The 144,179-nt window shown below is 42.5% G+C and overlaps 1 protein-coding gene across 2 annotated transcripts; it reads left to right on the top strand.

Annotated features, from left to right (window-relative positions):
* The first annotated feature begins 24,291 nt into the window (after window positions 1-24,291).
* On the top strand, window positions 24,292-134,131 carry PAG1 (phosphoprotein membrane anchor with glycosphingolipid microdomains 1). 2 transcript variants are annotated; one of them, XM_075023495.1, is made up of 9 exons: window positions 24,292-24,395; window positions 51,402-51,461; window positions 92,475-92,539; window positions 117,524-117,742; window positions 120,132-120,183; window positions 120,729-120,825; window positions 123,788-124,380; window positions 129,035-129,094; window positions 131,071-134,131. In XM_075023495.1, exons 4-9 carry the CDS (start codon window positions 117,615-117,617, stop codon window positions 131,419-131,421), a joined length of 1,281 nt encoding a protein of 426 aa, XP_074879596.1. In that variant the 5' UTR covers window positions 24,292-24,395; window positions 51,402-51,461; window positions 92,475-92,539; window positions 117,524-117,614; the 3' UTR covers window positions 131,422-134,131. The 2 variants fall into 2 exon arrangements, with proteins under 2 accessions (XP_074879596.1, XP_074879595.1); XM_075023494.1 differs by lacking the exons at window positions 24,292-24,395; window positions 51,402-51,461 and adding an exon at window positions 89,849-89,976.
* The last annotated feature ends 10,048 nt before the right edge of the window (window positions 134,132-144,179 follow it).

Raw genomic sequence — 144,179 nt, 5'->3', positions numbered from 1 at the left:
ATTGTCAGCAGTTTTTGAACTGCCTGCCTCAGATCCTATCTCCAGGACAGCGCTTGTCTGCAGCCCTCTTCTGTGATGGGAATCGGTAAGGGAGTTGGGAATGAAGAGTGAAGTGACATGGGGTGACATGGGATCACCTTCTGCAACGGGGGATGCAAGGATCCAAAATAATCCCACTCCTCACTGCAAAGAGATGAGACTTGCTAAGTGCTTGCTAAGTAAGGAGGAATATAGGAGAGACTACTTTAGGAAGTCATTCATTGCAATCTGGCTGAAAACATGAAGGTTTTGAAGCAGTGAACTCAGCAGGCGGCCAGCCTTAGTCATAGGTTTCTGTTCACAAGGGACAAAATACTGCCCAAGGACCTCATCCTGCTCTTTAGTATGAGATTCTTTTCATGCGCTCCTGCTTCAACTTCCTCGTCTGACAATCAGACGTGCATCCTGGAGGACTCAACTAACCCACAATCTTTTATCATTTCAGTAATATACCTGACATGTTTTGCAGCTGAGTCTTTCACGTCTGCATCCCAGCTGCTTCACTAGCTTGGCTTTGTGAGGTGCAGCCTGACTCAGGTGGTGGTGTGTCTAGTCAGTCACTGCTTTCTGCTGGAAGCAGGCAATTTTTCTTTGAAGACTGTTCCAAACACACACAAAATGTTGAACTGGTGTAAAACTGGAAGTTTTAAGATTTCTATTGGTGGTACACTGGATGGAGGCAACTGGTAATGTAAGTTTTGTTACTGACTTAAGGAAGAACGGGAGCAGGTATTTGCATGGGAGTCTGCTCTGTTATTGCCGGGTTGTCCCCATGATAAACTTACATGCATTTTTCATTAATCTGGAACTTGCTGCTGCCCCTCTTTAACTGCTAAGATAGTTTCCAGAGCATGTTTTCCCAGAAAATATTCTCCCTGCAACAGCTCTCTCTTTTTCTGCCTGTGAGGGATTGCTTTCAGTTTCCCAGCAGTATTAGCTGGGTCTGAAGGAAGAGAATGGGGAAGAGCAGAATGACTGAGGATGTGGGGTCCCAAATCATTTTCTCCATGGCGAGGCTGTTGTAAGCAGTTCCATCTTCTCCCTCTCAATCTTAGCCCCTCCACCCCCTCAGCAGTGTCACCACAGGTCCAGGTGGATCAGGCGGCCAGATGGACCAGGGAAATGATTAGAATTAAAAATAACCTTTTCCTAGTGAGACCATTTCTGCCACACCAGCTCACACTGTCCTACCTGCCAGCGTGACCAAGGCTGCCTTTGCATTCAGCGCACACCCACGCGTGCCTGCCCTGCTGTCACCAGAAGTTGTGCCACCCCTCTCCCTGGCCCAGCCTGCTGTCACCATGTTGCGAAATGGAGCGGTTTGGACCGCTTAAAGAATCACCTTCAAGGATATTAGCAAAAATGATTTAATAGGAATTTATAAAAGCATGACTTCACAGAATTCAATGGCAAGGTTCACTCTATTATTTAATACATGGATGAAACGTACAAAGGAAAATTAAGTTAGAATCAAACTAAAATTATGTATACAGTGACCGAAGACGCAATAGGGTAAAAGAGAACCATTCAAAGGAAAATGGAGTTAGAATTGATTTCTTGGGTTTTACACAGAGATCAGAAATGTAAAAAGGTAGGCAGACCTCCCCCCCATTGAGTCACAAGGTTCAGAGAACACCCCCTTGCTTTCCAAACTCCTGTCGGTGTCTAGGTGTGGCTGGATCAACTCCTAGTCCCGGACTTGGTCAACGGTTTATATCTAAAGGGATTATGAGTATAATAGCAGCCTGAGATTCATTCACAGTTGAACTGTCACAGTCATGACAGTAACTTATGTATAGATTTGAAAAGCAATATTTGTAATATACTTGCTATAGAATATTCAGGATAGTACACACACACATGCACAAAGATACTAAGAGATATACATAACCAAGTAAAAAAGGTATACCTGTCAAAAATTCCCCTCGAGTTCAGTGCAAATATTCACGTCAAATGCGTCTGCACCTTTCTCAATGTGCAAAGCGTTGAGCCTCAAGGAGTGAAGGGTATCAGCCCAGATCCTGCCGTCAGCTTTCAGCAGCGGTCCTCCGATTTTTGCAAACTGGAGTTTGCAAGCTCTGGGAGGCATCCCACTCAGAGGGAGATGCTGGTTGCAGCCCACTGCAGTCCAGGAGACCCCAAAGGGCATCACTTGGGACTGCTGTTTATAGGTTTGGGAGATGGTTGGCTTTAGTCATCAGCAAATTACTGGGATTCCAGTTGCGCTGGTACCGTTTCCCACGAGTTATGATTCAGCTAAGGAAGGCTCGAAGACTGTCAGAGAATGACTTAAGATTCAGATACGGGATGCTCCGAGGCTGTCAGGAGAGGACTGAGACATGTCCCAAGGCTGTCAGGAAATGACTAATTACCTCTACTCCCGTCCCCAGCCTCTGCCAGGCAACAGGAGTCCTTGGCACGGTCAGTGCAGCTCCCTGTCTTAGCCGTGCCAGAGCTCCTGGCAGGGTCAGGGGACACTTACCCACCCAACGCATTACACGTATTGTGCTAAGGCCTAGCGAGACTTCCCGAGTTCGTAGGCGGGCCCAGAGAGGGGGAAGAAATGGACGACCACACGCCAGCAGTTGTGCCACCCCTCTCCCTGTCCCAGCCCTGCCGCCTCCCCCCTTCCCTTCCCTGGCAGCACGGGAGCGACCGGGCCGCGGGTGCCGGGCCGCGCCAGGCCTGCTGCGGCCATCGGAAGGAGCGGGCAGGGCCCAGCCCTTCTTTTCCGTTCTCACAAAGAGGGGTGGGAAGTCGTGGCGAAGGCCGCGGGTGGAGTGGAGGTTATGCTGATGTTCGGCTTCGACCCCTCAAGTGAGGAAAACGTTGCAGTTTTTCGGCAGTTTAAGACGGAAGGTGGGAGTGAAAAGGTTTTCCCTTCCCCTTGCTGACTGACACTCCTGTGCGGTGTGTGTCTACAAATCTGGCACATGAAAAACATGGCTTTTTGGGTGAGGCAGGCTTATGCAGAATAACTGGGACTGTGCAATAAATGAGAGATTTCCATCATGGATCTGTTCTGGATAACATGCCCCACATAGTGAAGTGTTTCTCAGATTTGTACTTTGCTGGTTGTAGGAAATCAGAGATAACGTGTCAGGGCTCAATATGTTCACTTGATCTTGTTGTGTGGGTGAGGTCAAGCTACCATTACTGGTCAGGAACAATTACTGCTGCAAAGATAAAACTCATTTCCACTTAGAGAGCTCTATGTTGTTGTAAGTTAGGATCATGGTTTCAACTTAAATTGAACATACCAGTAAGAAACATGTGTTGATATAAATAGGTCCTTATAAGCCAAATACAAATTATTACAGCAATCATTAAAGTAACCGAGAGTACAAAAATATTACAGCTATGAAACCGCATGTTGTAATTACTGGTATTATCTCAGTGTTTTATATTCAAAAAGTTCTCTGTTCTGGATACTATTAATTAAGATTGATTTGGAGAACAGAACAAGAACTTCTCAGCATTAAAAGCGGTTTAGCTGTATCTAAACCAGGACTGTTCCTTTTTTTTTTTTTTTTTCCTGCCTTGGCTGTATCTTTAGACCCCCATCTAACAGCAGCTGTGATTTATTTTTAGCTTTTTTTCTTTGCATATTTAAAAGGGTGTTTCCGTATGGTGTGAAGCATAAGCTAGCGTAGCAATTAACTGGCAAAGAGTCTGCGCTTTACAATTCCAAATAAGTCAGAAATTAATTTCTGCTATGAATCAAAGACATCTACACAAAGTGAATAGTACGCCTCTACTACACACATATACTGTAGATCTGTCCATTCTAGGGACTCAGTGGAGTATGCAAACTGAATTCAAAAGAAGACATCTAGCAGGGAGTTTAAATGCTTATAACACCACAATACTAGCTGGGTGTTGTAGGGTTGTCTTTTTTAATTCATATTATATAAACTGAATATTGCAGAAATCAGCAATATCCTTTCAGAAGCACTACCCTGTACATCTAATGGAGCATGATCCAAAGGCTACATTTGCATCTAAATACAATGATCCATGCAGAAAATATCTGGCTTTTATTTATAAATTACAATGAGCTTTTCTTTTTCTACTCAGAATGGTTTTCTTTAAAGAAAAGGAAGCTCCGTCTTCCAAGAGATGATGAACAACTGGTTTCATATTGTTTGGATAAGGTACAGTGATCTTGCCAGTCAAGACATGTTACGCACAAGGAGTTATAAAACTGCGACTATATAAATGGTTTTGCTCTGCCATTTTTAACTAGGGAAGCAGCCTTCAGTAAATAAATGATGTGGGTACAGAGCAAACTCTTTTTACACCGCATCTCAATTAAGAATTAATTAACAAGTCCTCATAAAGAAATAATTAATTTCCGGATCTTCTTTGCTTTTCTGTTTTATTATTCCAAGCAAATCTCTAGGGTTCCTGCCCTAAAAGACACAAAAAGCCTTCACAACTAGAGAGCATCCTGATCTCTTATTTGTGCACATTAGAATTTTAACAATATAAATCAGTGTATTTTTTTTATACATATAAAAACCCTGGGGCTTCTCTGTCTGACACAGTTCTCTTTCAGGCAGTTAGTTTCTGACCTCAGAGCCCTCATCAGCAGGGATAGGGAGGAAGGGCTTTGCTTCCCTATTCTGTTTTGCTCATTTATTGTGGTTTACAAGGCAGGCACTTTAAACTAGTTGAGCATCTTCTCAAGGCAGACTGGGATCACCCTAGGCCTCCTTCAAGCCTTTCCAAACAGGGCACCCCTTTACACAGCCAATTAATAAAACAGCAGAGAAGCATGCAGAGACCTGGCCTGACACAGAAACTTGCCTCCTCAACTCATGGCACTCTTTCCACTTGCGTCTCTGAGCCCTCAGCTGTCACTTCTGCTTGGCCCCTCTCCAGGCTGGATTAGATGCACCCAGTGGGGACAAATGGTACCCAGCCAGAGCCCCTCTGCTGCTGTCTAGCTCAGAAAGGGACAGAAAAGGCAGCTGCCTGCAGTGCTTAAAAATGAGGAATAGGCTTGGAAAACACCTCAGAAAATACTGTTTTTTAAGCAATTGGCTAGCGTCATAGCAAACCTCTGGCATGTGGGGTAGACCCTAACTCCTATTCAACATCCACAGCCACTCCTTCTTTCCCTGTTCCTTCTGAGTATGTCTGCATTGCAGTCACTGCTCACAGAAACACTGCCAGACTGGGTTAAGCTCACTCAACTCCTGCTAACTGCTGCTGTAGCAGCAAAAGCCCTGTTACAAATTCTACTTCAGCAGATTTGTGCATGGCTCTCTGTTTTAAATGATCCGCAGTGCAATTAGTCAGAACTTTTACAAGTGAAGGTCCGTGGTTTGTCAACAGAGCTGAGAACCCAGGAATTCAGAGGATCATTTATTTAAATGCAGGTATTTAGGCATCTACTTTAACTACAAAAAAAGTCCAATACAATTTTGTGAATTTCTGGATTTGAAAAGGTAATAATTATATTTGATAATTACATTCCCACGATAAAGACTGCCTTTCTGCTTATCTCTGCTCAAATACATTTTTCTAAATGAAACAAAGCTCGCCAGTCTTTTTCTTCTCAGTACTCAACAGTTTCCAAGATCCACCTTCAAGGATAAAGGTGAATTTTGTACACTGCTCTCTCCAAGGACTCTTTTGTTGTTACGGCTGTTTATCCCAGGCTCTCCAGGGACCTGTTCCCTATTTTACTCCCTGCAATGCTTCTCTGACAGTGGCAGGAATGGGAGAAACTCGAGGGAGGGAATTGGGATTTGCTACGCCAAAGCCAGGACATGTTTTGATCAAGCTTAGACAATCCAGGACCAAAGCCTCTGTCCTCTGGCTTCAGTACTAGAGACTTCCCTCAGCGCAGTGGGAGGACCTCTACACATTTGTCCAAGTTCTGCAGAGGATCATGTTCCTACATACTGCTTTACATCTCTGGCAGACTTATTGCGTGCTGAAATCCCTCCATCACCACGATGCAATGCTGCAGGTGTGACACAGGACACACAGCACAACCTCCACCTGCAGCGCATCAGTGTCCTGACTTGCGTGCATTAACCTTTAATGCATTTGGTGTCTTCCCGACATCCATGCAGATATAAGACACGAGTATGTTGATCCTACAAGCATGAATCTTCAGGGTGCCATAAGCAGAGGCCTGCTCTGCATTCAGTAATCAGTTTGTTTGAATAGCTTGTCCTTCTCCCATCTTTCTCACTACATGTGGTCTATGAGAAGTCCTCTTGGGGAGCAACCACCATGTGTAACAGCTGAAAAGGGCCACTGCTTTCTTCATCTTTTTGTGAAAACATGCAGCATTCAGGGCCATATGAGGACATGGAGGAGGAGGTTGCTACCACATTGCAGGATTAGGAGCACAGCATGCGACATGGGACAGGGGCTGGCAGGAGGACAAGGAGGAGGGGAATTCCACCTAGTTCCCTCAATGAATCCAAGTCAAGTGCACGTGCATCTTCGTACCAAAGCGGATGCTGCATATCAGCTATTTCAAGCATTCATGTCATCAAATAATGATGGCCTGTCAGATTAAAAACATGTCTTTGTAACATGGGTGTCTGGTAGCAACTTCTGTTGGATGGTATAACTCACCACTTGTGCTCCTCGATTCGGATGTCCAGAGCAGAGCAGACTGGAGTTTTCTGGAGGGCAAAGGGAGCCCAATTCCTCTGCTCCTCTACCAACCACCCAGCGCCTCCCACACAATGTCTGTGGCACTGGTACCGATGCTGCTGTTGCTATGTACCAATGGGCTTGCTAAGGAAATGAAATCTCTGGACTGTTGAGAAAGCTTTCATTGTTCATCATAGGTGATAAATTGTTTACATGGCCATCAAATTGCCCTCTGAGGGTATGATGGGAAAATAAGTCCTGATGATAAAGTACACTGTCAAAATTGTCCTCGTGTAGTTTTAATTACTTTGGGTGTTAGGCATAAACTCTACTCCAGCAGACAATTATTCCACATATATTTTATTGCGGGTCTAGATGTACACAAAAAATTAATTGTTTCAAAATGGAATACACTGTTTTGACAGCCAGCTTTTGTTAAGGAGTGCGCTTCTATCATTAAAGGAGGGGATATAGCTGAAGTAATTTATGAATGACAGCTGGAACATACTATTGAATAGCAGTGTGTAGGGCATGCTAGATATTGAAAATAAAAAAAATATTTTTGATCATCTCTTTGCATATAGGTGGTGGCACTGTCAGGAGCTATTCTTTCATCCTTGCAGGCACAAACTTAATATGCAAAAAATTAATATGTTGTTACACAATTTAATCTGTGGGAGAGCCATGCCTTTGCTAATATAATAAGAAAAGTGTATCTTTCCATGTTTCTATCCATGGCTTAGTCTGGGAAGGTGAAAATGGTACTAGTTCTCTGTGAGCTATGCCCCAAAAAAAGAATTCCTAACAAAAAGATGCCAAAATACATGCCCTTGTCAGAGTAGACATGTCCTACCCATTCAAAATCTTACCAGCCACTAGAGCACAGCTTCTCCTTGGTGAGGTGTAAGTTGGACCCAAGCCACTTCTGTCTTCGTTGGGTTTGTCATCTTTCAGCCTTGAATGGAAAATTTGAAGGTGGCATCTTCCCAACATCACTCTGGACATAAGAGTGACCATGTTGGGCCAGATCAAAGGTCTATCTAACCCAGTTTCTTCTCTCCATCAAGGACCAAGACCAGATGCCAAAGGGAGGGCATGAGAGAAGGACAAGCACGTAATGGTATTTCTCCAGAAGTCTCTCATGGCTTCGAGTGTGTTGTGGCTCAGGGACTCCCTTAGCTAGAGGTAGTATTTAATAGCTTATTAAATGCACTCAATGGTAGGTACTTAATACGTAGCATGTACTTAATAGCCCTCAATGGATTATTCTTCCATTAATTTATCCCAGTTGCTTTTTTAACCAACGTACATTTTTAGCATCTCACATACCCTGTGACAAAGCATTTCATAGCTTAAACAGTACCCTGTATGAAAAATATTTCCTTTTGTTAGTTTTGAATTTCCTTCCTGCTAGTTGCATTTGTTGCTGCTTCTTATACTGAGACAAAGAATGATCATTCCCTATTCACTTTCTCTGTGTCACTCATGACTCTGTAAACTCCATTATGCTTCCCCTCAGTTCTTTCTTTCTTTTTTTCTTTTTATCTTCCCTTTCTTCCTCTGTACATCTTTTTTAGTTCTACCTTATACACACTGAGATAGGGAGACCAGAACTGCATGCAGCATTCAAAATGTGGATTAATATTCTGCATAATAATAATTTCTGATTTGTTCTTTATTCCTTTCCCTAGTAATTCCTAACATTAGACTTGCTTTTTTGATCACTACTGTTTATTGAGCTGACTTTTTAGAAAATTACTTATTTTAAAATCTCATTCCTGTGTGGTTCAACTCACTCAGAACCCATCATTGCTTACACAAAGTTAAGAGTTGTTTTTTCCTATGTTCAACACTTTACATTTACCTACATTGAATTTCATCTTCCATTTCATTACCCAGCTTATTCATTCTGTATCTGTTCAGAGTTGTCCTTTTCCTTTCCTAAACGAATACCTTAGGATCATCACATGAAGATACCTTGAAATTCATCACTCAGATCAGTTATGAATATCTTCAACAGCACAAGCTCTCACAGACATCTCTTCAGGGCTTTATCTTCCCAGAATGACCTCTCCCTTCTGCAAAAACAAACTATTTATTCCTACCCTTTGCTTGTTATCTTTAAACTAGTCATTTATCCAGGTGAGAACCAACCTTTTTCATCCCATAATAGCTTTGGGGTTTAGGAGCTTTTGCTGAAAAGCGCTTTCAAATAGCTTTTGAAAGTCTAAGCAGAATATATCAATATGATGGGTTGTCCACATGCTTGTTGACTTCTTCTCATGCTCTACTACATTTTGGAGATATGATTTGTGTTGCCCAAAGAAGTGTTCACTCTTCTTAACGTATTAAACTTTTTGAAGCACCCACTGATTCTGTTCTTTAGAAAAGCTACTATAAATTCATTTTGTTGACCTCTTGTGTAATTCAACTCCTCTCCTTTTATAAGCAAAACCGAGGTATGTCCTTGGAAGGGCCCATCCTGTGAGCAAGAGTGCCAGGAGCTGTGGATTGTGGTATTATGCTTGCTAGTCTTACCTTCATTTTCATTAATAGATCAAATATTGTACCCTCTTCACCTCCATAACTGTAGATTTTTTACATCCAGGAGATTAATTTTTTTTCCAGTCTTTTAAAATTAACTTCTCCACAACTGTACTAGAAAGATCATTATTTTATAATGGTAGTGTCTACACATACACATTACCATTTCAGTTTAGAAGTGAATCTTCTGATCGCACTCAGCCAGCTGGTTTGGTTGTCATCCTGGAGTGGTCTTGGAGGGCATGAGATGAACTCCTTTCAGATGAAACTAAAACAGAAGACAACTAATGTGGTCCAACCACAAATGGGCATGCAAACCATAGGAGCAGAGTAGACCTGATCCAGAAACACTGTCTGAAAGATGCAAACTTCTGGTGCCATTACATAATCATATCACAAAGCCTTTAAAAATACAGCTTCCTCATATGGCACGGACACTGGCTCTCCAGCACCAACTGCTTTGCTATACAAATCACTCTTACTGATTGATATGACAGTCTATAGCACATGGAGAAGTCGGCGGCAAATCACTAAAATCTGCTGTGCTCAAATGACTGAGAGGAGAAAGGGAAATAATAGATCAGAAAGAGCCCTTATCTTCAGAGCGCTGAGGAAAAACCACAAGCACCATGTTCTCAAGCGCAAGATTATCAGCCATCACCCCCATCTGCCACCACCCCTGATGAAACCGCCTGTGCAGACCGCTTCTGTTGCTTCACTGGAGATGTTTGTGGTTACACCCACCTGTGTCTCTGCTATGAGAATCATACCAAAAGCATTAAAAGGAAGGAAGACAGAAGCGACACCACTACTTCTAGACTAGGGATTCTAGTAAGAGATACCAGAAGACAATCCTGTAATTAAATTGGACTGAACGTTTCTCGGGATGAGGTATCCTACAAGAACTAGCCCAGAAAACTCAACACTAAATGTATTTAGCTGACAATCAGTTACATTTACACGGTGAAATTATTGGTATATTCCTCTTCAGTAATCCGGTTTTGGATTACTATCACTTTGAATTCTTTTGTACTTGAACTCGTCAGAACATTAAGCCTTTCTTATACAGTTAGGATATTGATTTGCACATAACCATAGCCATCCAGCTCCATTGCTATTTATTCTCAATCTTAAATGTTTGCAAAATTGCAGCCTGTTTAACTGTATTTTGAAGCAGCCACAGCTGTGTAATTCAACTACACAACATGTTAGCAAAGGGCACCTTTAAAAAAGTTGAGTAAATTTTTAAAATGTACACATCTTCTTTCAAGCTTTTCCCCTTCTTCTCAGAAATCCCACGTGCCAGAGCCTCAGGTGGAAGAATGCTCAATGCCTTAAGTAAAACCACCTTGATTTGGACCAGCTGTGAAGCTAAACTGTCGGCACCAACCCTGAACTGCTCCCAGCCAACTACTTATTTCAGATGCAACCGTCGGCTGCCAGAACGCAATCTCATGGCAGTTGATGTGGCAATACAGCTTCCTCATACTGAATGCAAGTCTGCAGCAGTTGCTTAGAATATATTCATCATAGATGAGGTTTAGCAAAGGTGAATTACCAGTGACTCCGTGTAGGGGCTTACATTTGCAGACAGTGAGATGAAACTGTTAAAAAACAGGAAGCTCTGGTGAGCAGGCAGCTGTTAGGGTAAAAATGCCTTTTTTTAAAACACACAGACAATGTAAAGATCAGCTAGATCCACTTCCTGGCAACAAAGGTAAACTGTAGGTGTTGGCAGTCACTGGAGCGTTTGCTAACTGGGAAGAAATGTGGAGAAAATCTCATATGTGAGACACATTTTCTCACTGAATTGCTGCCCTATGCAGATAAACATTGTCTCCTGTTTGATACCTCGAATAGAGACGGATGCAAGAGCAACAGTGATAATATTTACACATATTTAGCCACATGTTCAGAGTTCTGTAAGACGACTCCTATATTCTAACCAAAAGTCAGTAAAGCTACGTTAACTGGTTGGATGTTTCTCGCAGGTGCTGCATCCACGAGCTGATGGTGTGACTGTACACATAAAATCCCTCCCATAACACACAAAACCCCTTTGTCTGATGCTATTAATTCTGGTAACCATTCCCGGTCAACCAGACAGGTGTCAATCAAACTAATGCCTCTCAACACAAAGCCAATCTGTCTATGGTTGCAGGGTTTGAGCCAATTTAATTTAATTTATTAGAGTTGAAAGGAACCTTTGCCTCTGTGACAATGGGTGAGACAGTTTGTAATGATTCTCATTTAATTGATGAATGTAGACTTGGCACTTGACAATTAACCAGATGCATTAAGACACTAGGGGTGAAATCCCGAGAGGATTTCACAAGCATCTACATGCTTCTAAGGTTTACTTTCCTATAGCAAATTCATCTGCAGCCTTTCTCTGTTGAGCAAAGCTGGAGCCGTTCAGCTGTGTCTCACAGAAGCTGACATCCTCCACTCAGAGCAATAATCTTGCTGTGCAGGAGAAGGACCCAAGTCCCATCTCTGCTTTCAGTGTGAGACTGTGCTCCAAATATACAGCCTAATGGCAATTCTGTAATCCTACGTAGTCCTCCACTACATAGACCTTTTGCAATATATGTACCTATGCACAAATGAGGAACATTTAAGTAAGCATTAGTCACAAAAAGCCTACAATAAATTAATCATCGAACACAAGGCTGTTTCAAAGGAGAAATGTTACTCTCTGGAAACACTTTTCTGTCCTACATGTTTTCCTAGTGCTGAAACTTAACTTGTTTCTATAGTTTGTCCTTTATGGTTGCCTGATTTACCAACCCGCTTTGATTAGCTTTTCAGTGTTAATTAATACACATTTTCAACCCTTCTAATCACAGATTGCTCAAGGGTGGTTATTCTAGAGTCACAGATTTTAAGTCTGGGGTGCATCATTGTAGGCTTCAGCATAACTCCCTAGGGTTTTACCCTTTACCCCAGGAATGCAGTGGTGAATGCCTCTGCTGACTGAATGAGGGCATTTTTTAAAGAAGGAAATCTAATCCTGATTTAAAGATTTAATGTGAGAGAGAAGCTAACCACATCCTGTCATAAGCTGTTTCACTGGTCAAGATCTACATTTTATTTTTAGCTCAAACTTACCCAGCTCCAGCTTCCATCCACTGAATCTTCGTTAGGACTTTGTTTTCTGAACTGTGTTATTTATAGCCTGTGACAGATCACTTCAGAAATCTCCTCACTTACAGGCTAATTAGATTTTTTTTATAGATATTTCTCTCTCTCTCGCCAGAAGGAAAGCCCTGGAGAACAGCTTTGGTCCTCTTGCTCATGCCTCTGCCTCTCAGCAGAGTCTCCTGATCTGCACAGAAGCTGCTCCTCACCAGCACAGTCTCCTCCTCACCAGAACAAAACCTTTCAAGGCCATCAGACCGTCACTGCCCTCACCACTGCCCGCTCTGCTGATCACCCCAACAGCATCAGCAACGGCGCTGGTCGCTGCTACCATTTTCCCGTAGCCTTTCTGACGTGCAGCCTTCAAAGCCTGGATGTTATCTGAGTAATGGGTCTGTCACTGCCGTGTTTCTTCCTGTCCATGCCCTGCTTCTTCAAGCCCCCTGTTAGTCCTCTGAAGCCACCTGTCCCACCAGGAGCTCGTGTTCACCCATCGCCTAGGAGGCCACCTAAATCCTCTGCACAATCCCTGATGTCCTCCCATGAGTCACCATCTTAGGCAACCTATAGTTACCTGGATGTTTCTATTTTTAGTTTTAGTTATTGACATGTAATTTGTCTTTTTTCATCACATCAGTCCAAGGGTTTATAATTCAGTGGGAACTGTTCTGAGAGCACCTCCATGCAATAGTACATAAGCTTGGTTAGCGCGTTTGTCCCTGCTCTGTCCTCTGCTGTCTGCTCTGTCCAAAAGGGCTTTAATATTGTTTTAAAAAGAGTTTACATGTTACATTATGTAACGTTATGTTTACATTCATTCTGACGTACTTCAGATTTGCTCTCACTCTTTCCCTCCTTTTCCCTACCCATCTCTTTGCCTGCAGCCTACGCTTTCTGCCTGCCAGCTTTAAAGAGATTTCAGAATTTTAAAAATAGCTATTTAAAAGCAACAAACCAAGGCTGAAATGAAATACAGCAGAAGTTAGAATATGCCAGGGCTTTCCTGCAGTGTTTTAACAGTGTCTTTGAGTAGCTGCATAAACCTAAATCTATACATTTCATTACCTGAACCATCACTCTGAGAGGTCTGTCCTTCATCTGAGTATAGCTAATCGCAGATTTACTTTGGGAAGAGGAATTCCAGATATTATTTAATTTAAACTAAGTTTTATTACCTATTCTTCTGTTTCCATGAAATCTTACTGTCCCATCCCAAGAGTTTACAGGCTAAATCTGGATTTAGATGCCTCTGTTCAAACAAACAAACTGAACAGATTTTGCCCCATGGTATTTAATGAGAAAGAAAACGTCATGAAGCCTTTCCCTTTAGAAATAATCAGTTGAGAAAAGATTGGCGAAGATATATTTATGTTCAGACTGTCCCCTGCAGCGAGGTTAGGGGGGTACATTCATCATATACATCAGGATTAACTCAGTTTCTGCTGAAGCACTGCAGTTCTCTTCAAGATGTATAGCCACTGACCTAGTTTTCAGGTGCCTTGGTGAAAGTCACTCCAAATCCTTCTGGCATTTCGGCACCATAAAACCGTAATGTTTTACTGGGATATAGCATCCTCCTGAAATGGCAAATGATACAAAGGTGAGTCACAAAATCGAATTTGGAACCTTAATGTTGGGAAAACAACAACAGTTTTTGTAACGAGCACACCCAAGGAGGGAGCTGACATGGAAGGCCCCTACTAAAATGCCCTATGGGAATTGCTCTCAAAGGGCAGTCTGCATCCCCAGAGATGTTATATTCTTTGATGACCACCTTCTCCTGCTCTTCTTTTTGTAAGAAAGTTACTGGAAGACTGGGGGTTTTCCTCCCCCTTTATTTTACTTCCTTCATGCAAAATAGCAGCTTTACTAAAACCAGGCTTATGTGTATGTAGAATTATGCCAGCTACATGCTGCACAGCACAGTCTGTTTCAGTTGAATATACTAATTCTGGAGGTTAAAATAACACCAGCTTTCTCCATAGCCCTTGCTCCCTGCTAAGGCAGTTTCTCGGGAAGGCAGTGTCGGAATATTTACCAGCCCGAGAGGGAGGTGGTGAAAGCCCAGGACAGGCGTGTTCGGCACCTTCCACCGCTGTTCTCATTCATGGTCCTCGAGCTGTGCACGTGATAGACAAAAACTGTCAAACGAGGTGGTATAGAGCAACAGGCCTGGAGAGATGGACTTTTCACCCTAAAACAGAGACAAAGGAATACCTGACTCCGATGCCAGCAGACAGAGACGTGTGAGCTTATGCAGAGCAAATCCTTAATCATTCTCTTAAACATAAGAAAGGCTTCTCATAAATTAAACCCAACCAGATTATTATCTTAAGCTCTTTAAGGATTTGCTTCTGATTTTGTAATATCAGCCTCAGTGAAAAGTGGAGCAACATCTTCTGTAGCTGCGTTACGAACTCCTGAAGTATATTATTTTATAACAGAAGCTCAGACAGACATTGTAACTGCTGTATCACTACCACTATAATGGTAAAATGATCTCCTGCATTGCTTTAGTCCTTTTGAGGTTTTGGTGAGGTTATTAGAGAGCATGTTTCTGCTTCCCTGCACCGGCTGTACAAGGGCTGCCCCAGAAAAAAGGGCACGAACGTAACACCCAGGCAGTTCAAAATTCACATTGATTTGTCTTGCCCAGTAATTACATTAATGTCTCTGTGGTACAGTTACATAGTATAGCCAGTGGGGAAGGGAAGAAAAAGCATCTGGTGAAGAAAAAAAGGACACAAGTCAGCAAATTAGCTGTTACACTGTAGCTTGAAGGATATGTAGGGAATTGTATATTGTTTCTTCATCAACTCTTCAGATCTGGTCACCAGTTCAAGGAATTGAGAACAATATTTAAAGTGATCTGCATTTTTATAAATACTGCCAGGTGATAATTGATATAAATGCTATCACAGGTCAAAAAGTGATGGCACCAGCACAGCACTGAATGAGGGAACTGAGTGTTTCTGCACTGCTGTGGCTTGCTGCGGCCACAAGGAAAGCCTCTGTCTGTGTGTCCCCATTGCTGTGCTTAGGACCACCAAATATGGGAAGGAAGGAAGGAAGGAAGGAAGGAAGGAAGGAAGGAAGGAAGGAAGGAAGGAAGGAAGGAAGGAAGGAAGGAAGGAAGGAAGGAAGGATGGATTTCTGCCCCTGTGGCACTGCACACACGCTCCCTCCCGCATCATTCCCAGGCCCTGTCCAGGCTAATGTTGCGTGGGAATTCATCCGCCGACATAGGAGAGGTGTTAGACAGACAAGACACAGGGGAACAACCATGGCAGATGCCAGCCAGATCACCTGGTTTTATGAGCAGGGACAATTTTCCTTCTACTACCCTACCATGCAAGTTAGAGAGGGTGAGATCAGCTTTTACTGGAGTTGAAACACCCACCTGACACCCCACGGAAGTATCCCAGAGGATAACTCACCATGGAGCATGCAAGGTCGCAAAGGCAGGAATGGGTTATGCAGCCTACAGCTTGTAAGACCTGGAAGAAAAGAGTGTCTGAAGATGTCAAAAAAGGATTTGCATCCCAGGATTGTTCCAGCCAACACAGGACAACTGACCCACATCTAACAGGTTCCTTGGAAGCAAGCTAATGCTTCCGACCAAGGTATTAGTTTGGCTTATTTTCTTTTATATTTGCCTTGTTAAAAGAAAAAAAAAAAGAAAGTAGCAGACATTTTTGAGAGTGAATGTTGCATAGTGATATATGGTAGTATCTGCCAGTAGTTTAAAGAGACTTCAGAAAATTGAGAATTAAATGTCTTTCCTAACATTAACACTATACTAAATCAAAAGATTTACTCTCCCTGAATTTAAAATAGATTTAGCTATATAACTGAGCAGATAGCCTTTGAAACAGAAAGGCCTTTTTATCAAAAAGGAAATAGTTCCTGAGTTTGCCTGGGGCATGTTTCTTTCCACAAGATTTGAAAAGGTGGGAAAAGAAAGTGGAAAAATCTTTCATGTAACTTATTTTAAAACACATATATTACATTTTTGCATTTCAAATAATGACTTGTTTAAATTTTATTCTGCCTGTAATTTTTCTCTATGTAATGGATTTTGTTTGCTTCTCATTTTAAATACATCCCTGTCTTGGGGCACCTGAAGTATGCATTAACTCAAAATTAATTTCTGCAGTTTTAATTAATTATGATGCCTATATTAAAACTGTACTTCAAGGTTATTTTTAAAATCCTTTTTTCTTATTTGTAAGATACCAACAGAGAGGGGAGTTGTACATAGCCATAAAAATCATTCTTGAGATTCAAAATATATTTATTCTTTTTTTTTCAGATCTTCCAGGCTTCTCTTCTGATTGCCTGACAACTCAATGCCATCCAGAGAAGCCTGAAAGAAAAACTATTACAGAAATAAGAGGTAAAAAACCGTATGGGAGCTGGACTCCTTGGTGTCACAGCTGTGCACCAGGACTGGCTCAGCTCACCTGCCTTGGGCTGCTGCTGCTTTCAGAGGAGCTGATGCCCCTGTGGTCCTTCCCCCCACCTGTAGCCCTTGTGATGGGGCTTCTTGCAAGGCGGACAGCCACAAGCCTGACCCCACGCACAGCGTTTAGCATGCCATGTAAGTCTGAACCTTTAATTTGACCTCCAGCTTCCTGGCAGGGGAGGTGAGAAAGGTCAACTGCTTTAGGCTATAATCCTTCAAACCTCTTCCTAGATGCAGTCAGCTGTGAAAAGAAGTCATACACTGGTGAAGCATTTGTCATTCAAATTGAGCATTCGCCTCGACTCCTTCCACCCCCCAGGACCTGAGTCCTCTCTTGCCCAGACGTGAACTGGGGAGACAGACCCTGTACTTTCCCAGTTAGGGTGGGAATGGGCTGCAGTGCCTCCTCCACTAATTTCTGATCTCCGAGCAGGACAATTTTCACCTCAAGAAATGTAGTTCTCCTCGTGCACCACCACAGCTCTCGCTCTGGACTATGACTTCAGCCCTTCTCCTTCCTGCTCTCCGTATTTTTCTGGTATCTTTGTGAGTAATACTTAATCATTCTTAGCCTAAAGGCAAAGAAATTTTTCTAGCCTTCACAAGAATCAACCTTTTACCTCAGCATGTGACAGAGTGGCAATGGTACTGATTTTCCTCTCAATAATTTGTCTGGCTTTTTTTTTTTTTTTTTTTGGCAAAAAGCTACTTTTGAGCATTAATGGCCACAATATGTTCAGGTTCATTACACTTGGCAGGTGGGCTATTAATTGAAATGAGCATTAGTGAATTCGGAAAATCTTTTTTACTCAGTTCCTCAGGCAGGTTTTGATTTGCTTCCAAGTACTTGCTCTGTGGTCAGGCTAGACATTTGTAATGGGCTTCTCTGTGGTAGTGGCTTGGATTTCTTGATGGGGTTTGTCGGTGTATTTTTAAGGATCACTTCAGCCTCTTTACACACGATGCAGCAGCATCTCTGTTCATATTTAACAATGGGAAATTGGTCCTTTATTCACCAAAGCCAGCAGTGTGTCCTGAACTTTGCTGCAGCAAACTGAAATTGCGTGGTTATCACATTTTTAATGCAAAGAGTGGGAGCTCAGATAGACTAAGTAATTTGTAGATTCAAGCATGATGCTTGTGACATTAGAAGCCAGTCTGCCATCCTAGTAATTATGTTCAGATGGATTTTGGTCAAACTCACTTACTATATTGTTTCTCCTAGAAAATGAACGCTATGATCCTACATGTTCTTAAAGGGCAGTTTAAAAAATATTGACAGATGATTATATCACAGCAGTCTTAAAGATTTTATTTAAGGTAGTTATGTAGGAAAAAAAATAATTAATGAAAATAGTTTGTAACTGTGAATGTAGACAGTCATTACTTTTAATACTAGCAACCAATTTTCTGACTGAATAATTCCTATGCAGATTTCTAATACTTGTGAAAAAAAATTGATTTTGATGTGATTTTCTGAACCAAAATATTTTCTCAATCAGTTACGGTCATTAGTTTTAATTTATTATTTTCATTCTCTTTCCCAACCATCATCTATAATCAATGCTGCAGATGAATCATTAGTACCACTTCTCCAGTTTCCTATCAGCATGCTGAAAGTCTGACAGATGAAAGTCAGTTTAAAGGTGCAAGTGTTTTCCTTTGTCTCATTCAGGCCATTCCAAAAGCTAAAACCACCTACAGTGGTAAAAATCACCATCTTTTCCAGCAACAACTCAAGATATAAAGAACAACCAAGTGCTCCTGAATAGCAATACTGCAGCACTGTCAGCTAAAATGCTGCCATGGACACCTGCTCACTCCCTCTAAAAACAAATTGCTGGATTGTGTCGCCAGAACTGATGAGCCTAAAAAATCTAATGTCTCATGACAATAGGATTCCCGGCTGGAAAGCTGTGTGTGGAAAAGTGCTGGGCAGATGCACCGCAGACCTCGCTCTGCTCCCCTGTAGCTGTGCTGCTGAAGAGCAATCGCAGCCCAGTCAAGGCACTCCAAGGCTGGCAAAGTGAGTCAGAAGCCACTGCCAGGGGCCCAGAGCCCACCCCATGGTGGGGAACAGCGGTCATTTGCCAAAGCTGATCGTGGGTGCAGGCACTGCTCAGCAGGTACAGCAGCTCCTTTGGTCTTCTCTCCTTCCTCCTTGATGAGAAGCGTGGAACTGGGCTTCCCCGATGGGGGCATCACATGGAAGGACTTTGTCCGTTTAATAAATTCCTTTCCTTTGGAGGAAGCCTAGGCCCAACACTTCTGTCAGAAGACGGCTTACTTGCCAGCAAGGCCTCAGCGTTAACCAGGAGGCAGAACTAACAATGACCATCTCAGATTAATCGGCCACGCTAGGAGCCATTCCTCTGACAGAACTATTTTATGCGCCTCAACCACAGTGCGATCTGTCATTGATTTCAGAGATGTGGCATGTAGCCATCCGGGCTTTCAAGGGATTTTTTTGGCCTGTAAGAAAGTTCTGTTAGATTATTTATTTTGTTGCCTTGCCGATGGCAGTTTCTTACTGATGCGCTCCTTGAATGGAAGCAATGCTTTCCTACCAGCCCCCACACCTCCTTTAAAGTCCCCTTCCTATCCCTAATGGCTTGATTTCCAGAGGTGATGGTACCCTCGGGTCCTTTTGCTCCTTAAAGAAGTAGGACTGCTCAGACCTCTTGAAAACCAGGCCAACAATGCACCTATAGAGGGGTAATCGTTACCTCTGTGGGCAGCTCTGGGCAATGTCATAATACGCTCTGTTAAGTGAGAATAAAGTCCACGCTAGATGGAATGGGTGGATGAGAGGCTAGGAGCTGAGGCAGGACTGGCGTGAGGAAAGAAACACACATCAGCCTCTACAACTTTTTTTTTCAGTGTGCAGGGAAAGGGAGCTGAGTGAGGATGAGCCTCTCCCCTGTTGCAAGGCAGACAGAGTACATTAAATCACACACAGTGGCATGGGTGAGGGACACCGGAGGGGCTCTTTTAAGCCCATGATACTTCTCTGCATTAGTCACCTATGGGAACTTTACACTTGTGTAGTTTAAAGTTGCATTCTCTTTAGAATAGCTTTGCTTATACTATATACAAATGATAATTTCGGGATATACCTCAACATATCTTCAAAAGATACTTCTGTTTCCCCAAACCGCAGAACCCTGCAGGCTGAGAACTCAGATTTTTCCCCAATTACTTACTAAAACTTCTTTAATGAGTATTTCTACATGAATAAGAGATGTGGAACTAGGACCACGCTATATACTGTATAAAATAGGAATAAATTTAGGGATTGCAGCAAACTGCAGAGCTGCCTGCTCCCGCAGAGCTTGTGCATTCCTGGGTTAACGTGCGTAAATTGGCCTCTCAAGATGCATCTGTGAGCACCTAAAGCATATCCAATGGCTTGCTCTTGCCATAAGGGGGAAGTCTTGTTCCTTCTCCTCCTTTTCTTTCTCCCCTAATCCAGACCTCTTCCCAGCCAAAGACCCTGCCTCCTCACTTGTGGTGGCTCTGGAGCTTATTTGACTTGTCTGTGAGCTGATTCAACTCACTGACCCAGCAGAAAACTAGGCAGCTGGTTCTTTTGGGGTCACGTTTCTGCTTGGTTAGTGAACAGCACTGGTGAGAGAAGGGCTTCATCCATTCACGGGTAGCAGAGCTGATAGAAGAGAGACCGTGGGATCGCACGGCTGGGAACAGGGCCTCCTCCTTTTGGTGGAGGTGAACTGCTGTCTTAGTGCATACCATCCTACGAAACTGAAACCTGAAGTGTCTAAATTTGAGCACCTAAATCCATTTTAGACATCTGAAAATGCAGTTTAGTAAAACCACACGCTTTGCACGAGCGCAGCTGAGGCCAATAGTGTGCATCTGGAGTGTAATGCTTCCAGCAGCTTGTACAAGTCCCGCTGCCCCCCTGCCCCCCCCCCTGCCTGCCCCCACCACCCCTTCCCACGCTGGCCGGCCGGGCGGCCAGGGTACTTGTACGCCTTCACTGGGACCTGGGCTGGGAGCTGATCCCACTGAAAAATAACTTCTGCATCCGGCTCACTTACAAAGAGTTGCGCCGGTACGATGCGGGGCAGCGCAGGGGCTGAACAAGGGACAGGGATGGGCTGTTCCAGCCCGGGTCAGAGCGAAGGTTGTACACGTCCAGCTGCGCCTTGCCGCTGCTCTCTCAAAATGTTACAAGTCAAGGGCTGTGACCTCCAGCAGCTCATACGCCTTTTGCTTCAGCTATTACTGTGTTAGCCTGCTGCCCTAACTACTACCAACAACAGCCGTTTGGGCAAAAGGTTAAATCGGGTGCTTGATTTTTCCTGGTTCTCAAATGGGAAAAAAAAGCAACGGAAGTGCCCGAGATGGAGGGTGGGCTGCTACTACGTATGTACATTATTCTTATATTATTAGCATATGATTATAACCACGAAGTTGCATAACGTAGGCTTGCAAGGTTTCAGCCGCCCTTCCTCTCCTGGTCCCTTATGCTATTTTTTACATTCCTTTGTTGCATTTTGCCTCATGCTAAACTGTAAGGCCCTTGTGGCAGGGACCACGTCATTTATGTAGCAGCGCAATGCCTCAGATAATGGAGCTCTAGCAGCGATGGGTGCCTTTGGGAGCGCCTGTCACAAAAATGACAGGAGGGAATAGTTTCACTCTTGTGGAGTGCTGAATTAATCATGTGTAAGAGTGCTTGATTTTTGCTAGCCTTTTTGAAGGACTTCATCTTTGCCTCTTGCCTACCCAGTTCCTTTCCCTCCATCTCTGCCAGCTATCCATTGCCTTTATGCCCTACCCCTACATTTTGACTCCAGGGCTGATCTTTCCCTTTTGTCAAAAGATTGCAGGCTGCCTCCTTTCCTTCATTCTCTGCATCTCCCCTTTCCTTCCTGAGCTTTGCCTGCGCGCTGAATAGGGCTGCAAATAAAGGTTAGTTAATGAGCAAACCACTTCCCTAGATTTAAAAGAGAAACATCTAATAATTGTTTTCTTCCTAAACACAGAGGAAGGTAAATTAAACCAAATGGTATTTGGAGCTGGAGGGCAAAGGGGAAAGAGGAGGTGGGAGAGAAGAAAGGGAGAGGCAGAGGAGGGCCGCCCCTCTCCTTTGGAGCTGTCTTCGGCTTTGTTTACATTTGAACAGGAGTATAGGTTAAGATGAGAATACAAATTGTTACAGCAATACCCCTTTTATGCTATATGTAGTGACTCTGGTTCAAAAGCAAGTATATGGTTTTGATTTAGCTTATGTTTTTTGGAAGGTTTTTCAACTAATTAAATCCAAATAAACTAAGTATCTGGAGGTCCTGGAATGTCTACAGTAGGTTTAAAGAGATGGAAACTTCCTGCGGGTTTCAGTGTACTGGCATGCTTTGTGCATCCCTTGTGAAGACTCGAGGAAAATTACATTTTGCTGATGACATCAAACTGTGCCAAAAGATACAGCTGAAGGGGAGTAGCTGCTAGAACACTGGTTCCCAGTCTTTTTGGACCCGCACACTACTGTTGCTCTCCAAAATTTCCTACAAATCAGAATGTGATTTCATACTTTAAACTGAAAACACTACGGAGGCACCAAATGGCTATGATGGCCCACCAGGGCTTTATAGGACATCCGCGATCTTTGAGCAGAGCTGGGGAACCGCTGGTCTAGAATGAGGGAGGACAGAGGTAGAACAAAAGTGCTCCCTGCGTGCAAATCTTCATTGACTACAATGGCAAGAAACCAACACAAATGGAGGCGAAAGAGTTAAAAGTCATTCAGATAGTTGGGCTCATTGCAGAGTCACCATGTGGGATATGGATGCAGATGTCGGGGGTTTCACAAAGCCTGCTCGTTACTAATGGAAGGATTAGATGGGGAACTCTCTGCAAGAAGGATGGGCAAAGGAAACCAGAGAACAAAGTCTGAGAAAGACATCATTAGGTCAGCTACAACGTGCCAGTATAGTGGCATGTTAGGAACAGAGAAGAAAAGCAACACCAGATTGGTAAAATGACAATAATCAGCTGGATATTACAAGGGCTGGCAGGCTACATGATAGAATAATACACATTTTCTTGCAGGAGCCATGCGGACGAACTGAGATGGGCTGGGCTCTGCTAGACGTGGACTACGTTGCCCAGTGAGGACACAAGTTGTTGGACAAAGAGCTTAAAGAAGGCTCAGAAGAAAAAAAAACCAACAAGCAAATCAACAGAGGAACCCAACAGCTGGCAATACTGAAAGACGATGTGAAGAAAGGATCAGCTCTGAGGATTCGTTGGATGGATGCGCATATAGATAATAAACTGAGCTACAATCTTGCCAAAGATTAGATGAAGATGAAAATGCTGATGATAGCATATTTGATGATAGTGTATTTGGATTATTAAAAAAACCCCAAACAAACAGGCAAACAAAAACCCCAACACTTCCCTGCATAGGTAAACCCTTGCTTGCTAAGCATCAAATGCAGATTCAGGCTCAAACCTTGAGCCTGCCACGTATGTGGCATGTGTGTTACTGCAGAATGGAATACGGGGTTTGAACTTGTTCTCAGGAAGCAAGAAACTCACTGGGTGTTAGGTCAGTCCTTACATCTGGGTGGAAACTTATAGTAATTGTGCAATTTCCCTAAAAAATCCCCAGAGATCTAAGTTAGGCATTTTGCCTTTGCAGCCTTTCCTGCCTTTGCTCTTACAGCGCTTTTCACTCAAAGTCCTTGCACTTCCCTACGCCGCGTAAAATACGGTTATTTCTTTCACTTAAAGACCTCGGTACCACATTAAAAAGCCACCAATAACTACGCGGAGGTCCCTTTTGTCATAACACCTGTCTTCATTAGTCATGCTCACTCAACGGGGGGGGGATAATAGGACGCCCCGATTCATCCTTTTCTCCTCCTTTTCCAGGCTGCCCACCGGAGCACCCCCCAGCCCAGCAGCCTGCAGCCGGGGGCGGCGGCTCCAGCAAGCCGCCGCTGCAGCCCCGGCCGCCGGCCCCAGCTCTCGTCCGCCGGCGCTCCCCGCTACGCGGAGGGGCGACCGAGACCCCCAAACACCCCCCCCCCCTTCCCCTCCCCGGGGCCGCCGGCAGCGCTGCGAAGCGGGCAGCCCGGCGCCGGCTGGCACGTCCGTGCCCCGTGGCTCCCCCGCCTCCGCGGAGCGAGGCGCTGCGGCGGCAGCCTCCGCAAAGGCGCGCTGCGGTGCGCGGGGGGGCGCGCAGGGGGCGGCGGGCCTGCGCTGCCGCCGCCGCCGCCGCATCGGTCGCCTCTCGGCGGCGGGCGCGGGGACATGCGCACTGCCGGGCGCCTGCCCGCGCCGCGCTCCGCGGCCGCGCTCCGTCCCTCTCGGCCGCCTGCCCCCGGCCCGCCTGCCGGGCGGAGGAGGGGACGGAGCGGGAGGAGGAGGAGGAGGGGGAGGGAGGGGAGGAGGGGAGGGGAGAGGAGAGAGACGCGCCGCAACTTGCCGCTGCTCCTCCCTCGCCGCGCCGCGCCGCGCCGCTGCCCGGCCCCTGCGGGCTGCGCTCCGCGGGCAGCGCTCCGCGGGAGGCGGCATCCCCGGGCGCGCCTCTCCGCGGGGCCGGCGCCTCCCGGTGAGTTGGGGGCGGTGCGCGAAGTTGTCGTGTCTGTGGTGCTGGTTTGGGGTTTTTTTTTGGATTGGGGGTTTGTTGGTTGTTTTTTTTTTTTTCTCTTTTTTTTTTGGAGGGGGGGTGGGTGGGCGGTGGGTGCTGTCGCTGCGGGCGCGGGTCGCTGCGCGGCTGCGGGAGGCTGCGCGGGTGCGGGAGGCTGGTGGCGGGGCTGCCGCAGGGCTGCGGGGCTCGGCGCGCCGCGCACCGCAGGGCTGCCCCTGTCCGGCCGCGGTCCGCGCTGCGGGCGCGGCGGCCATTTGGTTCTCTGGGGGCCGATCTGGCCCGGAGCGGTGCGAGGTGCGGGGCACGGGGCGGGGCGGGCAGGACCCGGCCCCCCCCGGCCGGGGTTCTTGTGCGGCATCCCGCGGCGGCGGGGTTCTCCTCCGCGTCCCCCGGCTCTGACTGCTGCGAGTCAGCCCCTTAACTGTATTTTCATTCAAATCCTATTACATGGTGACAGCCTCCGGTTTGGTTCGCAGTGGCATCTGCTCTCGGTCTTGGAAACTCTTTAAGAGGAAGGGATCACCAGGGGAGAGCAGGGGCTGCTTTTCAAAGCGTTGCGAAGAGAGCTGCAAGCACAAATTAGTCCTAGCACCTCATTTGCCGTGCGTGCTGCTTGGAGCATTTATTTACCTTAGTGCTTCTGAGGGGGGAAGGAAGAAACTGGCAGCGTTCATACCAGAAAGTTGTGTGTAGCTTGAATGTTACCTACGCCAGTGGCCCAAATTATCTAAATAAACAAACATAGTGATTTATAGGTGCCTGAACCATAATGCTTTGAACGATAGAGCTCTTTAACCTTTCTTTCTAATCTATCCCTCAGAGATTTGGCTTTAAGGAGAGTAATATATCATCTGTGGTGCTGAATACTTGAGTTGATTACGTTTGTAAAAGGAATGGCCTTTGAAACAATACCGTGCCATTAAGCAACAAATGCAGAAAAAGAGCGAGAGAGAAAAAGCAAAGTTAAAATTTCGGCAGAAGATTTTTTTCCCCTTCTTAGCAGCCGTGCTCGATTAACTTTTATCCGGAGTTCTTATTTTATTAAATTAAACTTCAAAAAAATAAGTGCGCTGTGTGAAAGCAGAAGCAAATCCTCCTTAGTCCTCTTGAAGTCTGTCTGCGTTGCAGTTAAATGATGATAGGAGCAGTGTCTGTTAAGAGAATTTGCAGAAACAAGCACTGCTAAGGATACCCGGTAGGTAAATGGAAGTACGTCGTCATTGTGTACGTTTCTCTTACTTAGACAATACAGAAGCAGAAATTTCAAATTCCAGCATTTCTTATTTTACATCTTTGAAAATGTTGCCCTGATAAATGTACCTATATGTGAGGTGCGCAGCTTCATTATAGCCAAAGCGCCTCCTCTTACTGGAAAAGTGATTCATTCAGGTGTTAGCTTATTTAACACGGGGCCAAATTATGCAACCTGTGGAGCATCTCCTGTAAGGAGTGAGCGTCTTTTGCCCTCGCTGAAAAAGAAAATAGTGAGTACAGTATGCGCAACATCATGCAGGCCTGAAGTACAAGAGCAATTTTATCTTTAACCAGTATTTCAACACAGGATTTTATTAACATAAAATCAATATTCAGGTCAGCAATGGGGATCTGCAACTTTCAAATGAGAAGCTGATCTGAAGGCAACACGTTGCTCATATGAGTAAAGGTTGTGGGATATGACACTCAGCAAGCTCACCTATCTTTTGTTCGGTTCCTTTCATGAAATGTCATTTAATGAGGAAAAGAAACAGGTAATCCATTGCATTTTAAGGCACGGTGCTCCTCGTAAGCCTCATCACCATGCATTTGAACATGAGTGTGGCTTTAGATCATGTATTATATACAAATGACTGCTGCTAGATAACTTAAGCTCTAAATTTATCCTACTATTAAAGTTATATTGATCAGAAAGTGGCAACTGGATTTCAAGTCCTAAATAAGAAGTGCTCAATAATCTAGAGATAATTTATATTTTAAGAAGCACCGTTCTGAGGAATCCACAAGCAATGCAATCAAGTTTTCCTTACTGGCTGTGCGGTGGCATTTAGTTAAGGAACACTTTCCTGGTGCGGTGCAGGCTTCATTGACACACAAAGGACTTAAATCTGTTTATCAGCTCATTGATGCTGATGGCAAAGTGCTGTAGAGTTCAATGACTGGAACAGGACACAGTCTTTTTCCTTCCAGTAAGGATGAGGATGGAGAACAGAGGGGCTTTTTCAAAGTAGTTCCAACACCGTATCATTTGTAACTGCAAAATACAATGTAAGAATGAGATTAATAGACCAAGAAGGCTTGAAAACATTGTTTAACGCTTAACTGAAACAATAAATCATTCAAATAACATCACCCAGGCTCCTATAGCGATGCCTCTGCTTCCAGGTGTTGAGAACGGAGTGGATTTCGGGTGCAGGGTGCGAGGGTAGCTCAGCCCCAGAGCGGTGGCAGGAGGGCAGGCGTATTGCAGCCTGGTGGCTGTGCTGCGGCCGGGGGGGAGCCCGGGAGGGAGCCCAGGCAGGGTGAAGGGGCAAAGAGAACCCCCTCCCAAGTTTGAGTATCTACTGAATGAATGGCAACTGCTGGCCCAGGACCCGCGTGGAGCCAGCAGGGAAGACGTGCTGGATGAGGCCCTGGTTGTACAGCCTGTAGCTTGCAAGGAGGCTGCACTGGCTGCTCGCTGCCCATCCCTGCATCCCAAGGATGCTATCAGTTGCAGGTCTTATATTGTGTATAATGATGCCAAAAAACTTCTGTTCTGGGGAGGGAAGAAGTTCAGGACCGCTTCTTCCTTGGGAAAATGGTGTGTTTTTAAACGTTTGTATCATCAGATACTGCTTACGTTGATTAAAACGTGGAAAAGGCAAGCAGTGCACACTCATTTGTGTAATACCGCTAGTAATAAACTCTAGACTTTGAAATCACTGTGCATTTTTGAGGGCTCTTGGAAGTCCTGTAAAATCCTGCTATGCAGATGAAGAAGCTGAAGCCTGAAGATTCAGCTGCAAATTTACCAAAGGGAGTTGAGGTGTCCTTGGTTGCTGCTCCCCCATCTCCATCCTGATGTCCCTCATACTCTGATTTGCTGCACTGTGCCGTGGCTTCTCCGTAGGTCTCTCACGGGCGCGTGTGCCATGTCCGGCTCACCTTCCCCCTGGCCCCTCACCTCCCGAAAACCCCATGTGCCGCGCAGGCAGCGCTGCCCTGCTCATGAACTGGGGTAAATACCAACCCGCAGGTGCTCGATGACTCACTTGAGGCCCTAAGCTGCAAACCCCTCTGAGTTTCGCTCTGCTTTTCTTCCGTGGTGAAGTGGTTTTTCCAACACTTTGCCCACAGTTACCTGGGGTGGGGAGGGTGAGCTGCAGCTGGTGGGACCTCCAAAGGTTGCTCCTGCAAAGGTGCACCAAGCACAGCTGTCAGGTGAAAATGATGAGTGACGGGAGGCGTTCCTCCGCTTTGTGGATGTGATATAACCAAGTTTTAATTAAAGCAGTGGCGGTAGATTATTAAGGCAGATAAATACTGCCTTGTTACAGCCCTCTTGGGTCGTATGTAAGCAGTATTCGTTCTAGAAAGGATGAATGAATAGTCAGTGTGAAGGATAAAGATCAGCATTGTTAATCACTCTGGAAGTCTTCCGTGGGAAAGTGTAAACTCACGAGGGAAGATACTGTCCATAAATGTCATTTAAATATTTGCATAACTTGGGGATAAAATTTTGACACTAAAGGCAGGCAAGTACCAAGTCATGTCTGGGTTCCTGTCACCGATAGCTAGGACTTGTACAGCTGGGGTTGGTCAGTGGTGGGCTGTATTTCTACCTAATGCTTTGCTAGCAGTTATGAAGAGCTCTTCTTCAACAGTACTATGAAAAAAAAATATTAATTGTTCTTGTCAAAGTGCAGATTAAAAAATTAGAAACCTGGGAGACTGCATTTGCTTAAACTCTTGTGCTTCAGTGGGGTTAACCCTTCACTTCTGGTGTCCCTGGGTAAGCAGCGTGCCAGTCGCCATTATCTAGGCTAGGGGCATGGTGGCTTGTTGTGGTTTAACCCCAGCTGGCAGCTAAGCCCCGCACAGCCACTCGCTCACTCCCCCCCAGTGGGGTGGGGGAGAGAATTGGAAGAGTAAAAGTGAAAAAACTCATGGGTTGAGATAAAGACAGTTTAGTAGGTAAGGCAAAAGCAGTGCATGCAAGCAAAGCAAAACAAGGAATTCATTCCCCACTTCCCATGGGCAGGCAGGTGTTCAGCCATCTCCAGGAAAGCAGGGCTCCGTCACCCAGAACGGTGACTTGGGAAGACAAAGGCTGTAACTCTGAATGTCCCCCCTTCCTCCTTCTTGCCCAGCTGTGTATGCTGAGCATGACGTCCTATGGTCTGGCATATCCCTGTGGTCAGTTGGGGTCAGCTGTCCCAGCTGTGTCCCCTCCCAACTCCTTGTGCCCCCCCACCCCACTGGCTGGTGGGGTGGGGTGAGGAGCAGAAAAGGCCTTGGCTCTGTGTAAGGGCTGCTCAGCAGTAACGAAAACACCCCTGTCTTATCAACACTGTTTTCAGTACAATCCAAAACCACTAGCCCCATACCAGCTACTATGAACAAAATTAACTCTATCCCAGCCAAAACCAGCACATGGCTGATCATCCACTTACAGTTTGTGGCTGTTGATACATCTGCAGGGTGAGAAAGAATGACTCCAGGTGGGAGGGGGTGGGTTTCCCCCGCCCCCCATAAATAACTGGAAATGGTAGGAAATGTTCCTGTGCTGATCCTTAGTTTTGTAATACTCGCAGAAGTTTCTTTTGTCCTTTTCCAGCTCTCAGAATGTGATACAATCATTGAAAAAAATCTGCATGCTTTCATGTGAATGCAATGAGGATGAGCCTTTGAAAACATATCTTAGCTCATGTTGATGAATAAACAAACTTGGCCAGAGTAAATCTTTTCATCTAACTTCAAGAGCCACGCTGTAATGAAGTAAATATAGATGTACTTAATGGACTCCTTTCATCCAAATACATAACAAACCCTCCAAAGTAATGCAAACAAATCCAAAATGGATTTCTAAGTGGTTGGGGTTTTTTTTTGGTACTGAAGCAGTTTAGTCTAGCCAGGCTAGGACAGCAGTGGAGCTTGCTCTTGGAGTTGTGGAGGTGCTGGGGTCAATCCCGGCCTAAATGTGAGGGGGCAGAGAGCGCACCAAAGACCCAGCTCTTCTCCTGCGGTTGTTCTGCAAAAAAGGCGGAAAGTGCTCATTCCACGTGTGGTTCGAACCACCTTATTCGATGAGCTTCTCCCTGAACTCATCCAGTTGGAAGGCAGCTTGCGGATGAGGCTTTGAGAGGCCGGGGAACCTGCACTGGCTGCTGTCTGCTCCCCCGTGGCCGCAGCCCGGCTCAGGACCCCGTCGCTGAGCCCAGGCTGCACCAAGAGAGCCCCTGCAAGCGCGGGACGGCTGGCAGCCCGCCTCTGGGGCAGCCTGCGCGTGGTGTGCCGCCGCTTGGCCAGACCCTAACCTGTCCGGGGGGCTGCTCTGCAGGGCACGTCCTGGCGGTGCCCCCGCCTGGTTCCTGGGTTCACCTGAACTTGGTGTTGAAGGGGGCCTCGGGGCTGTCGTGGCAGCTGCCGAGACACGGTCCTTGAAGTATGACTGTGGTGGTGGTGTTGACTTTGGCGGCGTCTTGTTGGTTGGAAGTTGTGGGGAAGAGGAGCTCAAAGAACTGTGGATCCGGATGTTCACTGCGTGACAGTGGGTTTGGTTTCATTTCGAGACTTGCAGGATGACTGTTTCCAGCGACAGCATTGGCAAATAGATTAATGACTTCTTGTGGAAAGCGTGCTGAGCAAATACAGCTGTTGGGTTTCACTGTCCTAGCTTCATGGAGAATACCAACATCTAATGTTTGTATTTCCCAAATCACAGAAAGAGTCTTTGGATCTTCTCTTTTAAAAAGCACAGTTATAAAACAATTTTACTTTAAAGATGAGTGCTTTGTTTTGAAAAGGAGAAACCCTGTTTTGGAGAAAAAGACCATAACTTGGTCTTATCTTTTCTCGATAGGAAAAGTTCAGGTCCATTTCATTCCATTGTGGAATAAAATTCCGTTCAGAGCTGGGCAATATGCTTGTAAGAGTTTGAATATTAGACTGTTTAGACAACTATGTCAGCATAATTACAGAAATTCTTCAGTATGAGCTTTTCCTTTGCTGAGATCTTGATGAGTGGGAAATACTATAAAGAATTATTTCTGTGAGTGTTGGAGGAATTTTGTGAAAGACCTGTAAATCTAGGAGACTGTTGTACTTTAAAAAACATAACAGTGATTTACTAAAGTCTAGATTCAACTCACTATTTGACACCTGGAATAGTCAGACATCCAATTTAGCTCGCATCTGGTTGTCTTGTGCTGTGTGTACAGAAGTGAAAGTATTAAAAGCGGTTCAGCTTCGGATGTGTTCGTCTGGGGATTTACTCATAAATAATTGATAACCCTCTGGAACAAAATCTCTTCATTACTCTGTGGATTGCTCACCTCTTCCCTCCCGCGCTTATTGTTCTTGCAGGCATGGGGGAAGAAGGAGCCTCGGCTTTAATGAAGGTGTACATCAGCCTCCACTGCTCCTTTCAGAAGGTCACCCAACTAAACAGCGGCAATGAAATGCATGACAAAAGATAAACATTTTATTGTCCTACAGAGATATGTGGCATTCCAGTGTTTTAGAGGAACCACTTAGCTGCTGTATTTAAGACTTCTTTTCATCCTAGCATAGAAGCAGTGCTTATGATGAATTACTAAATCAGTGAAATGTTTGCATCTAGTGCACTACAGGATAGGACATTAAATTAAGGGTTGTTTGATGTGCAGTACCAATTACAACTGTAATATTTGGGCTTGATCTTTCAAGATTTTACTGCTGTTAAGTATCCTTGCTCAGACTGCTGACTGCAATGGGACAAGTCTTTGAGAGCAGTGGTTTCTCATTTGACCAAGGGTTTGCATGACTGAGCTCCTGTTTACCAGACATTGTAGCGTAGTGATGAATTTCCTTTCCCGCAAAAAAAGAAGAGCCGTTCTGCTACACGCTGACTTAATAAAGTGTATCTGAGTTGATCTAACAAAATCTCATTTTAATGGAAAAAGTGTCTTATTATAAGATCAGTTCATCTTTCTGATGACTTGATTGCTTTAGAGTTATTAGCCAAGTTCTGTAACAGTCTTTAAAGGTGCTAATACTTGCTTGCAGTTTAATAGCCCTAACTATGGCTAATGTACAGGAAATGTTCAAATCACATCATTGAGAGAGAACCCTAACAAATCTTACAGCTATTTTAATGTGAGGTTTCAGATGTTACTCTTGTTTAATTGAAAGGTGAATGGTATAAAGGCTTTGTCAGTCTGCTGTTTCCAGGTGACAGCACTTTCTATGGAGTAACTGTAAGTCCCAGAGTGCTGATCCCAGCTTTCCGCTTCAGGATTCATAGCTCCAACTCTTCCTTTTTTACCTGGCAGAAGTGTGCATCTGTGGTGTTGTCTGGATTTGTGTCCTCCAAAAAAAACCTGATTTCAATCAAATAAAATGAGAAAAATTTCTGAAATAATAGTCACATTCTGCCTGATATTGGAGAAAAGGAGGCCTTCGCTCCTTCTTCTATAAACCAAAAGATTAAGCTTGCTTATAAAGGATTAACAGAGCTCTCTTCTGTTAATTCGTAGTGGTGTAGTCGAAGTGCCTGATTCTACATCAGTGGAAAATCCATTATCAATCAATGCGAATTTTGCAGCTGAAGCCAAAGGGATTAGAGGCTCGTCGTTCGGAAGTGACTGAAGGAGACAAAGACCTGGATATGCTTGTTGCCACACGGCTGTGAGCCACCACTGGGATGTGGCCACAAGAAAGGCAAAGGAGAATCTTCAGTTGCCTCAGGCGGGCTGTTTCCAGAGGTGTACGAAAGGGCTAGTGCCACTGTACAGGGCTCTAGAGAAAACTCACCTGGGGTGCTGCTGATAGGGAGTTGTTACTCACGTCCAGGCAAGATGATTTCAAAGTAGAAGAGGTACACAGCGAGAGATGACCTGAAGTCCCCTTCTAGGGATTGTGCCAAGGTGGGGGGGTGTTGAGGAGGTCAGATGTGAACAGGAGCAGGAGTTAGGAAGAGTGGTGGAAGAGGGGCACAGATTTAGCGGTGAGGGGTGTGGAGAAGTACTGGTGCCTATACCACGCTCTCTTCCCTGCTGCCCCTCAGGCTTCCACCCAGGCACGCTGGTTTAAGAGACTGGAGTGTAAGGGAGATGCAGGAAGAAATTGCTCAAGAATTTGCTACTGGCGGTGTTGAGGGTGATGCTCTTACAAATTGCATTGCTTGCAGAAGTTTCTTCCTTTAATAAATAATAGCTACTTTTCCTTCTAGTAGAGTATATAGACCAACACTCAGACTGTTAGGCCCTGCACTGTAAGAAAACCTGCGGTTCCAGACTTACTCTAGTAAGGAGTATTCACCAAGCACATTACAACATATAATTTCACTTTCTTTTGAAATGCTGTCATAGAGCTTAGCTTAAAAGTAGCTCTGATCCAGAGCCTAGTTTTGGAGAAAAGCATGATCTCCGTGACCACTGCTGCAACGTTTGGTATGTGCTTTTCCAGGGATGGAAGCTATTCAGAGTAAAAATCACACTTTTTACAACAATTTGGTAAATGTAAATGTATTGTTTTGATCTGTTATAATAGGCAAGATTGTGACATTTAGTTTGGCAATTACAGAGATTAAATTAATTTCATTTTCCTTTACTCTTGTTAAATGCAAAATAATTGAGCACTCATCATGGAAGGTTGGGGCTCCCTTGTTTGTAGCTTCATCATTTATTAATCTAACACATTAGATGAGAGGCTTTATAGATTTGCTTGCCTGAGGAAGAAGAAGAAGAAAATATAGAAGGGCCAAACTAGATATGTGTATTCTGTCTCACACTTTGAGGTACTGTCAAATATTGCCTCATTTTTATTACACTTTGTAAGAAAGGACACTGCTTTTCCCCCAGAAGGGTAAATTGTGACCTAATGCTTAAATATTCTGAATAAGCTTATATTTGGATAGGCAATGTTGCTTGTGCAGTTCCTCCCCCTCATGCTATATAGGGATATAACATTGTAAATGGGCAGGCAAAATAAACTACAAATAAGCATGCTGTAAAAAGATATGTTTGGGCACTATCTTGGCCATGTTAGTTGGCTGTCCTAGTTACAGGAGGAAGCCGTTTGTGACGTGTCTTCCTCTAATTTAGCCTCTTCAGAAAATGGTGTTGGCCTAATACAGGCAGCGGTGCAATAACAGCTCAGTGGTGGCAGAAGAGCTCTTCTTTCTTACCTTTATGTAGCTGGAAGGGATTTGAAAATTGGATATTTCTCTCCGTCTCTGCAGCTCCAAGTAGCCCTGACACTGCCAGCCATGGATTAGTGAAATAAATCCCTCACGTTCATAGTGAAGTGGAAAGTATAAAGAGCATTTTCTGCCTTTTTTTTTTTTCCTTTTTAATGTGTCATTTGCTAGCTGGCACAGTGACCTCCATTTCATGACTCTTGTGATGTGACTTGTCACAGAGCTTTTCTGTGTGGATTAATTCATCACTCAAGGGAGTAGTAGCATGAGACATTATGCATGTGGACCTGAGGTAAACAGTTACCTATAGACCACCTATAATGAATCTGTACTTCAAGTATTATCTGTTAATGCAGTTTGATTTTCTTTTTGATGTGATTTTCTTTCTTTTTTGTTTTGTCTCTTTTCTTGACTATGTCCTTGGTAGTCAAATGGGATGTATACATATAGTCACATTCTAGTGTTGCCAGTGTAGCCAAATTTGGGGAGAAAATATTCCTGGCAATTTAATACATGGAATTTGCCAATGCATTGGGAAACGGTTTTATGCTAGTTATGTAGAGGTATGGTACAACAGTTCAGTTTTCCAGGGTATCTTGGTGAACAGTCTGTCAAATCTTCTAAATTGTTGTTCCAGTCAATTATATTGACTGAAGTGAAAGCAAGAATTAATCTTTTTTTTTCCCTTCTTAACATGAAGATTTAATTTCATACTCTTGATTTACATTCCAGTATCAATTGTGTATTTTAATTTGTGTGAGTGAACCCTGAAGCCCTTACTCACTTGTGACTCCATCTTTAATTTTGCCTAACAAGTCCATCTCATTTCTGGAAAGCACGTACACTGGGAACTGATTAGCGTTAGCAGTAGGGTAAATGGTAGGGAAAGAAGTGGTGTCTGTGTCTGGTTATGGGAACGTGTTGTGCTGTGGGGTCTGACCAGTTACGATGAATTGATGGATGCTGGTTTCCAGGTGATTTCTGTTATCATCCTCCCCAACAGGTTTGGTTAAAAACAGCCCTAGGGAAGTACTGGAGAAAGCAAACTAGCCCAGAAGCAGAGGATTGATTTCCCACCAAAATGGGAGGTCATTATTATGAGGAAATTAGCTGAATTATTTACTTGGCAAAGCAGGCAGATAGCCAATAACTCAGCATTTATGTGTTTCCCATTTCAGCGCTCAGGCATAGGGTGGACAAAAAGCACGGTGCAGCTGGTTCTCGACAGGGACATCAACACCCGTAGTTGGCCCGGGAGGAGAAGCCTGGTCTATGAAACAAGTGATGGGACCCCCAAACTCCTGCGGGGTTGGCCTTGACAGACCTGCCTGGCCATGTTCTGGTTTCCAGCACCTGCAGAGATGTTGTCAGGGTAGGGCAGGTGCCAGACCATGGAGCAGGGGGAGTCTTCTCTTACGGGTTTTCTGGAGGCAGGCAACCTGGGGGTTCATCCCCAGCTGTGGAGCACGGAGCCTGAAAGTGCTGGAGTCATCCGGCACCATGGGACATGGGTCCGTGCAGAAGTGAGGTGGCCTGAGGAGCTGGTTGTAGCTATCCTGGGACATCAAAGCCCTGGAGGTTTGGACCTCGTGGCTGGCAGTCTGGGAACCTGGAAACCCTTGGCTGATTTTTGTCACTTCTTCGCTTCTCCCAGCTGTGAGAATTACTGAAATATTAGTTCTTGGGCAGTGGTAAAATTAGCACGAGTTGTCAGTTTTAAGCAGCAGTAAATAATATTTTATTCAGGAAATACAGTAATCAAGAAAACTTGTTTTCACTTGGTTTTCTGAACTAGGCAGAAACTATACATTGCAGTGCAGTGATTCCCTGGGAAGGAGAATTTCCAAGTCTTTGCAATTTCTGTGTTCTACCCGGCACGATGCGTGCCCTGCTCCACATAGCAGTTGTATTTTCTAGATTAAGTATTAGCCTGTATAATTAATGACACTGATGCTTAAAAAAAGCATGAGCTTTAAACAGAAAAGGCTTCCTTTCACTGGAGTCTAGAGGAATGAAAAAAACCAAAAAACCCTCAGGAATTTCTCTGCTTAAGCTATCTGTCAATAGGTGGTAATCGATTTTCTGAGGTGTAACTGTGAAATGTTAGTGTTCATCATTTAATAAAAATCATGCTCCCTGCAGTTCATCAGCAACTGGCACTTAGAAAGATTGAATTCAGAAAAAATAAGTGTGAAGATTGCTGTAGGTAAATGACCAGAGCTGAGAGATTTATACCTTTTAAACACCTAGCTACCTGGTTTTGTTAACACTCCAGTACCTGTGACGTGTGTCTGTATCAGCCTGATTTTATGCAGATAGGAGCAAGCTCTTGCAAAAAAAAAATTAGTGCTATTAAGTCAGTTGTATGCTAAAGAGTGAGGGTTTGGTGGCAGGGAGAAGTGCAGTACTGCTTTCTCTTCCTGCAACTGGTGTTTCAGTTTAGCGGTAGAGGAGTGTTGTGGCTGACGGTATGCACTGCAAACTTAAACTTGCCTTTTTCTTCACTCTCCTGCATGATCCTCTTTAGTGGATTTTTGTCCCTCAGGCCTGGTAGTGATGCGTGTTTGGTACAGGAAGGGGTTAACTTCCACAAGCATAGTCTGGCAATTCCGTGCATGTGGAGCTTTAAATTAGGGGATGCTGATATAGTGCAGATTGTAAAGTGGGGCTTGCAGAAGGATGTAGCCAACATGGGATTGAGGATCACAGGTCATTTACATGCTGACACAAGTCTGGCTTCTGGTGGGGCAGCTGTACCTGTGGCTGGCTGCAGCTGATCAGTGCTGTGTCCAGGGGATGTCACCTTCTGCTCTGCTACAGAGAGCCCCTAGGAGTTATCCCACACCCAGAATTTGAATTTGTAAGTGGTAGGTACCAGGAGCAAGGGGAATTGCAGAGTCCTGCCCCTGGGGAGGAGCAGCCCCCAGCACCAGTACATGCTGGGGTCTGACCGGCTGGAAAGCAGCTTGAGCCAGCAATGTGCTCTTGTGGCAAAGAAGGTGAATGGTGTCCTGGGCTGCATTAGACAAAGTATTGACAGCAGGTGAACGGAGGTGATCCTGCTCCTCTGCTCAGCACTGCTGAGGCCACACCTGGAGTGCTGGGTCCAGTTCTGGGATCCCCAGTACAGGAGAGACATGGACATACTGGAGGGAGTCCCACAAAGGGTCCTGGATGATAGAGAGGCTGAGAGAGCTGTGTCTGTTCAGCCTGGAGAAGAGAAGGCTCGTGGAGAATCTCATCGATGTCTACAAATACCTGAAGGGAGGTACAAAGAGGACAGAGCCAGGCTCTTGTCAGTGGTGCCCAGCGCCAGGACCAGAGGCAATGGGCACAAGCTGAAGCACAGGAGGTTCCCTCTGAACATCAGGAAACACTTTTTCACTGTGAGGGTGACCGAGCACTGGCACAGGTTGCCCGGGGAGGTTGTAGAGTCTCTGTTCTTGGAGATACTCAAAAGCCATCTGGGCATGGTCCTGGGCAGCCTGCTCTGGGTGTCGCTGTTTGAGCAGGGGGGTTGGACGAGATGACCTCCGGAGGTCCCTTCCAACCTCAACCATCCTGTGATTGTGTGACGGCACCAACTACACTCTTAAGCAACTGTGCTGGATGGGTGGTAGGACGACCTCTGTGCCACCTTCTTTGCAGACAGGCTTTTTTTAAGAGACCCTGTTCTAAAATAACAGTTCTCTAGTTTGTTCTTTAAAAATTTGAAAAAGATTATCCATTTTCACCAAAAAAAGGATAGCGACATATTCTTGGTACCTTATGTCAGCTTCTCAGTTCACTCCCCCTTTTTCATGTTCAGTTTTTAAAACAGAAAATCTCTTATATGCTCCCTGGATTGTACAGCAGGGATGCAGTATCCATTGTTGTCTTCCTGTTCCTGCAGGATGTATGCAAAAGAGCAGTTATTTCATCTGTTCTGACCATGTATGTGGAAAAAAAGGAAAAATCTCATTCTTTGCAGCGACTTGAGCCTGTAAATGTTGGACAAATAACGCTTATGCAAGCCACTTGTCTTGCTTTTTCTAGTTCCTTCTCTTTAAAGCTCGGTTCTTACTAGCTCCATCTCCGAGCCATTTGTAGCTAGTGTTGAGTCCCATGTGCCTCCACGGAACAGCAGACGAGGTGCTGAGCTTAGCTGTTGTACTAATAGGCCTTCAGTGGTATCATATCCAAGACTCAAGGCCGGAGACTTTTATCAACACAAGCCTACAGAGAGGGCTTTTGTTGTAAACCACAACGATACAGTGTGCCACTGCGTGTTTCCTCCTGCTGGTGAGTTAACAGCCGCCTGGAAACAAACCCCACCAAATGTGCTGCTTTCTATGCACGCGGGAGCAGTGGAGCTGTTATCGGTGACTTTAGCCTTCTTGTTTTGGCTTGCAAGCTAATTTTGTATTAATTACAGACATAGCTTTAATCTTTGTCAATGGGGCAGCAACAGTAGAGTTATCCTTTGACTATTGATGTTCAATTTGTTTTTATCCCCTGAGTCTCTGTTTGCAAAATAAATACTGAAGCATTTTTCGTATAAATTTATTTCCTATTCATGATTTTTAAAATTCACAAAGAGCCTGATCTTAGATATACTGGTGCTGCCTTCTCAGTCTAAATACTGTTGCTCTAGTGCAATCCTTGGAGACCGTAGGAGGCTTTCCAGGTCAGGGATGAAGTTTTTTGAGGTGAAAGTGGAGCAGTCTTAACATAAGCTGTTTGATTTTCCCCAAGGAGGACTGTTCCTGTTTTAGGAGAGGATGAAATCCAGGCTTTTCCAGAGGTCCTCCCCAATTAAAGGCATGCACGAGAGCTTAGGTACCATTTAAGTTCTGAATATCAGAGACTTGAATAGAGAAACAGCTGCATGTGTGATAGAGTGGCTAAGACCTTAGTGAGCTGCAAAATGGGTGAAAACTGCTTCTTTTAAAATCTGACCTGGGAAGTGGATGTAGACTTATGTAGGAGCAAGTTTAACCAAGAGAGATATTCCTTCCTACAGAAAAGAGATTTTGTGCTTTGGTTTTGGTACCTAAAGTCTGTGGTGTGGGAAGAAAAAATGCTTGGCAGTATAGGAGTTCACACAGCATTTTAATTATTTTTAAAATATTTAGAAAGGTTCAGAAACAAACTCATTGTTAACCAAAAGGTTGCAAATGTTGACAGGCCAAAGTGTACATGAAAAATAGCTACTGAGAAGATTTCCATAACTGAAAATGTAGATTTCTTACCACTTTGGAATTTGCATGTTCATACCTGTCCTGGTTTCGACTGGGATAGAGTTAATTTTCTTCCTAGTAGCTGGTACAGTGCTGTGTTTTGGATTTAGTGTGAGAATAATGTTGATAACACACTGATGTTTTTAGTTGTTGCTACGTAGTGCTTAGCCCAAGTCAAGGACTTTTCAGTTTCCCATACTCTGTCAGCGAGGAGGTGTACAAAAAGCTGGGAGGGAGCATGGCCAGGAGAACTGACCTAGCCTAGCCAAAGGGATATTCTATACCATAGAATGTCATGCTCAGTATATAAACTGGGGGCAATTGGCTTGGGGGGCTGGTTGCTGCTTGGGGACTGGCTGGGCATCAGTCAGCAGGTGGTAAGCAATTGCATTGTGCATCCCTTGTCTTTTGTGGATTTTATTTCTCTTTTTTTTTGTTATCTCCCTTTTCATTATTATTATTATCATTATTATTATTATAATATTTCAATTATTAAACTGTTTTTATCTCAACCTACGAGTCTTACTTTTTTTTTTCCGATTCTCCTCCCCATCCTGCCAGGGTGGGGAGGAGTGAGTGAGCAGCTGCTTGGTGCTTAGTTGCTGGCTGGGGTTAAACAATGACAATACCCTGTTGTGGCTCCAGAGGGATTATACATTCAAACCCCTGGTCCAGAAAGGTGACTGCATGGATAAAGTGACACTTCATGCTACATTTGCTCTTTATTATACAAGAGGTATGTTTATTTTTAGTTTTGCTTATGTAAAAAATGCGACACTCCTAAAACTGAGGAGAAATATTCTGGTATTTCTATCTTTTTATTGCAGCTAATTGGTATGAGGCAGTGATGCTAATATCTGTAGCTAATAAGAAAATAAATCAGGGTTTTTTTTCAGTTTTATATTTTAATTGCCTTATACTGCATGTGTGGCATGAGCAGTGAACTCAAGAATTACACTCCTGTTGCATTTAGGCAAACTTACCATTTATAATACAAAGAAAATATACAAAAAGACTTCAAAGAGTTTCAGAAAAGGTCTGAATTACTTGTGTACATATCTGTCTTTTAACTTTTAGGGCTTTTTAGACACTGAAGTACCTTTCCCACACCTGAATAACAGCAGACCAGTTGAAAACAGGAGAAAGTCAGGAGGGAGAAAATTAATATCCTCAGGCTTGGCATGGGAGGCTGCTTAAACACATTGTAAAAAGTCACATAAGGCATCTGCATCTGTATATAAGCAAGCAGAAACAGTGGCCCGCTGAAAGCACAAATGTTAGGAGTTACTCAGACTACAAAGATACCCTCGAACATATGGGTATCGGCCCCTAATGATTCCAACAAAAAAACCCAGCCAGACTGTGTTGAGTCAAATGCAAACTGAGTGTGAAGATCTGTAAAGGACTTTGAAGAGCAAAGAATCTGCAACATAAAAGTAAATGATGGACTGTATATACATCTTTCAAAAGGTGGATACCTGTAAGAGCACGGGTGGGCATGCAGGGTCACCAGGCAGGACATCAGAAAAATGAAAAGTTAGTTGAATTGGTCATTGCAGAGGAAATTGGGCAGGTGCTGTGTTGTGTAACGAAGATGAGAGGGTGTCAGACTGCTGAGGTATCACAACAGAATTGCTGAAAGAAGCTGGAGAATTGAATACGGAGGTGTCGCCATGTGTTGTACAGTGCTCCGAAGAGGCAGCGCTGCTGACAGAAAACACGCCACGTGCGTGGATGCCACAGCTGTGATTTGTGAATCTGAGCACTGGATTTCACTTTAAAAAACCTGAAATTTTTGGCAGAAAGCAAGTGGTGATTTTGAACAGGCTGGCAGCGACAGTCCTGGGAGGGTGTGAGCTCCCAGGTGGACAGCTTCTCTCCTCAGCCCGCTCCAGCTCCCTCCTTTTGACTTCTGCTGCTTTGCTCCCAGGCGGGTGGGCACAGCAGTCCTGCTGCCTTCAGTTCCTGCCATCCTGCCTGCGAGCCCCTAACTAACTCCACCATCTAAGTCCACCCTGCCCCAAAACTAGCTCATTCTTGATAAGGTATTCATCTTCAGCTTCCCTCTGATTTGTGAAAGTGGAGAAAAATAATGGGAAAAATGGGTGCTTGGCCTTTTGGATATTTCATGAGAAGGCTGTATTATTTATAAATAATTTATGACTTTGAAGCTACACACTTTCTCCCCAGGTTATATGTCTTGTATAACTGAACTGTATGATTTACCTTAAATTGCCCATCTGCCATGCATCATGAATCTCCGTACAGAGCTGTTTCTCCTCTCCTGTACGGCCTTCGCTCGTGGATAAGAGATTTGCATAAAATGATTTCTTCATGTAAATGCGATTGGGCTGCGGCTCCAGCATCTTGTTATAACGCATGTACCAATCCTCTTGAATTGCGCTAGCATCTACTTCAGTAATTGCATCTATTTGTTTGTTGCTATAGTTTTGGGAATTAGCGGGGAGCAGGATGCGTGTACTGACGTGCTGTTGCTGCAGCCTTCGTAGCCTTACCTTATCCTAAGGCTTCTTTGAAAAAACAACAGGCGAAGGTTGGGATGGGGGTCGGCAGTGCTGCAGCTCAGGCGGGGGCCCGGGCGAGAGCCAGGGGCTGAATGGGGCTCCCCAGGGACACCCCGGTTATCTGCGCTGGTCCTGAGCCAGGCAGCCGGCCCCCGCGGGGACAACCCGCCCAGGGCCCGGACAAGTGGCGTAATTAAAATGGTTCATAAGCCAGAGAGATAAGGAGCCCTGCCATTTCAGTCGGTGTCATTCAGGCTATGATGTGGGGCTTGCTGGGGGTCCATGAGATGGAGGGCTGTGTGAAGCCCCTGGCCAGGAACGGAGCAACCAAAGCACCTCACAGACCCTTCCTGCAGCCTTCTGCTCCCAGCGGTTTTAGCCTTGCATTTGTATATTTTTTACCCCCAATTACTCTTCTTTGCTGAACCTCTTCATTCGTGGTCTCTCCTCCCTGGCCTCACTTTACTTGCTGTGTTTCATTTCTCTTTCCAGCTCCTTTTGTAGCCATCGTGTCCCAGCTTCTGCGATCTTCCTGGCACCTCCTTGTCTCCCCTTTACCTGAAGCATGAATAAATGAGATAATGAGACACAGGCCAGTCATCCCAATTACTTTGTGTACGTATGCATATGTATGCCCTCACCCTCTCCCTTGTCTCTCATCTTTCTGTCCTTTTCTACAGCAGTCTCTGGAGAATGGGATTATCTTTTGGTGTACATTTAGCATGTTGACGCTGCTGCAGTATGAATAGCATTGGCTATTGGTATACTTATTTTGAAAGACTAGAGCTGTACTGTAGTGCTCATTTGGGCTAGTAATGCCCCACAAATTACCATGTAGCCTAGCTTGTCATCACCATCAGTAAAATCTTTTCCTGCATTCAGATTGTCGTTGCATAGCTTTATATTTTTGAAGTTGGAAGGGAAGATAAAATATAGTCGGTACAGCCTCTAATAATTATTTAATGCTTTTTGTACTAATGTTAATGTGTCCTGAATAATGGTTTTTGGGAAAGATCTGCTAATTTAGGTAATGGTGATAGTATTTTGATCAGGTATGTAGTAAATGCAGAAGTTGGAGGGTATTTTTTTTGAAAGCTTCTCCATCTTTCTATAATTACCAGATAGATAATATGAACTTGCCAGATCCAACATACTAATGATTGCCTTCCAGCTTTTAGAGAGACAGAAATTATACACTAGCAGCGTCTGAACAAGATTCTGCTTTGGTAGTGTAATAAAACATACAATACTGTGCTCTCTTGCCATTGCGTAAACATCCATGAATGTGTCCCCGGTCTTTCAATAAAGAAAATAATGAAGATGAAGCTAAATTTACTTTAGGAGTACTCGAATGGCTATTGATGGCTTGGGAATGCTGGGTTATCAATAGTAGATGAACTGCTTTGCTGTTGTCTGACACTTTGTACAGGTGTCTCATGAATCATTTTCAGATAAAAGGTAAATGCTCTTACTGTCCAATTTTGCTCCTTTTAAATTGCTGCATTTTTCAGCTTCGTCTGCAGATTTCCTAAAGCAAGCTCTTTGTGGCTAAGATCCAGGGTATTTTCTTAGCGAGATGCCTTTTTTGAACTGGCTCTGAACTGTGCTGCCTGATGAAAAGCAAGTCTGCTAAGATCGTAGCGTGCGATGATTGTCTGCTGTGCTCTCTGTTTCACAGGCAACTTAGCATTGGTCTGTGCTGGGCCATTAGAAGGAACGTAAAGAGAACTGTGTTTGGGTAATATTCTTAAATATATCACATACCCTCAGTGCCTTGCGGTTGGACCTAGACTAGTAGGGAAGAGAGCACTTTGGCTGTTGTGCCACTAGCCATTTTATTAGTTGCATCTTGCTGTATTTCACTTTAAAGGAATAATTTGCAGCCCACTAATCCTTCTGTGATGAAGAGAATTCTTTCCAGTATTTCCTTTCTTCTAAAATGCGGTCAGTATGGGAGATTACTACAGAGGAACATGGAGACCTTTAGTCTTTCATACTTAACTACCATCGCATTGGGACTGTGTAGGCAAAGTAGCAGTCTGAGCTAGCAGATAAGCCTTCGGATGAAGAAGGAAAAAAAGCAAAAAGTGGTAGAAGCTGCAGCAACAATATTCCTGAATCTGCAGGAAGTCATCTAATCCCTAGTTAATATAAAACACTCCTAAAATTACCAGAGCTTTTGAAATCGGTTTCTTTGTTTCAGAAGTAAGGTGCAACCCCAAGGCAAGGAGTGGCGTGAATTTACTGGGATAGTGCTACACAAAGGTCTCTGGAGATATGAGACATCTAAGTGTATTGCTGAGTTGCTTTAAAAACTACTTCCGTACTGGGTCATGGGAAAGGTTTTCAGTGCAGTATTTTACCCTGATGCATCTATAACTCTAGCAGCAGCCATCAGCAGCGTCACTTCTGCAGCTTTTTCAATAAAGAAATAAATCTCACCATCATTTTTCCTGGGCTCTACACACCAGTTCCATGAATTAAAATGTACAAAGAGAATACAGCATAAGGGGGGTGGATGTGCACCTACCAGTTACCATGGAAATAATTAAGGGCACACTGAGACTAGAGACCCAGAAGCACTCAGATCTGGGTATACAGTGTGTGTGACCCATCAGGGTGAGATTAGGGCAGGTGTCCCCCCGCTTCTTGTCTCTCTCCCTCCCTTGCAGAGTGGTTTGTGCAGGAACAGCACCTGGGAGTGGGGTTCAAAGGGAGCCCCCCACACTCCTGCTTCACTTGACAGCCTCTGGAAACCTGGGGAGGTCAGTAGTGACAAGAGCACCTGCATATTTCTGGCAGGTTTGGGACCTTTGTTTACGTAGGTGGGTGGTTCTTCTCCTTCAGTCACAAGCACCGAAAAGGTCTGGCCACCCATCTTGCTTGTCTCTCATGCAGTTTGCGAGCCTTGTCCCTGTCTTGTCTAGCAGAAGCTGAGGGTCATTTATTCCATGCCCCTGGTTATTCCTGGAGAGCACTAGCTGTGCTGGAGGCAATGCAAGGATGGGAGGCATCAACACCCCCTGCAGAGCCGGTAGCTGACTCCTCACAGCCTCTGGCAGACACTGAATGTGAAGAGATTATGGGGCAGGCCGGTCTGGTTTTCCACTGGGAGTAAGCACTCCCTATGGCAGACCCTTGAGGTGTTGGTGTGTCTAAAGAAGACAGTTTGAACAAAATCCACAGCTTATGTAAATTGGTATCATATCCTTAACAGGCACAGAGTGTTATCATTTCATATTTTGAAAGAACTATCCTGTAATATCAGTCCATTTTATTACTCTTCTGCTTTGTGCTATTGGTGCCAGCAGACCTGAGAGATGAGGTAAAGCAAAAGATATGTTCTAGCCCATTTGTCCCCCAAGTGCATATTTTGCTGTGGCTGTGTACCTGCACTCCATGAACTTGGATCGGGAGGGGAATATGCTTTAGTGGTACAGACTCTTCTGCATAGTTCTGCCAAAAGATGGTCTCTTCTGACCTTCTGCTTTTGACTAGACCCGTTTCTTTCTAATTCTGTGTTGCTTGTCTTTTCCTAAGCCTTATTCTTGCCTCTGTTCTTCACTCTTACAGCTCCCCTAGGGGTATTTTCCTCCACAGCCACTCTTCCCATCTTTGCAATCTGTACATTTTCTTTTTTGCCCAAAAGGACTTACATTACTTTCCTGTCATTCACTTGGCTCTCTCTTGCTGCCAGTGTCCCATCCAACCTCTCAGGCCTCTGCTACTGCCTCCTTAGCTTCGTGTCCTCCGGTCTCATCCAAGCCAGTGCCAGTCTCCCCTTGTACTAGTTGCATGTTGGATGGGTCTCAGCTCACCCTGTTTTCATCCAAGTAGTTCCTGATCTCAGTCTCCTTTTCCACCCATTTTTTTTCTCCTTAGCTTTTGTTTAGATTGACTCTCTCACCCTCCTTCCTCCCTACTCTCTCACCCTCCTTCATCCTGCTTTTCTCCCTGACTCCCCAGCCAAATTTCCTTGCCTGTTCTTATCCATCATCTTCCCCACATATCTCTTGGTCCCAATTTTCCCCGTTTTTCCGTACTCTTCTCCCATTTCCTTACTCTTGTTCCTGTTTTCACAGGATTACACCTTTCCCATTTCAGAAGGCAGTAAAAAGCATTTCTCTGGCATAAAGTTTTTTCCTAGGTCATGTCAAGTCCCTTCTTCAGAGAGTAGAGATACTCAAGCTTCTCAAAGAAAAAGTATGCCAAGACCTTTTAGCTTAGGCAGTGAAAAGTACTTTTCTTTGGCTTTTATTTTCAGAAATATGTGCATCATTTCAATGGAGATACCCAAAATTATATTTAGCATGAGCATGGATTTTTTAACAGTAGAAAATGGCTCTGGAAAGGGGAAAGTGCCAGACAGCTGTAATGAGCAGCGCTGCTGCCAGCCTCACCTCTGGTACTTATCATCAGGAAATGCCATTACAGTCTTCAGAGTCCTTTTTCTCAACATGTTGGCAAATATGTAGCCTTGGGAAGATTTAATATGATGCTGCAAATTTTACAAGGCTCCCAGTAGAGTCAGTTGTCCAAGGAGAAGGAGATGCATGAGCAGTGAACTGCTGCCTGCCTTGCTGGTTTGTAAGAGTTAGATGAGGAGTGAGAGCCCCACTTTAGAGTTGGGCATTGTTTGGGAGTCCCTTGATGGTAAGACTGCATGTGTCTCTGTGTGTGTGTATATATATTTCCTAATCATCCTTATTCCAAGACTAGTTCTATATACGTAAATCAAAAAAGACACCTCACAAATTACAGGAGCCTGTATCACCATAGCCTTCCCATTTTATAGAAGGGTCAGACTGGGATGCTGATATCCAGAAGAGGGTTGGTGATACCGCAGAAAATTTGCAACTCTTGAAGTAGATTTTTGGATTTTTAATGGATAAACGTGGAGAGCAGTTCCACCAACCTTATATTATACAAGGTCTGTCTGTCATGTGTTGCCTTTTCCCAGATATTAAAAGGAAGACATGATCCCCAGTGAGTTAATAAGAATAATTCTTTCATGCCGGGGAAAAAAGTGAAAGGAAAAATGAGCTGCATAAGATTTGCCTGTGACATTTAAAGTCTAAATCTGAGTTTGACTGAGTAATTTATCCTTGGGTATTTGCAGGAGGGAGAGCAGGAGAATATGAATGAGTGCATCTCAGTTATGTCTGAGCTTTCTGATAGATGAAGAGAATTTTTGGTGACTCCATCTGGCTGGAAGGTCTATCTGTGTGATCTCTTCTCCGGCAGATGGAAGATAACACTAGGAGGAGTCCTTTGATTATCAAAGCATGGGAATTACTCCAGTGCAGTATCACCCTGAGACACCACTTTCTTTCAGAGTGACAGGTGATGTTTCTGGGATGTTAGAGAGAGCTCATTTCCCCCTGCTGCACTGAACATGTGTACACCAGATTTTCTTTGGCAATATTAAACCATTCTGTATCTGTTGCTGGTGAGGAAAGATATGAAAATACAGAGTATCTGTGTAGAGAACATAGCAAGTACAAAGAGACTGAAGGAAGAGGATATGTTTATCAACTTCATTAGTATTTCTTTTACAATCTGCTTGGATTCTTGGAGTTTCTATGAACTGCTTTTTGAAACATGTAAGAGATGATTAAGCTGACATTAATTGAAGTCTTTCCTGAATGTAGAGGTTCTTTCTCAAACAGTGTAGCAATTTTTATTTCCCACTGCTGTTGGCTTTCTGCTAGCACATGTGTTTGCAGTATCCCATTGAGCAACCTCACACTTCTGTCAAGACTTCTCTTTGCAACATGCAGTGTTGCATGTGAACCTACCAGCAGTCCTGCATCCAGACCTTCCTTTAATTTCTAAGAATAACATTCAGCTTGTTCTTGTGAGTATCAGGAGTTAACTAACGGAGCCAACATCAGCCTTCTGTGAATTGCCTACCACTTTGGCATGTTACTTCTGTTCATCTGTCAGAAGGCATCTGTGAGTGTCAGTCCTTGCTCAGAGGGAGGACGAGAAAGGACTGTGCAACCATGGAAGTTGTGGTTCAGCAGGGTTTTCTCTGGTGCCCGGGCAGATGTGGGCTGGGGAAGACAGCCTCTACCCTTTTCAGCACTGGAGCATGTTCTGGTCCATAGGAGGAGGGTCCACCTGCCGCATGGCAGTTCTGGGGGATTGCTGTGTTTCCAACAGACGAGACTGGAGCACTGTGTTTATTCTTCAGCCTGTGCTTGTTTCTCATCTGCTTTTCCCTACAGTTGCACATCACGTAGAGTCACTTGAAATATGGCTGTTTTCACCAGCTGATTGCTGGTGAAAGGGCTGGAAGGAATGTCTTGTGAGGAATGGCTAAGGACTTTGGGCGTGTCTAGTTTGGAGAAAAGGAGGTTGAGGGGTCACCTCATTGCTCTCTACAGCTTTCTGAGGAGGGGACGTGGAGAGGGAGGTGCTGACCTCTTCTCCCGGGTATCCAGTGATAGGGCGCATGGGAATGGTTCAAAGCTGCATCAGGGGAGGTTCAGACTTGACATTAGGAAGCATTTCTTTACCAAGAGGGTGGTCAAACACTGGAACAGGCTTCCTAGAGAGGTGGTCGATGCCCCAAGCCTGTCAGTGTTTAAGAGGCATTTGGACAATGCCCTTTACACCATGCTTTAACTTTTGGTCAGCCCTGAATTGGTCAGGTGGTAGGACTAGATGATTGTTGTAGGTCACTTCCAACTGAAATAGTCTGTTTTGTTCTAATATTTTACAGTCTGGACAGTGGCTGTGCAGTGGAATTCACCTGTGCTAATGATACACAGCAGACCACAAGGTTAACAAAAGAGCATGTTTGCCTCAGTCACTGCTCTGTGGAGGAGGTTAGGAGTAAGTCATCTGAGGTGGCAGTTTCCCACACGCAGACTGTGCCTTTCCCAACTTATCCATGCATATCATTGCAGATCAGGGTAGAGAGTTAGTGATCTGAGTCACACCTCAGTGCAAATTCATAAAGATGTGTAGAGGTCATCTCTGTTGATAGGAAATACTCAAGTCTCACTGTCCATCCATGCAGGTTGTTATGTATGAACTTGCCCCTTTTTTACCACATAACTACTGTAGCCTCATCTGTGACATTAACTTATGTTTGTACAAGCAGTCAGTGCTCTGTTCCTCAGAAACCTGGGGCAGATCAGGAACAGTCAGGTTTTGGGTGTTTTCTGAAGTGAGATGCAGAATTACTTTCTGTGGAGCTTCCCTGCATAATTCACAGGTGCATCTTGCTGTCTGCCCGATCACTGCTTGTTTCATTTCACCTCTTGCTCAATCCTGGTTTTCAACATGAAATTCTTAATCATAGCTCATGTCATATCTTCAGGAAATGCCATTGTGGTAATCTCACTGTTGGTCTTTTGCTGGTGCTTGCCAGTGCTAAACAATACAGAGGGGACACTGTAAACATCTGAGGTTCCAAATGTCAAACCTCAAGATCCTGTTACAAAGAACATAGGACAGCAGCTGGGTTACTCTACAAGCATTAAGATGAGCATGTTTACTGCTTCTTAAATATTTTCTTTGTTTTATTTTAATATTTATAAAACTTTTCCTGCCTTAAGTAACTTTTGTAAACTTATTTTTCTATTAATACCCTAACATGGCTGTGCATAATTGGCATGTGATTAATACATTTAATGGAGCTTCGGTCTTGAATGTGATTCCTTTGGCAGTCTTTCTGGTTTTTTCTCTTTGCTATTCACGTTGGCCACCTGAGACACTTTCTGATTTTTTTGGCATAGCATTCATTTTGATTTCATAGTTGATAGCATTATTATTCTATCAAATAACCTGATAAATTGTTACAGCAAGACTGCAGCAGCAGCCAAAGCACTGATGCTTTCTAATGGCGCACTTTACCTCCTCTCTATTATCACTGCCCATTTCATTATTTACAAGTTGATTACAGCTGCGTTTCTCAAGGGCTATGAAATATTCAGCAGCCTGGACTAGCCTGGGGAGAATCGCAGTCTTTGCAGTTGAACACCTGCCCTCAAAGGCAAAGAGGAACCAAAAACTTCTCGTGTTTAAAACTGATGGGGAAATTCCTTCTCTGCTTTAGCTTTCCCACAACACTGACTTAGAGGTGCACGCTAATTTAAAGTTACCACTTTACTTATGCTTGTCATGGGATGGGAAAATAATAAGAATAAATATACAACTACTGCATTTCTGCCATACTTGCCTGGCTACAGCAAAGAAGGAAAGAAATGTTGGTATAATTGGTTGCCTGTGTGTCAGTGTGAGGCAGTAGGCATTTTGGGTGGAGTTGGGAAAAAAGCTCTCCATTAAGGGCAAAAATTAACACTACCGGTTATGTTCTCACACTTTGTCTCTCTGGAGGACTAGCCAGCAATGATTGACTGAAATGTGCAATATTTTACCAAGTAGGAAACAGATAAGATTTTTATAAACAGGATACTTCATCATTAAAGTAAAGAAACAATTGCTTTGACCTTGACACTGAATGAGTAAGGCCAGCATTGTGATAATTGAGAATGTAGCTAAGCAACAGTTCTCCAGGAGCTTGCACTGCTTTATTTTTAGTAGACTACACCAGTAAGGGGGAAGGAGGGGGGGGGGGAGCCAAATGAGCAAAGCAACTGGTTAATGCTTACAAAAAAAGAAACTATTTCTGTCTTTGTGCAAAAAGTTTGAGTTGTAATATGCGCTTATACAGATTTTATTTGGGTTTACATCAAAAAAGTAATTGAATCAGTGTATCCTCCTGTGGTCTGAACAAGCAGATAGCCTGACAGTATCCCTGATTTCTTAAGCTGCTTTAGAGACTTGAGTCTCTTCTGAAAATTAATGGTGTAGAAGAAATGGCATATTCCTCCAGAAATAGTCTATTTTATATCTATTTCTGCTTGCTTTGGCAGTAATTAGATTTCCTAATCTTACTGGTTAGCACTATACAGCCTAATTTATTTGAAAAGTTGGACAGTAATTTTAACTAAATTAATTTGGAAAGTCCTTTAAATAAGTTCTTGCAACCACTTGCTGTAGATATGCTCTAACTTTGGTTTAAACTAGTCGTACAATACTGTAGCAAGCCAGTTCCCTACAAAGTAAACAATGTATGACCCTTTAAATCTGAAATAAACATCCAGGGAAAGGAAGGTATTTTCTTCTAGCTAAGTCAATTTACAAACCAAGTTGTTAGTTTAATTTTCATTTAGGCAACGGAAAGAAAATCAGTCTGAGAAGTTCAACATTTTTATTATGTAGGCATTGCAGGATTGATTGCAACCACATGGCTGCTCCATTATCCTGTAACTAAAAGTATGTGTTGCAAGGCTGGTGCTAATGGAAAGTTTGCAACCTCTTTACCTCTCCCTGTTCCTCATAAATCTCTCATCGCTGACTTGGATGATCTTTCTTTAGATACCAAACCAATACAATTACTAAGTAACAATGAGTTTCTGCTGGTAAAACCCAAGCAGTTGCAGAAATCTCTCTGAAGATACTGTCACTGGAATGGTATAAACTACCCTAACTTTACATATAGGAGCCTTTAATTCTGATTTGGTCTATGAAATCCATTACTGGCAACATCACAAGTGAGAGAGTAAAAATGTCCTAATTCTCAGCCTAACTTCTTTATTGGATCTTTAAAAGTAAGAAAATAGTAAGCACAAAAATAATTAAAAGGAGTTTAAAAACTGTATTAGTTATTCTCAGGTATTTTAAATACAGGAAGGAAACCTTTTTTTGAAGTACTTTTCTCTGGATATGATTTTAAATTTGAAGAAACAGGAGATAATGTATATTGTCTGTTATATTCTCATAGTGGAGCATAATTGAATTCAGAATTGTGAACATTTTTTTTTTTGCCTAGGAGGAAACGTTTGTCAATACTGTACAGCCCTTGAACATCAAGCTCTACAGAGAATCCAAGGTAATTGTTGATGCAACTGCTTTTTGTTTCCTGTGGTGGTCAGCTTGGCTTTAGTTCAGTTTTGTGAAGACCTCTGTAATTTATGAAGGTGCCAGTGCAAAGCAATTAAACTGGGTAGCAGCAATGTTAGAGGTAGCTTTTGCAGAAGCTGTTGCTTACAGCTTCGTGATCCATGATGTGCTGTGTGAGGTGCTAGTGTGTGTGTGTATAAAATAAAGATGTGATACATTTTGAAAATGCAGTTGTTGTTTTCATGTCTTAAAAAGCAGCCGTACCAGTCACAGCTGAAAGGTAGAATCAGCTGGATATGGTTTAGTATATGGTCATTCAGAAAGCCTTTCCTTATCCCTCAGCATCCCAGTCTTCTAGCTGGTTGTCTTCCTAGAGCTGTGAGAGGCACCACGTGCTCTGCAGTGCTGGCACAGGCTTTCCTGCCCCGGATGATAGCAGTTTTGGTCAGTGGACCTGTTTTGGTCAAGCAGAGCGTTGACTGCTTCATTGGAAATTGCCATCTTTGCTCACTTTGCCAAGTTCTTAAAACCTGGTTATGCTGTTGCAATTGCTGTAGATGCCACAGATCTATACATCGCATTTGCTTGTTCCAAAGCCTGTTTTGAAAGCATAGCAAATGAGGTTTTCATTGGTATGGACAGAAACTAAATAACAAAATAGGCAGCTGGGAGTTCATATTTCATATTTAAGTTACAAAGCTATCCCACTGCGGAAGGTATGGAAAAGAATACTGCGGTTAGGAAGTTAGTCTGGGCATGCAGTCTGCAAGGCATATCTGGTACCTTTGCATGGAGACCAATGACATCCAGTCTTCAGTATGTAGACTGGTGCTGCTTGCATTCATTTACTGGAGGTCTGATGAGATTTGAGCAACATCAAATTTATATTGGGTTGGCACTTAAATAATTAACATCTCCCAACACCTGGCAGATGGTGAATTTTCAAACACTGCAGTTATTTTTTATTCCAAGTATCCTGGCCCTTGCTGGGTGGCTGTTTCTAGTAAGTAGTGAGATGGTACTGGACTGGATTGCATTGTATGTGATGTACTCAATTTGTGGCTGAGTTGAGAAATACTGGGAAGATTTCAAGTCCCTTCCTTAGCGCAATGATAGCCTTGAAATTCCTCTGTGGAATCAGTGCTTTGCTAATGCATACCAAGCAGGTGGTCTTTACTTACAACATGTTGGTAAGATGATAAGCGAAGAACCTTGAAGGTAACCACATTGAACTAACTGACATGGTGCATGTTCCTAGCTTTTCCTAAAGGAAAGTTGGTTTGCTCAGACAAGCTTACTGATTCAACTTTGCTTTTGTAGAAGCTGTGACCACACCTCTGGTAACATACTCGGTTACCACAGTTTGTCTGACCAGGTATCTCCTAAGCTACAGTGACTGGTTGTACGAGTTTATGTGAATATACTCCAAGTCCCTCTCTCAGTCTCTTTTTGTTATCTGTACAGACTACAGACATGCTTCAATCCCAAATCTTGAGCCCATGAGAAGTGCATAAATATAACTGACATGACTGATGGAAACATTGCTTCTTGGTAGTATTTATCTTTAAAATGAACATAGAAATCAACGAGCTTGACCAGACACCTTAAAGGTAGAATTAATGTAAAATCAATTTGATATCACACATACTTCTGGAGTCTTACCTTGTGGAAGCCAAAGGACTGTGATAGTTGTCTTTAAATCTGTCAAAGATGAAGCGTTTTAGTTCTGAACTCTCATTCTCTGTAAAAGATACTCAGATCTGGAAATGAAACACCTCTGAAAGGTCAGGGGTTTTTCTCTCTCTCTTCCCTGTTGAATAGCTCATCATTTTGGAAATTCTGTTTGCAATAAAAATGTGTTGATGACTCAGTTGCATGTCTAAAGGACCTGCGTAACCTGAACTCTTGCACAGGAAATCATCAGAAATTGTGAACAGGTTATCATGCCATGTAATCCTCCATCAGTGTTAAGGCAGCCACACGGTGCCCTCTGAGCACAGCTGGAGGTCCAGCAAATTTTCCTTCCGGTTCAAAAAAGTTGGGAATCTTAGAGCTGGAAAAAAAAAAGATTGTTTTATTGGGGGTTTAAGGTCTTTTAAAATTCTGGATTTACTTCTCTGATCCCATTTATGGTACAACCCAGAGGCAGTTGTTTTGTCTTGAGCGAGGCTGGAAGGTGAAGACAGGATCCTTTCAACCAGCTTTGATGGTGTAAAAATAGTATCAGACTTTAGCCTGGCAGTGTGGGATTTTTGACTGTGTCAAAAACCAAACAACCCACCCATGGATCACCTTAGAGCTATGGTTTAGAGAGTGGCTGGAAGAAGTACCTTCAGATGGAGGCAAGTGTGGCCAGTGAAAAAGGAGGTGGGTGGTGTCCAGGGTGAAGTGGCCCTGTCACCTGAGTGTTGGCAGAAATACGTGTTGTGTAGTCATTTTGTTAGAAGTGGAGGAACGGCGGTTTCCTGCAATAGGTGTTGTGGGGGGGTGGACGTGTGAGGGGTGAAGAGCAGGGCAGGGGTCTCTTGGGTAGGTCTCTGTGGCAGGACAGCCGAGGTGTTTGCAGGCCTCCCCTGCAAACCTATGTCTTGCGCAGGATACGCAGGCCTGGTTTGACACGTGTGGTGGTCGTGGCTGGGCTTCGCAGTGGTCTGCCATGTTCCCTGTGTCTCTGCTCTGGCTTGTCTGGCCTGGCGTTGGCTTGGCAGAGGCACAAGGCATGTGGCTGAAGGAAAGGTTGTGAGCTGGTGAGCCAGGTGCCGGTAGGAGATGTCAGGCTTGCTGACACCTGAGCGCTTATCAAGACCGAGGGAGCTCCATCAGGAGCTTGGCCATGCCCGCCGCCAGAAAGGCAACGAGAAGGGGTGAAGAGGAGCTTCTCTCAGAGCTGCTTCAGTGCACGGGACACGTGGTTTGGTGCTTAAAATTTACAGCTTGCCTGTGTTGGAAGTAATTCAGGAATAGCTGCTCTGCTTTCAGTTTCCATCCTGCCTGTTTCCCTAATAACGTTCACATGCAAATGGTCCACTGCCGCACCCAGGAGTTGGGGTTTGAATGTATTCAGCATGAATAAAAACCATACAAGCTTCACCTTGAGCCTTCTCCTTTTTGCTTAAGTTGGGTTTTGGGGTTTTGTTTGTTTGTGGGGTTTTTTGTTGGATAGGATTTTTTGTTTCTTTTTTTCTGGAAAGCCCCTCTCTTTGTCTTTAGCACTTCGTTTGAGCTGGTAAAAGCATTTTCTGTCTCTGTTGGTGCTAATAGGCTCCACCATGTTGGCTAGTGTGAGCCTTAAGACACCTCTTATCTCCACTGCTGTCAGTGGTAGCTTCTGCATGTCTGCAGGTTTCCTTCCCTGAGATGTCAGGTTTTCCCTCTGCTTTCTTTAGATTGCCCTTCCAGATGGCCGGCTCTTCTGCAGGAGTAAGCACCCCTGGGCAAGGGCACTCAGCTGCGGCTCCTCAGTCTGAAAGGGTCATAAATACATGAAGTTTGTGCTTTTCATTACACTGAACGTAACAGGAGGAGCTGCCTTGTCAGCATGCTCCCAAGGGGAGGATCTGCACTAAAAGGTCTGCATGACAGCGGGGCGGGGGGGGCAAAAAAACCCCTCTGAGAGCAATGTCCCCGAGCTGGATGTTGGTGTCTTGGAGTCAGTGATCTCACAGGTCATCCGTGGGTCTGACTACAACTTGCCACCTTGCCTTTACCTCTTCGTTTTCTTCCTCCTTTGCTGTTTGCGTGGCCGTGCTGCTGAGCCTGGATGCCCAGGGCTGTTGTGAGCTTGCTGGCAACGAGCACTGTCAGCTTGCCCCCTGTCCTGAAATAACCCAGCCACCTCCTTATGGGTTTCCAGCATGAGGTCGGTGTTTGTGAGGAAGACGGTGGGAAGCAGGCGTTTTTGAGGAGGTGAGGATCCGTGAGGCTTCGGCCCCGCTGGCCCTGGGTGATCCGGGAAGGGAGGTGACGCGCTGTCGGCAGGGGCTGAGCGCTGCCGCCTGGCACAGCCCAAGCTTTCCTGGTGCTGGAGGACACAGAGGTGGAAGGAAAGCGGTGCAGGAGTCAGGCTTGTGCAGGTCCACCTTCAATAAGGTGCTGGACAACAAGCGTGTGGTGATTCCTACTGACGCTCCCCACTATATGGTGCGTTCAACAAAACCCACCCTTCTCGGATGTGATGTAAAGGAATTAAAGAACCGCCTCACGACAGGAGTTAAGGTCATTTTATGTAGACCCGTCCTGTAGAAATGGAGCGATTCAAATATTGCTGCAGCGGGTTTACATCTGTGGGGCTACAGTGGCGGTGTCAGACCAATGAACTGCGCTGACTGCGAAAATAGGCTAACGTTGCAGGAATGACTAGGGCGATTATGGGGCTGCATGAATGATTAATTGACCGTGCTTTTGTTTCAGTTTTGATCCCAGGCCCTCTGCAAAAAAACAATAAGGCAATTTTGGAAGAAGGTGTTTTTAAAATAAAAAATAAGTCCGTTGTAATAACAGCTTTATTATGCAGATATGCACCAAAACTACTCCAAGAGGAAGAGAGTAAAAAAGCAGTTGCTACTGAATCTCTGTAATATGACTATTTGAAATTTGTAGATAAGTATTCGCCAGACACTTTGCAGTCAGAATATCTATTCACATTTTAAGAGGACAATATTACTGTTCTTCAGATAGGATATGCAGTGACATAGTGGTAGTGCTTTCTTAATAACCCCCCTTTAAGCTTAGTTTAGAAAGCATTTGTTTTGTTATTAAAATTACTCTACATATTTGAGACAGACTTCAGCTGAACAACTGCCTAACACATGCTAGACACATATTGATTTTTTTGTCTTAGCCTAACGTTTCTCCTGGGCATCATATTATTTATTCATAAAGCAGAAATGATGTCTGACAGGCAGTTAGAGGGGTGTAGAGCTGTACTCCAGAAACAATGTGAAAAGCTTTGCAAGGACCCCAAGAAATCAATGTACTGATGCTAAAGAGCAGCCTTTTAATTCTGAGCACATGTTCATGCAATCGTTCAGTGTGGAAAAGGAAATTTAAATAACAAATAGTTACTGTTAAAACTGCAGGCCTAAATTTTCATTCATCTTTATTCCAATTATCCGAGCCAAGGTGGAAGTAGGCAAAGGCGGCAACTAGCCAAGCCCAGACACCTCTCAGCCATAAAGCTGTCTCACTACTCTAGCCCTAATTTGCACATTTGTATGTAGATTTCTGTGGGAAGTAAGATATTTTTATCAATAAAGATTTGAAACTCGAACGTTGTTCAGAGAGCCAGATACTCCTAAAGCGTGCATGATTCATAACCACTTACTCTAATTGAGTGTTAGACTGATGTCTGTACAGCAGATTAAAATAATAAATAGCTGGTATTTTTAGAATGTGAGTTGAAATATTTTGATAAGCCAGTCATTGTGATAGACCTGTTTGAAAAAAATTAGGCAAAAGGAGATTTGTTCTAGTTTTGTTCATTCAAAATTAGATCACAGCATACTATCAAGCAGTATTTGCTGGTGGAAGATATATTTTATTTCCAAAAATGTTTTGCCTACTGAAAAAAAAATAAGTGAACTCACAGGTATTCTTACATTCTTAGGAAAAATTTTATCTGACCTTATATGTCTCTCAGCAAGATAAGTAACTTTAATTATTGAAGTATTATATTTGAAGTGAAATAGACATCTGAATATCTTGTCAAATCAGGTGACTATGGAATTTGTTTCTTGTTATTTAAAACACAGATAATGCAGTGGAAAAAAGGAGCACCTCATCATGTAATTAAATATTTCATTTTAATGTATAAACAAGGGAGCTGAACTAAATTTGCTCTGGCATTTCTTGACTTTCTAGTACTTGACTTTGAACCTGAATGTTCTTTGATAGATAGGGTTGGGAATTTCAAAATTTGCTTTGTGTATTTTGAGGAGGGAGGGGAAATGTAAGAAAAGAATACATTTCTACTCTATATAGACATGAAAGTTATCGTCTTTCTCTTGATTAATAAGAAGGTCATGTTATTTACGGTGAAACCAAGGCACACATTAACCTCGTGAAGCTAAGAACTTAACACATATTCCTTAAATTGGTCTGTAGAACACCTTATAGCTGTTTTCTCCAGGAAAGGCTTTGACCTCTTCAATCATGAAACATCACAATAAAAGCAATTTTAAATCACTCAGCTGGGACAGCATAATCTGTGTCCATCCAGAATAAGTAAGAGTGCCTGAAGCATGCACACATTTATATTTTTTTCCCAGGAAGTGGTCTTTAAAAAGAAGGGGAAAATGTGATACCTCACTGGTATCTTCTAGGAAATCAAATGTATGAACTTTCACATTTAGTATTCTGATATATAAAGATGGCACTGGGGAAGCACTACAGTGTTTTCAGATGACTGTCTTTCACGGATTTGAAAATCTTATTTCATTTGACTTGATCGGAAGAAAGTGTACCAAAAATGATGTTTTTCTGAGCTATTGTACATGTTGCAATGGGCACATTTTTTATGGTTGCTATCTGATGGGTACCTCATTTCTCAAAAATGGATGCATTTTGATTTGCTCTTGCCAATACTTTTGAATGCTGCTGTTAACTCGCAAGAGTTACCATGTATTTACAAGTAGGTTTTAAATGACTAATTTACTGCATAGAGTTAAGGATGTCTGAATGTTAAGTAGTGACTTTAAATGTCACTTTTCCGAATTGTTAAACTAGAGCTGTAATAATAATTCTTTTAATCTATTTAGATAGCTGGTAACTGGTCAATTAGTAAGGTTTGTTCATCCAAAGCTCAACTGCATCTTTCTGCCTCCCTGAGCTCTATTTTCTTAATTTAGTTCTGTCATTACCGTTGTCAGGAACATAACTCTTTGCTTTTGACAGCAGAAGAATACCCAGCCCCTGATAAAGCACTAAAACATGAATGCATGCATTTTCTGCTTCACCAGCCTGGAGTGCTCTTCAGGACACTCAGACAGAGGATGTCTGCACCAGAGCTGGTCACCCAAGGTCTCCCTCTAGTCAGGGGAGGGAAGTACCTACTTTTAGGACATGGTCCATTTAACTTATTGCGGAGGCTTATGTTGCTGTACTGTATGTTGCATCTTGTAAGAGCCTTATAGGATGCTGTAGTCTGAAGGGAATGTAGGTACCCAGTTGTGGGGTAGAATTCAGCTTCAGGCTGAGACACGCACGTTTTGTTACTTGTGAGCAGCTGGGTCCTCACGTGAGCACAGCATCCCTGTTCGAATCAGTGGCGATGTCATCCCTGTAGCTGGTGAAGCCTGGAAAGCAGCGCTGCTTTCCCTGAGCCAGGCACTGCTCTGTGGGGTCGCTTGCTACAGACAACTGCTGGGACTGGATGGGACACAGCGTTCTTGTTATCAGGATGCTGGGACTCAGTGTGCTCTTCCAACCTACAGTTATTTAGGACAGTTATACATTAGCAAGCTAGTATGTTACCTACTGGCTTTCCTTTGGGTGTTGATTCTTACTAGCTTTTAAAGGACATAGTGAAGAGCACTAAGCAAAAAAATGAAAGGTAAGCCATATTTTTAACAGGCATTTCGTTGTTAAGGTTTATCTAAATACAGTACAGCAAAAAGAGTTTCCGTAATTTTGTGATGCTGTTGTGTTCCTAAAATTGCTTTCCTCTGACGCTTTGCTGGAACTTTTGATGAAAAGTGGTTGGTTTGGAAACCACCATTGAAAAGGTCGTGTATGGGGAGAAGACATGTGTTGCCTTTTTCTGTTTTTACCTTTTTTTCCCTAAACAATAATTTACCTAATGTCAACATGTCTTTGGTGAAACACCTTGCCTCACCAAACATATTTTCAGAGGCTTAGTAAGAGGTTGGCAGATGCTAGTCCATCTCTCGCGTCAGCTGGGTAAAAGGCAGCACTGCTGTTGGCACTGTCATCTACTGAAAGGCAAATGTGTTTTAAGATCAAGGTTTGTTACTGAGCTCAAATGGACCCCAGATGCCTCTGCTCTCTTAACTTTGTAAAATGGCTGAGCTAAGGAGATGACAGAAAAAATATTATCTGAAATATTTTCTAACATAATTAAATAGCAAGTACATATGTAAACCAGTTTATAAAAGACCAAATTAGCTGTGGAACACAGAAGTTTCCAACTGTTGCATACAGATATTTTAGGAGCCATTAGAAGATAGTAACTCATGAAAACAATCAACTTAGGTGATGATGTCCTGGGCTTAAAAAATCAACTGTGAAGGATGTTGAATAAGGCATGCTTCTTCCTTCAGAGATGTCTGTGGACTGAGGTGTTTAGGAGCCAGCCCTAGGAATGCCTGTGGTCATGAAGCAATGCCACCCCTCAGTCCACTGTCAAGCATGGTCCACATACAGCTAGTGTAGCTTTTACCTTGTTCAAACTTGCTGTAAAAAGAAATTTGTTTTCTTGTGAGCATTTCTGTAATACTCATCTATCTCTCTTGTAATAATGGTAGTAAGAAGCAGCCTGATTTCATATCCAAAGCCTGTCTGGCCCATCCATCCACACATCCCTCCGGTTCACCAGCAATATCAGCTTCATCACTGACGTGCCGTGTATTCAAACTGGCATCTGTGGGCTTTATTTGTTGCTACTGCTGAAGTTAAGGATGACCTGTGGGCAGACATCAACACACTTAACCTCATTTTCTCCTTTTAAATCCCTTCTTAAAATCTCCTCTGCCATAATCCCTGGGAAAAAAAAAAAAAAAAAGTAGGTTACTGATGTGTTACAGCCACTGGCTCGTGTGTTGACTGATGCTGTCTCTTTGTTTCCTCCTACTTCCTTGTCAGCCATCCATACCCACTTATTGGACTTATTTTTATGTTTAAATGTGACTCTCTGAGGCAAGAACCATCTTTTCTGTTCTCTCTGAGCACAGCCTCCAGCATATGTATCCTGACCTGGGACTCCTAGATGCTACCGTAACACAAGGAAGAGAAAATAACTGTGATGGCTCAGTGCGTCACAACTTTCGCAGGCTTTTTCACAGCACCATGTGAGGAAAATGAATATTGTTATCATATGGCAAGGGTGAAAAATGAAGGCATATGTCCTTAATAAGGAATTCTTAAATTCTTTAAATATTTCTATTAATTTTGAATGTCTGAGCTGAAATACAGATATATTTTTTCTTAAGGGCTTGTGGCGTTCCTTAGTACTTAATATCAGATCTTCCAGTGCTCCATTTGCAGGTGTATGTTCAGCATTGCTGCTGATCAGGAGCTTGGGAAATGGGGAGGTTTGAGTATGGATGGGATGTTTGCTCAGTGTTTTCCCAAGCGTCCATAGGAGCTCTTTGCCAGAACCTATATCACCAGTTTAATCCTAACACTTCCTCGGGTCTCCTGTCGTGGTGACTTTATGCCTTCCAGATTATGGAACGAAGGCAACGTGATCCTACGGGCTGGCAGTACTCAGAAAATCAGTAATACAGTAACCAGTGATAGAGGAGCCCTCCCCTATGTCTCTGTTCATATACCCCTGCTGCGTAGACCATCAGCTTCACACGAGGGCATGGTGCGTGCCCGGGCCGTAAAGACAGGCTGGGGCAGGACCGCAGGCATTAGGAGCTGTGCTTTTGGGGCAGCGTGTGTTTTGTGGCAGGCAGGCAGGCAGGCGCGTGTGGCAGAGTCGCAGGCTCTGCAGCATGCCGCAGCGCTCAGCTGAGCCCGGGTGGCCGCTGCTGTTGGGAGAGCGACAGCCTGGGCAGATTTGGATGGGTTTGTGCTGGGACCACAAAAAGGTCCTCCATGCCTGCCACATGTATGGACGATTTTTACACCAATACTATTGAAATATAAATATAAATCTAAAATATAAGTATACATATATGTATAAATGAATTTTTTTTACATAAAATACCTTACTGCTGTTACTACTCAGTAGTTTTCTTAAAATTTAAGTTAAACTTCAGTATCTTTTATCATTTCAATAAAGGTCATATTAATTGGAATAGCACATTTAGTCAACAAATGTTTATTGAGGGAAAGTAGTCTTCCTGTAGATTGCATATCTCATAAAAACTCTCCACTGTGCTGTTAAAAGCATTTGCTACCTTTTATTAAAATTTAGGGCCTACACACAATGCATGCCAGTATAGGGTGGGATAAACTTTTAGCTACCATTTGGGACAAGAATATTGTAATTGCTGTTGAATCTATTTTTTAATGTCTCTGTTGGCAAATCTGGGTGTTGTACTCTTATTATACAGGGTTTGATGGCGTTCGCTTCCTGAAATCATGCTAAATCTCAATGTATGACCTTTTTTGGTATACAGGAACATCATGATTTTAAATGTCACTGTCTGTGACACTTTTGAGACAAGTAGCATATACCAAGGAGAAACTAAACTTCCTTTTCACTGGTGTAAATCCTCTTTGCGATATCTTTAGATGAGCTGTTGCTCTCTCTCAGTAAAGCAGGTATTGTTGGAGGTCCAGGTGCTTTGCGTCTTTGGCATGGAGGGTATCTCCATTTTGCATGTTAGACAAGAGGAATGTATCCATGACAGGTTGACTCATTTGATGATGGTGGATTGATGATTCTGGCATGTGCTGCCAGAAAAGTTAGTGAATAGGAGAAGTAATTCTCAAATACAGAATATCTTCTGTATTTGTGGGATGTTTATCAGTATGTGCATGCATAATGCATTTCTAATTGGTGCTTAAACAAACATAGATGGGGCTGCACTACAACACTTTTTACTGGTGTGAAAGAGGTTGTAGAGTAAAAAGTTAAAATATACGAAGCTCAGTCCCTAAAAATACATGAAATAATACATTTCTTGCTTATTGAGGAAGTCATATAATGAATCTAGAAATAGAAATAATTTAAAACCACAAAACCAGAAGTATTAGGTCAAGCTTTTCCAAACTGAATTAGAATATATTTGGAAGGAAGATCTCTAAGATGCAGCAAAGTTAGTTTATTTTTGTTTCTCCGGAGAGTTTGACCTGGACATCCATGTTCAGAGTGGAAGAGAATTTCAGTACCTGTAGGACTCCAGCTGCAAGGACTTGCCTCCCTGCAGACAGTGTCAGCAAAGCTGCCCATTACAATGGGACTTTCTGTAGTGTGGGCGCTGGGCTACTCTCTGCCGTGCTCAGACCATCCATTCTGCTTAAGCAACTGTCAGATCATAGCAGCTTGGTTCAGTAGTGACTTGACCCCTCAATTAGGTTCATTACTATGACTAAAACCTACTATATTCTCTTCCAGTTATTTTATACATGTCATAACTTAATTGCTACTTAGGAATTTAGTTTGACTATTGTTAATCAGTTTGATCATTGAAATATCCACATAATACTTACCTAGTTCTTCTAAAGAAAGTATTGAGTGCACTCTGCCTTGACACCACCAGCAATGGATTTGGGCTTGGGCTTTCAGCGTTACCTCTGCATGTTCTTATGTCTGTATATTAAGAGATTATATCTTGTCTGAAGCCATCACAACCTTTTAACTTCTTAACTTCATGGCCATCCATTGAACAAAGCAAGCTGCAAACATCCCATTGAATATAAACTTTCTTCAGAGCTACTGATGGACTTCTTTCAGAGCTGGTGAAGCTGTAGTCTCTGCAACTTGCTCTGAGGTAACTGAAAAAGAAAATGGGAAGAATCAGTCCGATCAATATACCATAGCTATGTTTCTATTTAGAGGCCTTTTAAGCATGCCTTTGCAAATGATTGCCTTAGAGCTTTTAATGTTCTTGCACTGCAAGAAGCTGAGCAACATTTTCAGTTCTTATTCACAGCATATACTCTTGGCATATATTCCTGCAGTCCACATCAGGCAGAAATCCCCCTTGAATTAAATGGGCTTTTTGCCTGATGCAGTCTCTCATTCTAACTAAATTAGCAGTAACAGACTTAACTATAAATTATTTTTTGCTCTGGGTACATTCCCTAGTAATTACCCTCCACTAGTAAATACTTCACTGTACCAGTGAGATACAAGAGCTTCTAATTCTTTAAACTCAGCAACCTTCTTTTATTTCAGGACTGGTTCCATTGGAAGAGGAGTTTGATTTGTTTTTATGGTGAGAGAGATCACTCTTAAAACCAAGCCTGAGTGTATAATTAGGACATTGCCTTATGAAATTACTACCTTATAACATGTGAAATTTGAAATTCTTCCCCACTGAGCACCTTCTGCATTAGAGATTGATGTGGCCAGGTCTAGGAGGGCTGGGGTCTTTTTTAAATGCTTTTATTTTCCAGGTATGTATTAATATTGAGTTGAGGCTGATTCATGTTAGACTACATTTTTAGTATGGATTTAATTCCACCAGGAATCAGGGTAGTGAAACGTGCTGCATGGCAGCTGGCACAACAGCATTTTTAATCAAATAATAGATTCCAGCTGGTGGGGAGTCAACTGGGTTCTGAAGCAGACGTGACTTAATGCAGATCTTCGTTATTTCTTCAATAAATTGCATTACCTTTGCATATTAAGCAAATGTAAATGGAGGAGGGGAAGTGAAGGAAAGCAAATTTGTAGGTTTGCTAGAAATAAAACTGATCATTATAACCTCATAAGGTGAGTTAAACAAGGGAGAATAGGGGGATTTGTGTTCTGTGTGATAAATTATCATGGACTCTTCTCGCATATCATGAAGTAATTTCTGGTTTTCAGGTGTGCTGGTGATTACAAGGTTCATTTTCTATACTCTGTCCTTGAATACCACATTTAGTGCTCTTCAGCTACCTACTACTGTCACTGTCACCAGAAGTCATCCTCACATTAGTCGTCAGTCTCTACATGGTACTTACCTGGCCAGTGGTGTGAACAATTAACCCCAGGAGCAAAGTGGGGGTCTTTCTGGTGTCACTGAACTGACACTTGTTTCAGACAGACCTTTTTCAGTAATGTCTTTCTGTCTGCTCTCACTAAAAGTGTAAAGATTTTGATAGGATTCAGATAATGAGGATCTTATCGATATGTAGAGCTGAAACAATGTGATTGTACTGCACAGCCAAATGTAATGGTGCTGGAAAGGTCACTGCGTATTGGAAAATGTCAACAGGTGCTGCATTTTCAATGATTTTTCTTGATAGCTTTTATCCCATGATCTAAGCTCAGCACTTAACCAGGACAAACAACTCATTCATCACTTGATGCTTACCAGGGCTTAGTTCAAGCTGTTGAAAGAAATGGCAAATGCCACAAAAAGAATGTACAGTGGCTAAGGCTTTTTCTTCTCCTAGTTTTCTCCCCATCTGGAAGCTGAAGCGATACGCCAGCTGGTTGCCTTTCTGTTATTTTGCTGTTGGGTGTTCCTCACAGAACTGAAGTAAAGTTCAGCATCACCCCACCAGAATCAGCGGGGTCTCAGTGCGTGAACCTTTGAGAAGCTGCTAACTCCCATCCCATTAGCTAGAGCTGCAGAAATCTGGTATTTCACACAGTCCAGGCTGAAAGTAAATACAGTGTGAAAAAGCATGTCTGATGTGAGGAGACCCTTTCTGAGTTCAGTGATCCCCACTCCCTCCCAACACCCGTGAGGTCACTTGTTTCAATCAGGAGCCGCTGCATGATAGCAAGATCAAAGCCATTGGAAGCAATCACACCTCTTCATGACATCTGCTGAAAGTGTGCTACAAGGTAAGTTTTCTTCTAAAAAAAAAATCATTTATTTTTACTTTATCTGTGTGTTCAGAACTTCATTCTCAGTAAAAGTCCTATGGAAGAAGAATACTAAGGAGTGTTTTTATGTATATGCCTGAGATTAACATAAATCTATTAATCCAGGCTAGCAAGAGAGTATTGATTGCAGTGTTTTTGCACTACCTTCTGACAAGAGGTAAGTGATGAGAGAAAAACAAAGCCAAATTGATCTCATAATTTCAGGAGGTGTCTTGAAAATAAAAATAAATATTCACATAGCTTCGATTTATTGCCTTTATTATTTCCATGATGTTTCTGTAGTTATTGCCTGTTTCTGACAACATTACAGTATATATTAGAGACTTTTTATGTTAGGTTTGGTTTTGCCACATCAGTCGCCTTGTTCCTCATGTAGCTTATTGATGCCATAAGTAAGTTAAAAATGGTTCTGAATGTGGAAAATGCACAGAAAAAGAAAAAGTAATCTGAGATATGGCAGATATTAATACGAGTTTGAAGGAGATACTTAGGTAAGCTATGTTATGAAAAGTTCATATTAAGCTTCTGTTGTGCATTGATAGTTCAGGAGGTGCACTGGAAGCCTGGTTGCTTGTGTCTGTGACTGGTCAAAACCCCAAATTTATTTTGGTGCAAAATGCTAGATTTGAAACTTGCTTTTTTTCATACAGAAGCAAAACTGGGCCTTTTGGAAGCATTAATGAAACAATATGGAGAAAAATTCATCCCAGAGCAGCCAAGTGTATTTTGGCCAGGCACTTTCCTGTAGCACCAAGAACCCAGCCTCAGGTCTCTCGTCTGGCACATCCTGGACAAATGCTGTTTAATGCAGTCAGTCAGCAGCTTTTGGTGAGGAACACGTATCTCCTGCTTTCTCCTGCTCTCTCTGTTAATCTGGAAATCTTAACTACGTCTGGGAAATACTTCGACATCAGCTTTTTTAGGAAGTGACATATTACTGCAAAACATTTGAGTCGCCTTTAGTTTCAAACCAAATTTGATAAATTTAGAGCCAGCTTTGGTAATTTAAACTAACCTGGGTGAGCACTGGGTATGTTCTCATTTTTAGAAGGACCATATGAGTTAACAGGCTTTACGTTCTCTAAGGTATATGCTGATGTGCATCAGACAGTTGAGGTTGTGATGACCAACTTAAAGATACGGGTTTGTCTATAGCCTTATTGACTGGAATGGCAGTACACTGGTTTTCATTTAGATGCATTGAGTTTCATGTACCACCTGCGAAGATTTGACCAACAATCTGGTGGTGTTAATGAAGTTGTGTCAGATTTGCGGGATTCATTTCAATGAAAACTGATAAATGAAGGGTAACAGATTACATATTGGTCATGTAGTTTAAGAAAGCAGCTATTTCAGAACTAATTAGTCTATTTATGAAATAATCTAATAAGTATTTAATGATTTGTTTGATTCTTATAAACGAATACTTGTGCTTGTAGACGCTAATTACATGAGCAGAGCCCTTCACTTTGCATGGGCAGAGTTACATTTGTGTTGAAGTGTTTGTTGTATTTGTGCCAAAAAACAACCAAAAAACCTCATTAAGATCTGATCCTTCAGACGTGCATGTGCTTAACTTGACTGCTCAAATAATGTTGCTTTGGCAGTGTTGATTTCAATACTTTGATCACGAAATACCTCATGTAAGGAGGGTGGTGGTGGAGTGGGAATTAATACAGCGGTAGTGTTGATCTGTATAAACAGTCATTAATGAGTACGTGTTGCACCTGGAGGCAGAAAACCATGTTTCTGCTGAGTTGACGAGTAAAATGAAAATGCTCGCCAAAGATGCTTTTTGTCTTGAGATCCATTTTGAGGCTGCTATCTTAGCCTGAACTCAGACTTCAGAGTGACTGTTTCTGTATTTTCCTGTTCACGGATTTCTCTGGGTACTGCTCTCCGGTGTGGAGTCTCTTGCTCCTGTTCAGGCTCAGTTCCCTGAGCTAGTCTGCGGATAGCACTAAAGACATTTATAAAGGTAAACAAGAATATTACTTGAGTGTCTTTACAGATAACAGAAGATAATTTGTGTGCCCAGTGGAGGAGGAATGTTTATTATCTAGCAAGGAAGGGAGAAGTACTTTCCCTCCAGGCTTTGCTAAGGAGAAAAAAATTACTGCAGCTTAAAGCTGACTGGAGCTCCTGAACTTCCCATGTTAGATACCAGCAAATCCTCAGCTGAGGTTTTTGGGGTACAAAAGAAGAGCCCTGGGATCTAGCAGGGGATGGTCTAAGGCAAGATTAAGAGCAAAATACGGGGGAAAAAAATGAAAAGCCATATAAAATTCATGAGGGGTGGGGAAAGGAGACCCAACAAGAAGATGACAAGGGTGGATTTCTGTGTTGCTCCTGAAGGATAGTTGGCAAACACTCCACCTGACAGCATTTCATATGCCTTTCTGCCTGGCCAAGATCTTATTTATAATTATAATAAGGTATTTGAATTTCTTCTGCACTACTCCTGTGTGGAGTTCTTCCTGCATTGGTTTTTATGTTTATTTTCTCAAAGGAGAAAAAAATTTGCAGACTCCCCAAATATTCTAAGAAGAAAAGACAGCCATTTATTTAAGCTGGCTCTCAATATGCAGAAAATTGCCTCCAAAAGAAAATGCTAATGTTTAGCTTTGGGCTTTCCTGGGAACACAAATAAACTGTTGTTTATTTTTTGTCTTTGGAGATTTTGTAGGTGTTTTTATTTCTTCCTTGTTCTTCTAAGCCTGTTTTGCTACTTATCTAGCATCTCACATAACTTTGATATTTATCTTTGCTATAGAGTAATTTACATGAAGATATGCAGGGTTTTGAGAATGTTGTCTTTACCAGTAGACAGAATAGGAAGTTAAAAATCATCTGTTTTCCACTCAGTGTCTATTTTGTAGTGCATGTTGAAAGAGACATATGCTGCTGCATGTGTGATGAGGCTAATTCTGTCTTTGCCTTAGTGGAGTCGTTCACACTGAGCTTCCATTCTGATGAATTAAATGGGAAATTCTGAATTTAGGTTCACAGTGGGCTCTCAGGAGATTGCTTTGTTACAGCACTGACTCCTTCCTCAAAGCTCTGTGAAACTCACCCAGCCCCAGGTCCACGCCAGCCTGCTGCTGCCACTGTGCTCTGTTTCTTGAGGATCATCCAAGGGAAGCTAGGGCTGATAGAAGGCTTCGGGAGGCTCCAGCACTGCTTCGGGTACAGCCTTGCTGTGAAATTAATACGGAGTGTTGGTAAAATGACAAAAACTCATGTAGGTCAGACTATCCCAGTCTATGCAGTTTTGTTTTCTGAGGCTCCTGATGGCATTCCCAGTACTTTTCGGCATCAGACTCATGGAAAGGGAGTAACTGTAAAGGTGAATTTTTGAGAAGGTAAATTCATCCTTGACTCCACAGTATTTGCAGATTGTCTAAGTCAGGGATATTGCTGAGGGTGGGCTGTGGCCAACCATATGGTCATTTTGACTATCTGCATCTGAGTCTCAGTGAATGGCATTGAAGGATTTCTTTTTAATGGGCATGTTAAACATAGGACAAATTTAATTCTAGTATTGTCGTTTGAAGTCATTTCTGATACAAACGATTTGTTGGCAAATGAGACGTTAGGTCTACCATAATTTGGGACTCATCCAAGTTTCCATTCCTCTGAACACAACTGATCCAAGTGATGGTTCAGCTGTGCACAGTGCTCTTCAGTACTTTAATGCAGATGAGTCGTTCTGACCGTGATAATGAGTGCAATAGCTAAACCCCCTATACATTAATAACAAAATGTGCCTGCCATCACCTCTTTTAGAAGAACTTGAAACCCCAGTGTGGTTGGCTGTTACTTTCATCCACTGCAAATGGAAGCTGCTTTATACAAACACATATCTCAAAGCTCCCTGTGGGCATTTTTAGTGCAGAATATAGTGTTACTATTGAATATCTGAAAATACCACAAAAATTTTGTTTAAAAGAATAATGAAGAATTAGCAAAAAATCCAAGTTGGTATTGAAGAAAAGAAACTGAAGCTTAGAATCAAACTCTCTATAATGAGGCATATCATATTTTATACAGCAATCACAGTATATAAAATATTCTGGCAAAATTTCCCAATTCAGGTAGTTCACCGTGCACTGGTATCTTCACAAAGATACTCATCGCAGCGTTACTAAAGTAAGGACACTAAAATTCTTGTAGAACGTGAATGTGCTGTGCATGTATAGTAGAAACGTCTATCATGAGATTACATTGCATTTAGGTTCATGATGACCTGTCTTTTCCTTTTACTTTGATTTTCCCCTGACTTGTAGTTACTGAAGTCCCCAAAGATTACAGGGGCAGAATGCCTTAAAGTGCTCTTTAACGCATGACAGCAAGGCTCTGACAGTGTTACTCACACATTTTAAGCAGGCTAACAATTGAAGGATAATGCTGTACGCAGTGTAGAGGGTTTACAGAAGAGGTAAATGGGGATTTTGCAGCTTATGATGGAGAGTCTTTGATATAACAGTTTCAAAAATTAGATTAGGGTGTATATCATTTGAAACTCTTTTTCAGTTGTGCTGTAAATTTAATGGCAAGGCTTTGTTGAAATGAACTCTTGTGGTCTGCAAGGAAGAAAATCAATCAGCGTGCACCTTATCATTTTTCTGTATCCGTGGTAGGGATGCAATTAAATTCAGTCTGAAAGGTCACAGTGTGGGGTATACATTAACCTCGCACTAACCCTGTATATGATACTGCCACTGAGAACAAGTTAATAAAGTTATCAGTTGGAGCTGTACGTTTGTTCTCTTTTTTTCAAATGTATCTGTGTACACACACACTTCTAATTACATCTTTGTGCATAATATTAGCAGATATCTAGAATATTTGCAGTGCTGCTAATTAGGTTGTGAGCTAGTGTACAGTTGAATATACAGCGGAGTTCCACAGTTGGTGGCCGAAAACACTTAAACTCATTTGTTGAACTTAACATTAATGCAGGGATATGTCAATGAGACAAGGCTTTGTTTCGTTTCCAGGCTGATGATGTTTAAAACAGCAGCTGCAAAAAGTGGATTTAATTCCAAAGTGCAGTAGAGTTTCTGAATGCCATTTGCATTACACACATTTGCTCTAGATGAGAGAAATTAAATTTCTTATTGAGAATTGGACAAGTACCTTGGTGGTAAAGAGAATCTTGACCTTTTTAACCTTTTAAATTAAGTTATGAGGAGGTATTTGATTTTAGGTTTGATTTGGGAGCCCTCTTTAAAGAGGAACCACATGTTTCCTGTATTAGCTATTAAAAAAACCCCAATGAGTACAATGTGACATTAAGAACAGCAATGCAGTTTCAGGATAAGTAAGAGAAACATGATATCCAACACTTCTTTTCCAGAGACTAGCAGCAAGATGTCATCAGATTTTACTTCTAAAAACATTTATGCTCCTCCCTGGAAAGACATTTATTGTTATATGAGATTGCAGAGTTTCTAATGAATATATTGAACAATGGGGCATGAGAATGAGAAATATAAAATTTGTACTTCAATTTATGAGATAGAGCCAGGGGAAGTGGGTTTGGGCAAATAACAACCTGTTAGGCCAACCTGTAGAGTATGTAATATTTTCGGGTAAATTTTGAACAAGATAATAAAGTCAGGGAAGCAAATGGAAAATGGAATAAAAAAAATATTTATAAATATTTTGTGCCAAGGGTAGCTGTTTCATCTTCTTCAGTTCTGTTGCTGAAGAAAAGCAATAGATGTAATCCATCTCAGTTTTGATAAAGAATTTGAATATGGTACCCACATGGAGATTTATCAGTATGGTAAGAGAAGAAGGAGATTTACAGAAGAAATTTTAAAGAGGTAGAGAATTGAATAAAGAGGAGATGGCAACATTGGTCTTGTAATGGGTGTGTTGGGCCAAAGGGAGGCTGCTAATCAAGTTCCTCAAAGGAGATTAAATGTGTTTAATATCCTCCTATCATTGTCACAAATAAGCAGTAGTACACTTATGAATTTACAGATGACTCAAAGGTAAGAGTCACTGACATTTCAGAAGAGGATCATAACATCATACAAGAAGGATTAGGTTTTCTTCTGAGTTGATGTAATGGATATGGCACGAAATGTAATTGTGCAAAGTGCAAGGCCGTGCTTTCAGGGAATAAGCATCTGAATTTAGTCTGTGAGCTGGGAACTCATCAGCTGAAAAACAGGAAAAAATAAATACAGCTATATGAGGTCATCTAGGACCAGGATCTTAGATCTATGGCCTATTGTAGATCTAGGATCCTAGGACTATCCTACCTAGGATCAAGCAACCAGTATGATGCTGCTGTTAATAAGATAAATGCATGCCAAGAGGGTAGTGGGTGCAGTATTTCTAGCAGGGAAAGACAGTATTAACAACATATTTTGAAGCCTTGACAAAGCGCAGTGAGAATAGTGTGTACCATTTACATTACAGAAAGACGAGTTCAACCTGGAGCAGGCTCACAGAGGGGCTGTCAGGACGATCGAGGAGACGATGGGTTGCGCGTTGTACCAGAAAGCACTATAAAAACCTTGGCTTGTTTGGATAGCAAAGCACAGGCTGAGATACTGCTGTCTTCAGGAGCGTACATATACAGGAGGAGAGTAAACATCAGGGCGTGAAAAGAGCTAAGTTTTAGGTTAAATGACACAGTGGGCATCAGGAAAGTAAATGGACCATGGATGAAGCGAGGCCAGGCAATAGAAGACAGTCCCTGGTTGTCTCTGAGGTTTGTGAATAGCCTTTTCCCGGTGTAGCAGAGGTGAAAATAAAGAGCAGCTCTAGGATGGAGTTTCATCAGCTGATGGAAGGGACTCAGGAGTTTTCTTGCAGTCCTGTGCTCCTGTATTTATTTAAGGTGTTTCTCTTGAGGAATGGGATGTGCCCGTGCCTCTGTGTGTGTGGATGTTTTAATTAAATTGCTAGCTGCTTCCATGTGTTTGAAGCATTTCCCGGTGGTGTATGTGTCCGTGCGCTGCGGGCAGCGTGAAAGATGTGTTCTTGCGCACGCAGCTGCAGCACAGCAGAGAAGGGGAACGCTTGAGGCAGCAAACCCTGCATCTCCTGAAAGGATGGCTGTCAGTCACGTCCGCTTATCCCAGGTCCTTTGCTGTTGTGGGAATGTGCCGAGTTTCTGCTCCTCTTTGGATGATCAGTAATCACTGCTCGTGGGCACAACCTAAATATTGATCTGCCTGCAGAGAAATAGAAAATCTCCCTTTCTACAGCACGTAGGTTGCCCTCTTGGAAGACTAATTATGCTGTGAAGGAAACTTCAGCAGTTTCACAGAATCACAGGAGGGTTGAGGTGGGAAGGGACCTCTGGAGCTCATCCGGTCCAACCCCGCTGCTCAGGCAGAGCCACCTAGAGCCGGTTGCCCAGGCTTTTGAATGTCTCCAAGGGTGGAAACTCCACGACCTGTGGAAGTTTCTCTGTGGAGTTGGATTGAAATCATGCAGACAGGCATTAGATGGGAAGATTCCCGGCAGTTGCAGGAAGGTTTGGGGTTGGAGTGAGGTTTAGGTAGCTCAGACGCAGGAGATGAGACAGAGCCGAGTCCCGATTCAGTGTGGTAAGTGCCGTGACCTGCTTCTACATCGTTCCCAAAGGCAGGCTGGAGCTCTTAAGCTGACTCTTTGGTCAAGTTGACTTTCCACAGCAGGCACGCTATGGGTAGGTGCCAGCTCTGCCGTGCCGCCTTCCCGCAGCGCGTGCCGCCCAGAGCAGGCGCGCAGGCACCCTGAGGTACCGTAGCTGTGCCGTCAGTGCTCTGAGCAAAGCGTGGCTTCTCTGCCGCTCAAATACTGCCGCTGGGAGAGGAGGACCTTGGGCGCCTGAAGGAGGGAGCTTGAGCGTGAGAGGAGGACGTAGCGGGTGGTTTGCTGGGCCCCAGGGTCCGCCTGCAGCCGTGGGGGCAGGCCCGGGGGCGGCCGCTCTGCGCCGGGGCCTTGCTTGTGATCCTGGGGGCAGAGCGGGCACCGCTGCTTCTCCGCTCTCGTCACTGCTCCTCTCCCCTCCTTGCGCTGGTCCTCCGAGGTTCGTAGGGCTCTGTGGGTTTGGGGAGAAAGCTTGTGTCGTGATTTCTGTTCTCCCTAATCTTGAAAAAGCAGAATTTAGGATTTCGCAGGAAATCCAGCTGTTTGTTTCATTCGTTCATCTGCTAATGCTTGTGTTTCCTGAACTGCCACACAAGGAAAGGGTGGAGGTGACAGTTTATTCCACATAGGGCATGTAAAGCTTGCTTTTGGGATTAACCGTAACAATGTTTATCGGTAGTGGGGTTGTATCCTGAAGCATCTGCTTAATTTTTTTTCTTAAGATTATTCTCACCCAGTTTCCATGCTTACCTTGTTTACCCTTGTCATGAATGACTATTTCTTCCAAATATATTAAACACTAATCACGTTTTCATGGCTGAAGCAGGTTTAACATGCATTTTTAGGAAAGCATTGGACAGATTTCACTATCGTTATTCCAAGAATTTTACTTGCTGATTTACTCTGCTTTGAGAGTAAGATTGTCTTTTGTGTCAGACGTGCAGCATGGCAAGCCAACAAACGTGAGAATCGAGAGTGACTTGATGCTACAGACAAGAATGTGCGATTTTCTTTCCTTCATCTAGTTGTGTTTAATACCAACAGAAATGGCACATCTCCCACCTTCATGTGAGTACAGCTTCTGCATTTCTGGAGTGAATCCAGAAAAGTTTGATCAGGGCTTTCCCCAAGGGGACAGAGGAAGCTGTGACACTGCCCACCAAACCCACCGCTTCTCTGAGAGAAAGCTGCTTCACAGTCCAAATGAGCAAAAGGGCGTAATTTTATTTTTCATGGCATAAAGACCTATGAACATGCTCAAGGATTATACACTTCACTGTGTAATTTTCTGGTTGATAATGCCTTAAAATTGTAGAGCAGTTGTATTAATTTTTATATAGCAGGATGGTGAAGGTTCAAGAATACTACTTAACCGGTATTGAACTTTAACTTGAACACTGAGATTCATGGGTGTATTCACTTATTATCTCTTGAATTTAGTACAGGTGATAATCACTGCCAGCCTTGTCATTGCCTCTTCGTGAGGAAAGCAGAAGGAAATACAAACTAGCTTGTTCAAATGTGAGAGATGAAGTGAAGATGGTCCTCATAAACTCATTACACAAAATGAAGAAAACTGGCCCAAAAGTTCACATCCTAATTATTGCTGCAGTTATAATGTAGTGTGGGAACTATTCTGTTTCAGGGAATAAGGGAATACTTGCTCTTTCAGTCAGAGGCCTTATTAGTTTTGTATTATTACTATCAGCGTCACGATTCTGCCAAATGAAAATATGTGTCCAGACATTACGTGGTCTTCTGCTTTTCACAGTTCATTTTTTCTGTCTGTTGATGAGTGCAAGTTCTTTCACCATGATTTGGAACTTCTTAACAGTGTCGACAAAGAAATGTCCATTCCCACACTGTTAAATGGGAAATTTGTGGCTATTCTTACCCTTGGGGTGGGAGAGGATCTAAGAAGATTATATTATGGAAGACTGATTTCTGCTCTTCATGTAAAAGGGAAGTCTGTTTTTAATCTGGTTTGAGATATGAATTTGTAGTGACTTTCTGCATGAAAATTTTACCCATAGTAATTTAATTTAATAAAAAAAAAATTGGCTCAAAATAGCAGCTTTTTTTTTTTTTTTTCCCCCTCCCTGAATAAAGTTTCCTAGTCTGGCATCTCACAGAGGAGCATCTGCTTCAAAGATGTCTTTGGAGGTTCTGAGTTATTACTCTTTACCTTTTTAAACAAGTTTTTCCATCATGCTGCCTTGTACAGCCAGTAAGAAGTCTCCAGCTGTTGTGGGCAAGCTCTATAGCATAGACATTGTCTATTTTCGTCTGACTTCATTAGAGATATAACCACACTTCACTCCTTAATATGAACGTCTTTGTTCATCTTTTTCACTAAAAACCCCACATTTGACATTGTGATTTTCTTTCGTTCTTCACAGTTTTGACAGAATCTTTTTACTGAAAATGATGATGCCTCACATTTCAGCCTATTAAAAAGAAAATTACAACAGAGTCTAATACTTAGAAAGTCCAGTCTGCGCTTACATTTTTCATTATGTTTGACAACCTGTTTAGAAATTCTGTGTTTGTAAGTTCCAGCCCAGATATTCAGTAGGTCTCAATGAATATATTTATTGTGATTTGCAAATACTTTGTACTTAGGCTGTATTCTATCACCACAGGAACTTTTTTCTGCTGGACATTCAAATAATTATCTTTTATTCACATAAATACTTACACAAATATTTAACATTAACATTACATTAAATAATGTACTTACATTAACGTAATATATTGGCATTAAACTCAATACAAATGTAAAATGTTAATTGCATGTGCTTGAATAGTCTCACTGCAGCACTGTATTAGGTTAAGGATGCAGCCGGGTATCAGAGGGGAGCAGTGTTCCCAAAACTCCTTGACCTGGTTCACTGCAAGAAAGCAGTTAAAAGCCGATTGAGGAGATGAAAATATCTTTCACAGCTGTGGCAGCACAACATATGTTACTACTTTGTGTGAAAATGAGCAGAGACAATTTAAAGTCTGCATTTGGCCGATTAGTCTTATGGTGTCTTTTCTTTGACAATAAAGATGCCGTTGGCAAAACCTATCCAGAAAGGATGGAGTGGGTATTCCTGCAGAGACTGCCTAGTAGATTGGGATGCTTCTGGCATACAGATATTTGTAGCAGATGTTTCCAATTAACTGTAATAATTCTGAAAAATAAATGAACTTTCTTCAGGATCTCCTCTATGAATATTGATGTGGCAGTGGTCTCCTCAGCCTGGAAGGGCTCACAGTATCGGCACTCAGGATGGAAAGGATAAAAAATGGAAAAACAATGATTTGGCTCAAAAGCCAAAGCTCCAGGTCCTTGTATGGGGGGAGAATGAGGAGAGAACTTTTGTCTCGGTTTCTCTGTATTTCCTGGCTTTTCTCCTCCGGAGAGCCTTCCCTCGCGGTCAGCCCCAAGCGCCTGCCCAGGAAGGCAGCCTGGCTCCTGAGACCATGCCTGGGGATGGTGGCAGTGCCGCCGCCTGTCCACGATGCATCATGCCGGGGTGTTGTGGGCAGGAGAGACGATAGTTTCTGCAGGCCAGCGTGGACAGGTGTATTAAGCACCTAAGTGAGCTTAGTGCCAAAATTAAAGGATGTATTCTTTGGGTGCTGGTGCTTCTGAAGAGCGTTCTGTCTGTAGAGACTTGTCAGCTCCTCAAGCGTCCAGCAGCTCTCCACGTGGAGCTGCACGGTTTGCTTGGAAACATTTTCAATGACATATAGAGAGCTGAACTTGGTGTGGCTGTGCTGTGGGACTCCAGAGTAAGCGTGGAGGTTTCTGGTACGGATCTCGTCAGGGCCTCAGGACCCTTGTCTGCTGCCCGCAAGCAGATGGGAAGCTGTACTATTTAAAAAAAAAAAAAAAAAAAGTCAAAGAGTCTTTCTCAACTTGCATGCAATTTCATATGGCTTTATTTTAGCATAATTATATTTCTTGTCAAGTCCATATTGCTTTATTTTCTTCCTTATAGGTGTATTTATTTTCATACCTGTAGCTAAGTCTAAGTAGTTTTAATTTGAACTTGACGATATAAATATTTTTATTGGGGTTTTTTTTGGAGTGCAGCAGTATTTTTGCTGGTTCTATTTATTACTCTTTTCATAGCTTTGTTGGAAGACACATCTTTGCTCTGATTTCACCTAGTTCCTCCTACACTCTTAAACTCTTATGTTATAGTTTTAATTTTTCAGCTCATATGGTAGATTCCACTTTTTGGCAGTGGTTGCAAGCATCACTAGTGTCATTTCTTTGATTTTATTTTTGCTCCTTTCAAAAGCTGAAGCCATGAATGAGATTATTTGAACTTGGTATGCTCTGTTTCAAGACATGAGAGAATGTGAAAGCTTTGGCCTTGTGGTGTTCAGAAGCATTTACCAGGCAGAAGCTGGATCTCACTGCAGAAAGGGAACTGGTGCGAGGTTATCTTGAGATTTCTGAACTTTTGTTCCTGTGGAAAGATATTAAATCTTGTTTCAGGCCACTTTTTCCTAAACTATGTCTGGAAGGCTACTGGACAGAAAGCTCCAGCCTGGCGAATCTCAGGTGGCCATCCAGCCTAGCCACCAAGCACATTGGTCTCACTGCTTGTTGTTTTAGCACAGATACCCATCTAACCTGCTTATCTTGAGTTGCCTCTATCTTTCCAGAGGCTCAAAGGTCCATCTTTCTCCTTTCTAGCTGCCATACCCTCCTGCAGTGCTCCAGGTAGTGCGAGCCTGCAAGAAATGTTTCCACACTGACGATGGAGAAATGCTGGGCTGGTCCAATGGCTAGAATCAGGCATCCTCAAGCAACAAGGAGAGTGCTGCATCCTTATATATTTTCCACATTCAGCTCTCTGAAGCCTCCTCATCTGTAGCACTTGCGAGGTGTCCTGCGTGCAATGCTGCAGAGTCAAGGTCCCAATTTGGAGCAGGGACCAACCTAGCCATGGAGAAAAAACTTCCTGGCTGATGTTGCTGCCCCAATGGTATGGCTGTTAGCTGTAAAAGCCACCAGGAATTAATCTTCCCTTTCATTCCCGTTTATTGCTCCTGCCCTTTTATGAGACGAGGGTATTAGTGTGGTTGCAATGCAAACCCATTGTACGGGATCCTGCCTGCTGCTGTCCTTTGACACAAGCCTTCAGTTACTCCACACTTCTTCTTTTAGCTTCTAGAAACTCGACTTCACAAGCTGTAAAGGGTCCGTGTAATGTTTCTTTAGAGAAAGCCCAACTGACTGTGTATAATCTTAAGCCACTTCATTTTCCGGCACTTTACTTCACATTATCTGCTTTCAGTAGAGAAGTGCATGTTTAAGAGACAAAACCTTTAACACTACCAGATAGTTCCTTGCAAGGCCTTTTTAAGGGAATTGTTCGCAAAGCAAACTTTCTTGCTAGTTTTCACCATTTGGGAGTGTCTTTAATTTACCGCAGAGTCAGGAAAACACGGAAGATAAGCTCTCTGCAGTGATAGGAATCCTTCACGTTGCACGTGTGCAGCTCTGTTTTGTTTTCATGCATTCATCCACCCTTCGGACACTATTAATAAGAACATAAAATTATATGGAGTGGTAGGACTTTTGCTTTTGTCTTTTTTTACGTTAAGGCAGAATTGAGGATAGCAAGATGATGCTGAGTCAAAATAATCATGTCTGTAACTCTTTTAGGGCTAGCACCAAAATAAGAATGAGACATGACAAGGAGTCTTGAGCAAGTGGAAATGATAAAGCAGGAAACAAAAATGTGAAGGATAAATGATTCCTATGAACTCCGTCTGTATTGAAAAAGACTATGTCAAGAGCAGGGTTTAAATTTTTTTGGCTGCATGCTTGCACGGGACACAATGTAGTTAAAAGAATTCCTGTAGAAGCTTCATCCTAAGCAGGCAGATGTCTGGAGAAAGAAATTACTGAAACGGCCCTGCAAGCTCATGGCAGGTGAAGCAGTGGTGCTCCTGCACACTGGATCAGGTTCTGGGCTTTTCCACCTGCACAAAGCCAAAGCGTTTCTAATGATTTCAACAGAGCAGTATTACACAAGGGTATATAGGCAAAAATAGGATTTAAAGTGGCAAACACGATGGCAATACAATTTTCAGATTATTTGCAGTGGTTTTCCCCATCCATTTTAACCACTTCCTAGCTAAAGTGCAACAAGAACAAAGCCATGATCATTTGCAATGATTTTCTAGGCATTTTGAGAGATGCTCTTGCAGCGTAGCTGAAGTATTAATGTAGTGTTGCTTTGGCGTGCCTGGGGGATTTATGTTGTGTTGATTCAGTAATGAATCAAGAAGGCAATATCCAGTGCTGTGAGTGGTACTGCTAACGCTGTGAGAGTAGAGGGCTGGAGCAGCCAGCGGGGGAAGAACAGGGATGCGGCTGCAGCAAAGGGGTGGCTGAAGGACGGAAGCACAGAGCCAAAGTCGGAGGTGGTGGGGCACAGGTAACAGTGGTCCCTAACTGGTCTTGTCTTTCTGTCTGTTAACAGTGGGTTTGTACATGCAGTTATACTGGGTGGTAGATACGTACTTTATCTGGAGGCATAAATTCATCTGCTTATACTTTTATGCTCTCCCCCATGTTAAATATTGTTTTAAAAACCCCAAATAGCACTGGGAGTATTTTACTTTTTAAAAAAGAAGCTATTGGCAATTATAATATCAGTAAGAAACAACATGAAGGCCAAAGCATTTGTCACCTTCTGTGCTTACTGACAACATTAAATTCATGCAAAGAATGGCCTCCTATTTAAAAGAGCAAATGTCTAAAACGACTGCCTTACATATTCACATATTTGCATGGAGCTTTTCTTAGTCTTAAGCTCATGAAACACAACAATGGAGGTTTTTTGCTGGTGTGTTTTTTTTTTAAATCAGGATTGGAATTAATGGAAATTCTGAGCTAAAAAAAAACCCCAAAACTAAAACAAACTCAACACCCCCACCGAAAACCCCACCGAAAAAAGCAGCTTCATAGAGAGACGTGAGGAGATTTCTCAGAGTGTGTACAAGACCTTTAGTTTTTGAAGGCCTATCTGCCAGCCCACTTATGGCTCTGTTCTAATAGGATCTCTTGGAGAAGACCTGTATAGGGCTCATATTTCACATTCTTAATGTTGTTGGTTTAGTTTTGAGGGCGCTATACATGTGAGATAACCTGCCTTTATTTGAGTTTATTTTCTCTGTGTTCTATAAAATTAGGAAAATAAAAAAAATCGAGACCCACATTAGTTGGCCTGATTGGGATTATCAGCTGTAAAGTTTCCAGTGGCAGGGAATAAGAATTTGTTTCCCATGGCATGCTTTCCAAGCTGGTGTTCCTAGGAGATTTGTCTGAGAAAAGATTCAGGCTTTGACACCGTGACTTCTGGTGTCTAGTACAGAGAGGATGCTAACAGCCACCCTGAATATCTGGTTTTAAAAGTGATGGAAGAAGAGAAGTAATACTTTGTCTCTCCCCTCCTCAGACAGTAAAAGCAAAGGCAGGGGGGTTACAGTTACCATTTTTTGAACATTATTCCTGAAACACTTCAGAGGAGGTGAGGCTTTTCTAAACATATTGCGTGATTAATTTGTTTCCTCTGCCCCACTGATTTCAGATGAAATGTTTCTCCTGCTTGCACTGTGTAAGGCACACTCATCTCCCCGGCTGTACGGTGAGCAGCACTTTGCTGCCCAGATTCCCACAGCAGCGGCAAGTGATCTTGTCTGAAGTTAAGATGCTCTCCACCATCGCGGGGCTGTTACTGGTGTCTCAGAGCGGCAGTCAGGGTCTCCGTGGGGAGGTTCACAGCTGGCTGCAGCTGCTCTGATGCCTGCCTTCCTTGTGGGGGGAGAAATGCACATGAAAAAGGAGAAAAACTGTAATGAAATCCATTAATTACTGTTAGGAAGGAAGCAAGGTAGGGAAGATGAATTTTAGTAGAACAAAACCTATTTATACAAAGCCGCCTTCTGTGTCGCAGTAACTGACGGGTACAAACCAGGGTGACCTCTCTTCCCGTGCTGGATGGCAGGGCAGTGGAGGTGGAGAGCCCCCCCAGGCTTGCTCCCCACGCCGACACAGCACGGAGCACCCCAGGAACGCTTCCCGGCTGTGGCAGAGGTGCTGGCAGGAGTACTGCCCTGGCGGCTGCCCGGCCCCTGCTCTCTCTGCAGTCAAGGGAGGGGAGCTCTGTGAAAGCTAGGCTCTCGGTATGGGAGGGAAGGGGGGGTTGTATGCTTTGGATGGGGGGGAGCACATGGGGGCTGCTTTACTTGTTCATCTCCCCTCAGGCTTAACGGAAAATGTTTTTCTCACATCCCTGTCTGTCCATCTGGCTGCTTTGGTGTGGGAGAAAACACATGCTAAAGCCCATACAATTCCCATGGATTTAATGCAAATACTGAAGAAGAATTTCAGGATTTGGTTAAGTGTGAGGTTTTTTTCTAAAGGTAGGCTAATGTGATCCTCTGTGGTGTGCAATTACATCTTCTGGCAAAGCTTGCTTGATTAAGCAAATCCCATCTCTGATCTCTGTTCTAGGCTTTTATGCTAGCATCTCTCCCAGTTAAATAAGTTGGCGTAGGCAATACTCTTTACCAGCCTGTCCAGCATATTTTGTCCAGCACAGAGTCTGGAGGTGGTGAACAGGCTTCTGCTAACCCAGTGGCTGTCTCATTATGTAAAAATGACAGAGGTCATATTCAAAGATTAAAAAAAAATCTTGTCATCCACAAGTTATTGCAGGATTCCTTAAGCATCATGTTCAGTTCCCACTGGCAGAGTGGTTTAAAAGGTTATTTTCCAAAGACAGAGACATACAAATGTTCTGGGAATTCCTCCTTGTCCGGGCACTGGCCAGAGTGGTGATGCTCTGCGCTCTCTGTCCGTCAGTCTACTCCGACTGTCACCTCCCACACACGGGAGGAAGGTGGTAGGTGATGGCACACAACAGGAGGTAGCTGCAAATCTCATCCACTGAAATGAAGGCGTCATGGTAGACAAAAGCTTCTCGGACATGGTCTGTCTCACCAGCTTTGATTTGGCATCGCCTGCTTTGTTGAGCCGTGGTCCTGTAGAGGCTTACTTAATAGTTACAGGGTAAAGTCTCCATTGCAGATACCAGCTTTCATATATCAAAGGCTGGTGGAGTGGAAGTACGCTGAAGGCTGAGCCTTTGCTTTGCTGGCTGTGATTGATTCTCGATGCTTGAGACAGTTTTCATGATGTTGTTATTAGTTATCAAAAAAACCCCACAAACCTAAACCAACCACCTTCTGTCACAGCCGTACTGTGTGATCAGGCAAACCTTGAACAGATACTTCCAGAGCTTTCAGAGAGCTCACCTGGTGGTCAGACACCTCTGGCTTACTGGGCCACTTCACTCTCAGAAGTGTTCGTTGAAAGTATACTTGAAAATCAGGGCAGGGTCCAGTTTCTTGGCACCCTTGCATAAGCCTGGCTTTATCAGACACTTGCGAGAATTGCTCTTTTAAGTTTCCTTTTTAATTACTCTCTAAATTCTTTCAGTCCAGCCTTGTGGACTAGGTTTGGGTGAGGCTTTCAGACATGTGCCAAGCCATCGATGGCGAGTATGTCCAAGGGAGAACAAAGTATTGAAGGACAATAAAATATTAGATATAAAACCAGGTCTGATCTGTCACAGGTAGTGTGGAGTCCAGGAAAAAAGCATAAAATCCCAAGGCAACAGTAGCAGAAAGAAGCTGGAAATCCTTTCTCTTACTGATCTGTTATTCATCTGCTTCAGGAGCTCTATGAATTTGAGGTGCCGGCAGCTTCTTTAGGCTGTTTTTTTTTCTTTTATACCAGTAACAAAGGTCAAACTTCGGGCAGTATTGCTAGACTTCAGGCTAGTGCCATGTGAAGCAGGTGCATGGGCAGCCAGCTCTCTGCTCTGTCCTGTGGATACTTAGGAGAACAGCACAAACAGCCTTGGTCGCATTAAGAAATGTTTGACGTAATTAACCAACTTTATATTTAAGTTTTGAAGGGGATTAAAGTTGTTCATCTTGGTTTTCCTGCTTTTTAAACCAGTTTTCACTGTGAAAGATATTGTGATAATCAGAGAGACCAAGAACTGTTAGCTGACAGTCTACATCCCATTCTGTTTTTCCTGAAATGAATCTTCCAGTATTAAACACTATCTCAATTCACTGTGGTTAAATAGAAGTTTCTAAGAGTGGTTTCTTTTTCTTTTTTCTATGTTCCTTGTTTTATGAATAAATAAATGCTACAGACATCTTTAGCACTTTTTCAATACTTAAATGTGCTTCCAACAGTTTCTACAGAGCAGTAGGTCTGGTAAGAGGACTTGTATAGTTTGTGCAAATGCTTTTACAGAGAAAATTACATCTTAATAATTACTTATTGTATAATGCAATTTCCTGAATACACTTTCATCTGGTATGCTTTTCCTGAGTATGATGCCACCACTTCTGGCAGCAAAACCGGGATAATTCAGATAGGTCTGACAGGATCAGGACTCAGAAATGCAAGTCAGCTGTAGGAGGCAGGATGCAGAGCAGTCATAGCTGGTGATGAAGTAGTGACAAAGGTATCTTTCTTCTCAGCTGCTCTATCACAGCTTGTCAACAAATGACAGGAGGATGTCATTCTTTGTCTCTTGCATTTATAATCTCAAAATGAAATCCTCAAATCATAAATAAATTTATATCATCTGGTGGCTGTTTTGCCAATTAGCATGGTGTCGCCTCCATTTCCAGAACCTCTGCCCACTAGTATCCTATAATCTGACCAATTATTTTGAGCACACTTTAATCAGATTTGACCTTTTGTTAAAAAAACCCACATACTCCCTTGTGCATTTAGAGTTTAGCAATTTGATTTAGATAATCAGATATTGTCCATATATCCAAATAATTCAGGAGAGTTTCTTCTGGTTAGCTATGACAATATAGGGAAATGGATTTGCACGATTTTTTAACCAAATCTGAAAACATTTGAATGTCATGAGTCAGAAGGAGCTTTGACCTGAAATTTTATTAAGCAGTGGAAAATAGGAAAAGTGGGAGGATACAGGGAAGGGTTAAACAGAAAAGAAAATCCCTGGTTGTTGAAGAGTTTGCTCCTGTTAAATAGTCTAAAAAGCTCTTGTCATAGAATGGTTGGGCCTTATAAATGGGATAAACTTGAAAATTAGGAAGAGTGGAAAATGAAAACTCAGTAATGTGATTTCTTTCTTCGTTTTTAATAAAAATGAGCAAGCTGCAGGGAAGAATAAAAGGCAAGCTGAAGTTGAAGGAATCACATTTGTAGCCATCCATGTCCTAATGAGTAGCATTAGGAAACCATATGTAAGTATTTAGTCTTGACTGTAGCAGATTGAATATATGTGGTCTTGTCTAGATGAAGCAAGCCCAAATCTATCAAGTATTTGGGTGAAAAAACAGTTGGAAATTCTGGCTACTACAGATGGAAACCAAAGAGCCATGCTCAAATGCTTGATAAATACTGGAAGCAGATGAGGTGAAAGTTTCAGTTCTATTATCAGTGCTTGTATTGGGTTTGCATGGCAGGGTTTTGGTAGTGAGGGGCTACAGTGGTGGCTTCTGTGAGAAGCTGCTGGAGGCTTCCCCTATGTCTGACAGAGCCAATGCCAGTTGGCTCCAAGATGGACCTGCCGCTGGCTAAGGCAGAGCCCATCAGTGACAGTGGTGGTGGCTCTGGGAGAACAGAGTTAAGAAGGGAAAAAATAGTTGCTGGGACACAGAAACTGCAGCTGGAGAGAGGAGTGAGAACATGTGAGAGAAACAACCCTTGGTGCAGACCCCAAAGTCAGTGAAGAAGGAGAGGGACGAGATGCTCCAGGCGCTGGAGCAGAGATTCTCCTGCAGCCCCTGGGGAAGACCCTGGTGAGGCAGGCTGTCCCCCTGCAGCCCATGGAGGTCCACGGTGGAGCAGATCTCCACCTGCAGCCCATGGAGGACCCCACGCCAGGGCAGGTGGGTACCCGAAGGAGGCTGTGACCCCGTGGGAAGCCCACACTGGAGCAGGCTTCTGGCAGGACCTGCGGATCTGTGTGGAGAGAGGAGCCCACGGAGCAGGTTTTCTGGCAGGACTTATGACCCCGTGGCAGGGACCCACATGGAGCAGTGTGCTCCTGAAGGACTGCACCCCATGGAAGGGACCCACACTAGAGCAGTTCATGAAGAACTGCAGCCCGTGGGAAGGACCCACGTTGGAGAAGTTCACGGAGGACTGTCTCCTGTGGGAGGGACCCCACGCTGGAGCAGGGGAAGAGTGTAAGGACCCCTGCCCATGAGGAGGAAGGAGCAGCAGAGATAATGTGTGATGAACTGACCCCAACCCCCATTCCCCGTCCCCCCGCACCACTGGTGGGGGGTAGGTGGAGAATCCGGGAGTGAAGCTGTGCCCAGGAAGAAGGGAGGGGTGGGGGGAAGGTGTTTTGAGGTTTGGTTTTATTTCTCATTATCCTACTCTGCTTTGATTGGCAAAAAATTAAGTTAATTTTCCTGAAGTCGAGTCTATTTTGCCCATGATGGTAATTGCTGAGTGATCTCTCCCTGTCCTTACCTTGACCCATGAGCTTTCTGTTATATTTTCTCTCCCCTGTCCAGCTGAGGAAGGGAGTGACAGAGCAGCTTTGGTGGGCACCTGGCATCCAGCCAGGGTCAACCCACCACAGTGCTAATCAGACAGGTGGAAAGAGGAGAAATAAATTTGCAAATGACATCAGGTGTTCTTAAAAAAATGCTTCTCTGAATGTGTAGTAGTTCATAATTACTGTAATGCTGCAAACCAACTTCCATAAAAAAAAAAAGATTTAAGAAAATTATTTGCATTCTTATAATATAGAATATTAAACTTAGATTGTACTAGTAGACTTCAAATCTTTGTAAGGCTTTGACTTGTCTGCTCTAAGAAGGGGCTTTAGACACATGCTAGATATGCCAAATTAAAATCCCCATGGCCACAAGTCTTACGTAACTTGTATAGATGATGTATTCACCCGAGTTAGTCAAGAGCTTTTAGCAGAGAACAGACTGTAGACCCAAATGATCTGTGTCCAAGTAAAATACTTCAGTAAGATAGATAGCTCAAAATGAAATACAGCCCTCTTAGCAGTGGAGGCAGTCCAGCGTGTGCGTGTCTTCAGCATGCGCAGGAGAGATGCAAGTACTTCCCAGGACTGACAAGCTCCCAGCCAGAGCAAAAGGTGATGTTTGATTAATTGTAATTATGTGTTTAGTCCCTGGATCTCCTGTAGATGGAAAGAACGTGGTACATGCTGGCATTGGGCTCGGGCAGGTGGAAGGAACTGATGAGGTGCACATACCGATGCCATGCAGTACTGCAAATAAAACTGTCGCTGGAAGCAATGCTCTTAGAAAGTTAATGCAGGAAGGAATCGCAGTGACAAGTTTGACTGGAATAACTGTAATTAAGGGAAGTTAAGAATAAGCAATGTTATCAAATTGGTTTTCATCAATAGCTAATCCAAATTTAGCTAAGATCTCTAGGGTTAAGGGATGCAGGCTGAACACATCTGTCTTTGACTAGTTGAAGATTTGATGTAACACCTATTTAGAGAAGTAATTTACAAGTGTAACTGCTATCTGTATGGACAGAGATGTTCATAATTTGCTTAAAGATGTTTGCTTTATATTTGTAAAGATTGAATTTGATATCAAGTTATTAGATGGCTCTGACTAAGTCTCGGCATACTTCATTGCAGAAAGAAATTCTTGGTCTTGTGTTTTCTAAAAACTGAATGTTGTCTCCCTCTGTCTCTTAGCTGTAGATGTAAAGTGGGAGTGTGATTGTGTGTGTGTGTGTGTGTGTGTGTTGTAAAGGCCTGTGAGCAAACCAGATTTTTCAGAGTAGCAGCATGCTAAGAAATCTAATAATCCTTCTGCAACTCCAAAGACACATACTGCACCTTACTGTCCCTGCCAGAGTGCACACTGTGCTCCTTTCTCTTACATGTTTTTATGGAAAAGATATTCTCTGAAACTTCCATTCTATAGTTCCTTAATCCATTCCTCCACTGAATGACAAAACTTTTCTGCCACCTAAACTGCCCTGAGCAATATCTTTGTGGTTTTATACTCTTTGAGAGCTAGGGACATGTAAGATAGGGGTGAGGGACATTTCAGATGGATGGTGTACATCCAAAGATACTGGAAGTTAATGGAATTACTGTGGGGTTACACCAGTGAAAATGAGGTCATCTTCTATACTTTTAAAATAATTGTGAGAATAGCCTGAAAGTATTCCTTTTTCCTGTGACACTAAAAAATAATGGCTGGATCTTTACATGCCATAGATGTGGAAAAAAAAGACAATAAGGCCTTAAAAAAATCAAAATCAAATAGAATCACAAAGATCCAGAGAGAGAAGGATCTCCAAGGAAAATATCGATAAACTATGATGTCATATAAATCACATACAGGTAAATGATAAATCTCTATACATCTGCTGACCGATGTAAATACTATGGATTTACATTTTCACATTTGAGTTTGTGTACACTAAGTACAACCTGAGCCCTTAAGTAAAATCTAGAGGTGCAAAATTAGAGATGAAGTGAGATGGCACAGGCAGGCTGTAGTACTCTCTTCTACTCCAGACCCAAGATTTCCAAGAGAAGTAACCCTCATTAATGTTTTCAGCTACCTCCAAGCCAAAGTATACCATGTATTAGACATTTGCATTAGGCAGCCTATTGATGCTATGTTGCCAAACATTGCACAGTAAAAGAGGAAAATGGTACGAGAAGAGTAATGCTGAGGACCACTGTTCCTGTGGACTAGGAACTTTGGAGAAGCAGAAAAGGGAGGAGGAATAAAGCTGGCCTGGAGGACATTGCACTTGATTATACTTGACCTGTTTTGGTTGAAGTAATTCTGCTTGCCTCTAGCAACAAGCATTTCCTAATGTATTTTACCATTAGATGTTGCATCCTTTACTAGTTATTGAATGGTGTGTGTAGGCTGGCCTCCATGCCATTCTCATTTAGGGCACCTTTTTGACTAAATAACTGCCTCAGCACTTCTTTTTTAAAGGACAGAAGTATATGCGGTTTTGAGATTACTTCTGTAATTCTGCAGAGCAAAAAGAGATCATGTTTGAGATCAATCAGCTGTGATACTGACCCTGGAAGCTACTCTGAAATATGTTTTAGATATTTATGATGTTCTTTCAAAGAACATCTGATTTGGTTTATTGCCATGTAATTGTGGGGGTCTGCTGATATAAAGCAATCCTGATCCTGTTTAAGTCCCTTTGGCAAGATGCTTAAGACAAATAACTCGATCTTATTAATAGATAAAAGGAAAATGTTTCCACAAGAACTGTTATTAAAGAAAAAAATTAGAAGATGTGGTTGCTCATTTACAGCTCTCCCTTCCCAGCTTAATTTTGAGTACAAGATGCAGCATCTTACTGGGCTGTTACTATCTGCTGGCATTGCTGCTCAGTTCTCCTGAAAACGATGTTGGAATTTGGCCTCAGTGAAATGCTTTGAAACAAGTTATTTTCAAAAAATGTTTATAAATTCCCTCTAGAAATCTCCCTCTTATTTTGCTGTCTCATGTTACAAACTCATATGTGTTAATTTGGAAGTAGCCTATCTGTGATTGTTCATTACTCAAGATAACCCTTGCCAGTTGCCCCAAACTTTTAACAGGAAAAACGAGCCCCAAGAGCTGGGGCACCAGTGATAACTGCCTGGTCCTGATGATGATCCTCAAGCCTGACCTGGTAGGACCCGCTAAAAGGGTGCGATAGGGCCCCTGGGGGATTGCCAGCAAGTCGCCAATTAATACTGATTGCATGGGAAATTATTGTAATGCTGCGATGGTTCATCAGGGACCCGGAATGAGTTCGCAGCTGTGCTGCACCCTAGGGCTGCGCGTCCCTTGGTGTTTGATTCTAGAAGAAAATGCATTGTTGCTTACCACTCTGTTCAGTTGCAGTGTTTTAAGATCTGAACTATAATTAATGTGGAGGAATGTGAAACAGCTACCATCTATCGTGGAGCTTGGCTTGGGAATATTTGAGTTAAACTGTAAAATTCCAATTGGTTTCAGCAGGGATCATCACTGACTCCTCTGGAGCCGGGCCAGATCACTTCTTGTTTTCTCATAGGAAAGAAAACATTGCTGAAGTTATGCGAAATGTGTGCAACATGCGCATGATAGTCCTTTCAAAACAAGAAAAATACAGACATCTGATTTTAAAAGGGCTTTCTTCTTTGCCTCTCCAATTTCCAAGGGGAGCTTTGTAGAAAATGGGGATTTAAGATGCTGCCGTCTTCCCCTCTTCCTAGTGACAGCTGTAAACATCTGCTGAGGATGTCATTCATTGTCTCATCCTACAGTCGCCTGTTAAGATCGTGAAGCATCGTGCCCCCTTGAAAATTAAACTGGTAATGCCGTGGGGAGAGAGGAACCGCCAGCGTGCTCAGAGGCTCTCCGGAGTGTGGTTTCCGAGCGGTGCAAGAGCAGCTGCAGCATGCGTGCTCCGTCCCAGGGATAACGCCTCGGCAGGGAGGGGAGCTTTCCCAGCCAGTTTGGGAAGGCGGGCGGTGGCAGGTGGGGTGTGTAACGCACGCTGCTGTGTCATCGCGCTGCGATTTCGCCTCTCCGTCCTTCTCTCGAAAAGGCAGACAAGGCTTCAAGTCATAAATTGCGTTTCATGTAACTCCTCCCCTATTTCGGCTGCTTGCTCACGCAGCCACCCACGGCTCTGAAACAAAAATGTGCGAAGCAAGGCAGGGAGCGCTCTCACCAGTGCAGATTTCACCTCCCCTCGCGGTGCCGGGGTGCCCGTCCTGCGCCGACACCGTCTTACTCCTCCCGAACGTGGCAAAGCTTTGGCTAATCACAAATACATAAGCATTTTTCTCCCATCCGTTCTCCTCAGCCTGTACTCCAAGAAGAAGGGGGGGGGGGGGAAAAGTGCGGGGCTGTACATGAGCGTGTCTTTGTGCCACTGTTCGTTCAGCGGGCTGACAGAGGCGGCATTGTTCGCGGGCTGTGGCCGGCTTGGCAGCCAGAGAAGGTGGGGATCTGCGCCGCGCATACCGAATCGGCAAGCGGCCGAGGACAGGGGTCGAGAAACTCCTAGAGCTGCGTTAACAACAAGAGGGAGTTTCATAGCACCTCGCTAATAGTTTCTGCTGGTGTCTTCCACACAATGCAAATGGGATCCAGCACAAGGAGTCCTGGTTAATCGAAGGTAAGGCTTTTATCTTTATAGTAGCATGGTAGCGATTGCTGCTGTTTGGTTATTAATTAAAATATGGGTAATACAACTGCAGGAGAAGTTGTGAAGTCTGCCGTACTCCTTAGGAGAATGAAGCTTCATGGTGGCATCATGCTGCAGCTGAGGGTTATTGAAGTTTGTCTGTTCCCCTTTATGCAGGCTTAGGTTGCTTTACCAGTAATGAGAAAATCTGTATGTGTTCCCATCAGAAGAAGAAAAGACCGCTTAGTCTCCTTCTCCAGCTTTCTTACTTTTTAAGCCAGAAGCTACTATGTATATGCAATATTAAATGGATTTTGCTACATTAGCATATAGCCATTAGGCAAGGCAAATACTTCTTCCTATTACCAGAGACAGTTCCTCACTCCTGCAGGTACTCCCTGGGGTAGAAAATACCCTGTACAGTGGTAAAAAAATAAACATTTGTTCCACATACCTCAGCAGAAAGAAAAATTGGTGTTGTATTTAATTTTTTTAGCCTCTTTGTAATAACTAAGATTACACAGATTGTGCTAAACAGATTTTATGTTTCTGTGTAGATATTTCTCCTGTGTTCTTACTGCTTCAATGATATTTTTAATAGGTTTTAAATTACTGTTATTTGTCTAGTTTTAAAGTAAAGGTAGATTTTGTCTGAGCACTTCTCCAGGTCTTCTGCTGTTCTTATTGCTGTCTGTCCCTTGTAATTGTTAACTATATTTTTGAGAGTGTGTACTGCTATTTGTGGATGATAACAAACGTGGTCCTAAAAGTGCATGCCTTGGAGCTGCGTCAATTGTTCATTTTGTGTGCCCAGGATGATATGCTTTTGGGGTGAATGGGCTCAGCTGCAGTGGGGACCCCCCAACACAGCTCCAGATCTGGAGCTCTTAATGTCACAAGCAGTGTTTGAAAGATATTGGAGGATTTTGGTGGTTTTTTTTCTAAGGGGTGATAAAAAGAGGAGAGTGTCATTTATGTGCTGAAGGGCCTTACTTTCTTCTGCCAGTGCACTGTTCGCTGCGTGTAATTCAGGAGAACACAGCTCATACCTCCTGTTTTCCCGATGGCACGTAGCAGCCCCAGAGGACACACACTGCTTTTGTGCTCCCGTTTGGTTTTAATCTTTAGGGAGCAACTGTTTCAAAGAATAAACACATTGCCTTGCAGGAGGAACTCCGGAAAACATCCTGCTAGTGACAGCGGCAGCCGCTGCCCATCACGCTGGACGTCCCTCTGCCAAAACCGGCAGGGCTTTGCTCGCCGGCCAGCCAAAGGCTGGGAGCTGCAAGCTGTGTAACTGCGAGGATGGCTGAAGGAAATAACAGTTAAAAGTGTTAATTAAAACTGCAAGGCTGCTAACTACTTGTTCAAAACGCGGTATCTGGGTTTATCCTGGCCCTCAGCCCAGGGATTTGCGGCATCTCCTTTGTGCGGCAGCGTCCACCCCACTAACCTGCACTCAGCCCCCCAGGCTTCTCGGCGGTGGGGCTGCATTGGGCACTGGGTGGGCAGGTAACAGCGTGTTCTCTCCCTCCACCCAGGCGTTCCCCGTGCACCCGTCCTCGCTGAGGGAGAGGGAAACTGCAGGCTCCAGCTTGGGGGAGCCGGGTCCCCACTCCCCAGCCCCCTCAGCCGGGCAGCGGGGCTGGAGGGATGCTGCTGGACCCTGCATCCTGCCATTCAGACATCAGCATTTTAACGATGCCCTTCTTATCAGGGAGACATGTTCCAGACAGCACCTGCTACAGTAAAGAAGGACATTTTAAAGTAATAAGCGTATTTAGAATATTTTTTTTTTGTCTATCAAATGAGAGCTATTTATGGTCATTACCTCCATGAGAGAAAGAAGTGAGACCCTAGGTCAGATTCTGTGTCTTTCAATGATTTTCTTGCGCTTGTCAGGGACCAGCAAGTGTGGAAATCCCAAATCTGAGCTTGTCTGCACAAGCAAAAAATTGGAACCAGAATAATTAAAAGGGTTGCAATTCACAACCGGTTTTCAGTGCATGCTGTACTAAAGGCAATCGTATCAGGAAATAAAAATACATGTGGGTAAATGCAGTTCTAGGTTAAATCAAAATTGGTAATTTATTATTATGAACACACTGCCTTATACTGGTGTACAGCCTGTTACTTTACTTTTACTGCTGTGTTTTAACTGGTAAACATTTACAAAGTTTCATTTGTTGTTAATTTAAAAAAGTGGAGGAAATATGTCTCCCACACATAAAATAATCCTGCTTAAAGTTCATTTACTAAATGCAGCATGCCTCATTTATACAGCGACTTTTATAACCCATTTCCTCCAGAGTATACGACACTAAGCAGACAGGGTCAATTTAAAATAAATAGCTTTTGCTTACACAGTCAACTTTTATCTATTGTATATGTTTCTGTAAACAAAAAGATGCAGCAGAGTTTGTGATGGACGTAAGCACAGGCAGAGCCTTTGCAGTAACTTCTTAACCAGCATTTCATCATTTTTTCAGCACAGAAGCTTTTGCTTCCTCACTGAGAGAGCCTGTATGAAGACCTGCGTGGATGGTGTTGTAAGGTAAGGAATACACCCACTGGGTTTTTTAAGTTCTTCTTCCTAATTTTGCATTGCTATGGAGTTGCCATCTGAGAAGTTGCTTCACTCTGCACCTGATTTCTTCTCAGAAGGACTTGCATATGGTGGTCCTTCACTGTTCAGTAGTAACAAACATGTGAGCAAAACTGTTTACTGTGTGGATGATAATGTCTTAAATGTGATGTTGAATTTCACTTTTGTGTGAAGTTTTACATGTGTACTCTTTCTCTCCCATGAGTCTCAAACAGTCCCTGTGGGGAACTGGGCACACTGCATGTTCAGTGCACCTCTTGGTGCAGCAGGTCCCTGTGCAGCATCACTTGCAGTATTTTATTCAACTTTGAAGTGCTACATTAAAACAGGAGAGTCCGTTGTGTTTTCTACTTCCCAGAAATGCCACCACTTTGTGGCCTTCCCCTGCCAGCTTTAGTGTCACCTTTCCTTCTCAACTTCTCTTTTCTCCTGCTGGGTAGCAGCCTCCATCATCTCTGCACCCCTTCAGACACAGCGCGCTCGAGGCTTTTATCCGCAGGCTGATGATCAGCAAGCAGCATCATTCTTACCTCCTCTCCCAGGACCTACATCTGTCGTGGTTTACTCTACCTCACGCACCGAGTGAACCAATAAACGGTCAATAAATGAAGAATCTATTTGAAACATGGTAACTGGAAATGGTGTAACTCTTTCGATTTAGGGTCCTAAAAGACAGGCTTTCATGCAGCGCTAGGCAGATTACACAGCCTGCATGGATATTACAAAATCCAGCAGTGTTAGTATAGTATAGCTGTGCTGCTTGTTTGCTTAATCTGCTTGTTTAGATACACCCAGAATATTCATCTTAATCATCTGTTTCCGCTGCATAGTAGGTACAGGAGGAAATACCACAGAGAGCCCTGTCACTAGGAAAACGCATCATTTGAATGTGCAATGTAAATATTTTAACTAACCAAATGTAAACACTGTTTTGCCTTAAGGATGGGAAAAGACTGTCACAGTCAAAAACAAGCTGACATAAGAGTGACCCTGTATAGATGAGATACAAAATTGCATTCACACATTTTGGTAATCAAAACAGAGCCCTTAATGAATTGCCTAGTGTGAAAGGAATTACAAACACAAATGTGCCTGACACAAGATGATCGGAAGTCACTGCTGCATTAACGTTAGAAGGAAGGACTTTCAGGATTCATGGGGATCCAAGGTCCATGGGAGGGATGGTGTGAGATGAGAGAGATGAGATGATGAGAGATGTGAGATGGTGAGAGCTAGAGAGAGGCTGGAGACCCTGCATGACAATCTAAACTGTAAGTATGCTCTGAACATCCATGCTCCTCCACGCCTCTGGCTATGACTTGTGCTCACCATGCCAGGACAGTTAATTCAGAAGTTTCCAAGGGTTAGAAGATGGTAGAAGCAACAAAGATACTAGATACAGCAAGAAACACCTTATTTCATTCACAGATGTGCTGTGGGTTTTTCAGCTGGTGGATTCAAAGGAAAGCAGAATTCTTAGGGAGCTCAGAGCGGTTGCTCATTAGCTCTGCCTATACTGGCTTCATAAGTGCCTGAAGAATTATGGTCAAGTGGTACTTGACAAAAAACAAACATGGGGTTTAACTTCTGGTGCTGAATATGGTCCCGAAAAATAGTGCTATAGGATAGGATACAGAGTCCTCCAGATACCACTTGACTTTATCATGCAGTAGATGCTAAGAAGTAGAGATCCTAAGTGGTCTTTGGGTGTTCATCAGATTGCTAAGCAGAAGAAACATCTGGAGACTACTTCATTGGCTATGTGTTCTAGCCCGTGGATTGTTAACATCAGAAGAGGAAGAAATGACACAGAAGATTTGACTAGACTCCATGGATTGCGAGAAACTAGTTAGATCTTATTTCTGTAGGCAGAGGTCGATGTAAATGCCCAAGTAAGCTTTCATTACTGGAATAGCTGGGGGATTTTTTAAAGTTGATTTTTGCTTGTATTACCAACAATAGGTAATATATTAACATCTGCCTCACATTTGCTATTTCTTTGTTCTAACAGCTGGAAATTTACATTTACACATAGGCCTCAGAGCTAAAAATGTCATTCTCTAGGTTAAAAACCCATACTGATTTTTGTCATTCTCCTTGTTAGGAAAGGAGAACTGGAAACACAGGAAAAAGGCAAATGGGAAGGGTAGCCCCTGGATGATAAATGCTTTCAGCTGGAGCACAGATTAATCATATATAGCATAGCCTAAGAGTGTCATTGTCTGCCATTACTACAGCAATTTAGCTGTAGCCAAATAAGCAAATCTATTAAGAGTAAAAATTATCCAAAGAAAGTAAAAGAAACCAAATACTTAAATCATCAGTGAAGAGAAAAATACAATAGAATTTTTTTTCAGTATAGAGGAAATTAAGAGCCTTTTTTGTGTAGATGAGAAGTGTTTTGCATAGATGAGAATAACTTTGATGTTATCCTTGAATAAAACTTCTGTTGCTATAAAATCAATCATTTTATACAATAACTTCATGTAACTATTCTCTCGAACATAGGTAATCCAAATCTTGTTTACCTCCCAGACAGATGTATCAATTTTCATGGGAAAGTATGAATACATTCAAAAGTAAGAACTTCATTTTTTCCCTTTAGGAGCAGGAAGCTCATATGCTTTTGCTGAAGTGCTGTATTGTGCCCCTCCCCCCCCAAAAAAAAAATCTAAAATGGCTTGTTTTAACACAGGGAAAAAAGGTAGGAACAGATTACTTTGTGCTGCTGAATTCATCACGTTGTTTTTTCTAAATGAAAATAGCATTACTTGAAGAAGGGTTTTAGATGGCTGATGAGAGAGAGGGAGTTTAAGAGGAGGGAAGAGAAGTGCAGTTGAAAAATGTTTGGAATGACAGTGTAAACTTCAGGGAGGAAGGGAATTAGATAAAAGAATCTGTGAGAGTGGGAATAATAATATGAAGGGGAACAGACTGTGCTGGTGAGATCTTTTGGCCTTGGGTTTGAAAAGAATTCAGAATATGATCTGCAGTCTCTGTCTTTGGGAGGGGGAATGGGAGTTTTTCCATTTACGGTAAAGTGGAGTCATAATGTCATTGCCCCAGCTGTTAAAATATTTTAAAATCTACTTCAAACTGGTTATTTATTGCAGTGTTAAAGTATAGACTGTTGTGGTCAGGAGAAAGAGAGAAATGGGAATTGATCCCAAAAAGTGGGGTGAAAGTATAATTTATGCTTCCCTGAGAGGGAATGGGACAGCTAGTCCAGTCTGGCTCATTCTCACTGGTTTTTAGGAAGCCTTTTTGCATATAGATGTAAGTGAACAAATCTCAAGGTTCAAATCTACAAGGGGAACTTGGAAGCTTCCATCAAAGCCACGGATAAATAGGGTGCATATTTTGCGTCCCAAAGTGCCACCTGAGGGTGACTTTGCAAAGCACGTGGGGACCATGGCATCCCAAGCATCTCTGGCATACACTTGAGAACTGACTTGTGTAAAGAAGTGTTTCTGCAGAAGGTGGATGGTCTACACGGGAGCTCCCATGCCCACAGCTGCTTCAGAAGCCACTTTTTCATTGCGGTACAGAGTAGTCTGTGATCTTTGCCTGCTTAGTCATTTCTATGTAACACAGTCTTCAAATTCATATCTACATATCACCTATTCCAGATGAACAGCAATAACTTTCAGTGTTAGGTACATCTCTCTGTGAGATGAATTTATACTTGCACTGTCGTAGACTGTCAGTAGCCTTAGACAATCCGCTCTCATCAGACTAACTTGGTTTCTTAGTTCTGCTCTTGTGGCACAGCCAATTCCATTTCAGTGTATGTCAATTAAGGAGAGTATGCTCTAGTAATATTTTACATTTACACAGCACCTCTCATCCCAGAGCACTTTATAAATCATATATATTCAACACCACTGACCTTTTGCAGGCCCTTGAGCACAGGAGAGCAACCGTTTTACAAAAGCAATACAAACCATAGGAATTTTTTTTCTATAATACTGGGGGGAACCCATTTATTACGGAATGAATTACATGTTCGCTAAGCTACAGCTTCAGTTTTTAAAGACCTTCATTGAAAATTTCCTGAAGATAAGGTGCACGATCCTACAATTTGTATACACCATGAACAAAGATAATCCATCTTTCCAAGACTGGACCCCTGGAAACATTTCACTCTTGCCTCTAAATGAACATAAAAGTATCACTACCTCTATACCCGGGCTGTCATTTTATCTGTAAATTGTCACCTCTTCCTGCAGGATCTGCCCAAAATACTATAGTCTGCATTCCTCCTCAGCTGCTGAGGATCCTCCCATCTCAGTGTGAGAGGTACAGCAAAATAAATACATCAGAAAGCCTATTTAATTGCTTTTAAGGGATTCAGATGTAACTGATCTTCTTGGGGTATCAAGCTGAAGAAATTCAGTGTGGCTGTGCATTGGGCCAGCATATGCAGAGGAGAGATGAGCAAGCCCAAAGGGACAAAGAGGAGGAGGATGGCGATGAATTAATGTTCCTGGCATTCACTGCCCCTTCCCATAAACATGAAGAGGACATTCCGAAGCCTGCTGAGGTCAGTTAGTGTCTGTCCCTGCAGCACTGGAGCCATGAGGAATGGCAGTGGTCAGTGAGGGAGCGTGTGAGGTCCTCTGTCTGCCGGGGCATCCTTCTTGTGATGGGCAGAGGCTCAGCTGATGTGCAGGACTACCTTGGCAGGGTCAGATTCCCTCTACTTTAAGAAAAAACTCCAAGGGAGCTGCTTTCCTTATTTTTAAAGAAGAAAATAGATATACAGCCTGTCCTAGTACGGTATTTGCCAAACCAGCCATTCTGGAGCTTAATTTGGGCCTCATTTAATCCGCTGTTTTAAACAGAAGGACAGCAACATTTCTATTTTAGTTGTACAATTCAGCAAATGGATTACAAAACTGTAGTTAGCTATGAATGCCATGGATGGTAACTCAGTTAATAGTAGATTAAAAGAATCTTTAGGTTTTCAGTGTATTGTTTTACCATTTATCTCTCTTCTTAGTTTGTCTGGGTTTAATGTAGTTTATTCCATTTAGGACCATTACTGAGACAAACTCCATTAAAGCAGGCATTATAGTCCTTGTTTTGATTAGCACTTAAGGCCACTGGATAATGATGCTTAAAAAAATAATCTCGTATTTCTCTCATGGTCATTAGCACTGTGATCACCACCAACATTCCTACGACAGTGTAAATCTTTTATTTTTTTCCTTCTAAATCCCAGAGCCAATTGTGAATGCCTTTAATATGGTCTGTGACATTTGAACTGTAATGTTTACCTCAAAAATAACAGTTCTTGCTCTTTCAGTGCTCATACTTGCAAGAAATTGGATCTTTGTATGTAAGACTTGTGGTCAAAATCTATCATTACTAGCTAATATTTTGCAAAGCTATTTTATTGGGGTGATTCTCATTCATTTTATTTTGTGGTGAGGCTTTCTAGACATTCAGGTATGTACATGTTCTTCTCAGACAACACCCTGACCAGAGAAAGACATTTGCATCACTCCTACCAAGACAGTGACCAGTATAGGACCATTTCAGTCTTGGACTGATACAGGCAATTAAAATAATTTCCTCACATCATGTTTAAAGCAGTGACATGTAATTCTAGGACAAAGCCTCTCAGCACCTCTTTCCGACACTCGTCTGCACTCAGAGGATGAGCAGCTGCTATTACATGCTAATGTCTTTTAAGGGTGAATGGCCATTTTAGGACATGTTATTAACTCTGTGCAAATGGGTGCATTTTCCATTCTAGTGTACAGAGTTGACCTCACATGCTGTTCCCTTTACAGGTTTTAGTTTTGTTAACCAAAAAGAAAAACAAGAAAAAATATGAGTTCGATGAGTCAGGCTTGGCATCTTGAAGGATGGGGAATGTTCATCTGTAATTGCACTCTCTAGCTGTAGGGACAAGACCCCTCACCTTACAGGCATGTGAAGTTGCAGGTCCCTAAGGACAGAAGGCTAGCCAGGACAATTAACATTTCTAATAACACAGCCACCTTATTTTACCATTATTGCTGCATTTTACCTACTGTAGATGAACACTGGTGTACCTGAAAAGAGGCATTCACCCTAGTCTTCATCCTTTATTCTTACAGACCAAAATTTCCCTGTGTTTTCACTAACTTGCCAGCTTCAGGTGCGAGAGCCTAGTGGTCTCCTGAGGTGCTTTCAGCTGCTCATCAAAGGCTCAGAGCAGGCTGAACGTTTGTTTTCATGAACATATTTCTATATAGAGATAAAAATTGTCACTTTTTTCTTCCTCTCTTCCTCCTGAAGAGGAAAAAAATATGTGCATAAAAAAAATATAGCATTTGGAGCTTTATCATAGACTTGTTTTGGCTTATGACTCTGCCGAATTATTAGTGACAGTCTGTTTCTGGTTGTGGCCATGATCCCCTGGCCCCTGCTTTGAAGTGTAGGGGACTTACAGGGGCTGATGAGTGGCCAGGAGTGCCAGATTTACAAAATATTAATTTTTGTGGGACTGTTTCATGATTCTCCAAACCTTCTGAGCACAGAAGCCCTTTTTGCCCTTTTATCATATTGCAGCCCAAGCCACCTAACCCATACTCCTTTGATTTAGGTGGTTTTTGATGAATTTTCCTCACTAGAGCATCCAGTTCTGCTCTATTTCTACTATTTGTTTGGTCTAGCCTTGCTCAGAATAGATAACTAATGCAGTAGTTAAAATACCATCATGTTAATGCTCTTTACCAGGGATGGAAACTGGCTTGTCTCGGAAGCAGTGACACATGAACCAGGCTGAAGAATGAACTTCAGCATGGCAAAACCCTGTATTTAGCATTCAGCCAGTCACCACACTAACTTGATTTTTCCTGTTATTATTTTTACCTAGATGGTTGCTGCAGTTAAATTAAAAGGCATATCCCAATTTCTAAAAAACAGAAGAGAACCAGATCTCTGGAAGATATTACCTTAATAAACCCCATTTTAAAAATATGTAAATCCTCACTTGTGAATTCCTGATAAACACAGAATAAATTCCTACAGTTCAAGATTTCTCCTTATTTATTTAATTTATATGCCACTATAACTGTGAATGAAGCTTTACAAAACCACAGGGACACAATCTTTGCCCTAAAGAGATTGTAGCTGAAGTTAGACACAACATAGAACCAATGGCTTCAATAGACAAAGCAGGATTACATCAAATAAAAATGGTTCATATTGTGTATGTTGCATACGTTGTAAGCTTGTGATAATACAATTATTTGGAAAAGACCTGTTTGTCACCCCTGAATGTGGTGATTAATAACAAAGCTCTGGAATAAAGCCATCATTAGTGTTTGCTGGTTTAAACCAGAAAACCTGAGATACTAATAATTAATCATTGCTTTCCTAAGGGCAATTTAATTGAAGAGCTGGATTTAATAGAGGATATACTCAGTGGCATATTTGACTTTCTAGATGCTGTGGCCTCCAAGGACCTTCACTCTGTTTTTAGACTCTTCTAGACTAATGATATTGCTTTCCTTGCTTGTTTTATTGCATGATGAAGGTAGAGCCTCTTGGAGGCTCTAACAGGACTTCCACACTTTCTTCACCCTTCATTTTGGGTACACAGCAGATAATAAGATCTCTCTGAATTTTAAGTAAAGGAGTGTCTTACTCCATACATGTAGAGCTCTTTTTCTACTATTTAGTTACAGGTACCTGTGTAATATTTTGTTTCTGGGAGTAAGCCATAATTGTTCAGTACATCATTGTTTGAGAGTTCCTCAGCAGAAGAGGCTACCATCCTCATGTAAATACTGCTTGTACGTGTACCAAATCCTCAGGCTTTATTTTGACATTTGAATATCTAGACCTTTTGTTTAACAGGACTTTGGATAACGAACTGAGGTTTGGCTGCTATTTCCAGAGCTCTGCTAGTACAGAACTCATCTGCTCTGTGGAAGAGAGGAGCAGGTAACACACCAGCGGTGGGGACAGCGTGGGCTGGGCGAGGGGCATGGGGCTGGAAACCGCCCCACCTTTTCAGCCCCTTCAGTGGGCGAGGGTTGGGGTTTTTTTCCCAAGCAATTTGCTCAGATAGAAAAGGGGGTTAGTGTACCTGCTCACCTACCTCACAGGATTCTGGTGTGGCTAATTAGTCAATATTTGAACAGCTCTGTGAAAACGCTTCAGAAGTGCCAATTATGAATTATAATTATCTTGTGAATATGATTGGGAGTCCACGTTTGCATGTTAATTCAGGCCATGGGAGTAAGCCTTTCAAATAAAGGCTCTTATTTAAATGCCTTATCTATTCCTTATCTCTTGTTGTGTGGGTTTTTTTAAGGATGATGAGAAACATCAGACCAGGTCTGACTGTTTTTAATAATGAGCTATGTAGTTAGTCACAGTAGGTAAATTTACAAACCAAGCAGGACACATTCAGAGATCGATTCTGTCTGTTCGGCAGACGGTTTTATATGATGGGCATCAGGACGAACCTGCCGAGACTTTAGAACAAATACTTCTAAGTAACATTGCCATAAGCCTGTTAATACAGTGGCAATTCCTGTTTTAAACTCTGCAGAGTTCCTACTTTATTTATATCCCATCTATTTACTGAAGTATAATAGATTTACTCTGGGAAGAGACTCAATCTCAGCAGATTTACACTGAAGGCTGACATTTAACTTTCAACTTACTTTCACAAAATAGTAACTAATGCTTAGCACTAGCTGCAGGACACTTAGCTATTTTTCATAGCAGCACACCAGTATTAAAAACAAAGCAAGAAGAGCCTGCAAAAGAAGTCCATGACTGGACTTAAGCTTTTTGAAATTCCTGGAAACTTTCTGCTGCAGCAAGAATGCTTTTGTATTTTTCTTAAGGTCTCTGCATTTTCTTGCAACTTTATAAATGTTGCTGGTCTCTCTAACTGGATAATAAAAGGCTTTATTATTTATTCTCCTTTTATATAAATTAGTTGGGCAAATAGTTGCCTCTAATGCAGTGTAGATGTGTATGTTAATGTTGCATTAAATGAAAAGAAGCCTAGAGTTGCGTGTAATCCCACAGAGGGGACACCGTTCTGCCTGCAGTTATTATATGAGAGCAGCTGGGAACAGAATTGGGCCAGAAGTTCCCTGCATACCTATCTCTTTGCAGTAACATAAAATTTTAATGGGGAAAAATTACAGGGAAATGAACACTTTATTTAAAAATGTTCATGAAGGGAGAAGAACATTTTTCCCCCCCCCGAATATAGGTCTTTTGATGGTTATTTGCTAATTTTATGCTTACACTTGCATTCTGTAGCTGCATAGGGATGTTTAATGCAATGTTGATATGAGCCCACACATTGGTGCTCCAGTAAAGGGGTCTTAAATATTCATATGATGACCAGATTCATGTGGTTTTATTTGCTTCTTTTCTTCTCTACCCGGAGTCCTAAGCACCACCAGATAATTAAGCATTATAGGGTCTGTGGTAGTGAACGTTTCTGAAAATCTGGACATTCATTTTTTGTACTGCCAGCAGGCAGGACTGTGATGCTCTGGTATTGTTCTGCTTGGAGAAAAGTGTTCTTCTGATATTAGACTAAAATGTTTCATCCCTTTATAAATCCTTAAGGCTTTCTGAGATGGATTTAGTGCTAAGGGCATTTAGCCTTGTGTGGGAAATGATTGTAGAGGAAGATGCTTTTATCTGTGTAACAACTAACAGTATGAGATTCAACTGCAAATGAAAACTCCTAAATTTAGGCAAGTACCTGCAAGGCACCTTCAGGCCCTGTTGTAGTCAGTGGTGATCAGAGTCCCCTTCAGCTGCCCACCCAGAAGCAGCTGGTGCTACTTGAGATGCCCTGGGACATTTCTCATAGTCTCTAATTGCTATTTGAGAAGCATGAAAGTTTTCTGTAGGTCCTGTGCCATGTCTGCCAACCACATCCAGATGTGGGTTTCACCTAAAGAGAGGGCATTGAATGCTGTTTCAAGTGCCATAGGCTATGCCCCTTGGCCTCCAGCTGCCACCCCAGAAGGGCACAGATCTCCTGCAGTTCCTGCATCAAATTGTCGATCTCCATGGACATATCTGCATAGACATCCAGATAGCTTGGATGTCCTCAGGTAACTCAAGTGGTCCTAGCTGTCAGTGTTTAGGCAACCAGATGGCATCCCTGGGGGCTGGTCAGCTGCGTCCCTTGGGAGGCTCCATTGCCTGGTACCCCTGGGAATGCAGGAGGCTCAGACACATCATTCACACGTAGACACACATCTCATACATCTCATGATGGGTGGCTGACTCACACCCATTACATCACATGTGACATTTCACTGAGCCTGCAGTGCTGCCTGGGAATTTGTTGGTAGGAAATAAAAAAACTATGGAAGGGCTGAGGGGAAGAAAGGAGAGAAAACTGTAGTTGCTGCCCATATTAGTTCTCTGCTGTGCTCTGTAACTCAGCTGGTGAGATGCACTGTGGATTTGACCCATGGTCTCCCAATCCTCCAGTCTCATCTGCAGAGCCACAGAACAGCAATGTGGGCAATCAGGCCAAGTCAGAAAGCTGCACCAGGGGGGAAATCAGTGGCCCTGAGGCTTGATCACTGGGCAGCACCAGCACAGTGGAATAATTTGGGCGTCCTGAAATGGGTCAAATGACTGTCCCTCTGAGACAGCAGTAGGTGCTCTATGGTAACTGGTTTGTTTTCTCCATCCATTTGGGCTGACCTTTGAATATTCCATCATCATTTCGCCTTTTCCTTGCCTTCGCTTCACCTGGATTTGCCAGCAGTGCTGTGTTTGCCTGTTAGCAGTTGTGTACCAGCTGCTGTGCTTTTTCTTTTTTTGGCAGTTTCCATGCAGATTTTGCTTGCTTTTTTGCCCCAAACTTTTTTGGTGCACGTCAGTATTTTATCTGTTTGCGTGCACTAGGGAATGATGGGAGCCATGATCTATTTGGGTCAGGGCATGCCTCTGTGTAACCATTTCAAAATGAGGGATTTTCTAAGAATAAATTCTCCCTCACCAATCTGGTTCTCATTCTTGCCCACATAATACTTGTTAGCTCCCTTCTGCTATTTTTAGACTTGTGAAACTCGGGTAGAGAGACTGATGAGTCTTTCTGTTGTTTTTGCTGTCTTCCAGCCGAACTCAGTCTTGCGTTTCTCCTGTTAGTTGAATAACTCATGGAAATACATAGGAAAGCAAGTAGTTTAGCAGCTACCCCTAACTAAGGTCTACGGTCATGTGTTACAAGTCAGCTGAAAAGTCAAAAAGGATTCTCTAAAAGGATGGCACAGTTGTTTTTCTGAAAGTAGCACATCAATTTGATATTGCGTCTAAGTAAATGCAGAGCTGGATGACCTCTGCTCTTCAGGCAGTTAGCCAGCTGTTCGTCATAGTCCAGAAAATCTTTCAACAAAAGGAAAAATTAATTTACTATTGCTGCCATCAAATTAACCTGTAAGTGTTTCAGCTTTCAATAACTAATGGTCACCCTCTTGATTTGTGCATGGTTTCTTTGAAAACTGTTTCCTTCTGCAGAATCTGATTGCTTTACAGTAAAACTGTCTCTGTAAGTGATGGAAATGGATAAAAAAAGGCTTGTTCACCATATAGTGTTAGGTTATCCTTTAAAATGAGCCACATTCAGGAGGGTATTACAGCAGGCCTGAGCATGGCAAATTTGTCAAAGAATAAAGATAAAGCAGATGAAATCCAGACTGCTTGGTGAAGGAAAATCAGACCTGAACAGGGTGTTATAACAGTGATGTGATGGTAAATTGTAAAAGATAACTAGCTGTTGAAATTTCGGGGTGGACTGGGAGGGTGTATTATAGCTGTACATGTTCTTGAGTTGACCTTATTAGCACGTATATGTTTGTGTCTTGTATGTTACTTAATGTTATTTATCACATTTTAGGTAAGCAGTCCTATTACTTAATTCCTATCATTTCATTCTCTTTCTGAGAGAGCGTTTTCATTTGTTTCTTGCCATCTGCTCTTTCTATTTCTGACATGCCCTGCCTTTTCCCACCACTTGGGCATCCTAATATTAATAGGCCATAACCAAAGTAATCAACAGATGTTGATACCAATACCGGTAATTTTATAAGGAGTTTGTGTGACTATGTTTGATTGGTATATAACTGTAGAAAAATAATTCAGTGGGAAGAAGTGCTAAAACAAAAACATTTCCCAGGGTGAGAAATACTCAGCTAACGACAAGGGTGGCGGTTCCCTGCTAGAAAGACCAAGCCTGGAGGTGGGTGGAGAACTGAGGGGAGCTGGTGGGCTGGTGGGAGAGGGTGGGTGAAGGTACCAGAAGGAGGCAAGACAACAGAGGTGAAGGCTTTCTGGCCATGCAGGAGTGGAGGCAGTAGCTGCTTTTGTGGCATGCGTGCACATGGACGTGGGCCCAGGCCCCTGGTGCGTGTGCGTGTGTGTGCTGTGGTCACATCTGCACAGCTGAAAGACTCTTCTCGCTGTGAATGAGACATGCTTGCTGCTGCCCAGTCATACAAAGGTTCTGAGCTTGCTGTCTGCTCTCCCCCTCATACATCACCAGTGAAAGACTGTCGTTCTTCTTACCTGGTCTGTCTTGACTGTCTTTCCTGTCCCTGGAGGGCAGTTATCCTGTATCCAGTATGGGTTTTGATCAAATTCCACTCTTATTCTTCTCCTTCAAAACCTCAACAAGACCAAGTTCTGTGGGTAAAAAGTAATGATTTGGGTCAGCACAAAACCACCGAAACCTGGAAGAAGAAAAGCCAGGCTGGTTATTGATTGGGTGAAGTGATGTGATGCTCTGTTTGTCCTGTCTACCAGCAGTTGCTTCTCTGTCACCGTGCTTTGGCAGCTCGTAACTCAAAGTAGCAGCAAAACTTTTTGCAGGAGGCATGATGTATTTATCCTTCTCTCTGCAGTGCTACCCATACTGTAGTGCTTCCTGCTAAAATAATGCTAATGATAGTAACATGGGAAAGCACAGAGGCAGGGGAAGTCTCACAGCATTAGTGATGCTTAAATTGCAGAAAAACTGATGCCAACAGGCACCAAAAAGAACAGACTGGAGGAAGGGGAAAAAAGGATTATTTATTTTTAGTCATTTGTTGTTCAACAAATACAAGTTTACAAGCTATAGGCCAAATTCTGTCTTCTGATTCTTGCTTAGGTGCAAGAGAGGTGTATTTTTATTAGGGATCATGATTTATTCACGTTGAGGAAATGTTCTGTTTATACCGAGTTCAGATTGCAAAGTGGTATTTAGTAGATGACATTCAGACTGGAGATTTCCCTTGAAACAATGTGAGAAAGTATTTATTTTCTGAAGTCCATTTCCCTTCACAGATAGTTTCCTACCATTAAATATCCAGCGGTCAGGAGAAAGAGCCCACAACTGTGACAGGCAACTGCATTTGCTGCACATGTAAATGTAATATTCATACATAGCTTTATGGAGGGTTTCTTTTCCACAGCGTATGAACCAAACATCTCAATTAAATTGAGAAGGGGAAGACCTGGTTTTCATTAGCTGTAAAGACTTTCAGAATTACATTAGTTGCAGTTCATTAGATCTTGTAATTGTATTTGCTGTGTGTCATGATGAGGGAGTGAGGGGTTTGGGTGTGCATGGGGGCAACCCAGCTCACAGATCGTTCCCACAGGACCCATGATTAGCTTCTGCTGCCTCAGTCCATCGGGATCAAGCCCAAAGTTTATATTTCCCTCTCCACAGCAGGAGAGCTGGCAGATAAAATGCACCATGTGCCAGGACGTTGGTGTGGGGGGCAGGAAACAACTGGGTTTATTTTGCCTGGCTTCCCCACACTGCTACAGCTGGCAAGCAGGGCAATGCCTGCGCCTTGGTGGGGAGGGGAAGCCGCAGGGTATGCTGGACTGTCACAAGCAAGTCGTGTTTTCATTTGCCCCAGCACTGCTTCCAGTTGAAAGGACTGAATGACATGATAATGCTAGTCTCAGAAGGAAATGGCAGTGAAGTGGTGCAACAACATGAGGCCATGAGAAGACCTGGTCTGTCAGTGCTGCTCCCACCGCACAAAGGCTTAGCCATGTTTTCTGTTCTGATGTGTCAAAAAGAAAGTCAACTCAAAGGAGTACGTCTGAAGACAAGAGTCCAAATTGTGTCTGTTGTACATCACCTTTCCCAGAGGGTCACCACACACTAACCTCCCCTGCTCTTGTCTGTATCTCCTCTTCTAATTCCAGGTGTCTGAAAGGTCACTGGTCTGTAAGAGGAGACTAGGTATGACCTTCAAAGGTGGTCCTACCTAGTCTCCTCTACCTTTGAGGGTACCCCCTCTCCACAGGCAGAAGTTAGTCTTCGCTGACCACACGGAGCATACAGGCAGCCATTTTAGATTATTTTTAGATGACTGAAGTTAAGGTGGCACTTCCCTCAAGGACCGTACAGCTGTGTTTCCAACTCGAAGGAGAAAAGGAAGATCACTTAGATGCAGCACTGGCTGGGGACACCGGGTATCCGGGATCAATTCTCATCTCTGCCGAAGAGCTCTTCAAAAACTGACGAATCCTTCTCTGTCTTGGACATTTTTTTCATGAAAAGGAAGTTATTTACACAGGGATTCTCTGACCTGCTCCCTTAGTCTTATCTAGATAAAATGTAAACTCTTCAGGACAGGGACTGTCGCCAGCGTTGAAGAAGACTCTGCATATATGCACCAAATATTTAAGAAAAGTTGACATTCCTAATGAAATACAAACACTGAAAAGTTAAAAATCACTTTATTGAATTAATTAGAGTTAATAACAAGAAATTTGAGCTTGAAATAGCTCTTCATCTTTACAAAGCACATCACAAGATGAACACTGTTTCCTTAAAATTGGTCTGTTGCTAAGTTAAATGACTGACTGCTGCCTCTCTTGCTGTAGGATATTACACAGGTCAATTCTCACTAATTCCTTTTGCTTCGAGATTAAATAATCTTAAATATAACAGGCCTTTCTGATGTAATTTGTGCTCTACCTCCAAGGACCATCACTTAGCTTCCCTGGAACACTCCTGTCTTCCAGACTTTTATATCTATAGATTATATGCTAGTGTTGACACTCAGTAATCTGGGTTTTTTAGATTTACAATTCTTTTGATTAGGTTCTTCACAATTGGAATGATTTTGGTGCGCTTCATTTTTGGTGAGGATCTCACTTAAGGCACATTAAAAGGCTGTAATATCCTGACAGTTGGATACAAGGCATTTTTATTTCTCAGTTTAGGTAGGGTTAATCCCACTGTAAGTGCTAAAATTTTAGCAATCTAAAAGTTAAGTATCAGTGGAAGTCATTTAGTCTTCACCTGTGATGAGAACAGAAGTAAGATCTCTCAGGTGGGACCCCGTAGAGAGCATCTAGGTAAATAGAAGCCTGTTTTTAGAGATGTAAACATGCAGAAGTTGAATCCCACTCTAAGTAGGAGTCTTGTCTTTTCTTTTTTTTTAAATCCTTCTTCTTCAGCAGCATTTCATTGGGGATAATCAGAGCATTGTGTTTTGCTGCTGCATGTTTTGCAATCTTCTGTATTTTTGTAAGTTCAGGGTCCTTTGGAAATGGGAAGTAGCCTCTGGAAAAGTACTATCTATCTGTTGGGTTTCATAGGCCTGATTCAAACACAGTTTGAGAACAAGTACAATTGCCCTGGATTTTAGAGGTCTTTTAGGTCAGATGACAGAGGCAATCGCTGTGTTTGCCCACTTCCCAGGCTAGGGGGTATTTCTGTATTTCCATTATTATTACCTGAGTTTGCAAAAGGGTTGCTCAAAATGTTGTTGCACTGCAAAGACTGAAAGGGGACTCAGCATGGTAGAATTACATAAACGGCAAAGTGCAGTTATAAACAGGCTGTGTTTAATATGAAATAGCATCCAGTTCCAGGAAAAGCAAAGCTATCAGGAGTAGTTGTGTCAGAGCTGGAAAACACTTCACAAAGACAGCTTTCATTTCTATATGCTCTAAAGTATGCAGTAATCGTGGTCTAATTACCTCACTGCAGCCAGCAAGCAATATGGGATGTTGTGGGGGTGTGGGAAAGAGCATAATATGCTACAATTAAGCTGTAATCTTTGGCATGGTCACTCATCAGATAAAGCTTTTCTGCTGTCACATTCGAGACAGTCATTATTTGGCTGCTAAAGCCTGGGGAAAATATGTGGTGGTGTTCCTAGGAGCTGTTTCACAGAGGCGTCATTATCGGTTTCTTCCTCAGCAGCTGGCCAAGCTCAGCCGATGCTCTGTGTTGGCAAGCTGTGTCTGCAGCGCTCTGCTTTTCCCTGCTTGTGCTGGGGGGTTTGTACTGCTGGTAGTGAAATGGGGGTAATGTTATTAACCACTGTGGAATGAATTTGTGAGCTTTAAGTTATCAGTTTAAAAACCTGTTTGCTCAGGACCTGATTTATAATGGAAGATACCTTTGGCGGAGATTTGTGAGCGTATGGTTTATGTACACAAAGACCTTGTGAACATGGCAAATAAATGTGCTAGCTACGTGACAAGTTAGGTGCATAATTATGCACATGCATTAACCCCAGTATGCAGGCTGTTTTCGCTGGGACATAATCATGTTCACATGCAATTATGCTCACCTTCCTTTGAAAATCCAGTTTTACGGTCTGCTAAGAAAACCTTGCTGGTGACATCTCTTATTTTCTAAAATTCTCCACCATTTTAATAGAAACTATTCCACTGCCTTGAAGTGAGCTCTTGAATTCACATGCTTAATTGTTCATACTACTGTCTGGATTCTTCCCACTTTCCCAGATGTCTTTCTGAGGAGGAGAGGCAGGCTATAATGCAGGCTCGTGTGGAATTGCTGAAGTTCTAGTAGGAATAAAGAGGAAAGCATGGAAGGAGAAGTCAGGTCAACTTTGAATATGTTGACCTTGAGGTGACATGGTCTGACAAGGCATGAATGAGTTGACTGGAGTATGACTGCAGATTGTGGTGTAGATCAGCATTTACTGCTGCAAAGGCCTTTTTTAAATTTTCTGCAATGCCACAGACAGATGGTTTCAGAGACACTTGGTTTCTCTTTAGGACATGTTAAGACTTAGAAGGGATTAAAAGTGACCGGTGGTTTGGGACTGTTCAGTTTTGTCTTAGATCTGGTTTTGCATTATAGAGCACACACATCCTTTGATAAACCAGCTATGATTTCTGTAAAAGTAGATACAGTGGGGAATGAGATCAGAACCTCATTATTCTGCTGCTTCACAAAGCAGAAACATGAGCTATTTTGAAGGCTTACGGCACGCACAGTCTCTGCAAGGCTTGTCTGACAGCCTGCAACAGCAGCACAGTCCATGTCAGTAATTCCTTCCAGCATCAGGCTTTCGGGACCAGACCTTAATTATGTGCACATCTGGTCTCCTGTAGCAGTTCTTCACTGCTTGGAATAAGACGTGTCTGCCTTTAACTGTTCTCGTTAAATGGGTGCTGCCAAGCCAGGCAGCTCAAAACACAACTGCACCAGAAGAGATTTAATGTGTTGTAGGAAAGGTTTTGTCCTAACATAGTGCACAGGAGCCCCAAAAGTGAACTGCAGTAGGTACTGCATGAAAAGGGTGATCTCAGCCTTAAAAATGCAGTAGGTGTTGCATGAGAAAGGTGATCTTGGTCTTAAGGTTTTTGTAGTTCAGTACTGGATCTACATTTAAACAGCTAGAAGCCAAAACAACATAGATACAGAAACAGTAACATAAATCAGTCTTACAACTTTTTTACAGTGCATTTGGAGAAACTCCACAATCTTGATTCTGGTGACACTGTGGTGTGAGGAGAGGTTCTGCCAAGCAGGACCTCAGTCCAGACAGCAGTCCTGTTGCCTGTTGTCTCCAGAAGTATTTAACTGCAGTTGCTCTTATGGACCTAGTGCCAATTTAAAGCAAGGATAATGTGTGTATTCAGGCTGTTCCATAGTATCATCCATTTTAATGTAGCAATGCCTGAGAATTGCCTGAATTTTCTTTTTGATAAAATTTCAAGATCTTTTTACTTACTTTGAGGTACTCATACATGCTTATTGCTATTTTGATATCTTAATATGTTTTTTGTCACTTATAACAGAGGTGATTGCCCCAGGCAGCAAATAGAACTGGGAACTGGGAGAGAGAAGCTAGGAGCTGGTGAGAGGAGCTGGAGTGGGTAGAAAGCTGGGCAGTCCTGTGGTGGAGGAGTACTAAGAGATGAGAAGGAGCTCTAGCACAGGGGGATCGAGGTCAAAAGGACCCACAGTTATCAGATTCTCAGTCTGAGGTACGAAGGATCTGGTTTTACCAGGTTAGAACAGCCTGGAACATAATTTTGGCTGCAGTAAAATGTTTTTTTTTTCCCCAACTAATACCAAGCACAGCTCAGGAGTTAGCTCCAGTCAGGGACCACTCCTGGAAGACCATTTGGATACAACCACCATTCTATGGAGAATAAGAAAGTTTATCAGTATGGGCTCGGGCTGTACCATGCCAACTGACTGCAGTAAAAGACAATTATTGCCGACATGTTTAATTTACTGCTATGGATGTCACCTTAATGTTCAGAGCAGAACTCCCATCAGCTTCTGCAGGCAGGCTCCAAACCAGGACCTGCAGTAGGAGATACCTGTGAAAAGTTTGGCCCAAGTATTTTACCCACACAAAGACAAATACAGCCCTGATGGTGTCACAAAATTTGGGTGTAATGCTGTATCAGGTTGTGCTGTCAGGAATTCACCAGCAGTGGCAAGCTACAGAAAGGAGACAGGAGCTGCCTCCAGCTGCTCTGCTGTTAAAGCATGGTGAGGCCACATGGTGGAAAAGGTCAGAAAACATTTTCCATTTAAAATCACAAGGTTTAGAGAAAGTCTATTTGGGTGAAGGGTGCTTTTAAGTTCATTTTAACCCAGTTCACCATAGTGCTACACTTAAGCTCATGCCAGGAGCATGAATGGCGTTTCCCTGCTAGCGGCATGGTGTTTCCATGCATGCAGAGAACAGTCCTGACATGGAAATGGTTCCGGATTGAGTGAAGCGCATCTGCCATGTCCTCCCTCTTGTGTAAATCGAGTGCGTAGTTCGGTGTGAACTCTTGTTGGTGCAGGAGTTGTGGTAAGGGATTGCCTGCCTTCAGGTGTTTTCTTTAGGGTGGCCAGAGGATGTTACATACAAGGGACGTGCTCAGTCTTTGGGCACTTGGAGATACAATGCCCCTGCTGATGCCTGAGCTGGGCTGAGGTGGCAGAGAGTTGTCTGGAGAGGAAGGTAACAGGACCTCATTAGGTCTCCTGTAGGACTCCAGCTTCACAGAGAAAGTCTGTTTTCAGTATCTGGAGGAACAGAAGATAAAAGGATCAGCATTCATAGATGTTACTTGTACCTGCAGCACTGTTTCTGCTGCTGCCTCTTTGTTGTAGCCCGGGTTTCTGTTCCATTTTTGTGTTTGAATGACAGTGTTTGCAGCTGGATGTAGGCAAGAGGACATTAGTTTCACAGTTCTCAGCTCCTGCTCAGTTCATGGTTCCACATATCTTGTACTTCACTATTTTCTGGTTTAATGCAGCTCGCTGGGGGCTTGCTACCAGACCAATAAAAATCTCCTTTAAAAATTACAACCTTCTTCCCCACTCTCCCCTCTCCCTCCGAGGTCTGCACTGTTGGGGTGGAGGGGATCTTCCAAACTGGGTGATCTGACTGATCTGTTCTGGGTTTAGCAGCAGATAACTGAAGGCACTGGGAACAGGAGGGGTGGGAAGGAGAAGAGGGCAGCAGGAAACAGAGCAGCCTGAGAAGGAGCCCTGTAACCGAAGCTCAGCGCAGAGGCGAGCATGTGAAGCTCCTGGGCAGTGCCCCTGTTAGCCGAATCCGGCCTGACAGCCCAGGACAGGGAGTCACGATCCCACAGCCCTCCCCGAATCTCTCCTGTCCTGTCGCGTTTGGCTTCTCACACTCAAAGTCGCTCAGTTGTCAAAACAATTTCTTCCCTTGCCTACGCTCCATCTATAATTCATTAAGAAAAGCAGAGAGGTGAAGCCGTCAGCTTTTCCCACTCTTTCCCCTCTGGAAAGCGTGGGCCGAGCGTGGTTTGCAGCAGGACATGAATGAACGGTTGTAAAACCCGGAGGCCAAGGGGAAGGTGGTGGGAGAGGGACACGCTGCCATCTCCTGCCGGGCCTCTCGGGCCATGGCGTCCACCTCTCGCAAAGCACATCCCCTGTGTGTTTCGCAGTAAGCTCGGGCAGATCTTTGCTCAGAAAACCCAGCTCAGATCCTGGACCCGAAGCACGCTGGGTCTGTCTGTTCCAGGGCTTCAAAGGAGTTCAGGTCTCAGTCCAAGCTTTTCCTCTCTAGTTGAAATTGTCCCTCCATGTGCTCCCTAAAATTGCAGCCTGTATCTTATGCACAAAACTGCTTCACCCCAGGTACAGTTTTTTATCCTTCAGTTTGGCAACAAATTTGCACTTGCATGTCCTACGCTCGGGCTGAACTGCCTCAGCTCTGCTTTATCCCCACAACAGCTGTAAGGAAAAATAACACATTATTCACCAGGAAAATGCAGGTCATGCAATGAAATATCTGTCTTTTTGAAACTGCAAATGTGATTGTGCGTGTAAGTGCAATTTTGAGGAAATGGCTATGGGTGTTATTTGCCATATAGGTTCCACTAATGGCAAATATTGATGTCTAAAAAGCAAGAGAAAGTTGCCACAAGAAGGAGACATTTTAATCAGTATAGTATAAGGCTTAGTTTTCTGAACTGATAATGACTTTGAAATGTGAACGCAAACTGTGGTTTGCATTTTGCCTTGAATGAAATAACCAGTTTTCTTATCGAGGTATTCCAGGCCTGTCTCTATTACTCATTTTTGGAGTTCAGCATCACCAGCAACTTGTGTGGAGATTTCTGTGAAAGGGTACAACAAAAGACATTTTCATCTTAAAAAGATCACATATGAAAAAAACCCAACCAACCCACAAACCAGTTCAGTTGACCGTTACTCTGTCTTAGTGATGTCTCTCTGCAAGCTTAAACTATTCAAGTCTGTGAGTCTTTCAAAGGTGGAGGTAGGGCTTTTTTCAAGCCCAGCAGATGAAAGGCCAGGCGTAAGCTCCATCTTTAGCAGCAGGGTTTGCGTTCAGCTCTGAAGCATCCTCGCAAGAGCCGCAACTCCCTGTCCCCGCACGGAGAGATTCACCAGAGGGCAGCACGCTATCACTTTTTATTGTAAAAGCAGGAGTTAACCATGTCAGCTAAGAGCTTTTTTGAAATTAGCTGCTTGTTGTTCCATAGTTATGATTGCAAATAAGTTTCTCTTTAAGGCTAGCATCTGAAGCCACTCCAGAATCCATTATATTAGGCATACATTAACGTTTTAGTGTCCAGGCATTCACCAAGAGGAAGCAGAGGGAGTCTGGACAGTTGTATTTTCAGTGTATCTCTCTGCCAGGTTTCTGTCCAGGGCTGGTCCGGGCAGCTGATGCCTTCTTGTCCAGCTTCAAGTATTTCAGAAGCTCTCCTGTGTTAAAGGCAGCATCCTGAGTGAATACTATTTCAGCCTCATCGTTTCGGAGGCATTAAACAGTAGGAGTAAGCCCTCTGATGGCACTTCATGAGAACGGTTCAGAGAGGGTGAATGTAGGCATGTTTTTTTTGTATTATATTTGCTTCTGGTTGTCCTTTATGCTGAGCAGCTTCTAGGTCCTCTAGCACTTATGCCAAACTCTCGCCATTCAAGGAGCTGAGAGGAGCCACTGGTTGCATTTTGCCTGCTCAGCTTCCCTCACGCAGGGCTTCATCTGTCGTCAATCTGTTCCAATTTCTTACTCTATTCTGCTTGCACAGGTAACTGGTGACTCCGGCAGTTGCATCCCGTGGTTCAAGTGCTGTTGTACTTTTCCGACCCTTTCTGACCTCTTTCTCTCAACTTACAGTCAAATCTTTGGTATCTGAATTCTTGCTCTTCTGCTGTAGATTAACTACGTCTTCTGTCCTTGTCGTTCTCTTTGCTCCATTTGGCTTCTGCCTGGTGGGATGTCTCATGTCTAGCTTCAGTCTTGCACTTCACTCCTGACATTCACACGTAGGTCTCCCTCGACTCTCTCCCTCTGATCTCACTCCTTTTTAAGCTCAGTCTCAACTCTGTCCGCTCCTGCTCATCCCAACACTCCCTAATGCTGCATTGAAGTCTTCAAACATGCAGCTTTTCTATGGGGCTGCTCCTCATGCATCCCTAGCTTTCCTTAGCTCAAATATTATCTTTATTTAAAGGCCAGCAGCCTTAAGAATGTATCTGTAGAATAAAAGAATATCTTTTCCTACCATATTAGCTTTTGGTACATTACTTAGTCTTCTGAGAGGGGTGTAGTATTGTTCATCAGAGTAGGTATAAAATTATGTACTTAGTAGTAGAAATAATTTAAGTGATATCTTTCAAGACAAAAATAAATGTGATTCTGTTTAAAGAAAAATATTTTGAAATCCCTGTTCTTTTTCTTGTATTTTTCTTTGCCCAATATTTGAAAAAACCAAAAGAAGAAAGGTTTCTTTTTTTCATTTGCATTCTCTCTTTTTATTTCTTGGGAAAACTAAGGAAGAAAATACAACAAAAATGCTGAAAAAAGATTTGATTCCATTTTCATTTTTTTTCACATTTCATTTTCATTTCATCCTTTTTTTCCAAGGAAGGAAGAAAATTAGTATTTTTCAAAGGCAAAAGGATAGGAAAAAAGAATGTAAAAGATCTTTTAAGAATAACTTTTAAAAGCTTGAACAGGGCAGAAAATGTCTTTGAAAATTCATAAAAAATAAAAGTTGAAAAGAAAAATACTTTCTATTGAAAACACTTTACAAAGGTTTGGAGCTAGTTAGGGCAGCCAGTGCGGTGTGCTTTGTAGTGTTTTCTGAATTAGGACAGTCCATCACCTCTACAGGAATTCATCCCAGTGCACGGTGCCCTTGCACCTAATCAGAGAGGTTTTTGCGAGCATTACACCAAGTTTTCTCCTGACTAAATCTGATTCCACTTCTCTTAAGGTCTCTCCCTTTCACAGCCAGTGATGTGACTATGAATCAGTGTAGAAGTAACATGAGTTTTGCTTTAAAATAGGGATGAGGCAGGTCTGTATCAGATTCACATCTGCAATATACATCATTTTTAGAGTGGTCTGCCATTGCTTTTGAATAATTTTTCAAGCTGTACCAAGAAAACCACAGAGTCACATTGCTTGGCAGTGGTCATCCCCAAAGAGCAGTGGTGCTTTCGTGTCGGTGCTCAAGGCTACCAGTAAGTCATATCTGTGCTTTGGCAAGGTGTGTGACACCTACTCTTCCCATTCTGTTTATTTAGGGGTTTGGAGAAGTTACAGATTATCTGGCTTTCTTATAACTTTGCCAAACTAGAAATATTTAACTACACTTTGAAGATTGTCTCTCTAGGCTCGGCAACTTTTTCCTTCTTTTGTTTGTTTCTTCCCATTTCAAGTTATTGCAATGGCCATTAATATCTAAAAGAAAAAAAAAAAAAAGAAAAAAAAGCTTTTATTTGCCATGGATGAATTAGTAAGAATTGATTCTTCTTGGAAGGTGTCCAGAAGTCTGATCCTGCATGGTAGAAACCAATGAGACCATTTTATGTAGGAACAGAAATGTTACTTCTAAGAGCTACCCAGTCACATAGCTTAGTTGTTAAGTTTCTTCTGCTGACTCACCAGATTTTCTTTGATGTGAATGGCCTTTTTCTGGAAATTAATCTTTTTTCTCTTAAGATTTTAATAACAAAATGGTGACATGGTCTTTTTTGATACAGATATGGTATTAGTACCTAACTGAATTTGCTATTACAAAGTGTGCTTCTGCTGCAAAGAAAAAAATATATGTATATACATATTTCGTATATATAAATATATATATATAAGAAAATATATGCATGAAATTAAAGTAAGTCCTAGTGGCTTTTACATTATTCACTCCTATGTTTGTGCTACTGTTTCACTCCCAAAAGATAACTGCTCATCTCTTAGCCATTGTATTCTAGTTCAGTATTTATCAGTCTTGAAGTCTAACTGAAAGCCTGTAAATAGACTTTGCATAACCTATTCCTAAATTACAGAGAATCTGGTATCTTCAGCAGTGCAGAATGAAAATCTTCTTTTTAATTTTGCCATGTTAACAATGTATTACATTAAAAATATGTATAAATTTTAGAATATATTGTATACCAAAATTTATATATCGTAAATACTGTTTACGTGGGATGTTACTCCAGGGCCTGCTGTGCTGTAGCAAAAGTTGTGTTTACTTACACACTGCTCTGTCTAGTTTTCTTATTGTTTTCTTAGACTCAGGTGGGGAGAAGCAGAAAAAGAAAGTTCAGTATTACTACTCTCCAGACATACTATTAAGAAAGTAAGCATTTCACATAGAAATAAGATTAGATCTGATCCGCTGCGAGAAAGGTCTTTGTGGTATTCCTTTCAAAGACTTGCCTAGCTTATTTTTCACTGTACTTTAAGCACTGGATCATGTGCAGGCAGGAGATGTTGAGAGAGAAGGAGGTGAATGCCTTCTGCAGCTCTCTTTTTGGCTTGTAAATTTTGCAGAAGTTGTAGTTAGTTTTGAAAGCTCACTTTTCAATTAAGTTAACAAATATCACTGCAAAACAGACTGCTTTGTCCCTCAAAGTGGATTTATAAGCTTTTTCCTCAAAATACAAGTACAATACTACCTTTTATTCGTGTTGAGATTGTAGATAGGTAACACCTTGCGTTAATATTTGACAAGGTTTGCTCTTTGTCACCATCAGAAATGTAGCTGAAAAACTCTTTGGCTGGCTGGCTGGCTTGTACTCGAAACTGTTTTTTTGTAAGATCTGGATTTGAAAATCCCTCCTGCCAGATTTGTAGCTGTCAGATTCATTATCTTCAAAATTTATGTTAACCTCTAATGGTGTTTTTCTTTCTGCAGAAACAGAAGGTGCACGCAGCACAGATGCCAGCCTTGTGCAAGGAATAAATAACCTCTTCAGCCCCGAGTGACGCCAGCTCCTCCTAGTACCATGGGGCCAGAGGGTGGTTTCTTAGGCAGTGGACTCCAGGTCCATGTCATCCTGTGGGGAAGTTTGGCAGCCATGACAACACTCTTGTTCCTCACCTTCCTCATCTTCCTCTGCTCCAGCTGCAACAGGTGAGGCTCAGGTAGTTACTTAGCAGGCAGTAACGGTTCTTGAGTCAAATAGTGCAGGATTGAAATAGCTTCACTGATAACTAGTTAGCAAGAAATACTGAGGACTTAGGCACAGAAATAAAAAAAGTACGGTACAAAATCTGTTTTCAGAGCAAACCTGAATTGGAACAGTTCTGTTCCTTCTAAAATCTAAATTTTTTTTTTTTTTTTTTTTGCTTTTGCTGTGAAGGAAAAACGCTGTTGTGTTTGCTAGGTGCTTTCTCCTAAGCTGAAGCCTGGGGCACAGGTGGACAAGGACCGTTAGCAGATCACACCGCTAACCTGAAACTGAGAAAATTAGGTGGGCTGAACAGGACCAAAAAAGTATAGGTAAAAAGGAAAGGAAAACAGGTTCTAAGTATTTCAGCTTTGCTTTGGCCATTCCTGAAGACTAGGGAATTGATCCTGCCGTTCAAGCCCAGATGAGTAATAAGAATCAAACGGTGATACTAATTAATGCCTTGTACTCATACCTTATCCTTTTTCATTTCTCCATAAGAGGGTTCGATTTCACCAGTACAGGCACTTCTACTGACTTTGTTTATTCACATTTCAAGGCCCCTTCGTGGCAGGTAAGCTGAGCCCTGCTGATTGCACGGGGAGCCGGGCAACCTGTGCTCAATCCACAGTGCCCTTCCAGCAGGTCAGACCTTTGGCGAGGAGGAGCAGGACTGCTGTGGTCCCTATCGCTACATTTTGCCAGCATAGCTCAATCAGCCAAGCCTATGCAGGGGAAAAAAAAAAAAAACTATCCATAACTCAGTACAGCAGCAAAATCTTTGTTTTGGACCCTTACGCCTATGGGAGCATGTTCTTTCAGCCATTCAGCATTGAGAACATTGAGGAAGCTGTGTTGCCGTAAAATGCACTATATTGGCATAAGGTGTGTCTACAGTGGAAGGCCCTGTTTTTCAGCAGCATTTCTCTAATGCCCACGTTGCAAAAAAACAGTCATGGGCAAGACCAAACCTCACAAGTTGGTTGAAACCCTAAAAAGCATAAGTTGAAACTTCGTGTGATTCAGGAGAAATGTTTTTGTAAGCTGTTAGGTGACATTGCAGTATCTTCCTGTTCATCACAGTTTCCTATGATACCTGTGTAAAAATATGTAATTTTTTTATTTCTTTAAAAGTATAAAACCTATCTTAAAAATCTGTAAGCCCACAAACATTGCATTTAGCTACCATGTTTTGTCCTGTAACACTCCAGTCTTTGAAACATCTCTAGAAAGATGTTTTTAAAACAGAGTCAAACCACTGAGTATGTCTTTGCAGTTACAGAGATACATTGTCAGAAACTATCTGGTGATTCTTTTTAACAAATTCTTGTGTTGCTAGTCTGGACACAGTATCTTTTATTTCAGATCATTCTGTAGGGCAGGTTGTTTATGCATAAATGCAATTATGTAAAATTTCTTCCTAGCTTACTCTTCAAAAATGGTTGAGGACATGGAAAACTGAACAAAATCTGCTCCTTCTAAAATGTCAGAGTCAGAAAAACTTCCAGAGAGGAAATTAAGTATTTGTAAACTTTAACTCCACTCTGCATTGGTGGAGCCTTACTTGCTGTTCTCTTATTTCCCAATTACATACAATTTTAACAGTTGCTAATGTGGGAAGTACCGTGCATTGCAGACTTCAGAAGAAGCACAGATTTCATACTGTCAGTATTTTCTCACCTTTTTACTTGCCTTTTCATCTAGGGGAAGGACTATTATTATTTTAAGCTCATAGTTTATTACAGTATTTCAGAATAAGAGCTGTATTTGCAAAATGGTAAAAACTGGAAGAGTGATTCATACTTTGAGTCCTGTGAAGCAGGATTCATTTTAAAATGAAGGTCTCTGCTGTTATGAAATTTGTAGGCCTTCTTGAACTGCTCATGCTTATTATTATAACTACCCTCCTGAGTGGGAGTAGGCTGGATTTTGTGGCCCTTTTCTAATTCTTCATAGGATAAATACCTTTTCCTAATGCAGTTTAAGGAACTGCCCGGGTAGTCTGTCACCAAAACATGTATCTCATGTATCACTGAGCATTTCAGATATGATTAAATTGAGGATAATAATATTTTTATTATCATCAGTTACTCCTTACTGTGATCTTACACTGAACGAGAAAAAGGGTTGTGTGTTTGTTGTACCTCTTCAGATATGTGTATAACCACCCTGCCTCGATGGTGACCTTACACAGAGGTCATACCAGTCCCTGTAATAATTTTCAGTTATTCTGTTTTCAATATTGTTGTGAATCACAGTTCTGTTCCCTGCAGGTGCGTAAGGTCTATTAATGATTGGCATTTGTATATTAGTAGAATCTGTAGTAACGGTTTATACATCTTTTTCATTAAGGGAAAAGAAGGCCAAACATCAGAATGGAGATCATGAAAACCTGATGAATGTGGTAAGTATTTATTTCTGGCAGCTTATGTCTGTCTTGTGGTTGGTTTGTACCAAGCTCCTTGCAAAATACTGCAGATTGGAAAATAGCTCAGGAATTTGGAGATGGTTGAGCAAGGGCAACTTTAAAAGTTGCAGAACAGGAAGAGAAGGAGAACTTGTGTAGATCCCAATAATGTGCACTTTCTCAACGCTCTTTCTGCCACTATTGTACTCCAGATCTCCCGCTTTTCTTTCACTCCGTTTGCAGCACAAGCGCAGTGTACCCTTTGTCAGCTTCCATCTTCTCATGGGTTAAAGCCATGGTGATGTCTATTACCATAAAGGCTGGAAGGGACATCACTCTGTACATAATTGCATTTATTTGTTTTAACATCTGTAAACACAGGCACCTAAATCTTTGGGTATAGTTGGCATGGTTTGACTCTCCTGCCAATAACACCTGTGAGTCAGAGCTCCAGAGATCAGAATGAAATTCATTGTGTACCTATTTATGCAAACATTTATTCTGATCCAACGGTGATTAGATCTCACTAATTTGTGTTGCAGCCTTCCGACAAGGAAGTGTTTAGCCACTCGATCACAAGTTCGGCTACAGAGCCCCCTCCAAGCAGCGACCAGAACGGGGCACTCAGCAACGGCGAGGGTGAGTAGCACAGCCCCTGTGGGCGGGATGGACAAACGGCGCCATCCGCTTGCTCAGAGCTCCCAGAACGTTAGCTGCACATTGGTGATCCCTCAAGTCTTAGGTTTCTAGCCTTCAGCTTTCTAAGCACGCAGTCGTGCCATTTGTCAGAATACCCCGCGTTTCCCCTCCGCTCGCCTCTGGAGGTCTGACACGAGATCAGCTGCTGTATCCCTGGGCAGTGGCCAGGCATGCAGCTCTCTGGAGGGCAGTCAGTCTTCTTCGCAGAGGACATAATTCACACAAAACTTATGATTGAGTTAAAAAATGCAGTGAGCATGTTTGCCTTGCTGGGAATTCAGTAGCCCATGTCATGGAGATGTTGGTGTTTTAGGCTGCATCTCCACTTCCCTGTCGGGCATACTCTGGCACAGCCCTACACCCCAGCTTCCAGTCCTCGATGCCAGCCAACACTGGGAAGGTGCTAAGGTCCTCCTCTGGGCCACCGAGCTACACCTGCAGATTGACCAGTCCATTAGGTAAAGACTGCGGTGTTCCCTAATCTCGGCCAGCTACCGAGTTGGGATGTGACCAGAAGATGCAGCTGTACCTTGGAGCTTCACTCTTGGAGGCTGTGCAAATATTTCAGGTCTTCCTCCAGGAACTACAGCTTTCGATCATAGTCCCGTGCTGTGCAAGGCTGTCACTTGTATTTTTTGTATTTTAGAAAACGGGCAACATAAATAGGCTTCCTTTTTTTTCTGTAGTCTTTGTTTTGCTGAACGCTCAAAATGATTTGCAGTGAGGTATCACTGGAAAATATTTTACTGAGCTGCACTTAAAAATAAACTTGGTCTCAGCTCAGAGCCACCGGGAGCCAACTGTTGTCTCCATGCCAGGCACCAACACTGGGGGCTGCGCTCCGCATCTCCTACCTCCTCATCTCACTGTGCAGCTGGAGGCTAAGCTATTCAATCTTTACCCCTCGGAGACAAGTATGCAAAGGAATTTTTAAACTTTGGTTTTGCAACTAATCGCTGCTCCTGTCCATTGGCTTGTTGCATATATAGGTGTGTGGCTCACCCAGGGACTCGATGCGCAAAGCCCTGCAGAAGGGAAGCATTTCTTTTTGCCATGAGTCACCACACATGCAGCTGTCAAAGCTGCTACTAAAAGGTGTGCTGTCAACCAGCAGACAGTTTTCAGACTGTCTGATATTACTGAGCTTATGCTCTGCATAACAACCCTTCTGAATAACAGGAACCAATGTGCTTTAATTTCTTATGCATTCTTTTTGTTAATAGTTTGTTCTTTCACTGTTTCTGCTAGCATTTTGAGCAGGGGCAGGGCTACAGAAGCAACAGCATCAAATGTTGGGGTTTTTTCCTTTACACAGCCTGCCAGCACTGTGTTTATCTATGCCAACCCCTTATCTATGCCAGCCCCTTCTGTGTCACTACCCATAACCACAGGAGCATGGAAATGTGAGCTCTCATTACTTCTGATTATCCCCCTCCAGGCTGAATGGGGTGGGTGCTCTCTGGAGCCTGTGGCGGTGCTCTGCATAGCACAGAAATCCCTGAGAGTGAGCACCAGCAGGGGAAAACATGTTCCACCTTCTCCAGGCCAGTTCCTGATGTTCCTCAGGAAGTCTGCAGGCATCCTGGGTAGTGACCAGGACACCCTGAGTCCTAGTCAGGATGCAATAGGACACTGCCTCCTATTCCTCCTATTCCTTCCTAGCTGTATGCAGGAGCCAAGTGAATGGAGAAGGACGTTTTCCTTTTCTTCTCCTCCCATCTCCCATTCAGGCAGCGATTACCATCCCACACCTCCAGTTCCATCCTGAGTTTTGCTGTCTGGGTACAGCTCCCAGCGGGTGCTGACTGCGTGAGTCTGCATGCCCTGAGCACAAGAGAAAGCAATGTCCCTGACAGGCCCCAAATCAAGGGTACTGATTGCTTTGGCAACACTTTATGACGTCATGTCAAACACACTGAAGGAAATGGAAGAATGAGTTGATTTTGCTGAGAGAGTACCATAGGAACTGTGCTAAGAAAAGTAAAGCTATTCAGAAGTCATTTTTCAAAGAAATGGTGTCACATAAACTTACATACCGTGTACTACCTTGAACATGCTTGTATGTACCCATATATACATCCCTGAATGCAGACAAATGTCATACATGTGCACTGTAAGATAAGAAGTCCATAGATTTCAGTCCCTAATACCCTCTAGTGACAGCGACGTGACCTGCTTCTGGGACTTGAAATAACATGTTCTGCCTAACACTACTTTCTGAAGTCTAGTCTTCTCTTTTGTGCATATGGCTGGCTCGTTAGTAGGTTGTCAACCTACATTATGTGCTGCGAGACTATGAGAAGTATGGCATAGCCTTCCAGTGAGGAGCTTCTGGTGTAGCGTGCAGCGAGGCTGGCTGCGGCAGGGCTGAGCAAAGTGTGATTCAGACGAGAATTTGGCCAGCACGTTAAACAAGGTGAAGGCTGGGTAGGGAGGAAGAAAGAACACTTTCCTTTTTGTTTCCAAAGGATAGGGAAATGGAAAGAAAAATCTAACAAAGCTTTTTTTAAAGGCACTCGGTTTGAGGCCTCCCACCAGTGTTCCCCATCTGAGACTGAGCAGTCTGTAAGCAATAACCAAGTACAGCTGAATATCCATGCACACCTGCACCTGCCCACCAATGGTTCTTACTGTGAATGCTGTTGCTATATAATGTGCCTTGGGGGTGCACAGAGTATTTAAGATGTTGTGAGAAAGATATTTTAACAGTAGAGTGCAGAAATCTCTGAAACTGAAATCTTTTGATAAACAAAAAGCATGACGACCAGTAGACATTTCCAGGCATTGGAATCACTTATCCTTTCCAATGATACACAAAACCAAAGTAGTGTAGAGAGTACCAAATTGCACTCACCTTATAGTTACGCATCTGTTTTAAATACTTCTTCATAATTTTCTCTAGTGCTCTCAGAGGACAGTACAACTGCCTGTATTCAGCCCTATGAAGAAGTACAGACATCTGTCTCTGATCTGCTAGATCAACAGGATAGTCTTGGAAAGCCTGTAAAATGTCACCAGAGCCGGGAACTACCCAGTATTCCCCCTAACACCACCGTGGAAACCATCATCTCAGCTAGAAATGCAGAAAATGATCAAGGTCTTGGAATGGAAGGGCCTTACGAAGTCTTGAAAGACAGCTCCTCTCAGGAGAACATAGTTGAAGACTGCTTGTATGAAACTGTGAAGGAAATTAAAGATGTTGGAGCAGTAGCCAGCATGGAAGAGAGCTGTAACAGCAAAGCAAAGGCTTCACTGACCGTTTCTGAAGGTCAGAATCAGATTCCTGAGTGCAGAATTGAATCAGCAGAATATGCATCTGTTGACCGAAATAAAAAAAGTCGCCAGAGTGCTAATTCAGAAAGCCCTCTTGACAACACACCAGATGTAGAGGATGAGCTTCCCCCTCCAGTACCCATGAAGCTTCTTGATGAAAATGAGAATGTGCAAGAAAAAGAAGTGGAAGAAGTGACAGAAGGAGCAAGTAAACCAGAGAAGGTAACTACTGCAAATACTTGTCCTTGTCAAACAGCCAAATAATGATAAAGAACATACAGGTGGGAGACGATTTTTTTTTTTAAATAACAAAAAAAAAAATGCCAAGAAAGAAAAACACTCAAGGTGATGCAAGACTGTAAAATATGGAAATATGAAAATGTACAGTATAGTCTTTGCATTATAGGCATGTATTCATTTTATTGCAGCCTATATTTTGGATTGTTGCAGTATGTACTTCATAAGGCTTTTCCCAAATATTTTCCAGCAATTGCATAGGGGGCCGCTGCTTCTTTGTTTAATGGTATTATACTTGTGGGAGTTATTACCATAGGTATCCAGTATCTCTGTCAGCATCTGTCTCTTGTTCAAAATCCCCCCTTTGTTTTTTTCTAATGAAACCTCAATTTACAAAAAAGAGAGGGAGGCATTCTTGGGGGATGCCCTAACTTTAGATGTGCCTCCTTTGTTGGACCACCTTGACTCAGCTGTGCAAGTGTTAGGTATCTGCTCAAAGCCACTCGTCTCATCTCTCTCTGTTGGAGAGAGGGACAGAAAGAGAGAGAGATTACAACTGTAGGCTTTTATATTTGTGAAATTCTGTATGTATGTCACACATAAACAGAGTAATGAATTTCTGCCTGCTGAAATCATGGCCAAAAGTTATGTTTTCTCAGCAGCTTGTTCTTTCTCCCAGCCTAGGGACAAGTTTGTGGCAAACTCCTTGAAAATTAGAATTGTGACATTTTCAACAAGTTATTTTCCCATTTTTAGTTTTTCACCAGAATTATTTTTAAGGATGCTTTCAGATCATTGCACAGAGTTTTCATAAACTGTTGAGTTTACATTTTTCTAAACTACTTTAGATAACTTATTATTAATTGTGAATGAAAGAACTGTGATTTTAGCAGATTAATATAATTCTGGTGTCTGACTCATCAAATAATATTAGGTATTGATGAAAACTTCCAAAAAATCCTTAAGATGCGATGTGACATTTTAGTGTAAACATTTACCTGAAAAAATCATAGCAGAGCTGAGGTATTGTTACTTGTTTCTGCTAGTTCTCTTATTCGAAGTATTATTTCAGTAATCCAGGCAGAGGGCAGAAATATACCTTGTTAAATAACTGACTAACCATGTAACCTATAAAAGACAATAGAGCCGAAATGAATAAACTGAAGACTACTCATAATATAAAAATTGTTTATCTGGACTCTTCAGTGCACATTCTTACAAATAACGAGCTCATTAAGTAAAAAATTAAGATGTGATTGTCAACAATAATCCACCAACACTCCCTCCTCCCAAATTCAGGCCATATGTAGTTTCTAATTAAACTTTTAGAGAAACAGCTTTCCGTAACAGTGACATTTTTCCTACCAGGTGTGAAAAGACTTGCAGAAAATCATTGTATTTCCCAGGCACCAATACAAAGGAAAAGCATTTGCTGCTCTGTAGCTCCCCAGCACACTGCGTATACAGTGTCAGTAACTGCAAGGAGTGGGAATTGATTAAAATGGTTCAGGTTTTGAAGGATTAATCAAGAGATGACACATGCAGTCCCCTAAGTGCCAGAAAAAAGGTGTTTGTCTAATTAAAATTTATTCAGAGCTAAAGCCATCCTGAGTTAAAGCTTCAGCAGCATCAGATCATTCCCGCGTTTGCTGCTAGGTACATGCATTATGCATCGAAGCGTGCGCCTGTCCTGTCCTTGAGAGCTACAGCTGCAGCAGAGTTGGAAATGGTAATTGATGGAATATATAAATGTCATTATTGTTGGCATTGTGTGGGGAGGTGGTTGCAGGATTGTTTTTCTGTTGTGATGATGGTAATTTTTCCCTCTATTTTGCTGCATCAAACAATGCAGAGCAATGCCTGTTTTTTCCGATGTGGCAACCAAAACCAAGATGTTTATGGAAATGTATGTTACGTTGATAACTCTTTTAGTTAAACAGGGTCCATAGGTGTCTTAGGTGTCTCTTTTTGCTTCCTCTCTTGCGAGGCTACTTAGCTGCCTTGCCTAACATGACATCCGTATCCCAAACTTTTCAGCCTTCTGCCCTGACCCTGATGAAGAGAGAGGTTGAGCGTAAGTCGTGCAAGTCTCTCTCACTATAATTAGGCTTTGCTTTAGTAGGGCACAAAGAAGGGACAGGCAGGGAGGCTGCTTGTGTAACCGAGACTTGTACCTGCCAACAGACAGGGAACAGACCGTCTCCAGGCTGTTTCAGTCTCACCCTGTAGAAGAGGGCAGCCAGGATGATCCCCAGCCCATGCCAGTACCTCAAGCACACTCATTTGGGAGAGAGCTAGGTGGACCAAGCCAGAGACCATTCCAGTATATAACAGCATGAAAAGGATAAAGGATCCTTTCAAGAGCCAAAAGTGCAATAAATGAGTGGAAATTAATTATCTAAATTGGTTATTGGCCATGACCCAGCCAAACCCTTTGGAAGGTTTTGGAGAAAAAATATACCTTTAATACCATGAGGTCTCTTACAGGCCTCTGTCACCTGGAAAAACTTGGGCGTAGTTGTTCTAATAAAACTGGAGAGGTAGAATAGTTTTTCTTTAGTTCTTTGTTTTTAATTAAGAAAAAGGAAGTACAGATATCCTTTTTCACCCATGTCTTTCCAGAGTGAGTACTGGTAGAAATGCTCTCCGTGTGTACATCTGGTTGCTGCCATCTGATTTCAGATCTGCACAGCCTGAGGATGGGCAAAGCATCTCTTATAAATGCACCCGAGGAGAATGGTCTTCTTGTTCTGGTGCCCGAGTCAGGAGCAGCAGCTGAGCCAAAGAGCAAAAAACCAAGTGCTGTCGAGGAACAAAAGGAAAGTGGAAGGCAAATAAGGACATACACTGTTTGTGTTGCTGCTGTTGAGGTTTCAAGCGTAATTTATAATATTGCTAGGTACAGCATGTTTAGGAGCAAGTATTTTTTTCAGTTTCCAAGATGACAATATCCTTCAAAATTGATGTGTCACAGGTTTCACATTTAGAAGAAAGAACATTAGGTCCCAGGGAAACAAGAACAGGATTGCCAACACCCTGGGGTATTTGTCAGTACTTGAGTGGGAAACTGTAGAAGGGGTCCTGACACGTGGTGCTTATAGACACACTGATGAGAGAAAATAACTTTGCTGAAGAATTTTGCAAGTGCATTTGTTTTAATGTGTGAGGATGCAATTAGTAACTTACTCCTCAACACAACAAATATCCTGCAAGTAAGAAAGACTAAACTGAGCTGCTGTAGTGAAGCAGATCTAATAAAGGGCCAAAATACATTTTAATTTCTCCTTTTTTTTCTTTTTCTTTTTTTTTTTTTTTTGATGAGTAAACAAACCACAGGTTAAAGAGCACATTCTCCAGGCAGTGAGAAAAAAGCAGGGAGTTGTTAGGTGTGAGGGAGCAGCAGGCAGACTTCAGTGCACTTTGGGTCAGGGTCTTCATCAGAAGTGCTCCAGGGTTTTGAAGCTTGGTATTTAACAGAAATAAAAACTCTGAGAAAAATGGAAGTAGGAAAGAATCTGTTGTAATGAGCCCCTGTGGAAAAAAAAAAGTCTTGTGTGTCTAGTATGTGCCTGGAAGCAGTATTTGATTGGCTGTGCTAAAAATAGCTCTACTTCTCCTCCTTGGTCTGCACTGGAGGAGGTCTGAAGTATTTTAGGTGGAGAACTTTTATGAAACACCAAAATACGGCCCATTACAAACAGTGCTGGAAGGCTCCCTCTGAATCACTGTGGAGCAGGAGTCCAGCAAAGCCTTCTCGCCCCAGCAGGGAGGAATCACACCGCCGCTGTGAGGTAGCCAGGGTCTTCGTTGCCACAAAGGTCCTAAGACATTTTTCATAAGAGCAAAACGCTTTTCCCCCACTGTTTCGTGACCTAATTTCTACATGATGCTTTACGTGCTTGAAGTTAGACTCGATACCAAAGCAAGCCCTCCATCCTTCAGTAACTTTGCTACGTGAACTGGATCCAGCCAGATGCTCTGAGGGTCGAGCCGCCCACCTCCGGGTGGGTCGCAGCAGGTCTTTTCCACGCTCGTGGTCGGAGCGGCTGTGAGGCGGTGCTGCTGCGCACCTCTGCACCGCTGCTGCGCACCTCTGCACCGCTGCTGCGCACCTCTGCACCGCTGCTGCACTGCGGGGGAGGAGGACACGGTGCCTCCCTTGCAGAACTTCCAGGAGCCGCTGCATGAAGGATAACAATCGTCAGGAAGGTGCCAGTTGGGTATTGTTCTTGTGTCATCTAAAAGCGTATCTGAAAATCACGTGGAAGGCCAACTAGTGTGTCGCAACAGCTGACTTTTAATTGTTCAAAAGCCTTTGCAGACTCTTTCTTGCTTCACTGGAAGTGTAAAGGCAGGGATACAGCGGAGCAGAGTTTGTTTTAACCATTACATTATTTTTACCCTTTTCAGGTCAGGACAAGAGCAGATACATTAAAAAGCTCTACTAACCTCGGGGCTGTTATCTCCAGAGATGTACTCTGGATATTAGGGATATTAGCTATGTAAAATGGAACTAGTGAGCAAATGACCATAAAATATAATGTATTGATTGTAATGGGAGGCTTTTATTATAGGTTTCACACTGTTGACTGGTAATAAACCTTTTTTTTTTTTTTCTTTCTTTCTTCCTTTTTTACAGAGGCTTAGTTCAATGTCTTACAAGTCTCGGGAGGAAGATCCATCTCTTACAGAAGATGAGGTGGGTTTCTTGCACAAAATTCAATAACTAACTAGAGACCTTTTTTCAGGCAGAAATTAGCATAAACTCTGCATGATTAAACAGGATCTAAGAAAGGTGAAATTTGTCTGAAGGGAAAATGACAGCCAAAGTTTCTCTGCACAGAGTTTGTATTGCCACATTGCTAAAATCAGAACTATTCCAGCATATGGCTATATCAGGCCAATAGGTTAAAAAGTGGTGTCAGAAAATAACAGGAGGCCACAATTAGTTGATCGTTAGGGCAGCTTCTTGGTTTGGAAGACAAACTCTACTTAAGAATAATAATCAGCAGCCTTTTGAAACATGCTCCACCTTCTCCATGCAAAGTGTTTGGAGCTCTGGGAAATAAACGGAAGCACAATAAAAGCACTGGAACATAAACTGTTCTTTAAAATGTCTATTAGTCAAATAAATTGAGGAGATTGAAACAAAGACAGAAAAGTTAAACAGAAATAAGGTTGCTTGTGATTGTCTCCAATACACCCGTGCAGTTTATAAATACATTCTCCAGACATAAAAGTAAACATAAACTTGGCAATGACCTGAGTGAGCTAATGCTTTCTGCTGGGAGAAGCACTCCCACACATTAGTGAATAAATTGACCCTTAGACTGGGTTCATGTAATTTAATGTTGGAAAAGGTTGAAGTATGGATGAGCAGAAAAGCCATTTTTTGTTTGGTTGGCTGAAAACAGTAAAAACTAAGAAGTATTGCCACCTGCAGTTGGATGTCTCTCTTTACAAAAAAAAAAACCAAAACAAACAAAAAAAAACCCCCAGAATTAACAGAAGCGATCTGGTTCATCTGCATCAGCCAGTGTTGTTTAATGGTAATGGACATTTTCATGCCAATCTACTATTATAATTGGATTGATACAAGTTCAGAGTGGCCTTGCATACTTGGGAACGGCTTTAAATGTAACAGGAGAGCTATGTTGCAATTGCGTATTAGGTACCAGAGGAGCAGCGCAGGGAATTTCAGCCGTCTGCCCTGTGCAAGGGGTTGTATCCACTTGGACTGGGAGTGGGAGTCAAGCGGCTCCCTGTGCTTGGCACCAGCCCCGCGAGCCCTGAGTGGAGGGACATGTGTGGATGTAGGCTTCTCCTTCACCTCTTCATTAAGGGCCACCTTCATGCACTTGTTCAAGCATACCACCTCCTCAGAGACAATTTTTAGAGCTAGGAGTGAGACTCCAGCTCCCTCTCTTGTGTTTGTAGTAGCTGAGAGGTTTCAGTCTCTAGTCTTAAGTTCTGATACGCAGTGACTGAGATGCAGCTCCTCTTTGTAGGCAGAGTTTAGTCAACAGAACAGACCTTGCATATCAAGATCGGCACTATTTGCTATTTTCTGGTGTGGGTAATTTATCTCCTGATTTTTAATGTTCTCTTCACATGACTTGGTGCCTCCTTGGTTCTGCCTACAAACAAAAATAAACAACTGCTCTCCTATTGGGGTGTCTCTAAAAGCAGAAAAGTAGCTGCTACCATTAAAAATAATAATAATTTTTAAAACCCCAAGGATCAGACGGCATCCTTCTTCTACATTACAGCAGCTAAACCTGATGCTTTTGACCTTTGATGCCTGTCTCACCATTGAGCCCAAGCTGGCTCCAGGACCATAGCAAAACTTGCAAGAGCTCCTGCTCACAAAGCCATTCCCTTTTGTCCTGGGTCTAATTTGCCTGCTGGGGATTTCTGTTCAAAGAATTTTACATTTATAAACTTTTATAAAGCATTCTTTTTTGAAAGAAAATCAATATATAAATGCATGCCAGAAAAGAAAGGATTTGTAAGAAATCTTTTTTTTTTTTTTTTTTTTTGTAAGAAAGGATCTGTTTTTATTAGAATATCCTGTCTTTTCTTAAGTAACTGACATCCTTGTGGTGGAAGAGGTACAAACTGTCACACAAATTTTGTGTCACGCTTAAATACTCATCAGGTGTCTCCTTTTCCTAGATCTCAGCCATGTACTCATCGGTGAGTAAGCCGGGACAGCCCATCAAGGCACTGGATTCTCCTTACACCTGTATTCAAGAAATTGCATCTCAGAGGTCCCCGTCTATTTGCAGTGGCCTCTATGCAAGCGTGAAGGACTTTGAAAACACCCTAAATACTACCACTGTGCCTCAGTCAGCGGACAGACCGAACGGGGAGCTGGAGCCTGACTATGAAGCTATCCAGTCAGTGAGCCAAGAAGAAGACAGGACCTTGTCTGTGCCTAACACAAACCACACTGCTCTTTCAGGAGAGAATGACTATGAGAGCATAGGGGACTTGCAGCACCACAGAGATCTCACCAGACTTTAACTACTCCGGCAGGCAGATTTCTCCGCTGGTATTTTCAAAGGAACATGTGAAACACAGAGAGGGGAGTGCTTCTCCTTTTGAGGAACGAAGCTAAGTAGAGAACAAAAGTTGTGAAGAAGCGGCACACGTTTCAGCCAGGGTGTGATACCTGCTAGGTTATTCTGGGTGGTGGATGGAGGCTCATGGGAAAGGGTATGTCAGGTCAGAATGACTACCAGGACAATGTAAAGACTTCTTTATTGTTAGCTCCAAGACGACCAGAATTTGGGAAGGAGTGCTATGCTTGTTGTCCCGATAGGATTACATACCAAAAAGACTGCCTTTACACAAAGCTAGCTTTTCATTTTAAGAGATTATTTTATGTCATTTGCTTCAAAGTGTTTTTCAAGCATCATTTTTCATTCAAGTTCGGGCATCCACAACGTTGAGCAAATCACGGATCATTGTACCTCAACTCAGACTTACTTTGCAGGGCTGGGGAAGGCATGCTCACTTCTGTGTCTTTTGGGGAGCTCTGACCACATTCATTGCAACTAAAGTGCAAACAACAGCACTTCACAAGGGACCTACTCAAATGTACTTGAATTAATTCTGTCAGCTTTTTTTTTTAATGTCAAGGGCTGTAGAATGTGACTTGTAATATTTGAGGTGTGTACTGGTATTTGTAGGTTTTTTGTTTGATTTTTTGTGAAATACGCTTTAACATGGCAAGTTACACCCTTAGCGCTCTTGCTCTGTTCCCCTCACATGCACACATGTACCTACACATACACACACCAGACAATTGTCAAGTTGCAAAAAGTTGTGCAAATGAATGCATTGGCATAATGTTTAGCCTAACCTTAATAGTGTTGAGTCATTTTTTTGAAGAACTTTGCCCTTTTTTAAGACTTAAAATATTGTAATATGTTTGTCTAGTTTATTGTATAGGGAAATTTAGGTACTGTGTTGAGTGGATAATATTTTTTATTTTTACAACATATTTTTCATCTTCAGAGTTTTTGTAGATTAACTTACTGTTTTCTGTAACAGGAGGAATCCCATTCTTTGGGCTTTATTTGGTTTTCTTTTACATTTTTTTCCTATTTCAGAAGTATATAAATGAACAATTGCTTTTTTCTTTTTTATCTTCTTGAGCAGGGGTGTTGAACATGCCTTGCTGTTTTTAAGCTCAAAATAATGGCATCTATATAAAAGAACACTGCCAAAGGGCAAAAAAGAGGCAGAAAAGACAGTGGGATTTAGTCTGTGATAGCCACTAGTCCTCCTTGTTCCTCAGCTGAAGGAGCAGGAGGGCAACCAAGAACTTCTTGGGGCTCTGACAAGCAGTTTGAATGCCACTGGCTTTTCAAAGATACAAGTTATTCTCTTACGATTAAAAACAAAGTACAGTGCTTGGATGAAATAAGTAGGTACTGGGTTGATGCTTTTGCTTTCTACAAGAATAGTACAATGAATAGTACAGTAGTGCACGAATAGTCCAACAGTAGAGAACTGACATTGTGTGATATGCATCTGTACAGAGTTATGTGTATGCATGTGCATACAGCCCCCTGTATATAAGCATACACATGTAATTTGGACACAAGTATAAATTATAGTCCAAACTTGCTAACATTCAAATACATTAAGATACGAAATATCTAGCATGTGCTTGAAGAATAGTTTATTTTTAATTCAAAATAAACAGCACATAAACTGAGGTTGGCTTATTCCATAGTAGCCAAAACAGGTTTAGTTTCAGCTCAGTTGGAACTGGGTTTTGATACATCAGATGAAGTCCGTCTCAGATCACTGGCCAGCACTCAATATTACTTGGTACTATAAAAAGCAAACACAGATCTGGTTACACACATTTATTAGAAATAATAAGTGAAAGAAGTATACTGATTTTTGGGCTTCGCCTGTAAGTAGTACAGCTCTGAGGAGCAGTGCAAGTGCTCAGTCAAACTCTGCCCGCAGGGTGATTCAAACTTCATAGATCCTGACCTCATGCGACAGTGCAGCACACTTGATCTATGACTCTCTTCCTTTGAGGAGAAGGAGTTCAGACCAGTCTGCATCCATCTTGGTCTTGACCATGCTGCCATGCTTCCACAGCTGCACCAAACCCTTTGCTTCCACTTCATTGCAGTGCTTTTTAAAGCTGACTTCTGTCTTCCTTTCTGGAGTTTTTCCCTCAAAAAAAGTTTCTATTTCTGTTCCCTTGAATGTGAATTCATGAAGTTCACCTTTGACTGTTCTCTCCTTCTACTTCACACCGTTTAAGGCCAAAGATAAGATGCACCGTGTTTCAGAAGATCTGTTGTGCTAAGTCTGGAGAATTTCTGAAGTCTTTAACTATGCGTTTGCTGTCTGTTCCTTGCTCAGGGGTACAGGTTTATATATGTAGTCCTCACTCTGACTCCTGCAACTTAGTGGCAGGCATACCTCAACTCCTGAAATTCCCAAATACATCTCAAGATGTAGTTATCCCTTAAGGATTGTCTTACTCGTTACATGGATGGCTGCTTGTGGAGAAACAGTAGCAACATGAGGTTTGTCAGGTTCACCAGATTCAATTTCAAGACCAATTTAAAGGTATGAGATAATGCCAGTTAACAATAGCAATGAATAACACTGAACTCTTGATTGTAAAATTTTAAGGTGCAAAAGAAGAAATCAAACATCACTCTGGAAGTGCCCCCATCAGGATCAGCAAGTCAAAGGAAGGAGGGCTTCCTGGTCACTCTTTGCAGTCTTCCAGAGCAGGATTAAGAGTGTTGGTTTGGAGGAAGGGATGTGAGATTTGGCTCCTTCCTTCCTTTCTTTCCCCTGTTCTGACAGCTGCTCCTTGAGACACCCAGACTTCCCTTTTCCACAGTGAAATCCCTCCCCCTCTCTTTTTCTTTTTTTTTACTATTTTTAACCTGCCTCATACAGCCTTGCACTGGGAGCTGGTACTATGTCTGCAGTCCTGTGGTGCTGGCACATCCCTTCCTGTTGAAATGATTCTCAGGGTGGTCACAACCTTTTCATCGTCTGCCAGACCCTCAGCGTGGTGGGGAAGGAGCTCAGATTTTGGATTGCTGCTTGCGGGATGTGTACTTGCCCTCAGCCATTGAGACCCCTGCACATTGGACTCTTGAGAGCTGCAAAAACAAATTACCTTCCTGAACAAGGACGCACAGGGGAGACTGTAACTCCCCTACAATTTCCATTATATAGTCTAATGCTAAGGCAAAATATTTTAGAATTCAGTCCAAGGTTCTTAAGTGAATAATTACATCTCTTGACAAAGAATCAAGCTTCTGTTTTAGTTCCCTCTTCCCAGAAGTAAGATCTGTTCTTTTACAGCTGTTGCCAATGCTTTCTTTTCACTAATACATTGGATGGAAAGATTTTTCCAACAGTAATCTCCAAATAGCTTAATCTGACTGTAAAGAAGAGGGAGTCTCTTCTGCTTGTCTCTTCATTGCTATTTTTTCCCCTCTCACCATATCCCTAAAAAAAATCAACATCCAAAATGAAGTATTTGTTACCTGGCAATCTTTTCTGGAGAAGCTTCACAGTTTATTTCTTTGCCTCTGTTTTTTGGCAGAACTATATAATAAGGTCTCACATCACATTGCTACAGTAAGGCCAAGACAAGCTGTAATGTGTGTATAACTGCACTAGTGAAAAGGTCTTTTCTGATTTCCTTGTGGGAACTGGTAGAAATAGGAAATGAAGTTTGGATGTCTCTTCATGAATCTGTGTCTCCTGTGGGAGTTGTTCTCACCACATACCTAAACCAGTTCTCACCACATACCTAAACGAGTGCTAACCCCATACATAAACCAGTCATCCCTTTCTACCATGATGAGCGCAGAATTGCTTTCTCAGTCACAGAGAGAAATAGATTCTTTACAGATATCTGTAGCGCAGGCGTGTACCTAATTACCATGGTTCGATCAGTTATAGTGCCTTTTTTACTAAGTAGCTAGTACTTCCATACTCTTTTTCATACTGTGTTTGTTTTATTCAAAAGTACAAAGGGACAACCCCAATATTTACTTTTCTAAGTTGGAAACAGCTTTATAGAGACACATTAAATGTATTGGACCTTAATTAGCCCAACAATAGCAATAGTCTCCTACAAACATCCTCCAAAAAGCCCAGTAATGTAGCTATGATGACTAAGCTTTGCAATAAGAATTATCAGTCTTCTTTTGAAGAACCTAAGTTTTTCAACAGTGAGCATTCAGGGAGGTAGGTGGTGGTCCTTGTCCACATCAACTGTGAACAATTTAGTTGCTTCAGTCTTTCTATTAATATCAATTGCAAGCTTGCTTACATGTAGCAGGATTCATGGAGTGAGGAATGAGTAGGTGTGGGGATTCATATTCATGAGTCACCCAGAGCTGGACCATCCCTGCAGTAGCAACTGGCTGAGGACCAGCTACCTTGTTCTTTAAGCCCTTGTCTATCGTGCCTTCAGGGAATCCATCCTGCAGGGATTCTTCTGGGCTGCGTGCTTCTCCATGACTCCCTGATCAGCTCCTGTCCACTGTCTTGATCACGATTCTGTATACGCGGTGCTCTCTGTTCAACCTTTCAATGGTGCTTTTATAAGATGCTGGATAAATGGTTTCAATGTGCTTTCTGAAAGCTGATGTGTAAAGCTGTGACACGGAGTGCTCTCTCTAGTATTGTCTACTTCCCAGAACTTAGCGTTAACTGTGTTACTCTGACTACAAAAGGCTGACAGTGCTGCCCTGTCTCTTGTTCATCCCCCACACAACCAGAGTGGAGTCATCATGTGAACAAGCCTAGGCTGGGCCACAGGTGTTTAAAGCAGCGATTCGGGCCAAGTGCCTTGGCTTGAAAGCAGCTGGGCGTGAGTCTTATCTGTACAGTGTGGGATTGGAAACATCACAGAGCCCAGCTCAAGGACTTTTTTCTGTCTCCTATTGTGCGCATACATTTGTTTGCAATATGACTGCAAGAAATCTGTTTCTGCAACAAACATTTTAATTTGGGCCACACTCCAGTGGGGGACTTTTGCTGTTAGGCAAATTACCAGTTATTTCAGATGAGTGTTATTTATTTAGGTTGGAACATGCTTGAATAAGGCTGTTATGTGCCTCACAAGTAACTTGGTGCGTGTAGTCTACTGCAAAACAGGAGAGCGCAGAAAGATCCTCAGCCTGTCAGATGCTCCTGTGGTGGTGTGCTGAAGACATTCAAGGGCAGGGCTCTTTCTGGGAGCAGGGAGCATAATTGCTATTAATATGATTTCATACCCTGGTGCTGAACTGATTTGTAGCATCTCTTTTGGGATGATCATGGCGGAATACATTGCCAGAGAAGATCTCAGTCTCAAAAAAAAAAAAACAAAACCCCAAAATTATTTTTATATCCCTTGCTAGCTAGCAACATGTGGTAAGGATTATGCTAAAGATAAATGCTATGGATGGAACGTCACAGAGATAAAAACACAGGGTTCCCTTTCTTCAAGGAGAGAGAACTCCTTGGTTGGGTGAGTATGAAAGATCCCAGGCTTACAAAAAGTATTAAACAACAAAAGTGTTAAACAAATGAATTGCCTATGTGGTAATGTTCCAGGAGTGCATTAGGGTATCACATATACTAGACACTGTTCTTTTCCTGTGGACAACAGAAAGATGAAAGCTTATTTGTAATACAAGGTTCCCATTGATTAATTGATAAAACTTACTTTACATGTAAGCCAAAGGTCAGCAAAAGTGTCTACAGAATGTAGATGTATTTAAGCTAACGCTAAATGCTCCAGCTCAGGTGTTGTAAGCAGAATCACTAGAACAATTTAATGCTCTGCTTGGTCTGACCTGCTCACATAGCTAACTCTGGCACTCCAATTTCCATAGCAAATGCATGGGTTATCTTTGTATTACATACCCATTGGCCTGTGCCCAGTCTACAGGTAACATAAAACTTACAGTTCTGTTTTTTCAAGCTGTGAGGTTTTGTTTCTGGAGGTCTTCAGTTTGAAACTAGCAAGAAGGACAGTCACTACAAACATGATAGGAAAGTGCCTATGAATAAAGATGTTGCGGTAAGGGTAAAGATGCTCACTGTTAACTGCACAGCAACTTGTTTACTGTATGTGGTACTCTCTTGCCATACACATTCCTAAATACTGGCTTGCATTTGTGATGATCATTTATTGTTATAATAGCACAGTTTGACAAGGTTTCCATCTCTGAAAATTCATTGTCTAATTTTAACTAGCATATGTTTGTTCCAGAAAATATAAAATGAGATTCTTTGTTCAGTTTAGAGGGCAGCTATTTTATTTCTTATAGTTTATGATAATGCAACAATCTGCTTAGATGATTTACAAAGTATGTAAGTATCACTTGACTTCAAAATGCTTCATTTGAGATTTCAGAATGCCTCCTGTTCACTACAAGACAATGTTACCAGCTCTTGTCATTTTAATCTTGTAATATTGGGGAGGGGGTTTTAAACCTTACAAATCTTATTACTTAAAAAAAAAAAAAAAAAAAAAGACAACATTGCTGATGTTTTGACTTCCTAATGTCTACGAAGAGACTCTCATATTTCAACTTTGAGCATAGGTTTTGGTGGATTTGGACTACCCTCTTACTTACAGAACTGCTCCTCCCTACCACATTCAGTTGTCACCATCTGAGTATCTCTTTTGTTCCTGATGAAATACGGCAGCTGTCTAGAGGGCACAGAAACTGCATCACGTAACACTTCTGAATGGGACCTTTTGAATGTGCCTGTGAGATTTAGGAGCCTGGACTTAGTAAGTCAGATGTTTTGGGGAAATCACATCCTGTGTTGCAGACTTCTGTGGAGGACTTTCTTTCAAGGCAAGAAGTTCTGTAGCTTGCAAGCACTCAACTGACACGGAAAGATGTATGTAAGTGGTGGACTGGTACAATGTTTAAATAACACCTAAGAGCACAAGAACCTTCTTTCTCACATCCCTGAGGGTAGTGGAATTCGGTCTTTGTCTCTGAGGCTATTTGAGAACAGTCATGTAACCAGTCTTCTTGGAACATCCTACCAGCAGACAAGCCTTTGAATGAGCATCTGGATCACTCTGGTGGCTCCTGAGTTTCCACACGTACCACCTTCATCATTTCCAGCAGGGCCTGTCTCTACTCTGTGGCAATGACTACTTAGGAATGGCCCTTTGCTTCACAGTCCTGACCCCTTTAACTTAAGAAAGGGGGATATAAGCTGATTGTCCTCAGTCTGACTTGTCTTTCTAGATGAAAGTGTGCTAAGACCCTACCTGCAAACCCAGAAAAGAGCCTTTGCTGTCAGGGCAAGACAGGTATAGCCTACTGCAGCAGCTAGGAAGAGAGAGGTAAAAGGAACTAATAATAATAATAATAGCTAAGTTTCATTTGCACTTTGCGCATGTCACAGACTACCTGTTTAGAAGATTTGTACAGTAGAAGAGGTTACAGTTAAGGGACAAGTTGCCAAGGATCTCACAGGAGATGGAGGGAATTGTTTTTTCTTCTCAGTATTCCCTATACCCAAAGAGGCAGGAGCAAGTCCTCTCTGCCCACCATGACGCAGTTTGCTGATCTTTTATCAAGCCTCCATATCAACAGAAATGAAATGAATAAATAAATTCTAAATACGCGGTTTTGTTCTGTCATGAACCCAAAATGGACAAATGTAGATGCGCTAATGTAAGTACCATGTGCAGATCTGGACTTGCACACGTAGTTTTTAGCAACCCCCCCACCCAAACCCTAACTGGATTACTTTATTTAACTAGAATTATCTGCATGAGACAAGGCTGCAGGATTGGACCCTAAGACAGAGCTTAGAAGAAGTTTGGCTTGGTGCTAGCTATTTTTTGTTTGTATTTTCAGTGAAATATATTTTCTTTCTTTTATATTAGTGAATTGATATGACTTCCACAGGAACAACAAAAAATAGTCTGGTATATGGATAATCATCTCTAATAGCTATGACTGAAATCATGCCTCAGTAGGAGTCACTTTAAATTGGGTGCTATAGGAACTTCAGCATAAAATTGCTTTATATATGGAACATTGCATACTTAGAACATAGTGGATAAATATTTGTAATACAGACACTTTCATTTATTTTATACATTGTTTTATAATGGAAAAAATATTTACTACTGGAATGGTTTTCCAGCAATGTTCTCTTACATAATGTTCTAGCAACAAACTGTGTTTCTGGACAACCATTTGATTCTCTGGTCACTGACACTGAACTGTGAAACATCCTCAAACCAGTATGAGCTTCTGAAAAGAGAGGATTAGAACTGTTTCTGGCTATCTTAGTGTGGATACAGTTAAATATACTGTGTAGTTCAGATCTGTAGGCAGTGAGAGCAGTTCAAAGAAATGGCTGTGCTATATAAACCTGGAGTCAGTGCATGCAGGCTTCCGAGATGGCACTAGCTGGGGTTTGTTTGCTACATGATGGGTTATTTGGCTTGCTACCTGTTTGAAATCAATATAGTTTTATTAACACCACTGCAGACACTGAAATACTGTAGTTTTGCAGAATGTATGTTCCATAAATTATAGCTTGACTGTAATTGCAAGGCTTATCCTACTGTTAGTGTGGTTCAGATCCAACACTACGTTGCATTTTGTAAATTGATAAATGCCATGAAATTCCTCTCTATTTTGTAGTAGTATACACAAGTTGATGTAATTTAGTCATACCATTATTCCAAGAATCTTCATCGGATATTTCTAGCCAATTCAGCTTTTGGCTGCTGAAAGCACAGTAGGTAATTATGGTTATTTACTGTAAATGTAGACAAGTCTTATGTAAATATTTCAGGGGAAAAAAGCTACATAAACATATGAGGCAGTTATCTAAAAGTAAGAACATAGGTCAATGATATAAAATACAGGTTTTATTTATGTACAGTAGTATCCTGATATTGTTTATATGCAGAAAAAAATCTTAAGATTCTGTACTGTATTCTCTGAAAGCTTTTAAAAGAGGCTCTGCCATTTTCTCTGGTTAATATATTTGCAAATAACTTTTGAATTCATTGGAAATCCATGTAAATGATATCAAATGGGGAACATGTTACATTGCAATGAAATTAGTTTAATTCAAAAATCCTGGCAAAATTCATTGGATTGAAATCTATATATAAATTCAATAGCCAGACAGAATAAAACACAATAAATAAGCTTTGTCTTTTGGTTTGGTTTGGTTTTTTAACCTGTGCCTCTTTTTGTTGTTTTCTTAACAAATATTTTATTCAGTCCTTGTAGTCACTTCCTCCTACAAGTCCTAAAATCTGCATTATTTGATAGAATTTTATTTGTTCTGGGCATTTTCTGCTGATTTCATTATCTGACAAGAACTATTAAGTCTTCTTTGTGTTATATAGCACCTTACTCCTCCCAAAGCCACAATCCTGTCAAGATTCAAGCATGCACACAACAGCACCAATTTTAAGTTGTCTCTAGACTAAAGCAGGAACTCCCATGAATATAGTGGCACTATGCTCTTTAATGCAGATAAGAATATTGGATTTGAGCCTTTGAAAGTTGTGCAGCTTTCAGCATTTTTAAAGGGCTGCAATTACCGGCCTTATGGATTATCTTCTGAAATTGCTATGGCATTCAATTCCTTTTTCTTTGCTAAAGATGCTCTCTAGGTAACGTTCCCCAGCCATTTGCTGCACTGCTCTGTCAATGGCAAGACTCTAATGTGTGTAGAAATACTTTGAGAACATCCTGAAGCATTTCAGAGGCAGCTGAGTTAGGACCACAGCTGAATATGTAACAGATTCTGCATCTAAGTCTAACACAAGGAAATGTCATCTTTTAAGCATGCCACTGGAGTAAGGCTTCTTTGTACGTTAGAGCATGAGGCTGAAATGGTACCTAGCTGCTGGGACTCACATTCTCCATGAGTTGCGCCTTCCTCCTCATTAATTACAGATAAGAGAAGAGCAGCTTTACCCATTTAATACTAAGTAGTTACTGATTAACAGGTTCCTGGAAAATTCACAGTGCAGCCACAGATTAGTCATGCTGAGCTGGGAGGCTGAAAAATTTAGAGTGGTGCATGCAAATAGTATCTGTTCACTGTCAACGTGATGGCTCTTTAATGGTTAATCAGGGTACGTATATTTTAATACTTAAAGATATAAAGTTATAGGCCAAATAGGGGACTTGTAAAAATATAGAAAATGTCATTGAAAAATCATTCAGGATCTGATAATTTAAAAGAAGATTGCTTTTTACTGAACATTTCATGGACTAAGAAGCTGCAAAATATGTAATTAGATATAGATTTTTTTATGAAGTAACTGCTGAATATTACCCAATACAGGCTGTTCTGAAAATGCATGCATTATTATTATCAAGAGAACTGTATCACAAATACTAATTTTTTTTTCATTCTTCATTCCAAACAGTTGCTATCAGCCATAAAATAGTTCTATTACAATGGCTAGCTTCAGGTTTGAGGCCAACCACACAGAACTATAAATGTGACTGGTTGAAATATTGAACAATTTGCCCAGATTCTGGCTAATCATGTAGCTGCATGCACGCACTTGGGAATAGAAAGTATGAGCATCTTTGTTCTCCACTGATCTTTGACATCGCTTAAAAGTAAAGCTTTAACCTAACGGGAGCTTGGTATGCAATCAGGAGTATACTGCAGTGACACCTGGTGTTTAAAATAGAATTATTCCCTCTGAAGTGTGACTGTCAATTTACTTTTAATTGGGTACATATTCACTCAAAGGCTCACAGTTCACCCTGTGTTCATGGAGCATAGCATTATGTTGAACTAGAAAGCATTGGAGCTAAAGAGTGGCTTGACATTACTTGGTAGAAAATGTATCTGACAGATTTGTTTCAAAAGCCCAAAATTGCAGTGACATGATCTTTCATGAATGGTTGTTCTTCCTAGCACTCTAGCTGACGTGATACTTTATCACTGCTTCTCAGTTGGTTATTACACAAATGAGATTGACCCTTCATATAACTCACACAACTGGAATTTCTGTGCAGCCTTTGTGGAAGGACTGATAGGCAAGAACAGAGAACTGCCAGTTCAGGCAGAAACCAGGGATCTCATGTGTGTCATGGTGCTAGCAAGCATATTAGAGCTACAATAGATACTTCTGAAATAGTCCTCACTAAAGAGCTTATTGACCAAAGTAGTCAAGATCTGCATATTTACAGATGTGACTGAAATGGAATGTAAATCCCATCATCGGTTAACGTAATTAAGGATTACAAGGCTAATATAAGATAATAATAACAAAGATCATTATTATTAAGGATTACAGTTTACCACAAGATGAAGAAAAATTAAGGAAGATCTGGCAGCAATCTGTATATTTAGACTGCTGGACAATTTCTATTATGTAAAAGTTTTTTGTGACCTGTTCTGAGAAGTACATACATGCTCCACATTTATGTAGTTAATCTTGGAATTCTGGCAAGAACAAAACTCTAAGGCTATCATTGTGGTTTTCCTTTGTCCCATAAAATTCTGTAAGGGTTTGGCTGAGCTACAAAAGCCAGATTATCCTAAAAGTCCTTGTTTTCCTTCTTTAATTTTTCTGGGAAATGATGGGAGCCTGCAAAAAAAACCCCAAAACCTGAACCTGAGCTCTCTAACGCTGCACTTGTGCCTCAAGTCAAATGGCAGAGAGCCAAACCTTGTCCAGCAGATACTCAAAGGCTAGCACTCAAACTAGCATTCAGAGGTCTTCTTCCTTTCTCCCCTGCAGCTTCTTTTCAGCAGCAAAGTACAAAGAAAAAAGATCTGGGCAAAATGAAGTCTGGATGGGATCTGAAGGGAGCAAACAGCTGCTGCTCCATGTAATGTAATGAGTCTTGTAACCCAGCAGCAGAACCAGCGTTGTGCTGTTTCTGGGTTAGAGGGCTGAGGCTGTCACGGGCTGAAGAAGAAAGTTTATCAGTAGCTTGTCTTTAAAATATCTAGGAATTGATACAAAAACCACCTGTATTAAAAATTAAGTCACAAATTCAAGCACTCAGAACATGAGGAAATGCTAGATTTCCAGTTGTTCAGATAAGCTCAGTTCTTTCCACAGTGCACTCACAGAATGGTCGAGGTAGGAAGGGACCTCTGGAGGTCATCTGGTCCAAACCCCCGCTCAAGCAGGGACACCCAGAGCAGGCTGCCCAGGACCATGCCCAGATGGCTTTTGAGTATCTCCAAGAACAGAGACTCTACAACCTCCCCGGGCAACCTGTGCCAGTGCTCGGTCACCCTCACAGTGAAAAAGTGTTCCCTGATGTTCAGAGGGAACCTCCCGTGTTTCAGTTTGCGCCCATTGCCTCTGGTCCTGGCGCTGGGCACCACTGACAAGAGCCTGGCTCTGTCCTCTTTGTACCTCCCTTCAGGTACTTATGGACATCAATAAGATCCCCCCTTAGCCTTCTCTCCTCCAGGCTGAACAGTCCCAGCTCTCTCAACCTCCCTGACAGGACAGATGCTACAGTGCATTCATCATCTTTGTAGTCCTTCATTGGATGCTCTCAGTATGTCCATGTCTCTCCTGTACTGGGGATCCCAGAACTGGCCCCAGCACTCCAGGTCTGGCCTCGCCAGTGCTGAGTGGAGGCGCAGGATCACCTCCTTCCACCTGCTGGCAATACTTTGCCCAATGCAGCCCAGGCTACCATTCACCTTCTTTGCCACAAGTGCAAATTTCTGGCTCAAGTTCAACTTGGTGTCCACCAGGACCCCCACGCCTTTTCTGCAAAGCTGCT

The sequence above is a fragment of the Buteo buteo genome, chromosome 3 (assembly GCF_964188355.1).
Source record: "Buteo buteo chromosome 3, bButBut1.hap1.1, whole genome shotgun sequence".
Lineage (NCBI taxonomy): Eukaryota > Metazoa > Chordata > Aves > Accipitriformes > Accipitridae > Buteo > Buteo buteo.
This window is presented reverse-complemented; position numbering and strand designations above follow the sequence as displayed.

Coding starts and splice junctions, on each gene's coding strand:
- PAG1 (XM_075023495.1), top strand. CDS start 117,615: ATGGGGCCAGAGGGTGGTTTCTTAGGCAGTGGACTCCAGGTCCATGTC. Junction 120,184..120,728: donor ATGAAAACCTGATGAATGTG/GTAAGTATTTAT, acceptor TTTGTGTTGCAG/CCTTCCGACAAGGAAGTGTT. Junction 129,095..131,070: donor CATCTCTTACAGAAGATGAG/GTGGGTTTCTTG, acceptor TCCTTTTCCTAG/ATCTCAGCCATGTACTCATC.